Source organism: Ahaetulla prasina, chromosome 2 (genome assembly GCF_028640845.1).
Source record: "Ahaetulla prasina isolate Xishuangbanna chromosome 2, ASM2864084v1, whole genome shotgun sequence".
Classification (NCBI taxonomy): Eukaryota; Metazoa; Chordata; class Lepidosauria; order Squamata; family Colubridae; genus Ahaetulla; species Ahaetulla prasina.
This window is the reverse complement of record NC_080540.1, coordinates 28,676,852-28,816,282: the sequence shown is the minus strand read 5'-3', so window position 1 is coordinate 28,816,282 and position 139,431 is coordinate 28,676,852. Positions and strand designations below refer to the sequence as shown.

General features: G+C 42.6%; 10 protein-coding genes, 1 long non-coding RNA gene and 1 pseudogene across 16 annotated transcripts; 1 reads left to right on the top strand and 11 right to left on the bottom strand.

Moving 5' to 3' along the window:
• Positions 1-2,496, bottom strand: part of LOC131191776 (zinc finger protein 260-like) — a 3,581-nt pseudogene extending 1,085 nt beyond the window's left edge.
• A 473-nt stretch (positions 2,497-2,969) lies between these two features.
• On the bottom strand, positions 2,970-6,939 carry LOC131191787 (zinc finger protein with KRAB and SCAN domains 3-like). The gene is made up of 2 exons (XM_058170254.1): positions 5,782-6,939; positions 2,970-3,434 (listed from the first exon to the last, which is right to left on the bottom strand). The coding sequence occupies exons 1-2, from the start codon at positions 6,112-6,114 to the stop codon at positions 3,303-3,305; spliced, it is 465 nt and encodes a 154-aa protein (XP_058026237.1). The 5' UTR covers positions 6,115-6,939; the 3' UTR covers positions 2,970-3,302.
• A 3,025-nt stretch (positions 6,940-9,964) lies between these two features.
• LOC131190456 (zinc finger protein 678-like) lies at positions 9,965-23,420 on the bottom strand. The gene is made up of 5 exons (XM_058167779.1): positions 18,878-23,420; positions 16,891-16,998; positions 15,988-16,114; positions 11,716-15,717; positions 9,965-11,635 (listed from the first exon to the last, which is right to left on the bottom strand). The coding sequence occupies exons 1-4, from the start codon at positions 19,286-19,288 to the stop codon at positions 14,021-14,023; spliced, it is 2,343 nt and encodes a 780-aa protein (XP_058023762.1). The 5' UTR covers positions 19,289-23,420; the 3' UTR covers positions 9,965-11,635; positions 11,716-14,020.
• Positions 23,421-23,560: 140 nt separating this feature from the next.
• LOC131191781 (zinc finger protein 197-like) lies at positions 23,561-36,708 on the bottom strand. The gene is made up of 4 exons (XM_058170243.1): positions 35,180-36,708; positions 32,571-32,684; positions 29,753-29,879; positions 23,561-25,416 (listed from the first exon to the last, which is right to left on the bottom strand). The coding sequence occupies exons 1-4, from the start codon at positions 35,588-35,590 to the stop codon at positions 24,848-24,850; spliced, it is 1,221 nt and encodes a 406-aa protein (XP_058026226.1). The 5' UTR covers positions 35,591-36,708; the 3' UTR covers positions 23,561-24,847.
• A 2,165-nt stretch (positions 36,709-38,873) lies between these two features.
• LOC131191783 (zinc finger and SCAN domain-containing protein 30-like) lies at positions 38,874-49,603 on the bottom strand. Of its 2 annotated transcripts, none has more exons than XM_058170246.1 (4): positions 48,656-49,595; positions 46,496-46,609; positions 43,930-44,056; positions 38,874-40,932 (listed from the first exon to the last, which is right to left on the bottom strand). In XM_058170246.1, the coding sequence occupies exons 1-4, from the start codon at positions 49,007-49,009 to the stop codon at positions 40,352-40,354; spliced, it is 1,176 nt and encodes a 391-aa protein (XP_058026229.1). In that variant the 5' UTR covers positions 49,010-49,595; the 3' UTR covers positions 38,874-40,351. The 2 variants fall into 2 exon arrangements, with proteins under 2 accessions (XP_058026229.1, XP_058026230.1); XM_058170247.1 differs by lacking the exon at positions 38,874-40,932 and adding an exon at positions 40,974-42,907 and having other exon boundaries at positions 48,656-49,603.
• Positions 49,604-56,241: 6,638 nt separating this feature from the next.
• LOC131191790 (zinc finger protein 585A-like) lies at positions 56,242-70,386 on the bottom strand. Its single transcript, XM_058170256.1, has 6 exons — positions 69,490-70,386; positions 67,405-67,515; positions 66,017-66,143; positions 62,948-64,791; positions 62,330-62,613; positions 56,242-62,245 (listed from the first exon to the last, which is right to left on the bottom strand). Exons 1-6 carry the CDS (start codon positions 69,871-69,873, stop codon positions 61,585-61,587), a joined length of 3,411 nt encoding a protein of 1,136 aa, XP_058026239.1. The 5' UTR covers positions 69,874-70,386; the 3' UTR covers positions 56,242-61,584.
• A 4,981-nt stretch (positions 70,387-75,367) lies between these two features.
• On the bottom strand, positions 75,368-84,410 carry LOC131191775 (zinc finger protein 260-like). 3 transcript variants are annotated; one of them, XM_058170236.1, is made up of 5 exons: positions 83,684-83,698; positions 83,320-83,399; positions 82,713-82,826; positions 81,784-81,910; positions 75,368-80,165 (listed from the first exon to the last, which is right to left on the bottom strand). In XM_058170236.1, the coding sequence occupies exons 3-5, from the start codon at positions 82,824-82,826 to the stop codon at positions 78,256-78,258; spliced, it is 2,151 nt and encodes a 716-aa protein (XP_058026219.1). In that variant the 5' UTR covers positions 83,320-83,399; positions 83,684-83,698; the 3' UTR covers positions 75,368-78,255. The 3 variants fall into 3 exon arrangements, with proteins under 3 accessions (XP_058026219.1, XP_058026216.1, XP_058026218.1); XM_058170233.1 differs by lacking the exon at positions 83,320-83,399 and having other exon boundaries at positions 75,379-80,165; positions 83,684-84,410; XM_058170235.1 differs by lacking the exon at positions 83,320-83,399 and having other exon boundaries at positions 75,381-80,162; positions 83,684-84,408.
• Positions 80,111-82,698, top strand: LOC131191791 (uncharacterized). The gene is made up of 3 exons (XR_009153575.1): positions 80,111-80,239; positions 80,811-80,917; positions 81,732-82,698. It is a non-coding gene; the product is annotated as an uncharacterized LOC131191791 (long non-coding RNA).
• Positions 84,411-88,967: 4,557 nt separating the features above from the next.
• LOC131191786 (zinc finger protein 394-like) lies at positions 88,968-99,887 on the bottom strand. Of its 3 annotated transcripts, none has more exons than XM_058170251.1 (3): positions 99,307-99,887; positions 97,239-97,346; positions 88,968-93,901 (listed from the first exon to the last, which is right to left on the bottom strand). In XM_058170251.1, exons 1-3 carry the CDS (start codon positions 99,560-99,562, stop codon positions 93,666-93,668), a joined length of 600 nt encoding a protein of 199 aa, XP_058026234.1. In that variant the 5' UTR covers positions 99,563-99,887; the 3' UTR covers positions 88,968-93,665. The 3 variants fall into 3 exon arrangements, with proteins under 3 accessions (XP_058026234.1, XP_058026233.1, XP_058026235.1); XM_058170250.1 differs by having other exon boundaries at positions 97,239-97,352; positions 99,307-99,885; XM_058170252.1 differs by lacking the exon at positions 88,968-93,901 and adding an exon at positions 94,787-94,913 and having other exon boundaries at positions 97,239-97,352.
• A 1,645-nt stretch (positions 99,888-101,532) lies between these two features.
• Positions 101,533-111,920, bottom strand: LOC131191771 (zinc finger protein 493-like). Its single transcript, XM_058170230.1, has 4 exons — positions 111,248-111,920; positions 110,148-110,255; positions 108,993-109,119; positions 101,533-106,664 (listed from the first exon to the last, which is right to left on the bottom strand). The coding sequence occupies exons 1-4, from the start codon at positions 111,644-111,646 to the stop codon at positions 104,326-104,328; spliced, it is 2,973 nt and encodes a 990-aa protein (XP_058026213.1). The 5' UTR covers positions 111,647-111,920; the 3' UTR covers positions 101,533-104,325.
• A 2,550-nt stretch (positions 111,921-114,470) lies between these two features.
• Positions 114,471-138,123, bottom strand: LOC131191789 (zinc finger protein 585A-like). Its single transcript, XM_058170255.1, has 6 exons — positions 137,092-138,123; positions 134,289-134,412; positions 134,086-134,168; positions 131,852-131,978; positions 129,510-130,975; positions 114,471-119,023 (listed from the first exon to the last, which is right to left on the bottom strand). The coding sequence occupies exons 1-6, from the start codon at positions 137,305-137,307 to the stop codon at positions 117,554-117,556; spliced, it is 3,486 nt and encodes a 1,161-aa protein (XP_058026238.1). The 5' UTR covers positions 137,308-138,123; the 3' UTR covers positions 114,471-117,553.
• On the bottom strand, positions 119,016-123,382 carry LOC131191785 (neurotrophin receptor-interacting factor homolog). Its single transcript, XM_058170249.1, has 5 exons — positions 122,785-123,382; positions 120,871-120,984; positions 119,932-120,058; positions 119,302-119,499; positions 119,016-119,158 (listed from the first exon to the last, which is right to left on the bottom strand). Exons 1-5 carry the CDS (start codon positions 123,136-123,138, stop codon positions 119,148-119,150), a joined length of 804 nt encoding a protein of 267 aa, XP_058026232.1. The 5' UTR covers positions 123,139-123,382; the 3' UTR covers positions 119,016-119,147.
• Positions 138,124-139,431: the final 1,308 nt, after the last annotated feature.

Here is a 139,431-nt window from a genome sequence, read left to right as displayed (position 1 = left end):
AGAATTAAGATGAGATGTTTGAACAAAGCTTTTTCCACACTCTGTGCATTTATACGGTCTCTCCCCAGTGTGGATCCTTTTATGAATATTAAGATGTCTTGTTTGAGGAAAGCTTTTTCCACACTCCACGCACTTGTATGGTTTCTCCCCGGTATGGCTCCTTTCATGATATATTAAATTTGTGTTACAACTAAACCTTTTCCCACATTCTAAGCATTTATATGGTTTCTCCCCCGTGTGGATCCTTTTATGAGAATTAAGATGAGATGTTTGAGCAAAGCTTTTTCCACATTCCAAGCATTTATACGGTCTCTCCCCAGTGTGGATCCTGTTATGAGAATTAAGATGTGTTGCTTGAGCAAAGCTTTTTCCACACTCCACGCACTTGTATGGTTTCTCCCCGGTATGGCTCCTTTCATGATGTATTAAATTTCTCTTAGAACTAAACCTTTTCCCACATTCTAAGCATTTATATGGTTTCTCCCCCGTGTGGATCCTTTTATGAGCATTAAGATGATTTGTTCGAAAAAAGCTTTTTCCACACTCTGTGCATTTATACGGTCTCTCCCCAGTGTGGATTCTTTTATGAGAATTAAGATGTGTTGCTTGGACAAAGCTTTTTCCACATTCCAGACATTTGTATGGTTTCTCCCCAGTATGGCTCCTTTCATGAAGTATTAAACTTCTGTTATAAATAAATCTTTTTCCACACTCCACACATTTGTATGGTTTTCCCCCAGTATGGATCCTTTCATGATGTATTAAATTTCTGTTACAACTAAACCTTTTCCCACATTCTAAACATTTATATGGTCTCTCCCCCGTGTGGATCCTTTCATGATGTATTAAATTTCTGTTACAACTAAATCTTTTCCCACATTCTAAGCATTTATATGGTTTCTCCCCCGTGTGGATCCTTTTATGAGAATTAAGATGAGATGTTTGAGCAAAGCTTTTTCCACATTCCAAGCATTTATATGGTCTCTCCCCAGTGTGGATCTTGTTATGAGAATTAAGTTTTCCTTTCTGAGTGAAGCTCTTTCCACACTCCAGGCATTTATACGGTTCGCCTGCTGTGTGGATCCTTTGATGTCGAGTAAGATCACTGTTCTCAAAAAAGCTCTTTCCACATTCCAGACAATTATATGGTCTGGTCTCTATGTGGATCTTTTTAGGACAAAGTATCTCTGTTTTCTGACAAAAGCTTTTTCCACATTCTGGACGTTTATATAGCCTCTCACCTATGTGGCTCCTCTGATGGCAATGAAGTTTACTCTTGCTACTGAAGCTCTTCCCACAGTTCATGCATAATTTCAACTTTTTGCTTGGACTGAAATCCCTCTCATATTTTACAGAACTTTGTGGTTTATCTTCCGTATTCAGTATTTCAGGTATAGTAAAAGAAAAGGAATGGCTCTCTGCAGTTACTCCTCTTTGCGGTTTCAGTAACCATAGCTTCTCGTCCTTCTTATTCTCTAGCCCATTACAATCACCATCACCTGCTTAGAAAAAAGAAAACATAAATTCTCATTAGAATTTACAATAATGGAGAAAGGGGGGGGGTCCTCCCCAGTGAAAAATATGCCCATCAGAGCATCAGGTTTGGCACCAGCTATGTATCATCTAGGAGACGGTAGGTGGAAATTGTTATTCAGGTGACTCTAATGGTAGCCAAGAGATTTTTCATCCGTGAACCAGATTAAGGTTCTGCTGTTGACGTCAAACTGCCCAGGCATTTCCATGGAGCATCTAAGGCCTTTTACAAAGCTATGGTGAGCATTTCTGCCAAGGCTCTAGTTGTGTTCTAGAAGAGTTGCTGTGATGAGAACCTTGGACAAAACTGCTCACGGAATACCTCAGCTGGTTTGTCATACGGGGCCACCCTGGCAGTTAAAGGGAATCAAGGGGATGTGTATGGGGGCTCTTTGTGGCAGTGGCTCCTCAACTGGATATTAGTTATACACTAAGTATTTTCACTATGATTTTCCTGAGGTTAGAAAGGTTTTACAGCAGGTGTGAAATGCTCCCGCTTCGGAACAGTTTGGCTGATCCACTAGCGATGACAGCCAGTGGTTCGGAGAACCGGTAGTGATGGCAACTCAAGGCTCCAGCCACCCGCTTGGTCGTTACTTCCTGGTTTTAACTTGGAAGATACCTGTTTTTTAACCTCTGCGCATGCGCAGAAGGGTTTGCGCATGCCCAGAGGGTCGGCATGCCCATGGCGCGTGCACTTCCGAATCGGTAAGGACGGTAAGTAGATTTCACCCCTGTTTTACAAGTGGTGGTCAGGTCTCTTATGCAATTTAGTCCAGGTATCTTCCCCGTTTACCTCCTTATGAAACACCTTGCCCAATGAACAGCACTGAGAGCAAAAGGGGTCCTTACTCAGAGAAGCTATATTCCTAGAAACCTCCAGCATGACTTCCCTGCACAAGGCTTTCTGGCCAGAATCCAGCAGCGCCCACTCCTCCTGTGTGAATTCCACAGCCACCTCCTCAAAGGAACATAGCTCTAGAAAGGAAAATTTTCATTAGTAGATAATCCTATAGTTTCTTTCTTACTTCCAAAAAAGAAAACAGAGCTTTCCAAGAGATCAAATGGACATTTTCTTATAGGACAGGCTTAGGTCCTGCAGGTCACAAGGTCCTTAAAGCTGGGAAGCCTCCTTCCACCTCCTTCGTCCACCTGTTGGAAACATAGCTTACATGCATCCAAGTGGTAGAATGGCACTACTTGGGGACCCCGCTCCCTTCGCCTGGAATAACTCACCAAGGAGGTTTTGGGCAGAGGAATCCCATGGCCTCATCTCCCTTGCCAAGCAAACTACAAATTTGTTAGAAAACAGGACAGGCTTACTAAGAATTTTTTATCTGCCCTATTTCAAAATGTTGTAAATGACCCTGGAAATATCAACTCATTTGACCATCAGTCTTACCTGTCATCTTATCTGTCAGTTTTAGGGGTTTTATGTGAGAAATTTGTCCTTCCCATAATTTATTCTTAAGTGGATATATTGGCCTATTTGTGGAATTTATATTGTTTCGCTTCATGGCTTCTACTTTTTAATTGCTTTCCCAAAGTCTTTAGAAAAAATGTTAAGAAAGATTAAAGTCTTTCAATATATAAATAGCACTTCCTAATACATGACTCTTGAGAATTATCCTTCATTTTCATCCCCAGAACAATCTTGAAAGTTAAATGAGACTCACTGGGTCATTCTTTGGGGACACCAAGTTCAAATGCACACAGACTCAGCGTTTTAGTTTTCAAAGTGGCTCATGAACTAAAGGAGTTTGAACTTTTCACAAGAAACCCACACTTACCTGGCAAGCTGTCCCCAGTTGGATCCTCCTGAAAAAAAGCTCTACTGAATGACTTGATTGATCTCTTCCCTGGTGCTCTGCTAAGATTTCCCCCATATATGGCTCCTGCAACTGAAAGAATAGCCTGCTTTATGATCCACTTTCAAATGTCTGTGACCATGTTAGCTCGCTTGCATTACTTTTCCCCCCTCCAATTGTATTTTTGCAACCTAAGTCAAAATGGGAGAACTTGAAATTTCCTACTCTGTAGGTTGCTGTTATTTCTGGATAAACGTCTGCCATTTTTGTGAAATATTTCATTGTTTCTTTATTTCCTATTGATAGGCTGTTTGCTAAAATAAAGCCAGGACATGGCACACACTTGAAAGTAAATCAAGAAGCCTGTAATTGTGGAGTATGTCTGGCAAGAACAAAGAATGCTTATCCACAGGAAATATGCATATTTTGTAAAGCTTGTAATAATTCCATTGCAGAACTCAGCTAAAGTTTAGGACTAGAGATGGCCTGCAGCAAATAAAATGTGTATTAGGTAACTCCTGGGGCATTCATTAGCCAAGGTTTAGGAATAGGGACAGCTAGAGACCAATAGAACAAATTGTAGAATTATTAAAAAGGTTATTAGATGATATTTCTTATCTCACTTTGCCCTGCCTTCTCCTTTAGTGAAAATGTATAAAGTTTACTTAATCCTTTGTTCTTGGTTCTTGGCATTTAGGCCAGGAGCCCTTTTCCTTGGGGTACCCCAATAAAAAGCAATCAAATCCTGCACCTCATGTCTGGCGTCCTTCATTGGCCTTGGCACCAGGCTCAGACCTGAACTGGGGACAACACTATTTTCCTTCAAAATAGTCCAGACAAGAACCATGACAATGAAGATTATCTCTATCTTCATTATAAAGTCACATTAATAGAATATTGCGATTCTCAAAGTATGTTTTCCCATTCTCTCCTTTTACTTGCAGAAAAGCTAGGAGGGTTTTTTATAATTTTTCCCCACCCCCTCCACCTCCATCACCATGTGGGAATTGAGATTATCTTTTAATTTATGGCATCCAGTCTATGATTTGTCCCCATCCTATAAAGCAATTCCCACATACTATTTACACCATCCCCACACGGATTGTCTGGATCTATTTTGTCTGGGATTATCTGTAAAGAAGAAAAAGAAGGCGTTTACTTGTTGAGAAAGTGAAACTGAATGGAGATTTTATCTTATTGTACTGGACTGTGGATTGTTGGATTATTTTAGTTTGTTTAAGTATTTTATAAGGGAATTTTCAGCAAGAACTTTGCCATGAAGGTTTTTTCAGAAGAATGGATTCGTGACTTTATACAGGATTATACAGAAAGAATGTATTTAATTACTCAAAAATACAAATTGGAAAAAAATGGAGGCGTTTTGGATGAGAGTTTGGAGTAAATTAACCAATGTAATCAGGACTTGGAATATGGAATGGAGGAGATAACAAAAGTGGATAAATATGAAGATAGGATCCTGAATAAACAAGTTGATGTAAAGAAGCCTTTTAAAAAAAGTTTGGATGAAATGCCTGAATTTGTTCTACAGGAGGCCGTCTCCCGAAATGGAAAAATTCACAGGGTTAATGCTTTCCAAGAGTTCTCTTTTCGGATTGAGGGAATATACGGCAGTAACTGTGGATTCTTGGACATAAGGAACTATTAGGAAATATTGTGACTGACTTTTCAAAAGGAATAATGAAGGAAAGACAGAGACTAATGCATCAAAAAAAATGGCAAGAGACAAAAGTATCATCCTTGAAAGAATTTTTTTTTGGAAATATTAACTGAAAAAGATATTGGCGTTCCTGAAAGACAATACGTGAGGAAGATCTGGAAGAAATGGGTTGATTATATGTTTTATAACTATCATAAAAGACTAGATATTTGGATTTATACTGGATTTTGACGAGGAAGGACTAAAGTTGAATAGATATTGTAATTTCCCTGTATTGAAATTTTATAATCTGTTGTATTGAATTTTAAATAGAATATTCTCGAAAGATCTTATGTAAGAAAGACTTGGGGGGGAAATTATATGGTTATAGAAGCTATAAGGGAGATATTCTCTGAATTGGACTGGATTTTTATGCTTTAGCTGGCTTTAAATACTTTAGGATTAATTTGTTCTATTGATCTATATATTTTATTACTGTTTAGTGTTAATTTTTTGAAGGATTTTGGTTATGTACGGAGGAAGTCAGAGCTAGAGAGGGAAAATTGGTATAATAGTTTTGGGGAATTATTTTTTTTTTAGCATATGTTTGTTTTCTTTTTAACTATACCTTGTGCTTGTTCCGGGAAGTCAGGGCGGGAGGGGGGAGGGGGTTTGTGAAGGGAGAGGGGTTGGGGGGAAAGGGGGGGCGAAAAAATTTTTGTAAAACTTTTTGAATTAAAAAAAGAAAAGAAAAGAAAAAGAAGAATGAGAAAAGTCCCTCACCTGCCGCCCCTTTCCGGGCTCCGGGGCGGCTGGCGGGCCGAGGAGGCAGCCTTCGGCCAGGGCCACCGCCTGGGCGCAGCTCTCCGCCCCGCACTCCCTCAGCCAGCCCGACAGCTCCGGGGGCAGCAGGGCCAGCAGCTGCTCCAGCACCACCAGGTCCAGCATCTCGGCTTTGCTGCGCCGCTCGGGCCGCAGCCACCCCCGGCACAGCCCGTGCAGGCGGCTGCAAAGCGCCCGGGGCCCCTCGGCTTCCAGGGAGCGGCAGCTGCGGAACCGCCGGGGCTCCTCGGGGAGGCCGCTCCCCGCCTGAAGGGGAGACCCCTGGGCCTCCATTCGGTCTCCGGCTTCCGCGCAGCCCCAACGGGAGGAAATTCCCTCAGAGGCCGCCTTCGGTCACGGGGGGGGCGGGGGGAGAATGGGGGGCTCCGCTCCCTCAGGGCTCCTGAGGCGGAGAAAAGCAGCCGTTAAGTCGCTGCCGCCAAAACTTCACGCGCCCTCCCGATCTCCCTGACTCTGCCAGCCAGCGAGTGCTGCTTCCTAGAGAGGCAAACCCTTACAAGCGCCCCCACCCCACTCCCGTTCACTGCTCCTGGCTAGAGCGTCTCGCAAGGCAACTACCGCCTCTCCTGTCCTCTCCCGGCATCCAGGGCTGACAAAGCTCTTCTGCGCATGCCCTGTTCCAAAGCGACGCTTAAAAGACGCCCTGGGAGTTCGGCTGGTGGCGGGGCGTTTGGGGGAGAGCGGCGGGGGATGCGAGCCTTGAGACGGGCTACAGGGACCGAGACTGATGGGTGCGGGGAGGATTGAGCTGGGGCTGAAATGAGCAAAGCGCCTTTGGATAAAACCTGGTTGGATTGTTGTTTCTGGACACCTGGGATTTCTTTCTCCCGCAAATCCTCTTCGAAATGTGGATGTTCTCCTGGAACAGGTGGAAGAAGGGGAGGGAGAGGAGATGGATGAGGCTTCCAATGGGGGGAAAGGAAAGAGCGCAGGGAAGCCGGACGGCGACATTTATTACGAGAGAAACATGCAACCAGTACATGCTTTGGGGGTTCCTTCACAGCTGTCTGCTCGTCCTGTTATCTGTATTATCTGCAGGGCCACTCAGGGAAGGACTCCCAAAGGTGCTTTTTCAAAAGACAATTGGATAAGTGCCTTCCTGTCAAACAGTCAACAGGTGGTCAAAACTGGCAACGCTCTATCAAAATCCTGTTCCTGTCAAAAGTGGCGTTCCCCAAGGTAGTGTTCTTGGACCAACGCTCTTCATACTATACATAAAAGATCTCTGTGACCTTATCTCAAGTTATTGTGTTCTCTTTGCTGACGATGTCAAACTATTTAATACCACTAATAATACTTCTACCCTTCAAGAAGACCTCGACTTAATTTCCTATTGGTCTAAAACTTGGCAACTCCAAATCTCAACCAGCAAATGCTCAGTCTTACATATTGGAAAAAAGAACCCTAAGAACAAGTACAAGCTTGATGGACATTACCTTACTGACGACCCCCATCCTCTCAAAGACCTTGGAGTTTTCATATCTAATGACCTAAATGCCAAAGCCCACTGCAGCTACATAGCAAAAAAGGCTCTAAGAGTTGTAAACCTAATTTTACGCAGCTTCTTTTCCAAAAACTCTACACTACTAACCAGAGCATACAAAACATTTGCCAGACCTATTCTTGAATACAGCTCATCCGTCTGGAACCCATACCACATCTCTGACATTAATACAATCAAACACGTCCAGAAATATTTTACTAGAAGAGTTCTTCGCTCCTCCGTAAACAACAAAATACTTTATGCCACCAGACTTGAAATCCTGGGATTAGAAAACTTAGAACTCCGTCGACTCCGACAAGACCTGTTTTTAACATACAAAATCATCTATTGGAATGTCCTTCCTGTAAAAGACTACTTCAGCTTCAATCGCAATAATACAAGAGCAAACAGTAGATTCAAACTTAATGTCAACCGCTTCAAACTTGATTGCAGAAAATATGACTTCTGTAACAGAGTTGTTAACGCTTGGAACTCATTACCTGACTCTATAGTCTCTACTCAAAATCCCAAAATCTTCAACCAGAAACTGTCTACTATTGATCTCACCCCATTCCTAAGAGGACTATAAGGGGCGTGCATAAGAGCACAAAAGTGCCTACCGGTCCTGTCCTATTGTTCCCTACGTTATATCAAATTAACATAGTTGTTGCATACTTTTGCTTATATATATATTTTCTTTTATGATGTGTTGTTGTTTTATGTCGATGCTTGTATATACTGTTGTGACAAAATGAAATAAAAAAAAAATTTGGTTGAAGGTGGTTTTGCTTCTCATCCCAGAACCCTCTTCAGTTCTCGGCATCTGGGATGAGAAGCAAAAGGTCTTCAAGCAAAAACAAAGTCCAGTTGCCTTTTGAAAGATGACCTTTGGAACAAGCATGACCTGGATAAGGGGTCCCCAACCTCCCAGGGCTGTGGCCCACTACCGGTAATTGAGCTGGGCCACAGAAATGATGGGCAACTGTCCTCATGCACCCGCACATCCCCACTTACACATGCAGTGAGTGGAAAGGAAGCTGTTGTGACCCAGGTTCCTGGACCCGGACTCCTGGACTCAGATGATTCAGAAAGTGAGGGAGAAGACCTGGCAAGCCCTGCTTCTCTTGGGCCCTCTCCCTCCCTGGCACCCACCCAAAGGGAGGAGGAGGGGCCGGCAAGGCCTGATTCTCCCGGGCCTTCTTCTGATTTGGCAACGCCCCAAGAACAATTTTGGAGTGATGCAAGACTGCGCAGACATGACCGGTGTGCGCAGCAGAGGAAGCGTTAGGACAAAGCCAAAGAATGATGGTCATGTAGTGACATCTGCAGAGACTATAAAAAGGAGGTGGAACTTCCTGGTTTTTTGTCTTGGACAAAGCAGTGAATTTGCGCAGGCAAACTGTATCAATGGAGGGAAGAATATATTCGTGAGTAATTCTGGCCTTATCTATAATTTCCTCGTTATCTCCAGAGACTTGGCAGGCCCGTGGGTAGACGTGGCCAGAATATTTATCTATGTAAATAAATTAGAAAAGAAGGCCTTTGACTGACTCTTTGTTGGGAGTATTGGGGGAGGGAAACAGAACAGAAGCTGTTTACAAGCTTCTCCACTGCTCTCGCAGAACCATCCTCCCCCCACTGGGCCATAAAGTGGGAGAGGCTGGGGAACCACTGCGCTGGACGACAGAGAATTTCCACAGACTCTGAGAAGGAATCCCCCCTTTTCCTACAAAGTATAATCTCCCCTGCACCTTTTCTGTTTTTGATCTATTTCTGTTCTGTTGAAGTCTTGACTTTCTGTTCATCTTTGTGCTTGATCTTTCCAGGCTGGTGGATATTTGTAGAATGAATCTGGTTTCAAGGGGGCTGTTACATTAAAAAACTGAGAAATTGATCTCCAGAGGTGTGTTTGTCCCCTAGAGGGTGGAGAAAGAGATTTTGAAAATGTCCGAATTTGCTTTGTGTTACTACTTTAGCAAAGGGGGGGAAAGTCCTGATAGGTCATGTGACGCCGCCGTGACAACATGAGCTTGACATCCCTGATGCAGTATGATATAAGTTCCTGCTAGAAGAAGGGGGTGTCATGTCCCAACTAGAGCATCTCTAAAGGCAACTGCAGCTTCGCCTGTCTTCTGCACTACATCCAGAGCTTTTAAAGGTCTTCTGCGCATGCCCCGGTCCATGATGACGCTAAAGAGTCAACCAAGTTTTGGGACTGCCGGAGCCTTTATTCGGGGAGTGGGAGGGGATGCGGACAGCTATGGGGTTAGTGAAGGTTGAGAGGGACTAGAATGAGCAAAGCGCCTTTGGATGAAACCTAATTCAATTGTTGCTTCTCGGTACTTGGGATTTCTCTTTTTCTCGAAACCTTCCTGTAAATGTTCTGAGGAACTGATGGATGGTGCTGCAAATGTGAGAAAAGGAAAGAGCCAGAGTGCAGTAGTCCAGCCAGTAAATTTATTTTTAAATTGATATATAAACAATAAATGCTCTGGGGATTCCTTCAAGCCAGTTTTTTTATCCTCGCTCTGGTCTGTTTTCATCTGTTAAAATCCACCTTTTCTACAGAGTACAATATGCCCTGTACATTTTTCTGTTTTATTTGTATCTGTGTTCTGTTGAAGTCGACTTTTTGTTCAGTTTTTCTGCTTGATCCTTCCTTGCGGGTTGAATCTTGAAGTTGATCTGATTTCAAAAGGTAGCAATACCTATAAACAACCATCAGAAATTGACCTCCTGAAGTGGGTTTATCCCCTACGTGAAATGAAATATGGAGCTCATGGGCCATGAAAACTGGGTCAGATAATGTCAGGGAATTGCACAGAAGGTGTCCAAATGAAGTCATAGATGCTGACACATATTTGTAGTTTTATATAAACATATTCTACCTCAATATATACAACAGACTAGATAGTTAGGTGGAGGCGCATCACCAGGTTAATTGCAGAACACGGGATACACAGAAGAAAAAGGAGGGAGAGAAACTCCCCCCTCAACACCTAGTCCTAGAGCAATCATTCGATTGCAGATTGCCTCACATAGGAGCCAGCACTCTTCAATCAACCACAATTGCATGTTCTGGCTCACTGCACAACCCCACTGCTCCAGCTACTAAACTTAAATAGCTTAACAGTGGAAAAAAGAATAAATTGAAAGAGACTGTGGGGGAATTACAACTAATAAGTTTTTTTCACCAAATTTTTATCATTTTTATTTTTATTATATAAAATACAAAGAAGAAAATAGGAAATTAAGCGGGGGGGGGAAGGGAGTGGGTAACATAACACACTCCAACCTCAACTTTTTGCTTTTACACATTAATATATAACTAGCCATTCCTATAACAACAAATTTTTCTAATCAACAAAACCAAGGTCAGTTTCATTTTTTCTTCACAACTACAAATTCAAAAAGTGAATATCCAAATAAGAACATATTTTCCTCTTTGAATAAAATAATCAATTTAACCATTCCTTCTTTATCTTCCTTGCTATGGAAATAATGTGTATTTCTATTTGTCCTTAGTAATCTTTGTGAACTGTCACCATTTTTATTTTTAGAAAATGCATTGTATTCTTTCAATTTCTTTGACCTTACTAGGAAAAAAAAGGGGGGGGGAACCTTTATTAATAAAAGTTTCTTTTTTAAAAAAGGGTTAGAGTTAGGGTTGTACTTCTGGCACCTTCGGAAGCATGGTCCATGGGCTCCATGGTCCCAGTCCAGTCTTTCCTCATCAGAAGGCTCAGGAGCCATACCTAGTTTGGAGGGGTGGCAAAGAAAAGGGGGACCACCTTGCAGGTTGCATCTCTCCTCCCTGACTTGGAAAACCCCCTCATCTGAAGACGGGGAGCAGAGGCAGCAAAGATCGTGCCATGAAGCCGGGGATAGTCTGAACATCTGACAGTGCTAGAGCAGAGAAAGTGAATGTTGTATGAACGGGGTTAAAGAATACTTCTAATTGCAATCTGAACCCAAGAAATCCAATGGGAATATATGTTTAGAAGGATTTGCTAATGGCGAATGAGCACTTTGAAAAAATACCGGAGAATTTAAGAAGAGAAAAATATTTTTAGAAAGAAAAAGAAAATTGAACTCTCAAAGTAAAAAGACGTGATATTGAAAAGACATTTTAAAATGCTGGAATTAGATCTTAAATTTTTTTTATTAATACTGCTCACTTACTGGATTTATAATTTAAAATAACTAAAATCAGATTTGTTAACAACACAGAGGCTGTAGCAAGTTGAAGGTAGAGCACCATCTGTTGCTAAAAGGAGAACTGCACAATCTCAGGAATAATCATGTATAAATCTCCAATGGTTTTAAAGTAAATAAATACTTGTAATTTATTTATTTTAAAACCATTGGAGATTTATACAATCAATAAGAACCTTAGCTAAGAGACTCCTGAACATTGCTGAATATATAGTGATTGGAAGAAGCGTGGATAACTCCTTGGTTCATTTAAATTGGATTGACTGCTTGACATTTAAAATTGTGATTTGGAACCTCTATTTTGAATCAACAATTTCTGGACAATTGGCCTAAAAGGAAATCTAGTAAGCAAAGGTGTAACGCAAGATGGAAGTGAACGAAGACAACGGAATGAAGCTGATATACCAAAACATTAAGAATTTTATAAAAGAACAATATAATGAGATGATGGAAATATTTGATCACATAGACCAAAAATTGGAAAACATGATACAAGGAACAATGTGCAAAAACCAGGACAATTAAGGAAAGAATGGAGCTACCAGAAAGGAGGAGAAAGCAGAACTGAGAAACCAGCAAGAAGACAACGTGGAAACATTATTAAAATCAATAGTGATTAAGGAATTAAAACAGGAGGAAAATACTTGAAAAGATTTAAAAGGGAATGGGAGAAACAGGAAGATAGCTGAAGAAACGAGATAAGAGGTTAGAACAGACATCTTTAAAACAAGACAGTGGGGAAAGGTAGAGAGGGGAGAAAAAGCTAGAATGTATAGTCAAAATATATTCACACACAGATGAAATAAAAGACTAAAAAAAATATGGGAGGCAACAACAAAAAAAGACTAAAAATTTGGATGCAGGTAAGAAATGATGGATAAAGGAAAAAGAAAGGGAAAGTAAAGTAAAAGATATTTCATGAAAGTATTTCAATAATGGGTATTAATATTAGAATTATAAGTTGGATAATTACTTTGTATGTAGTGTAATAGTTAAATATGTATAAAAATATGGTTAATAGTGAAATGCTAGAATTAAACAATAGGTGATCAGATAATGAAAGAATATATGTTAACACAAATATGTATATTAATTAGAATTTTATGGATTGGAGGATTGGAGAGAACATGAAAAGAGGAATGAAGAATTAAGTTTTAATTGAAAAACTAGAATTTGAATGATAGCATTATCAAAGCATAAAAATATGCTAGAATTAAATAATGGGTGATTAGATAATGAAAGAATGTACTGTAAAATACATGTGTGCTAATAGGGAACAGAAAAGAAATGTTATTATCATTTCTTTGAATATTATAGTGACAGAGGGGGAAAAAAAGTTAAAATAAATAGAAATAAGAGGGGAACTATATATATGTACCAATATATTAAGATATATGAAAGAATAAGAAGGTTTAGAACTGACGAGTGGCAGCAAAGGATATGAGCAATGAACAATGAAAATGAAAAGTAGTAATTGTGAGTAATAATATTATACCTGTTTTTATTGAAATGTACGATACTCCAGGTATCACACCATTCACGCATTGATATATATAAATAACTAAAATAAAAAAATTGAATAATAAAAATGTTTCTTAATAAGCTTCAAAGACTATAAAAGGAGTTTTCAAAATGTGTTGGGAAGTTCAAGGAATAATTGGCAACTGCTCAAAAACAAGCTGCCTTTCTGAGGCTGAACTCACTCCTCTAACAAAGAGAAATGGCAAGATTTCTTTAGCTAAACCTTAAGAGGAATGAAAAGAAAATGAGCATTATGTTTTGCAAATTAAAACAACTCTGCAGATTGAACTGCTTTCTGAATTTGATATATGTATACCATTTCTATTTCATATAGAGCAGGGGTGTCAAACTCATCTCATCCTGGCAGAGTCACGAAACATATTGGGACTTTCCCCCCTTCATTAAACCGGGCGTGGATGGGGCCTGCACATCTGGGCCACGGGCTTGACACCCCTGATATAGAGTCTTTAGGTAAATTAAGAGGGAAGTGAAGGAAGCCATCAGTCCTCCAATTGGAAAAGATAGTAAGATGGTGATCGGCAACAGGGAGGAAACTGAAGGGCTTAATTTCTATTTTCCATCTCTCTTTCCACAGGGAGAAGAAAAATGCAGGTCAAACTAGGAAAGGGAAGACCTGGCTGTTCTGAATGAATTCCAGTATTTCAGACCAAAAAGCTTATTCTGAAGCACCTTCCATGTATTTCTATGGTTTCTTCTATGGGCATTCTTTTATGAGAATTATGCATTTACATGACTTCTCCCATTTGAATCCTCTAATGTTGAGTCAGATAGGTTTCTACTGGAGGCCTTTCCACTTTGTTCATTTAGAAGGCTTCCTACCTGCATAGATCCTTTCATGATGAGTAAGATGTTCTTTCCCAGTAAAATTATTTTCACACCATGCATTTATATGGTGTGTGCATTCTTTCTTGAGTAAATGTCGTTAAAGCTTTCTAAACACTACACGCATTTATATGGTCTCTCCCTCAAGTGAATCCTTTTATGAGAATTAAGTGGTCCTCTTTGAGTAAAGCCTTTTCCGCATTCTGTGCATTTATATGGTCTCTCACCTGTATGGATTCTCTCATGATTAATAAGACCACTTTTCTGAGTAAACTGCTTTCCACACTCCATGCACCTGTATGGTCTCTCCCCAGTGTGGATTCTTTCATGACGAATAAGATCTCTGTTCCAGTTAAAGCTCTTTCCACACTCCAAGCATTTATATGGTCTTTCCCCTGTATGGGTCCTTTTATGAGAATAAAGATGTCCTGACCTAGCAAACAGCTTTCCACACACTGTGCATTTATATGGTTTCTCCCCTGTGTGAATTCTTTCATGACCAGTAAGACATCCTTTCCGAACAAACGTCTTTCCACACTCTAAGCATTTATATGGTCTCTCCCCTGTGTGGATCCTTTTATGAGTATTAAGATGTCCTTTCCAAGCAAAACTTTTTCCACACTCCATGCATTTATATGGTCTCTCCCCAGTGTGGATTCTCTTATGATGAATAAATTCTGCATTCCGACAAAAGCTTTTTCCACACTCCATGCATTTATACGGTCTTTCCCCGGTGTGAATTCTTTGGTGGACAGTAAGGCGCCACTTGTCAATAAAGCTCTTTCCACACTCCATGCATTTATACGGTTTATCTCCTGTATGGATCATTTGATGTCGAGTAAGGTCACCCTTGTCTAAAAAGCTCTTTCCACATTCCAGGCATTTATATGGTCTCTTCCCTGTGTGGATCCTTTTATGAGCATTAAGATATGCTGTTTGAGCAAAGTTTTTTCCACACTCTGTGCATTTATATGGTCTCTCCCCAGTGTGGGTCCTTTCATGATGAATTAGACCTCTGCCCCAATTAAAGCTTTTTCCACAGTCCAAGCATTTAAATAGTCTCTCCCCTATGTGGATTCTTTTATGAGCATTAAGTTGTGCTTTTTGAGCAAAGCTTTTTCCACACACTGTGCATTTATATGGTCTCTCCCCTGTATGGATTCTTTCATGATATATGAGATGACCTTTCTGCGTAAATTGCTTTGTACAGTCCATGCAATTGTATGGTCTCTCCCCAGTGTGGATCCTTTCATGAACAATGAGATGTCTTTTCTGAGTAAAGTACTTGCCACACTCTATGCATTTATATGGTCTCTCCCCAGTGTGGATCCGCTTATGACGAATAAGTTCTGAGTTCCAACGAAAGCTTTTTCCACACTCCAAGCATTTATACAATTTTTCCCCTGTATATATCATTTGATGGAAAGTAAGGTGACAATTGTCAATAAATCTCTTTCCATACTCCATGCATTTATATGGTCTCTCTCCTGTGTGGATCTTTTTATGACAAATAACCTCTGTTTTCTGACAAAAGCTTTTTCCATATTCTGGATATTTATATGGCCTCTCACTTGTGTGGCTCCTCCAATGGCAATGATTACTTTTGGTACTGAAGCTCTTTCCACATTGCATGCACAGTTTCATCTTTTTGCTTAGACGGAAATCCCTGTCATATTTTGCAAAAGTATGTAGTTTGTATTTTCTATTCAGTATTTTAAATAAAGTAAAAGAGAAGGAATGACTCTTTGCACACACTGCTCTTTGCAATGTCAGTAACCTCGGCTGTTTTTCTTTCTCATTTACCAGGCCATCACCTGCTTGGAAAAAAAAAACAGAAATTCTCATAAGAATTTTATAATGATGGCAAGGGGAGGGGGTTTGTCTCCCCGAATAAAAAATATACCTATCTGATCATCTGGCTTGGCACCAGCTATATGTCAAGCTAGGAGATGCTATGTGCAACTTGTTATCTAGGTGACTATAATGATATCCAAGGAATTTTACAGCCCTGAACCACTTAGGTTTACCTCCCACTTAAAACACCTTTCCCATTGAATGGAACTCAGAGCAAAGAGGATCCTTACACAGAGCAGCCATATTCCTGAAAAGTTCCAGCGTGACTTCCCTGCACAAGGCCTTCTGGCCAGAATCCAGCAGTGCCCACTCTTCTTCTGTAAAGTCCACAGCCACCTCCTCAAAGGGATCAGAGTCCTTGAAAGAAAAAGAAAATCTTCTCCAGTGGACAATCCTTTCTTATGGTTTTTTTCCCCTTATTTCCAAAAGAGAAAACAGAACTTTACAAGACCAGTTGGACATTTCCAATTGGACTGGCATAGGTTCTGCAGGTCCACACGGGGCTGGGAAGCCTGTTGTAAAGGCAGAAAACATGGTTTAGATGCATCCAAATTGTAGTATGGAAACACTTATGGAGCGCATACACACTGGCCTGGAATAACTCACCAAGGAGGTTTTGGGGAGAAGAATCCCCTGGCTCAGCAAAATAACATTTCTTAGAAAATAGAATAAACTTACTAGGAATTTTTTACGTGGGCTCTTTCAAAATGTTGGAAATGATCCTAGAAATCACAGATCATTTGACCAACGGTCTTATTGTTACAACCAGTTAGCATTGACTTAGGGGTATTTAAACAGACAACCTGTCCTTCATATGAGCCTTTTTTAAGTGGATATGTTGGCTTCTTTTTGAAACAATTTTTTTTACAGTTGCTATTGTTTTGCTTAATGGCCTTTATTTTTTAAACTTGTAGTCCAAAGTCTTTTGAAAAATATTCTAACATATCAATTACATTTCTTAATACAAGACTCTTCTGAATTGTCTTTCCTGTGCATCCACAGAACAGTTCTGAAGGTTGAATCAGTGAGACTTCACTGAATCATTCTATGGGGAGACCAGGTTCAAATGCATTTGGTTTTTGAAGTAGCTCATAAACAGAAGTTTAAACTACTCACGAGAAATCTACACTTACCTGGCAAGTTGTCCCCACTTGGATCCTTGAGAAAACCTCTTTAGGACTGGATGGATCCCCTCTTCCCTGAAGGTCTGCTGAGATCTCACCCACAAACGGCTCCTGCAACTGAAAGAACAGCCTGGTTTATCATCCACTTTCAGATGACGATAAAGGCGCTATTTCCCTTGCTTTACATTTACCCTGTCCATATACTTCCCCAACCTGTCAAAGTGAGAGAACTTGGGAAGTCCTGTTCTATGGGTGACTGTTATTTCTTGATAAATGCCAGCCACTTTTGTGAAACACTTCATTGCTTCTTTTTTTGTTTTTGTTTTATTCCAATCAGGAACTGGGTCTTCATTTCCTCCTCTTCACTTGACAGGTGTGTCTTTTTCCTGTTTGTGGATGTATTTATACCTGTTCTTCTTGTTTCAGGAGTATTTTCCTTTAGATTTGGGGACCTTTATTGAGGGATAGGATCATTCTCCCTTTTCTTTTTTGGAAGATTCTCTGTGCCTGTTGTAGTGCAGGACCACACCAGTCTGGCAGTTCAGGGAAAGACTTTGGAATGAACACAGGGATGCTTTTGGGAGTAAAATGTACTCTTTGAAAACACGATTGTCATTAAAAGGCAATTTCAATACTATATTATTTCCCACCATAAATTCCCGATCAGGTTTAACTTATAGTTACAAATATTTTAAGATAATTTTGAATATACAGAAAGGAAGAACTGAACCAGATAATTTCGATTGGAATGTGTGGGAAGCAAATCCCGCCCATTCGTCACACATTCTGCCTTCTGCAATTCAAAAGCACAAATCAGAATAGGCTCTAGTCTAGACAAAGATCAAAGAGCAATGGGAAACAACAAACATAAGTGTGCAACATTCCTCCTAATCGGACCATAACCTGGGATCACTTTTATCTTGAGATCTGTTTGGTGAAATAAGTAAATTGAGTCTGTCATTTGCACCTCTATAACTGTCTGGTTCGGTTCTGCAACCCAACAAGAAAAACACAGACTTCAGAGGATAATTAGAACTGCAGAAAAAATAATTGCTACCAACCTGCCTTCCATTGAGGACCTGTATACTGCACGAATCAAGAAGAGGGCCGTGAAAATATTTACAGACCCCTCGCATCCTGGACATAAACTGTTTCAACTCCTACTCTCAAAACGACGCTATAGAGCACCGCACACCAGAACAACTAGACACAAGAACAGTTTTTCCCCGAAGGCCATCACTTGCTAAACAAATAATTCCATCAACACTGTCAAACTATTTACTGAATCTGCACTACTATTAATCTTCCCATAGTTCCCATCACCAATCTCTTTCCATTTATGACTGTATGACTATAACTTGTTGCTGGCAATCCTTATGATTTATATTGATATACTGACCGTCAATTGTGTTGTAAATGTTGTAGCTTGATGAACGTATCTTTTCTTTTATGTACACATCTGCACCAAGACAAATTCCTTGTGTGTCCAATCACACTTGGCCAATAAAAATTCTATTCTATTCTATTCTATTCTAAATGGGCCTTTCTTCCAAAACTATCACTTTCAGTGAAAAAAATGGTAAAACACGTCTCAGCAGGGTGCCTCAACTGCAGCCATTTCTGTCATGATGCCTAACCAAATGTTTGCCCTAATCTCTTCTTAATGTCCTTGATTTCCTACAAAGTCTGTTACATATGTCAGCATCCCACAGAATTTTTACCACTATGAAACGGAAGCATTTGTCTGAAAATGCAATGAGTTCCAAAATATTAGGAATTACTGAAAATCTTCCGATGACGACTTCATCAATTGTGTTGTAAATGTTGTACCTTGATGAACGTATCTTTTCTTTTATGTACACTGACAGCATATGCACCAAGACAAATTCCTTGTGTGTCCAATCACACTTGGCCAATAAATTCTATTCTATTCATGGCTGCGATTTCTTACAAAGGCTGCGAAATACAGTAGCGTCCCACGGTGTACTTGTCTCACCTGCCACCCCTTTCCGGGCTGCGGGGCGGCTGGTGGGCCGAGGAGGCAGCCTTCGGCCAGGGCCACCGCCTGGGCGCAGCTCTCCGCCCCGCACTCCCTCAGCCAGCCCGACAGCTCCGGGGGCAGCAGGGCCAGCAGCTGCTCCAGCACCACCAGGTCCAGCATGTCGGCTTTGCTGCGCCGCTCGGGCCGCAGCCACCCCCGGCACAGCCCGTGCAGGCGGCTGCAGAGCGCCCGGGGCCCCTCGGCTTCCAGGGAGCGGCAGCTGCGGAACCGCCAGCGCTCAGCCTCGGAGCTGCGGGGCTCCTCGGGGAGGCCGCTCGGGCCGTCGCTGGACTCCCTGCTGCCGCCGACGCTCCCCGCCTGAAGGGCCGCTGCTGCTCCCGCCCCCAGAGACCCCCGGGCCTCCATTCGATCTCCGGCTTCAGCAGAGCCAGTACGGGGGAAAACTCGCTGAGGCCGCCTTCAGTCACGGTGGACCCGCCCCTTTCCCGGTTTCAGGGGAGAAAATGGAGCTCCGCTCCCTCAGAGTTTCTGAGGCGGAGAAGAGCAGCTGCGAGTCTCTCCCGCCAAAACTTCCCGCTCTCGCCAGGCCTCCCACAGACTCGGTGAGATATGACTGCTTCCTAGAGAGGCACAAGATTATTAATCCCTCGTGCTTTATTGCTCTTGACTAGAGCGTCTCATGAGGCAGCTACCGCCTCTCCTGTCCTCTGTTCAACATCCGGGCCTGGCAAAGGTCTTCTGCGCATGCTCTGTTCTGTGTCGGCCAAAGTCACGTGGTGGTGTATTCGGTTGGGGAATGGGAGGGGATGCGCGGATGAAGCCCCGGAGGCGGTGAAGCAGGGCAGGAATCGAGCAAAGCGCCTTTGAATGGAATCTAAGATTAACAGAGTTGGAAGGGACCTTGTTGGTCATCTAGCCCAACCCTCTGCCCAAGTAGGAGACCCTGCACCATTTCTAACAGATGGCAGTCCTGTCTATTCTTGAAAGCCTCCAGTGATGAAGCTCCCACAACTTCCGAAGGCAACTTCTGTTCCATGGGTTGTTATGTCAGAAAATTTCTCATTTCTAGGTTGAATCTTTCCTTGACCAGTTTCCATCCATTATTCCTTGTCTGGCCTTCAGGTGCCTTCGAAAATAGCTTGACCCCGTCCTCTTTGTGGCAACTTGGAAGACTGCTATCATGTCTCCCCTGGTCCTTCTCTTCACTAGACTAGCCATGCTCAGTTCCTGCAACCATTCTCTGTTTTAGCCTCCAGTCCCCTAATTATCCCGGTTGCTCTTCTCTGCACTACTTCTGAGCACCTGGGGTTTCTCTTTACTTCCCCGTAATTTATGTACTATATAATTATAATTATATATGTTATATATTATTAAATATGTAAGTAATAACTTTTCGGGATTTCTCCAAACCAGTTTGTCCTCTCTGTTGTCTGTATTAATGTGATGCTCAAAGGAATCTTTTTTTTTCTACAGTGCAATCTGCCCATTACGTTTGTAGTTTCTATTTCTGCTGTGGGAAGCCCCCCCCCCCACTCTAGAGAATGAAATATTTCGGGGAACATTAAAAGGTAAAATATATTTCCCCAAAGGAGAAATGAAGAAATATGGTCTTAGAGCCAGAAAGCAGCCCCAGATTTTAGTAGCTCCCAGTAGATTCTGTGCCCATTAAGACTATTCACAAACAAAACACCTTCACCTCTGGGGGAGCTCTGTTGAAATCTCCATGACTGACTACCATAAATGAAATGACAGCCTATTTCATGATCCACTTGCAAATGATTATAACCATGTTAGCGCTTATCTTTTTTTCCTCTCCACTTGTACTTCCCAACCCAAGTCAAAGTGAGAGAATTTGAGAACTCCTAATCTGTGTGGGTGGCTGCTGGATTTCTGGATAGAATGCCTGCCACTTTTGTGAAATACTATTTTTTTTTTGTTTGAATTTATATCCCGCCCTTCTCCGAAGACTCAGGGCGGCTTACAATGTGTCAAGCAATAGTCTTCATCCATTTGTATATTATATACAAAGTCAACTTATTGCCCCCAACAATCTGGGTCCTCATTTTACCTACCTTATAAAGGATGGAAGGCTGAGTCGACCTTGGGCCTGGTGGGACTTGAACTTGCAGTAATTGCAAGCAGCTGTATTAATAACAGACTGCATTAGTCTGTTGAGCCACCAGAGGCCCAGAGCTTCATTGCTTCTTTTGATATTTTTTTTTCCGTCAGGAGCTGCTGTTTAGCTCCTCCACTTCACTTGACAGGTGTGGCCTTTCCTTCTTTATCTTTTGCTACATATTTTTCCTTTAGATTTGGGGACCTTTTATCTCTGGAGGACAAGAGTCTTCAGTTTGGCATGGCTTTTATGTGCCCCTTGCAGTGGGGAAACCATCAAACTTAGCAGTTCAGGGAGAGACTTTGGGATGAACATTGAGATGCTTTTGGGAAGTCTAAAACACACCCCTTGAAAACTGCAACCACCATTAAAAGGCAATTTGAATACTTCATTCTTGCTCACCTCAAATCCCAAGTCAAATTTACCTTTTAGTTATAACATAACATAACATCAGAGTTGGAAGGGACCTTGGAGGCCTTCTAGTCCAACCCCCTGCCCAGGCAGGAAACCCTACACCATTTCAGACAAATGGTTATCCAACATTTTCTTAAAAATTTCCAGTGTTGGAGCATTCACAACTTCTGAAGGCAAGTCGTTCCACTTTATTTATTTATTTTATTTATTTATTTGATTTTTATACCGCCCTTCTCCCGAAGGACTCAGGGCAGTGTACAGGCAAGATAAAACCAACAATACAAATATACAGGTTAAAATACCATTTAAAAAACTTATTTAAAATTAGCCTGAAGTTAAAAATTACCGTCAATTAAAACCCCATTTAAAATTAAAAAAATTTCACTTTTAAAAATCCAGTTTAAGCCAGCCCCGCGCGAATAAAAAGATGTGTCTTCAGTTCGCGACGGAATGTCCGAAGGTCAGGTATTTGACGTAAACCCGGGGGAAGCTCGTTCCAGAGTGTGGGAGCCCCCACAGAGAAGGCCTTCCCCTGGGGGCCGCCAGCCGACATTGTTTGGCGGACGGCACCCTGAGAAGTCCCTCTCTATGGGAGCGTACGGGTCGGTGGGAGGCATGTGGTAACAGCAGGAGGTCCCGTAAGTATTATTACTTATTAATTATTACTACTAAAGTATTATTACTTATTATTACTTATTATTATTACTTATTAATTGTTCTGTCAGGAAATTTCTCCTTAGTTCTAAGTTGCTTCTTTCTTTGATCAGTTTTCACCCATTGCTTCTTGTTCTACCCTCAGGTGCTTTGGAGAACAGCCCAACTCCCTCTTCTTTGTGGCAGCCCCTGAGATATTGGAACACAGCTATCATGTCTCCCCTAGTCCTTCTTTTTGTTAAACTAGACATACCCAGTTCCTGCAACCGTTCTTCATGTTTTAGCCTCCAGTCTCCTAATCATCTTTGTTGCTCTTCTCTGCACTCTTTCTAGAGTCTCAACATCTTTTTTACATCGTGGCAACCAAAACTGGATGCAATATTCCAAGTGTGGCCTTACCAAGGCATTATAAAGTGGCACTAACACTTCACGTGATCTTGATTCTATCCCTCTGTTTATGCAGCCCAGAACTGTGTTGGCTTTTTTAACAGCTGCTGCACACTGCTGGCTCATATCTAAATGGTTATCCACTAGGACTCCAAGATCCCTCTCACAGGTACTACTATTGAGCAAGGTACCACATATACGGTACTGGTGCATTTTGTTTTTTTGGCCTAAATGTAGAACCTTACTTTTTTCACTGTTGAATTTAATTTTGTTAGATAGCGCCCAATGTTCAAGTCTGTCAAGATCTTTCTGTAATTTGAGCCTATCTTCTGGAGTGTTGGCTATTCCTGCCAGCTTGGTGTCATCTGCAAATTTGATGAGTTCCCCATCTATCCCCTCGTCCAAGTCATTGATGAAGATGTTGAAGAGTACTGGGCCTAAAACAGAGCCTTGGGGTACTCCACTGCATACTTCCCTCCATGTGGATGTAGTTCCGTTGAGGACTACACGTTGAGTGCGGTTGGTCAGCCAATTACGAATCCATCTGGTGGTGGTGCTGTCTAACCCACATTTTTCTACTTTATCTAGTAGTAGGTTATGATGTACTTTATCAAATGCTTTACTGAAGTCCAAGTAAATTATATCGACAGCATTCCTCTGGTCTACTAATTTTGTCATTTTGTCAAAGAATGCGATAAGATTAGTCTGGCATGATCTGTTTTTGACAAACCCATGTTCGCTTTTGGTTATTACTTTGTTTGCTTCTAGGTTTTCGGTGATTCGTTGCTTGATTATCTTTTCCAGAATCTTCCCCGGTATTGAGGTCAGACTGATAGGTCTGTAGTTTCCTGGATCTGTTTTTTTTTCCTTTTTTGAAGATGGGAACTACATCAACTCTTTTCCAGTCCTCTGGCAGCTCCCCTGTGCTCCAGGATCTTTGAAAGATATAGTTCAGTGGTTCTGAGATCACGTCTACCAGTTCCTTCAGAACCTTGGGGTGTAATCCATCCGGTCCTGGTGATTTGAACTCGTCTAGGGTAGACAGGTGTTCACTTACCATTTTCTTCCCTATTTTAACTTGTGTTTCTAATCTGTTTTTTGTAGTGCTTGTTTTTAACATGTTGGAAGAAGCTTTTTTTGTTATTTTTTACTTTTGTCGCTAGCCTTTGTTCATTGTGAGCCTTAGCTTTCCTCACTTCATCTTTACAGGCTCGGGCTATTTGCTGATATTCTGCCTTAGTTATTTGCCCCTCTTTCCACTTTTTATATTTGTCTTTTTTGTCTTTCAATTTGTCAGATAGTTCTTTATGCATCCATGCTGGTTTCTTTTGAGATCTACTATTTTTCTTCTTCATTGGTATTGTGTTAGACTGTGCTTTTATAATCTCACTTTTCAAAATTTCCCAAGCTTCTTGAGTTGTTTTAATAAGTTTTAATGTTATCTACAATACAGAAAGAATGAGCTGAACTAGAGGTGGACGTAAGATCAGAGTAGCCTCTAGACCAGCGGTTCTCAACCTGGGGTCGGGACCCCGTTGGGGGTCGAATGATGATTTGCCAGGGGTCGCCTAAGACCATTGGAAATATGGGAAGTATACTTGCGAGTTGAAGAATCGCGCTCCAATGGTTGACAAGCCAGCTGCAGGCTCTTCAAATCGCTAGCTGAATTCGGCTTCAAGCGCAATGAATTAAAAAAGAGAGAAATCTTTGCTCTGATGTCTCCCTCTCAAGCCAGTTGCAATCACTCCCAATCGCTAGCCTAATCTAGCTTCAGGCGCGATAAACTTAATAGGGGAGGACTCTCCGCTTTAATGCCTCCGTCCTCAAGGCAATCGCAAGCAGTTCAGATTGCTAGCCAATACAGCTTCAGGCACGATAAATTCAAAACGAAAATAATTTTACGGTTGGGGTCGCCACATCGTGGGGAATTGTATTAAAGGGGTCACCACATCATGGGGAATTGTATTAAAGGGGTCGCAGCACTATAAAGGTTGAGAACCACTGCTCTAGACTAAGGTCAAAGTGCAGTGGAAACAATAAATGTACTACTGTGCAACATTCCTCCTAATTTGAGCATAACCTAAGATGTCTTTAATCCTGAGATCTCATTGCTAAAGTAAGAAAATTGGCCTTTCGCCCAAGATTACCACCTTCAGTGAACAAATGCTAAACCATGTCTCAGGAAAGTCCCCTTTGAGCAAAACCTGCTCCACATTCTGTGGATTTATATGGTCTCTCTCCCCGTATGAACTCTTTCATGATTAGTAAGATCATTTTTCTGAGTAAATTGCTTTCCGCGTTCCATGTACTTGTATAGTCACTCCCCAGTGTGGGTCCTTTCATAACAAATAAGATCTTTGCTGCAGTTAAAACTTTTTCCACACTCCATGCATTTATACGATCTCAGCTCTGTGGATTTTCTCATGCAATTTAAGGTGTCCTTTCTGAGCAAAACTCTTTCCACATTCTGTACATTGAAATGGTTTCTCCCCTGTATGGATTCTTTCATGACTAATAAGACCACTTTTCTGAGTAAACGCTTTCCCACATTGTATACATTTATAAGGTCTCTCCCCAGTGTGGATTCTCTTATGACGAATAAGTTCTGAGTTCTGACAAAAGCTTTTTCCACACTCCACGCATTTATACGGTCTTTCTGCTGTGTGCATCCTTAGATGGAAAGTAAGGCGCCATTTGTCAATAAAGCTCTTTCCACACTCCAGGCATTTATGTGATTTGTCTCCTGTGTCAATCCTTTGATCATATGTAATATCACAACTCTCAGTGAATCTCTTTCCAAACTCCACGCAACTATATGTGTTTTCACTTGAGTGGCCCCTCTGATGGTGAGTCAGATTATGCCTTGTACGGAAGTCGCTTTGGTTATTTGAAGACTCTGCCCTTGGTAGTTTAAATAGCCGCTGCCACTTCTCATTCTCATTTTCCAGCCTATCACCATCACCTAGTTGGAAAAAAAAAAACCCAAGAAATTCTCATTAGAATTTAAAATGATGGCGAAGGGGGTAGTGGTGAAATCTGATCCGGCTTGCTACTTGTTCGCTGGCTGTGCATGCACTAGTAGTCCATGCGTGCGCATGCACAGTTCGCATCGAAACGTGCACTGGGCGCGCATGCACAGTATGCGCCAAAAGGAGGCTTGGGAAGGTAATTCGTTTTAATTCATTTTAAATCTGGCCACTTTATAATATGTTTGTTTTAATTTCTTTTAATATTGATATTGTGATTTTTTACTTGGCTGTACACCGCCCTGAGTCCTTCGGGAGAAGGGCGGTATAAAAATTGAATAAAATAAATAAATAAATAAATAAAGTAGAACATTAGGGGGGGGGAGGGAGATCAGCTGTGGTGTCGATCTTGGGAACCTTTTTTTTTTTCTGTTTAAAAACATTTTTTACTACCTATTCACCTGAACCAGTAGGAAAAAATACTTTAAAAAAGTTAAAAAAAAAAAAAAAGGCTTGGACGATCACGCAGTACAGTTGTGATTTGGGAACCTTTTTAAAGCATTTTTTACTACCGGTTCGGGAGAATAGATAGTAATAAAATGCTTTTAAAAAGTAAAAAAAAAGAAGGCTCAGACAATCACAGCTGTGCCATGCAATCATCCAAGCCTTTTAAAAAACTTTTTAAAAGCATTTTTTAACTACCTATTCGTCCAAACCGGTAGTAAAAAAAATGCTTAAAAGGTAAAAAAAAACTAAAAAAAAAAATTCCCACAATTGCGTGTTGCACAGCTGATCGTCGGAACTTTTTTTTTTTTTTTTACATTTTTTTACTACTGGTTTGGCAAACCTATAGCATTTTTTACTGCCATTTCAGACGAACCAGCCCTAACCGATAGCATTTCACCCCTGGAAGGGAGTTATTTCCCACTCAAAAATATGCCCATTTGAGTATCAGGTTGGTATCAGCAATTTGTCAAGCCAGGAGATGCTGATTTAAAATTATTATCAATGATACTCTTAATGATATCCAAGAGATTTTTCAGCCCTGAACCATATTACCGTATATACTCGAGTATAAGCCGACCCGAATATAAGCCAAGGTACCTAATTTTACCACAAAAAACTGGGAAAAACTATTGACTCGAGTATAAGCCTAGGGTGGGAAATGAGGCAGCTACTGGTCAATGTAAAAAATAAAGATAGAGCCAAGTAAAATAACATGAATATTTATTTGAACGAAAAACAATAAAAGTGCAAAAGGGGGTTCCCAAAAAGAATATGGTATCAAAAATACAGTATCTTTAAAAGTAACAGCAACCAAGCTAACGAGAGCTAAAATCCCTCAAAACTGGAGTTCTCCTCCTCATCATCTGTTTGTCCAAACAGAGCTTCAGCTACTTCAGCTTCTGTGATGTTATCCGCATATACGTTGTCGTCATCACTGAGTTCACAGTCGTCATCATCACTGCTGTCACTCTCATACAATGCGCTGTCTTCACTGCCATCCATAGCATTACTAATGCCACATTTCTTGAAGGCACGTTGCACCATGTCCTCTGGAATATCTTCCCATGCATCACGAACCCACTGTGCTATTAGTTCTATGTCTGGCTTTCTCAGATTTCCAACTTTTGTCAGACGAGCTTGACCAGATGTCATCCATTCATGCCACATCCTTCGCACACGGTCCTTGAAAGGTTTATTTAAACTGACATCTAGGGGCTGCAATACAGATGTAAGCCCACCTGGAATAACGGCCAAAGTGACTTGAGATGACTTTGCCAATTTTTTTATGTCATCAGATGTGGGCTCTGAACATATCCCAAACTAACAGTGATGGTTTTTTCTTTAAGGCTGCTCCTGGTCGTCCGTTCCAAATTTCTTCCAGCCATTTTTTTGTTCCATCTTCATCCATCCAGCCTTTAACATGTGCACGCACTGTAATTCGTGGCGGGAATTTTACCTTTTTAGGCAAGGTCTTTCTTTTAAAAATAATAACAGGCCTCAGCTTGGTTCCATTAGCCAAACATGACAGAACGACTGTGAAATGGTTTTTTTCATTTCCTGTGGTTCTTAGTAAAATTGTTTTGTCTCCCAAACTTGCCACAGTTCTGTTGCTTGGAAGATCAAAGGTCATAGGCGTTTCATCCATATTTCCAATATCTTGAAGGTCATAGTTATGGATCCTTCTTTGTTTTATGATGAATGAATGGAATGACATCACTTTTTCATCAAGGTCTTTTGGCAGCTTCTGTGCAATCTTTGTTCTTTGCCGCAAACATAGGCCAAACCTATTCATGAAGCGGGTACACCATCCTGCTGATGCAACAAATTTTTCAGTGCCTGGTACTTTAAATTTTTCTTCTTTAGCCATTTGAAGGGCATGTAAGCGAATTCCCATACGTGTTACACAGTAACCATTTTGACGACACTCCATAACCCATTTATGCAATTCAGTCTCTAGAGCCCCATATGAAGTCGTTAAACCACGTCGAGCTTTTTTTGCCTTTGGAAGCTTTTCCAAGTCAGCTTTCATTTTCCGCCACTCCCTTACTTGTTTTTTGTCAACACAAAATTCCCTACTTGCAATACTGTTATTGCTTTCTTCTGCTCTTGACACAACGTTAAGTTTGAAAGCAGCTCAGATGACTCATGCTTTTGTTTTGATGGTCCAGGATTAGAAGTACCGGTACCAATATTGGGATCCATTTCTAACAGGAAAATTCAGTACATTAGGCAGTGGACAGTACGTTCGATCGCCAGTGGACAGTACGTTCGTTAGACAGTGGACAGTACATTAGGCACTGGACAGTATATTCCAACTTAGCACAACCACCTTACATGGGCAACACAACTATCATGTTAAATAAAAATACCTGTAATAGAGCACGTTTTAATTTTTTACTTTTCCCTTCCTCGTGGCTCAATCTGCTGAATTAACAGGGGCTATGTGTGTGTTTTCAGTTAGAGGCAGGCACATGCACACAGAGGAGGAGCTTGTGTCTCTGAGTGATGTGCCAGCCTCCTTAACGCTGTGTGTGACACTGTCCAGGCTGTGCTGCTGCGGGCTCGAGGGGGGGGGCAACTCAGCTCATATGGCAGGCTGCAACAAGGGGAGCCGGGACTACAACTAACTCTGCAAGGGGAGCCGAGACTACAACGGGGGGAGCCAGCACTTCAGATACAGGTACCTCTGCGGGGGGGGGGGATGATGTTCGGCGCTCATTTTTATTATCTCCTGGGGGGGATGTATATTCGGCACTTGTTTACATGTCGGCGCTTGCTACAACTACCTCTGCGGGCGGCAGGTGACAGCTCACCCGCCGCTCGCACAGGCAGAGCGCACACCATAGCAATGCCCAGCACATCACTGCAAAGGTTTCCATAACCGCGGCCACGGTTATGGAAACCTTAGCTTTAGAAGCAGCGCCCCCTGCTGGATATCTATCAAAAATACAGTATCTTTTAAAAGTACATCGAGACGTAGACTCGAGTATAAGCCGAGGGGGGCCACTTTTCAGCACAAAAAACGTGCTGAAAAACTCGGCTTATACTCGAGTATATACGGTACCTATTCGTCCAAACCGGTAGTAAAAAAATGCTTAAAAGGTAAAAAAAAAAGTAAAAACAAAATTCCCACGATTGCTTGTTGCACAGCTGATCGTCGGAACTTTTTTTTTTTTTACATTTTTTTACTACTGGTTTGGCAAACCTATAGCATTTTTTACTGCCAGTTCAGACGAACCAGCCCTAACTGATAGCATTTCACCCCTGGAAGGGAGTTATTTCCCACTCAAAAATATGCCCATTTGAGTATCAGGTTGGTATCAGCAATTTGTCAAGCCAGGAGATGCTGATTTAAAATTATTATCAATGATACTCTTAATGATATCCAAGAGATTTTTCAGCCCTGAACCATATTAAGCCTTTGTGCTGTTAGATCAATCTGCTGAGGCATTTCCATCTAAGGCCTTTCACAATGCTATAGTGAGCATTTTTGCCAAGGTCCTTGTTGTTTTTTAGAAGAGTGGCTGTGAGGACAACTTTGGACAAAATTGTCCATGAAGTGGCTCAGCTGGTTTATGATCTAGAGGTTCTGGCAGTTAAAAGGAAAACAAAGGGAAGTGTATGGGACATTTGCACATGCGGGTGTTCAGTGGACATTAGCTACATTGTGATCCTGATTTTCCTGAGATCAGGAAAGATTTTACAGAACTCATTAGAGTTCTCACCATCTCAATTATGCAATTGAGTGCATGTATCTTCCCTGTTTAATTCCCACTTAAAACACCTTTCCTAATCAACAGAACCCGGAGCAAAGAGGATCCTTACCCAAAGCAGCCATATTCATAGTAACCTCCAGCATGACTTCTCTGCACAAGGCCTTCTGGCTAGAATCCAGCAGTGACCACTCCTCCTCTGTAAAGTCCACAGCCACCTCCTCAAAGAGATCAGAGTCCTAGAAAGAAAAAAATATCTCCCCTATATGGCAGTCCTCTCTTATGTCTTCTTTCTTAATTCCAAAAGAGAAAAGAGAAAAGCTTTGCAAGAGACCAAATGGACATTTTCTTCTAGGAAAGATACAAACACCCTGCAAGTGCACATAGGGGTCCCAGGGTGGGAAGCCCCCCCCCCTCCTCCATGCTGCATTTTTAAAGGCACAAAATATGGCTTAGAGTGATGCATCCAAGTTGTAGAATGGCACTGCTTGGGGACCCCACTCCCCTAGCCTGGAACAATTCACCAAAAAGGGCCTCTGGTGGCTCAGACTGCTAAGACAGTCTGTTATTAACAGCAGCTGCTTGCAATTACTGCAGGTTCAAGTCCCACTAGGCCCAAGGTTGACTCAGCCTTCCATCCTTTATAAGGTAGGTAAAATGAGGACCCAGATTGTTGGGGGCAATAAGTTGACTTTGTATATAATATACAAAAATGGATGAAGACTATTGCTTGACATAGTGTAAGCCGCCCTGAGTCTTCGGAGAAGGGCTGGATATAAATGCAAATTTAAAAAAAAAGATTTTGCACAGAGGAATCCTCTAGGCGTAACTCTCTGGCCCAGTAAAACACAAATTTCTTAGAAAACAGGACGTAACTATTAGAAATTCTTGATCTGCCCTATTTCAAAATGTTGTACGTGATCCTGAAAATATCAAGTCACTTTACCATCAGTCTTGCCATTAAATCTTCTCAGCTTTGACTTACAGGTTTATATGAGAAATTTAGTTTAGTTTAGTTTACTTTATTGTCATTGCACATGGTACAACGAAATTAAATGCCTTCTTCAGTGTACATTATAACTATAAAAATAAAAACACAAGCATACATCCTTTACGTTCTATATAATTGAAACTGAAAACCCAATGTTGCACTATACTGTAGAATTCAATATGGTTATTGCCCTGGGATAGAAGCTGTTTTTCAGCGTATTTGTCCTTGTTTTTATTATCCTGTACCATCTGCCAAATGGTAATAGTTCAAAAAATAGGTGCCCAGGATGAGTTGGATCTTTAAGAATGTTTTGAACTTTCTTAACTTAGCGGGAGCTATAAAGCTCTTCCAAAGAGGGGAGAGGGCAAGCGATGATCTTCTGGGCAATGACGTTGATCCTCTGGAGTGCTGCAATTGGCAAACCATACACAGATGCAGTAAGTTAAAATATTCTCTATGGTGCAGCGATAGAAGGCCACCAGCAGTTTTTCATTAAGTTGTTGTTTACTGAGAAGTCTCAGGGCGGAGTATAATCTCTTCTGGGTCCTTTTGACCAGTGCTGCAATGTGAGTGCCCCAGGTCAGGTCTTCTTTTATAACACCCAGAAACTTAAAACTGGCCACTTGCTCCGCTCGGTCTCCATTGATAAGCAAGGGCTGGATGTCTGATCTATTCCTTCTACCGTATAGTCCACTATAAGCTCCTTGGTCTTATTTGTGTTAAGGACCAAGTTATTGTCTCCACACCACGAAAGCAACCATTCCATGGTTTAGTTTCAAATTTGTCCACCTGTAATTTATTTTTAAATGGATATATTGGGCTATTACCAGTGGTGAGATTCAGCCAGTTCACACCCCTTCAGGAGAACCGGTTGTTAACTTTGTGAGCAGTTTGACAAACTGGTTGTTGGAAGAAATCATTAGGGTAGAGAACCAGTTGTTAAATTACTTGAATCCCACCACTGGCTATTATTGAAGCAATTTATAGGATGGGATAGGATGGGATGGGATGGGATAGAATAGAATAACAAGAGTTAGAATGGACCTTGGAGGTCTTCTAATCCAACTTCCCGCTTAGGCAGGAAACCCTATACCATTTCAGACAAATGGTTATCCAATCTTTTCTTAAAAACTTCCAGTGTTAGATCATTTACAACTTCTGGAGACAAGTTGTTCCACTGATTAATTGTTCTAACTGTCAGGAAATTTCTCGTTAGTTCTAAGTTGCTTCTCTCCTTGATTAGTTTCTACCCACTGCTTCTAGTCCTCTCACTCAGACACTTTGGAGAATAGCTTGACTCCCTCTTCTTTGTGGCAGCCCTGATATATTGGAACACTGCTATCATGTCACCCCTAGTCCTTCTTTTCATCAAACTGAGCATACTCAATTCCAGCAACCATTCTTTATGTTCTAGCCTCCAGTCCCCTAATCATCTTTGTTGCTGTTCTCTGCACTCTTTCTAGAGTCTCAACATCTTTTTTACATTGTGGCGACCAAAACTAGATGCACTATTCCAAGTGTGGCCTTACCAAGGCATTATAAAGTGGTATTAACACTTCACGTGATCTTGATTTCTATCCCTCTGTTAATGCAGCCTCGAACTGTGTTGGTTTTCTGGCAGCTGAAGCACACTACAGCTGCCAAAATACCAATTTTTGTTCACTTGCTTCATGTTTTTAATTTTTTAACTGCTTTCCCCAAGTCTTTTCAAAACTGTTAAACTGTTCCAAAATATAAGTTACATTTCCTAATACAAGACTCTTGTGAATTGTCCTTTGTTTGCATTCCTAGAACTATCTTCAAAGTTAAATCATTAAGGCTCACTGGGTCATTCTGTGGGGACACCAGGTTCAAATTCACATAGACTCGGCATTTGGTTTTCAAAGAAGCTCATGAATGAATGAAGCTCATGAACTTTTCAGAAGAAATCTACACTTACTTGGCAAGGTGGCCCCAGTTGGATCCTCCTGAAAAGAAGCTCTTTAGAATCATTAGATGGATCTCCTCTTCCTTGGAGCTCTGCTGAGATCTCCTCAATTAACGGCTCCTGCAACTGAAAAAAAAGCCTGATTTATGATCCACTTTCAAATGACTTTAACCATGTTTTTCTTCTCCACATGTATTTTTCCAATTCAAATCAAAATGATAGAACTTGAGAAACTCCTACTCTGTGAGTTGCTGTTATTTCTGAATAAACACCTGCCACTTTTGTGAGTTGCTTTTTTATTTCCTATTTTCCTTCTGAACAGGAGCTGTTTATCTATCTCCTTCCCTTTACTTGACAACAATGGCCTTTCCGTCTTTGTGAATGTATTTATGTGTTTTTATGTCTATTCTATCCATGAGGAGACCACCAACCTGGAAGTTCAGAAGGAGATCTTGGAATATACACCAAGGTGTCTTTGAGAGTAAAATCCACGCCCTGAAACATTGAGACTCTCATTAAAAGCTATTTGGATACTTCCTTCTTTCTAAAAAGTTCCCAGTCAGGTTTAACTTTTAGTGATAAATATTTTAAGATAATTTTGAATATATAGAAAAGAAAAGCAGAACTAGGGAGAATCTCTGCTGCAATGGAGTGCAACCTTTCGGCAGATTTCATCAATAAATCACTTTTGCAAAATGATTCTGAAGGATATCCACCTTTAATGAATGATATACTCTCCATATCAAAGCAAAGGGACATGCAGAGTGCAGTAATATCCTAAGGTAGACTAAAAGCATGACGTGACACAAATTGGGAATAGATGAAAATAGAATTAGTAACAGTAATGAAAATCATGTCTGGAACTTCAATAACCAAAAACTGTCAGCAGACAGACCATTCGCTAAACCATAATGTAAACACTGCTTTTTTGACATGTTAATATCAGGAAGAATCTTGAGAAAGCTAAGTTTAATAGCTTATCAATACAGTCCAGGGAAACAATGCTGTATAATTGCATAAGCCATTTTATCTTGCTCTCATATTGTTTCAAATGGGAAGGTCCATATGTATTTAACCTGAAAAATAGGTTTGTTTAGAGGGTCTCTCCTATCATTTCTAAAGGATTATGAATAAATTATACTTTGTTGTTTCTCTCTGCAAGTTTTGTTTTTTTCTTCAGACACCATTTTTTTCAAACATTATCCGATGTACAACGGAAAGTCTGTTTAGAACTGTCTGCAGTGAAAAGTCTACAGTGGGGTATTACAAAAATCCGTCTCAGGCCCACTACTCTTCAATATCTTCATAAATGATTTAGATGAGGGAATAGCAGGGGAACTCATCAAATTTGTAGATGACATTAAGCTGGCAGGAATAGCCAACTCCCCAGAAATAAACTGAGGATACAAAATGGTCTTGTCAGACTTGAACAATCCAGAAAATGAAATTTAATGGAGAGAAAAGCAAAGTTTTACACTTAGGCAGGAAAACCATAGATACAAGTACAGATTAGGCAAAACCTGGCTCAAAAACCTTAACTGTCAGAAGGACTGTAGAGTCCTAGTAGACAGTCACTTAAATATGAGCTGGCAGTCTGTGGCAACAGCCAAAAAAGCTAATAAAATCCTTGGTTGTATAAACAGAAGCATAGAATCAAAATTACGTGAACAATTAGTTTACAATTAGTTTATAAAACCTCAGTAAGGCTACACCTTGAATACTGCATTCAGGTTTGGTTACCACATTACAAAGATGTTGAGAGACTGGACAGCTACCGTATTTGTCTGAAATGGTTTTCTGTATGAACAAGGGGGTTACACAAGAAGACTCTCAAGTCCCTTCCCACTCTATATGGAAGAATCCAGGAAATACAAGACTTGTGTTAAGTATCTAATAATCATACAATATTTCTGCTTACATCAGTTGGGAAAAACACATAGGCTTGGGATCTGCATCTATACTAATTTTACTGAAACTAAGCAATGTAAAAAATGGATAACTATATTCAAATTGTGATTTTGAAAAGTATTTTACTGACGAGCTGAAGGAGCTTCTTTGAGGAGAAGTGAAATGTCTTCAAAGAAAAACCAGACCACCAGTTGGTGACCGCTGGACTAGAGAAGTGATCCAATTTGATATAGAAACATGTTTTGATGGGTGGACGGGTGAGATTTTGAGCAACAGCTATTACTAGATAGAGGAGCCCTCTTGGATTCACTCTGAGTCCCTGGTTTGGGAATCCTGACTGGAAGAAACATTTATCAGCCCTCCTAGGTAGACAAGAAGAGGGACAAAGAATATTCGCTCTGTCTGTAAGACCACATTAATAATATCTTTTTTCTCTCTCTCATTGTACTCACTGGAATACTAGGAAGGGTTTTTATGACATTTCCTCCCCCACCCCCACTTCCATGGGGGAAAGGAGGTATCTTTTGCATTATGGTTGCCCAGTCCATGACAAACTATGTGGGAAAATAGAATGTGCTAATACCGTCCTACGAAGTTATTCCCACATACTATTACACCATCCCAACACTGAGATGTTGTCTGGATGTCTTTTCTCTGTGATTATCTGTAAAGAAGAGAAACAAGAGGCGTAGAAGAGAATGAAAGTCCCTCACCTGCCGCCCCTTTCCGGCCTCCGGAGCAAGTGCGGGGCCGAGGAGGCAGCCTTCGGCCAGGGCCACCGCCTGGGCGCAGCTCTCCGCCCCGCACTCCCTCAGCCAGCCCGACAGCTCCGGGGGCAGCAGGGCCAGCAGCTGCTCCAGCACCACCAGGTCCAGCATCTCGGCTTTGCTGCGCCGCTCGGGCCGCAGCCACCCCCGGCACAGCCCGTGCAGGCGGCTGCAAAGCGCCCGGGGCCCCTCGGCTTCCAGGGAGCGGCAGCTGCGGAACCGCCAGCGCTCAGCCTCGGAGCTGCGGGGCTCCTCGGGGAGGCCGCTCGGGCCGTCGCTGGACTCCCTGCTGCCGCCGACGCTCCCCGCCTGAAGGGCCGCTGCTGCTCCCGCCCCCAGAGACCCCCGGGCCTCCATTCGATCTCCGGCTTCAGCAGAGCCAGTACGGGGGAAAACTCGCTGAGGCCGCCTTCAGTCACGGTGGACCCGCCCCTTTCCCGGTTTCAGGGGAGAGAATGGAGCTCCGCTCCCTCAGAGTTTCTGAGGCGGAGAAGAGCAGCTGCGAGTCGCTCCCGCCAAAATTTCCCGCGCTCGCCAGGCCTCCCACAGACTCGGTGAGATATGACTGCTTCCTAGAGAGGCACAAGATTATAATCCCTCGTGCTTTATTGCTCTTGACTAGAGCGTCTCATAAAGCAGCTACCGCCTCTCCTGTCCTCTGTTCAACATCCGGGCCCGACAAAGATCTTCTGCGCATGCTCTCTTCTGTGTCGGCCAAAGTCACGTGGTGGTGGAGTATTCGGTTGGGGAATGGGAGGGGATGCGCGGATGAAGCCCCGGAGGCGGTGAAGCAGGGCAGGAATCGAGCAAAGCGCCTTTGAATGGAATCTAAGATTGTTAACAGAGTTGGAAGGGACCTTGTTGGTCATCTAGCCCAACCCTCTGCCCAAGTAGGAGACCCTGCACCATTTCTAACAGATGGCAGTCCTGTCTATTCTTGAAAGCCTCCAGTGATGAAGCTCCCACAACTTCCGAAGGCAACTTCTGTTCCATGGGTTGTTATGTCAGAAAATTTCTCATTTCTAGGTTGAATCTTTCCTTGACCAGTTCCATCCATTATTCCTTGTCTGGCCTTCAGGTGCCTTCGAAAATAATTTGACCCGCTCGTCTTTGTGGCAACCCCTCAAATATTAGAAGACTGCTATCATGTCTCCCCTGGTCCTTCTCTTCACTAGACTAGCCATGCTCAGTTCCTGCAACCATTCTGTTTTAGCCTCCAGTCCCCTAATTATCCCGGTTGCTCTTCTCTGCACTACTTCTGAGCACCTGGGGTTTCTCTTTACTTTCCCGTAATTTATGTACTATGTATTATGTACAGCCTGAATGTAATTTTAAATTGGGATTTTTAAAAAGGGGTTTAAATGAGGTTTTAAATTTGTATTTAAAAGTTAGAGCATCAATTGAATTTAACTATCTATTCTTTAGCTGTTTTTTATCTATTATATGTTTTCTGTTGTTTTTTGTCTGTGAACTGCCCTGAGTCCTTCGGGAGATGGGCGGTATACAAATATAATAAATAATAATAATAATAATTAAATATGTAAGCAATAACTTTTCGGGATTTCTCCAAACCGGTTTGCCCCCTCTGTTGTCTGTATTAATGTGATGCTCAAAGGAATCCTTTTTTTCCTACAGAGTGCAATCTGCCCGTTACGTTTTTAGTTTCTATTTCTGCTGTGGGAAGCCCCCCCCCCCCCCCCCCCCGAGAATGAAATATTTCGGGGAACATTAAAAGGTAAAATATATTTCCCCAAAGGAGAAATGAAGAAATATGGTCTCAGAGCCAGAAAGCAGCCCCAGATTTTAGTAGCTCCCAGCAGATTCTGTGCCCATTAAGACTATTCACAAACAAAACACCTTCACCTCTGGGGGAGCTCTGTTGAAATCTCCATGCGTGACTACCATAAATGAAATGACAGCCTATTTCATGATCCACTTGCAAATGATTATAACCATGTTAGTTCGCTTATCGTTTTTTCCTCTCCACTTGTACTTCCCAACCCAAGTCAAAGTGAGAGAATTTGAGAACTCCTAATCTGTGTGGGTGGCTGCTGGATTTCTGGATAAAATGCCTGCCACTTTTGTGAAATACTACTTTTTTTGTTTGAATTTATATCCCGCCCTTCTCCGAAGACTCAGGGCGGCTTACAGTGTTAAGCAATAGTCTTCATCCATTTGTATATTTATATACAAAGTCAACTTTATTGCCCCCAACAATCTGGGTTCCTCATTTTACCTACCTTATAAAGCAGGGGTGTCCAAAGTTTTTTTGGTGAGGGCCAATTCCGGAAAAATAAGCAAAGGCCCGGGCCACACCATTGAAGGGGGGGGGGGGGGGCTAATTTTTTTCGTACCAGTTCTGTGGGCGTGGCTTATTCTGGGTCATGTGACTGGTGGGCGTGGCTGGTGGTCATGTGACTGGTGGGCGTGGCTAACTGCTCATGTGACTGAGTAGATGTGGCTATGGGCATAGAAACTACTCAGAGGGCTAAAAAAAGTAATTTTTGACCAGTCCTCACACTTATGACCATCCTCACATTTATGCCCATTGCAGCATTTTTAACAACCATATCACTCATTTCACAACTGCTTCTCTTCACCACGGTTACAAGATAGGGTGCAAAATGTAAAGATAGTTGTAGGTGTGAGGACCAGTCAAAAGTGTGAGGACAGGTCAAAAATAACTTTTTCAGCCCTCTGAGTAATCCTTATGCACAAAATGCTGCAACAGGCATAAATGATGACCGGTCATAAGTGTGAGGACTGGTCAAAAGTGTGAGAACCTGTCAGAAATCACTTTTTTCAGCCGTCTGGGTAGTCCCTATGCACAGTTTAGGCTTAAGTATACTATATGTGTGTGAGTTATATATATGTGCGTGTGTATCTCTATGTTTGTGTACGTGTGTTTGTGTTATGTTGATTTTTAATGTAATATTTTTAAATATAATTATTCAGAAAGGCATGCGGCTGGACAACAAACAGTATATAAGCCTAGTAAATTCATGTGTGGCCCGGGCCACACACAAGAGGTGACATATTGACACATGATTACTGTGTGTATTTCTAACTCACCTATAATGTGAAGAACATTGCTCTCAGTGGGAGCAGTGATGCTGTCCCTTGGATTGAAGGCGAACTCGGCCTCGGGATGCTCCGGGGACAGAAACGCCGCAAAAGAGCGACGGCTCAGCTGCCCCCAAGGGGAAGGGAGGACCCCGGAGAAGAGCCCGACGCTTCGCCGCAGCCACACACCTGATCGGCCTCCCAAGGAGCTACGACCGGGGTGCCCGTCAACGAGCTCAGCTCCCACAGCCAGCCCGGCCTCGCATTAACCGGGGCCCCTTTCCAGCAGCTGGTGGGCAGCAGGGGCGTGCGGGGCGCGGCCGGGGCCTCCAAAAGCAGTAGGGCCGCCCGGGCCTTGAGTCCGCGGCTGGCGTCCTCCGGCCCTTGAAGCAGCAGCGGGGGCGGCGGCCTCCCGTGGCCCTTCGTCTCTAGGCGAAGAGCAGGTGGCAGTCAGTGGCTCCCAGGCGGCGATTCCCTCAGCCTCTTCCCCCCCACTCCCCGCCTCCCGCCTGACTCACCAGCCCTGGGCCGCCTCCCGCCTGGCCCGGCCTCCGAGCGGGACTTGGCTGGAACCACCAGCGGCTCTCCGTCCGCCTCCCGCCGCCTCTTCCTCTCGGGCAGCCGAGGGGCACCGCCTCGCTTCAGTCCGCACTCCGGGGGGACAGGGGACGGGGCGGCGGCGGGAGCAGCGCCTGTGCCTATCCCGCGCGCCGCTTCCCCCCGCCGCTGCCCCAGCGGATCCCGCCACCGAAATTCATCCTCAGAGTCGCCCATTTTGGCGGCGCAGCTACGCAGGCGCCACCTTTCCGTTGCTGCGCGAGCTCCCCCTGCTGCTCGGCGGCTGAACTGCCCCAACCCTCTTTGCAACAGCCCCGTGCCGGGACGGAAGAGTCACGTACAGAAACAGGAGCCATCTACGATTTTTATTACATATTTTACCCAAGACGTTGGGCAACCTTCTATTGCACCAGGCCACCCCACCTGGGAAGCCGGGCTGAATGGTGAAGGCGGCCATATTCAATTATATTTTCAGAATTTGCTGCGGGCCAATAAAAACTGACCCGCGGGCCGCAGTTGGCCCGCGGGCCGTAGTTTGGACACCCCTGTTATAAAGGATGGAAGGCTGAGTCAACCTTGGGCCTGGTGGGACTAGAACTTGCAGTAATTAGAAGCAGCTGTGTTAATAACAGACTTCATTAGTCTGTTGAGCCACCAGATGCCCAGAGCTTCATTGCTTCTTTTGATTATTATTATTTTTCTTCAGGAGCTGCTGTTTAGCTCCTCCACTTCACTTGACAGGTGTGGCCTTTCCTTCTTTATCTTTTGCTACATATTTTTCCTCTAGATTTGGGGACCTTTTATATCTGGAGGACAAGAGTCTTCAGTGTGGCATGGCTTTTATGTGCCCCTTGCAGTGGGGAAACCATCAAACTTAGCAGTTCAGGGAGAGACTTTGGGATGAACATTGAAATGCTTTTTGGGAGTCTAAAACACACCCCTTGAAAAATGCAACTACCATTAAAAGGCAATTTGAATACTTCATTCTTGCTCACCTCAAATCCCAAGTCAAGTTTAACTTTTAGTTACAAGTTTTAATGTTATCTACAATATACAGAAAGAATGAGCTGAACTAGAGGTGGACGTAAGATCCGGGTAGCCTCTAGACTAAGGTCAAAATGCAGTGGAAACAATAAATGTAATAGTGTGCAACATTCCTCCTAATTTGAGCATAACCTAAGATGTCTTTTATCCTGAGTTCTCATTGCTAAAGTAAGAAAATTGGCCTTTCACCCAAGATTACCACCTTCAGTGAACAAATGCTAAACCATGTCTCAGGAAAGCCCCCTTTGAGCAAAACCTGCTCCACATTCTGTGGATTTATATGGTCTCTCTCCCCGTATGAACTCTTTCATGATTAGTAAGATCATTTTTCCGAGTAAATTGCTTTCCGCATTCCATGTACTTGTATAGTCACTCCCCAGTGTGGGTCCTTTCATAACAAATAAGATCTTTGCTGCAGTTAAAACTTTTTCCACACTCTATGCATTTATTTATTTATAATTGAATTTGTACGATCTCAGCCCTGTGGATTTTCTCATGCAATTTAAGGGGTCTTTTCTGAGCGAAACTCTTTCCACATTCTGTACATTGAAATGGTTTCTCCCCTGTATGGATTCTTTCATGACTAATAAGACCACTTTTCCGAGTAAACGCTTTCCCACATTGTATACATTTATAAGGTCTCTCCCCAGTGTGGATTCTCTTATGGCGAATAAGATCTGAGTTCTGACAAAAGCTTTTTCCACACTCCACGCATTTATACGGTCTTTCTGCCGTGTGCATCCTTAGATGGAAAGTAAGGCGCCATTCGTCAATAAAGCTCTTTCCACACTCCAGGCATTTATGCAATTTGTCTTCTGTGTCAATCCTTTGATCGTATGTAATATCATAACTCTCAGTGAATCTCTTTCCAAACTCCACGCAACTATATGTGTTTTCACTTGAGTGGCCCCTCTGATGGTGAGTCAGATTATGCCTTGTACGGAAGTCGCTTTGGTTATTTGAAGACTCTGCCCTTGGTAGTTTAAATAACCGCTGCCACTTCTCGTTCTCATTTTCCAGCCTATCACCATCACCTGGTTGGAAAAAAAAACAACCCAAGAAATTCTCATTAGAATTTAAAACGATGGCGAAGGGGGTAGTGGTGAAATCTGATCCGGCTTGCTACTTGTTCGCTCGCTGTGGATGCATTAGCTGTGCATCCGTGTGCATGCGCAGTTCGCACCAAACATGCACTGGGCGCGCATGCACAGTACGCGCCAAAAGGAGGCTTGGGAAGGTAAGTAGAACGTTAGCGGGGGAGGGAGATCAGCTGTAGTGCGCAATCTTGGGAACCTTTTTTTTTTTTTACCGTTTAAAAACATTTTTTACTACCTATTCACCCGAACCAGTAGGAAAAAAAAAATACCCTATATACTCGAGTATAAGCCGACCCGAATATAAGCCGAGGTACCTAATTTTACCACAAAAAACTGGGCAAACTATTGACTCGAGTATAAGCCTAGGGTGGGAAATGAGGCAGCTACTGGTCAATGTAAAAAATAAAGATAGAGCCAAGTAAAATAACATGAATATTTATTTGAACGAAAAACAATAAAAGTGCAAAAGGGGGTCCCCAAAAAGAATATGGTATCAAAAATACAGTATCTTTAAAAGTAACAGCAACCAAGCTAACGAGAGCTAAAATCCCTCAAAACTGGAGTTCTCCTCCTCCTCATCTGTTTGTCCAAACAGAGCTTCAGCTACTTCAGCTTCTGTGATGTTATCCGCATATACGTTGTCGTCATCACTGAGTTCACAGTCATCATCATCACTGCTGTCACTCTCATACAATGCGCTGTCTTCACTGCCATCCATAGCATTACTAATGCCACATTTCTTGAAGGCACGTTGCACCATGTCCTCTGGAATATCTTCCCATGCATCACGAACCCACTGTGCTATTAGTTCTATGTCTGGCTTTCTCAGATTTCCAACTTTTGTCAGACGAGCTTGACCAGATGTCATCCATTCATGCCACATCCTTCGCACACGGTCCTTGAAAGGTTTATTTAAACTGACATCTAGGGGCTGCAATACAGATGTAAGCCCACCTGGAATAACGGCCAAAGTGACTTGAGATGACTTTGCCAATTTTTTTATGTCATCAGATGTGTGGGCTCTGAACATATCCCAAACTAACAGTGATGGTTTTTTCTTTAAGGCTGCTCCTGGTCGTCCGTTCCAAATTTCTTCCAGCCATTTTTTTGTTCCATCTTCATCCATCCAGCCTTTAACATGTGCATGCACTGTAATTCGTGGCGGGAATTTTACCTTTTTAGGCAAGGTCTTTCTTTTAAAAATAATAACAGGCCTCAGCTTGGTTCCATTAGCCAAACATGACAGAACGACTGTGAAATGGTTTTTTTCATTTCCTGTGGTTCTTAGTAAAATTGTTTTGTCTTCCAAACTTGCCACAGTTCTGTTGCTTGGAAGATCAAAGGTCATCCATATTTCCAATATCTTGAAGGTCATAGTTATGGATCCTTCTTTGTTTTATGATGAATGAATGGAATGACATCACTTTTTCATCAAGGTCTTTTGGCAGCTTCTGTGCAATCTTTGTTCTTTGCCGCAAACATAGGCCAAACCTATTCATGAAGCGGGTACACCATCCTGCTGATGCAACAAATTTTTCAGTGCCTGGTACTTTAAATTTTTCTTCTTTAGCCATTTGAAGGGCATGTAAGCGAATTCCCATACGTGTTACATAGTAACCATTTTGACTACACTCCATAACCCATTTATGCAATTCAGTCTCTAGAGCCCCATATGAAGTCGTTAAACCACGTCGAGCTTTTTTTGCCTTTGGAAGCTTTTCCAAGTCAGCTTTCATTTTCCGCCACTCCCTTACTTGTTTTTCGTCAACACAAAATTCCCTACTTGCAATACTGTTATTGCTTTCTTCTGCTCTTGACACAACCTTAAGCTTGAAAGCAGCTTCGTATGACCTGCGTTTTTGTTTTGATGGTCCAGGATTAGAAGTACCGGTACCAATATTGGGATCCATTTCTAACAGGAAAATTCAGTACATTAGGCAGTGGACAGTACGTTCGATCGCCAGTGGACAGTACATTCGTTAGACAGTGGACAGTACATTAGGCACTGGACAGTATATTCCAACTTAGCACAACCACCTTACATGGGCAACACAACTATCATGTTAAATAAAAATACCTGTAATATAGCACGTTTTAATTTTTTACTTTTCCCTTCCTCGTGGCTCAATCTGCTGAATTAACAGGGGCTACGTGTGTGTTTTCAGTTAGAGGCAGGCACATGCACACAGAGGAGGAGCTTGTGTCTCTGAGTGATGTGCCAGCCTCCTTAACGCTGTATGTGACACTGTCCAGGCTGTGCTGCTGCGGGCTCGAGGGGGGGGGGGAACTCAGGTCACATGGCGGGCTGCAACAAGGGGAGCCGGGACTACAACTAACTCTGCAAGGGGAGCCGAGACTACAACAGGGGGAGCCAGCACTTCAGATACAGGTACCTCGGGGATGATGTTCGCGCCATTTTATTATCTCCTGGGGGGGATGTATATTCGGCACTTGTTTACATGTCGGCGCTTGCTACAACTACCTCTGCGGGCGGCGGTTGACAGCTCACCCGCCGCTCGCACAGGCAGAGCGCACACCATAGCAATGCCCAGCACATCACTGCAAAGGTTTCCATAACCGCGGCCACGGTTATGGAAACCTTAGCTTTAGAAGCAGCGCCCCCTGCTGGACATCTATCAAAAATACAGTATCTTTTAAAAGTACATCGAGACGTAGATTCGAGTATAAGCCGAGGGGGGCCGCTTTTCAGCACAAAAAACGTGCTGAAAAACTCAACTTATACTCGAGTATATACGGTACATACTATCCATTGTGATCCTAATTTTCCTGAGATCAGGAAAGATTTTACAGGTGATAGTCATTAGAGTTCTCACCATCTCAATTATGCAATTGAGTGCATGTATCTTCCCTGTTTAATTCCCACTTAAAACACCTTTCATAATCAACAGAACCCAGAGCAAAGAGGATCCTTACCCAAAGCAGGCATATTCATAGTAACCTCCAGCATGACTTCTCTGCACAAAGCCTTCTGGCTAGAATCCAGCAGTGCCCACTCCTCCTCTGTAAAGTCCACAGCCACCTCCTCAAAGAGATCAGAGTCCTAGAAACAAAAAAATATCTTCCCTATATGGCAGTCCTCTCTTATGTCTTCTTTCTTAATTCCAAAAGAGAAAAGCTTTGCAAGAGACCAAATGGACATTTTCTTCTAGGAAAGATACAAACACCCTGCAAGTGCACATAGGGGTCCCAGGGTGGGAAGCCCCCCCTCCACCATGCTGCATTTTTAAAGGCACAAAATATGGCTTAGAATGATGCATCCAAGTTGTAGAATGGCACTGCTTGGGGACCCCACTGCCCTAGCCTGGAAGAATTCACTAAAAAGATTTTGCGCAGAGGAGTCCTCTGGGCGTAACTCTCTTGCCCAGTAAAACACAAATTTCTTAGAAAACAGGACGTAACTATTAGAAATTCTTGATCTGCCCTATTTCAAAATGTTGTACGTGATCCTGAAAATATCAAGTCACTTTACCATCAGTCTTGCCATTAAATCTTCTCAGCTTTGACTTACAGGTTTATATGAGAAATTTAGTTTAGTTTAGTTTAGTTTACTTTATTGTCATTGCACATGGTACAACGAAATTAAATGCCTTCTTCAGTGTACATTAGAACTATAAAAATAAAAATAAAATAAAATTAAAATAAAATAAAATAAAATAAAAACACAAGCATACATCCTTTACGTTCTATATAATTGAAACTGAAAACCCAATGTTGCACTAGAATTCAATATGGTTATTGCCCTGGGATAGAAGCTGTTTTTCAGCCTATTTGTCCTTGTTTTTATTATCCTGTACCATCTGCCAGATGGTAATAGTTCAAAAAAAGGGTGCCCAGGATGAGTTGGATCTTTAAGAATGTTTTGAACTTTCTTAACTTAGCGGGAGCTATAAAGCTCTTCCAAAGAGGGGAGAGGGCAAGCGACGATCTTCTGGGCAATGACGTTGATCCTCTGGAGTGCTGCAATTGGCAAACCATACACAGATGCAGTAAGTTAAAATATTCTCTATGGTGCAGCGATAGAAGGCCACCAGCAGTTTTTCATTAAGTTGTTGTTTACTGAGAAGTCTCAGGGCGGAGTATAATCTCTTCTGGGTCCTTTTGACCAGTGCTGCAATGTGAGTGCCCCAGGTCAGGTCTTCTTTTATAAGAAACTTAAAACTGGCCACTTGCTCCGCTCGGTCTCCATTGATAAGCAAGGGCTGGATGTCTGATCTATTCCTTCTACCGTATAGTCCACTATAAGCTCCTTGGTCTTATTTGTGTTAAGGACCAAGTTATTGTCTCCACACCACGAAAGCAACCATTCCATGGTTTAGTTTCAAATTTGTCCACCTGTAATTTATTTTTAAATGGATATATTGGGCTATTACCAGTGGTGAGATTCAGCCAGTTCACACCCCTTCAGGAGAACCGGTTGTTAACTTTGTGAGCAGTTTGACAAACTGGTTGTTGGAAGAAATCATTAGGGTAGAGAACCAGTTGTTAAATTACTTGAATCCCACCACTGGCTATTATTGAAGCAATTTATAGGATGGGATAGGATGGGATGGGATGGGATAGAATAGAATAACAAGAGTTAGAATGGACCTTGGAGGTCTTCTAATCCAACTTCCCGCTTAGGCAGGAAACCCTATACCATTTCAGACAAATGGTTATCCAATCTTTTCTTAAAAACTTCCAGTGTTAGATCATTTACAACTTCTGGAGATAAGTTGTTCCACTGATTAATTGTTCTGTCAGGAAATTTCTCGTTAGTTCTAAGTTGCTTCTCTCCTTGATTAGTTTCTACCCACTGCTTCTAGTCCTCTCACTCAGATACTTTGGAGAATAGCTTGACTCCCTCTTCTTTGTGGCAGCCCTGATATATTGGAACACTGCTATCATGTCACCCCTAGTCCTTCTTTTCATCAAACTAAGCATACTCAATTCCAGCAACCATTCTTTATGTTCTAGCCTCCAGTCCCCTAATCATCTTTGTTGCTGTTCTCTGCACTCTTTCTAGAGTCTCAACATCTTTTTTACATTGTGGCGACCAAAACTAGATGCACTATTCCAAGTGTGGCCTTACCAAGGCATTATAAAGTGGTATTAACACTTCACGTGATCTTGATTTCTATCCCTCTGTTAATGCAGCCTCGAACTGTGTTGGTTTTTTTGGCAGCTGAATCACACTACAGCTGCCAAAATACCAATTTTTGTTCACTTGCTTCATGTTTTTAATTTTTTAACTGCTTTCCCCAAGTCTTTTCAAAACTGTTAAACTGTTCCAAAATATAAGTTACATTTCCTAATACAAGACTCTTGTGAATTGTCCTTTGTTTGCATTCCTAGGACTATCTTCAAAGTTAAATCATTAAGGCTCACTGGGTCATTCTGTGGGGACACCAGGTTCAAATTCACATAGACTCGGCATTTGGTTTTCAAAGAAGCTCATGAATGAATGAAGCTCATGAACTTTTCAGAAGAAATCTACACTTACTTGGCAAGGTGGCCCCAGTTGCATCCTCCTGAAAAGAAGCTCTTTAGAATCATTAGATGGATCTCCTCTTCCTTGGAGCTCTGCTGAGATCTCCTCAATTAACGGCTCCTGCAACTGAAAAAAAAGCCTGATTTATGATCCACTTTCAAATGACTTTAACCATGTTTTTCTTCTCCACATATATTTTTCCAATTCAAATCAAAATGATAGAACTTGAGAAACTCCTACTCTGTGAGTTGCTGTTATTTCTGAATAAACACCTGCCACTTTTGTGAGTTGCTTTTTTATTTCCTATTTTCCTTCTAAACAGGAGCTGTTTATCTATCTCCTTCCCTTTACTTGACAACAATGGCCTTTCCGTCTTTGTGAATGTATTTACGTGTTTTTATGTCTATTCTATCCATGAGGAGACCACCAACCTGGAAGTTCAGAAGGAGATCTTGGAATATACACCAAGGTGTCTTTGAGAGTAAAATCCACGCCCTGAAACATTGAGACTCTCATTAAAAGCTATTTGGATACTTCATTCTTTCTAAAAAGTTCCCAGTCAGGTTTAACTTTTAGTGATAAATATTTTAAGATAATTATGAATATATAGAAAAGAAAAGCAGAACTAGGGAGAATCTCTGCTGCAATGGAGTGCAACCTTTCGGCAGATTTCATCAATAAATCACTTTTGCAAAATGATTCTGAAGGATATCCACCTTTAATGAATGATATACTCTCCATATCAAAGCAAAGGGACATGCAGAGTGCAGTAATATCCTAAAGTAGACTAAAAGCATGACGTGACACAAATTGGGAATAGATGAAAATAGAATTAGTAACAGTAATGAAAATCATGTCTGGAACTTCAATAACCAAAAACTGTCAGCAGACAGACCATTTGCTAAACCATAATGTAAACACTGCTTTGGAATAGCCAACTCCCCAGAAATAAACTGAGGATACAAAATGGTCTTGTCAGACTTGAACAATCCAGAAAATGAAATTTAATGTAGAAAAAAGCAAAGTTTTACACCTAGGCAGGAAAACCATAGATACAAGTACAGATCAGGCAAAACCTGGCTCAAAAACCGTAACTGTCAGAAGGACTGTAGAGTCCTAGTAGACAGTCACTTAAATATGAGCTGGCAGTCTGCGGCAGCAACCAAAAAAGCTAATAAAATCCTTGGTTGTATAAACAGAAGCATAGAATCAAAATTACGTGAACAATTAGTACCGCTTTATAAAACCTCAGTAAGGCTACACCTTGAATACTGCATTCAGGTTTGGTTACCACATTACAAAGATGTTGAGAGACTGGACAGCTACCGTATTTGTCTGAAATGGTTTTCTGTATGAACAAGGGGGTTACACAAGAAGACTCTCAAGTCCCTTCCCACTCTATATGGAAGAATCCAGGAAATACAAGACTTGTGTTAAGTATCTAATAATCATACAATATTTCTGCTTACATCAGTTGGGAAAAACACATAGGCTTGGGATCTACATCTATACTAATTTTACTGAAACTAAGCAATGTAAAAAATGGATAACTATATTCAAATTGTGATTTTGAAAAGTATTTTACTGACGAGCTGAAGGAGCTTCTTTGAGGAGAAGTGAAATGTCTTCAAAGAAAAACCAGACCACCAGTTGGTGACCGCTGGACTAGAGAAGTGATCCAATTTGATATAGAAACATGTTTTGATGGGTGGACGGGTGAGATTTTGAGCAACAGCTATTACTAGATAGAGGAGCTCTCTTGGATTCACTCTGAGTCCCTGGTTTGGGAATCCTGACTGGAAGAAACATTTATCAGCCCTCCTAGGTAGACAAGAAGAGGGACAAAGAATATTCGCTCTGTCTGTAAGACCACATTAATAATATCTTTTTTCTCTCTCTCATTGTACTCACTGGAATACTAGGAAGGGTTTTTATGACATTTCCTCCCCCACCCCCACTTCCATGGGGGAAAGGAGGTATCTTTTGCATTATGGTTGCCCAGTCCATGACAAACTATGTGGGAAAATAGAATGTGCTAATACCGTCCTACGAAGTTATTCCCACATACTATTACACCATCCCAACACTGAGATGTTGTCTGGATGTCTTTTCTCTGTGATTATCTGTAAAGAAGAGAAACAAGAGGCATAGAAGAGAATGAAAGTCCCTCACCTGCCGCCCCTTTCCGGCCTCCGGAGCAAGTGCGGGGCCGAGGAGGTAACCTTCGGCCAGGGCCACCGCCTGGGCGCAGCTCTCCGCCCCGCATTCCCTCAGCCAGCCCGACAGCTCCGGGGGCAGCAGGGCCAGCAGCTGCTCCAGCACCACCAGGTCCAGCATCTCGGCTTTGCTGCGCCGCTCGGGCCGCAGCCACCCCCGGCACAGCCCGTGCAGGCGGCTGCAGAGCGCCCGGGGCCCCTCGGCTTCCAGGGAGCGGCAGCTGCGGAACCGCCAGCGCTCAGCCTCGGAGCTGCGGGGCTCCTCGGGAAGGCCGCTCCCCGCTTTCAAGGGAGACAACCGGGCCTCCATTCGGTCTCCGGCTTCAACGAAGCACGAACGGCTGAAAGTCCCTCCGATGCCGCCTTCGCTCACGGCCGACCTTTCCTCACCCACTCTCCCCGCTCCTTTCCCGGTTTGAGGGGAGAAAATGGAGCTCCGCTCCCTCAGGGCTTCTGAGGCGGAGAAGAACAGCTGCGAGTCTCTCCCGCCAAAACTTCTCGCGCTCGCCAGGCCTCCCACAGACTCGGTGAGATATGACTGCTTCCTAGAGAGGCACAAGATTACAATCCCTCGTTTTATTGCTCTTGACTAGAGCGTCTCATGAGGCAGCTACCGCCTCTCCTGTCCTCTGTCCAACATCCGGGCCCGACAAAGGTCTTCTGCGCATGCCCTGTTCTGTGTAGACGCTCAAAAGTCGGTCGGAGTCACGTGGTGGCGGAATATTCGGTTGGGGAGTGGGAGGGGATGCGCGGGTGAAGGGAATTAGGCCCGGAGGCGGTAAAGCCGGGCAGGAATAGTTCAGGGGTCTTCAACCTTGGTCCCTTTAAGACTTGTGGACTTCAACTCCCAGAGTCCCTCAGCCAGCAAAGTATAAAATAAAAGTATAAGCAGTTTCTTACTCACAATATGTTGGGAAGCTCAAGTGGTGAGGAAAAATCACCTCAGAGACTGTTCAATAGAGGTTGTCTTTCTGGGCCTGATCTCACTCCTTTTCCTTCTGGTCGGAAGATAACAAAGGGAAATGAGAAGTTTTCTTTAGCTAAATCTTAAGATGGAAGAAAAGAAGAGTACTATTTAGTGGGAATTAATAGAACTCTGCAGATTGAATTTGAAAAATGCATGTGAATTCTGCTTTATAGTTTTTTAGGTAAATTAAACCATGGTGGCACCATGGTTAGAATGCAGTATTGCGGGCTACTTCTGCTGACTACCGACTGCCTGCAATTTGGCAGTTTGAATCTCACCAGGCTCAAGGTTGACTCGGCCTTCCATCCTTCCGAGGCCGGTAAAATGAGGACCCAGATTGTTGGGGGCAAGAGGCTGAGGACTGTAAAGCACCATGAAGCTGTATATAAGTGCTATTGCTAAATTAACAGGGAAGTTAATTTAATTATAGTTAATTAATTAATTAATTATAATTAATTAATAGTGCCTGGAATGCACTACCTGACTCCGTGGTCTCTTCCCAAAATCCCCAAAGCTTTAACCAAAGACTATCTACTGTTGACCTCACCCCATTCCTAAGAGGTCTGTAAGGGGCGTACATAAGAGCACCAGCGTGCTAACCGTTCCTGTCCTAATGTTCCCTTTGATTGTATCCAATTCGTAAGGTTATTTCATGCTTATATATACTGTTGTGTTTGACAAATAAATAAATAAATAAATAAATAAATAAATAAATAAATAAATAAATAAATATAAAGTCAAGGAAGCCATCAGTTCTCAGGTTTGTAAAGATGGTGGGATGGTGATCGGCAAATGGCAGGAAACTGAACAGCTTAGTTCTTATTTTTCATCCCTCTTTCCACAAGGAGCAGAAATATGCAAGTCAAAAGAAACAACGGAAAACCCGGCTGCTCTGAATGAATGCAAATATTTGGAACCAGAAAGTTCTTCTGAAGCCCTTTCCATGGATTTATGTGGTTTCTTCTGTTGGCATCATTTTACAAGAATTATGGTGTAGTTCCCGAGTAAAGCTTTTCCACACATTACATAATTTCTCCTCTGTGTGGATCCTCTAATAGTTATTCAAATAAGAGGTTCTACTAGAGGCTTTTTCACTTTGTCCATTTAGAAGTTTTACTCCTTGCGTAGATCCTTTCATGATGAGCAAGATGTTCTTGCCCAGTAAAATTATTCCCATGCTCCATGTATTAGATTTACCCATTTGGATTCTTTCATGAGTAAATACCTTGTGATTGTTAAACCTTTTTCCACACTACATGCATTCGTATGGTCTCTGTTCTGGGTGAATTCTTTAATGAGAATTAAGTTGTTCTTTCCAAGCAAAGCTTTTTCCACGCTTTGAGGAATTCTGGGAGCTGAAGTCCACAGGTTTTAAAGTTGCCAAGGTTGGAGAGTGGAGACCCCTCCTCTACTCAGCTTCAAAGTCTGGCAAACGTCTTCTGCACATGCGCTCATATGCGGACGCTTAAAAGTTAAGCAAAGTTTGGGAGTATTTGGTCGGGGAGTGGTAGGTTATGCGGGAGTGTGGAGAAGGGCTAGGGGGCCCTGAGTATGATGGGCACGGTGGACGTAGAGCAGGGCTGTACCAAAGATGCTTCCTGAAGAAGCAACTGGACTTTCTGGTTCTGAAGCTGAAGCTGAAGAAGCTTATTGGATGAGAAGCGAAACGTCTTCAAAGAAAAACCTGAAAGTCCAGTTGCCTCTGGGGAAAAAAGGCACCTTTGGGACAATCATGACCTGGATGACTGAGAATCTCCATAGACACAGAGCAGGGTTGGAATGAGCAAAGCTCCTATGAATGGAATCTGCTTTGATTGTTGGTTTTGAGCAGCTGGGATTTTTCTTTACTTCAGGCAGTTTATGCATTATATTATTATTATTATTATTATTATTATTTTAGAGCAAAATTTTTTTATTTTCCATAATAATTCCCACAATTTGACCAGTGTACAATACAATCACTTATCCAACAATCAGTCCTATACTCAAATTATACTCAATCAGGGCTGCTTGACTGCCACTCCCCCCTTTAATCCTTTCTTCCCTTCTCATCCTTCTTAAACTTTCCCCACCTATTATATAATTATTACATGGTATATTTACAGATCCCTCACATCCAGGACATAAACTGTTTCAACTCCTACCCTCAAAACGACGCTATAGAGCACTGCACACCAGAACAACTAGACACAAGAACAGTTTTTTCCCGAAGGCCATCACTCTGCTAAACAAATAATTCCCTCAACACTGTCAAACTATTTACCAAATCTGCACTACTATTAATCTTCTCATCGTTCCCATTACCAATCTCTTTCCACTTATGACTGTATGACTGTAACTTTGTTGCTGGCAATCCTTATGATTTATATTGATATATTGACATCATTTGTGTTATAAATGTTGTACCTTGATGAACGTATCTTTTCTTTTATGTATACTGAGAGCTTATGCACCAAGACAAATTCCTTGTGTGTCCAGTCACATTTGGCCAATAAAAAATTCTATTCTATTCTATTCTATAATTAAATGTAATGTATTATTAAATAAACATGAAAGTTATAAATATTTTGAGGATTCCTCCAGGCCAGTTTATTTGTCCTGTCTGTTATCTGTATTAGTGTGGTGACACCTCAATGAAGGAACCTTCGTTTTTCTACAGAATTCAATCTGCCCTATATATTGTCGGTCTCTATTTCTGTGCTGTTGAAGTTTTGACTTTTTGTTCACTTTTTCTGCTTGATCTTTCCTGGCTGGTTGATCCTTAAAGAGTTGATCTGGTTTCAAAGGGCTGTGCTACCTGTTCTGTCCTCCTCTGCCTCCATCCGAATGAAGGCTTAATTAGCCGGCACTATCAGCTCTGGCGACAAAACAGCCAGCGTCTGCCAAGAGCCCTTGTTATTTTTCACGGTGCTGGTGAGTCACAAACTTCAGCTCTAGTCAATCAGTGGATTTGCCTGTTACAAAGAGACACAGCAGCTCTGGCTGCCTTTTATATCCTGTGGGGTGTGGCTCCATGACTCAGCACTTCCTAGGCCTGCCCCACCCTTGCTTCTGTTGTTCCCTCCTCTCCTGCCTACGAAACCTAGGATTCAACCATGCCTGATTGCTGTCAGCTGGGTCTGCAGGCGTGCTTCTGGCTCCTGGAGCTGATCCAGGGAAGCCGGTGCTCCCGAGGTAAGTCCTGACGGCCCTTCCCCTTCAGTGTCCAAGTCAATTTCTGGCAGCAGGCCCGGCTCTGAGTCACTTTCTGGCAGCAGGGCCAGCTCGGGGGGCGCAGATACAACACTACCTAAAAAGACCTAGCAATTGACCTCCTGACGTTGGTTTGTCCTCTTGAGAAGCAGACTCCAATATTGGGCTCCGTATCACTGGCCATGACATCTGGGTCAGAATAGTGAAAAAAGAATACATGGAAAGAGACAGCAGGAGAAATACAGGTCATAAGACTTTATTAATAAGGTCCCAAGACTTGTAATGTCTAAAGGAGTTTTTTTCTCTCCAGAATATGTTGGGAAGATGAAGCGGTGAGGAATAATTGCCATAGCAACTGCTTAAAAAGAGGTTGCCTTTCTGGGGCTGGTCTCACTCCTTCTCTTCTTCCAGCTCACAAGATAATAAAGGAAAATGGTGAGCTTTCTGTGGGAAGAAATGTCCATCTGGGTTCAGTTCTAAGTGGAGAAAAAGACACTGGAAACCTGAAGACTGCTTGGAAAGATGGTTTAATGGTGGACAGCTTCACATGGTGTGAGTTCCAGAACAGAAAAGGACCGAGATGCTGAGCACGCCTTGATTTTATGCCCTCTCTGAGCTTTGAACTTCCTGGGGCACAGGAAGAGTATCCTGATTGGTTGTCAGTCTCCCAGGGGGTGGGGGTCTTAGCTAGCCTTGCTGGCTGATGTAATCTTCCCAGGTGCCATTTGGTGAGTTTCTGTTGCTAGATGGGTCCTTTTGTGTTGCAGATGATGATCCATTGGCAAAGGTGGGGGGGAGGCAGGAAGCTGCTTTGTCCTTAAAACATGTTTCTCCATTTCTCATCCAGGGAAATATAATATTCTGCCCTTTTTAATTTTTTCTAAAATATTTCATTCTTCTAGGAGAGGGGTAAGTGCTAACTTCCTACATTTCTTTAGCTAGTTCTTAAGAAGACAAGAAAAGAAAGTGAGAACTATTTTGTGGAAATTAACATAGCTCTGCAGAGTGAAATGCTTTCTGAATTTGATAAATGTATGCTATTTCTGTTTCCCATAGAAACAGAATGTCATATTCTGTTTTCTTTTTGTGTGAAGACAGATGCAAGGTACAGATTAAACAGTTCTGCTTTCTCTCTACCGCCTATTACTTCTTTGGGAGAAGATGGGAAAGAAATAACAAGCAGTAGAGAGAAAGCAGAACTGCTTTATTCATGCTTTGCATTTGTCTTCATACAAAAAGAAAACACATCCAAAAAGAGAACTATGAGACAGGTTAGGAATGCAAATTAAAATATGCAAAAATAAGATAAGAGAACACATATCACTTCACTAGGATTCAAATCACCAGGTTCTTACAGACCACATGCCAGAATTCTGAAGGAACTGACAAGCATGATTTCAGAACTATTGAAACGTATCTTTCAAAGTTCTTGGAGCACCGGGAACTACCTGAGTCCTGGAAAAGAGCTGATGTGGTACCTATCTTCAAAAAAGGGGGGAAAACACATTCAGGAAATTAAAAACCAATCAGCCTGACATTAATACCCGAGAAGATCTTGGAAAAGATAATCAAGCAACAAATCTACAAACATTTAGAAGCAAACAAAGTTATAACCAGAAGCCAATATGAACTTATCAAAAACAGATCATGCCAAAGAAATCTTAATTTCATTCTTTGACAAAGTGACTAAATTAGTGGATCAATGAAATGCTGTGGACATAGTATACTTAGATTTCAGTAAAACATTTGATAAAGTAGATGCACAATCTACTTCTTGGCAAGCTAGAAAAATGTGGGATAGACACCATCACCACTAGCTGGGTCTGTAACTGGCTGACAAATTGTCCTCCTCAACCGAACAACATCCACATGGAGTGAAGCCCTGGGGTATCCTAAGGTTCTGTTTTAGGTCCAGTACTGTTCAATATCTTCATAAACAATATAAACAAGGGAATAGAGGGGAACTCATCAAATTTGCCAACAACACTAAGCTGGTAAGAACAGCTAATACCCCAGAAGACTAGCTCAATATCCAAAAAGATCTTGACAGACTTGAACACTGGACCCTACCCTAGCTAACAAAAAAAAAATTCAACATAGATAAAAGGTTTTACACTTAGGCAAGAAAAACCAACTGCATAGGTTCAGATTAGATGACACACGGCTTTATACAAACAACTGTGAGAAGGATCTTGGAGTCCTAGTGCACAATCACTTAAATATGAGCCAATTGTGTACCGCAGCTGCCAAAAAACGCTAATACAGAGAAACAGCACTAAGATCATAGGAAATCATCGTATCAGTCTATATGACATTGGTGAGGCTAAGGGAACTAGGTTAGTATGTTCAGTTTAATAACAAAGAAAGCTTAAGGTAACAGCCTTCCAGTGCTTAAAGGACTGTCCCAGGGAGGAATGGTCAATTTATTTTCCAATGCACCTGAAGGCAGGACAAGAAATAAAGGGAGGAAGCTCACCAGTGGGAGATCCAACCTGGAAATAAGGAATTTCCTAACAGTGAGAAGAATTAATCAATGGAACAGTGTTTGCCTCCCGGAGTTGTGCACACTGCATTGCTGAAGGGAAGGAAAAGGCTATTAGGGTTTAAGATTTAACATAACATAACATAACATCAGAGTTGGAAGGGACCTTGGAGGCCTTCTAGTCCAACCCCCTGCCCAGGCAGGAAACCCTATACCATCTCAGTCAGATGGTTATCCAACATTTTCTTAAAAATTTCCAGTGTTGGAGCATTCACATCTTCTGAAGGCAAGTCGTTCCACTTATTAATTGTTCTAACTGTCAGGAAATTTCTCCTTAGTTCTAAGTTGCTTCTTTCTTTGACCAGTTTCCACCCATTGCTTCTTGTTCTACCCTCAGGTGCTTTGGTGAACAGCCTGACTCCCTCTTCTTTGTGGCAGCCCCTAAGATATTGGAACACAGCTATCATGTCTCCCCTAGTCCTTCTTTTTGTTAAACTAGACATACCCAGTTCCTGCAACCGTTCTTCATATGTTTTATCCTCCAGTCCCTAATCATCTTTGTTGCTCTTCTCTGCACTCTTTCTAGAGTCTCAACATCTTTTTACATCGTGGCACCAAAACTGGATGCAATATTCCAAGTGTGGCCTTACCAAGGCATTATAAAGTGGCACTAACACTTCACGTGATCTTGATTCTATCCTCTGTTTATGCAGCCCAGAACTGTGTTGGCTTTTTAACAGCTGCTGCACACTGCTGGCTCATATCTAAATGGTTATCCACTAGGACTCCAAGATCCCTCTCACAGGTACTACTATTGAGCAAGGTACCACATATACGGTACTGGTGCATTTTGTTTTTGGCCTAAATGTAGAACCTTACTTTTTTCACTGTTGAATTTCATTTTGTTAGATAGCGCCCAATGTTCAAGTCTGTCAAGATCTTTCTGTAACTTGAGTCTATCTTCTGGAGTGTTGGCTATTCCTGCCAGCTTGGTGTCATCTGCAAATTTGATGAGTTCCCCATCTATCTCCTCGTCCAAGTCATTGATGAAGATGTTGAAGAGTACTGGGCCTAAAACAGAGCCTTGGGGTACTCCACTGCATACTTCCCTCCATGTGGATGTAGTTCCGTTGAGGACTACACGTTGAGTGCGGTTGGTCAGCCAATTACGAATCCATCTGGTGGTGGTGCTGTCTAACCCACATTTTTCTACTTTATCTAGTAGTAGGTTATGGTCTACTTTATCAAATGCTTTACTGAAGTCCAAGTAAATTATATCGACAGCATTCCTCTGGTCTACTAATTTTGTCATTTTGTCAAAGAATGCGATAAGATTAGTCTGGCATGATCTGTTTTTGACAAACCCATGTTGGCTTTTGGTTATTACTTTGTTTGCTTCTAGGTGTTCGGTGATTCGTTGCTTGATTATCTTTTCCAGAATCTTCCCCGGTATTGAGGTCAGACTGATAGGTCTGTAGTTTCCTGGATCTGTTTTTTTTCCTTTTTTGAAGATGGGAACTACATCAGCTCTTTTCCAGTCCTCTGGCAGCTCCCCTGTGCTCCAGGATTTCATTACTATAGCCCAGGGGTCTGCAAACTTGGCTCTTTTAAGACTTGTGGACTTCAACTCCCAGAGTTCCTCAGCCAGCTTTGCTTAAAAGAGCCAAGTTTGCAGACCCCTGCTATAGCCCAATATTTCCCACATCAAAGGGCTGAGAATAGAGCCTCTCTATTTTTGAGGGTCTATTTAAACATGGGAAAATATCTAGAAAAAAGTTTTTCTAAACCTTGTGTGATGACCTAAGTTACAGAATGTTTTTCTCTGAGCCCCTTCCCAAGGGAATTGTTCTGTCGCCCCTTGCCTCCGTCCGAGCGATGGCTTAATTAGCCGGCACTATCAGCTCTGGCAGCAAACTAGCGAGCATCTGCCAAGTGACTCTGTTATCTCCCTTGATGCTGATGAGTCACCCAGTACAGTACTTCAGCTCTTAGTTAAGCAGTTGATTTGCCTGCTACGAAGAGGCATAGCAGCCCTCGCTGGTTTTATATCCTGTGGGGTGTGGCTCCATGACTCAGCACTTCCTAGGCCTGCCCCACCCCTGCTTCTGTTGTTCCCGCATCTCCTGCCTACGAAACCTAGGGTCCAGCCAGGCCTGATTGCCATCAGCTGGGTCTGAAAGCGTGGCCTGGGGGAGGAAAGAGTCAGGGGATGGAGGCCTCGTTATCTCCTCCACCTGGCCTGCCTCTGGCTCCTGGAGCTGAGCAAGGAAAGCCGGTGCTCCTGAGGTAAGTCCAGATGGCCCTTCCCCCTCACTTTCCAAGTCACTTTCTGGCAGGGCCCCCGGCTCGGGGGGCGCAGACACAACAGGAATCTTGTATCTTCCTGTTTTGAGGAAAGTCCACAAAAGTCAGCAAGGCTTCCTCTCGGGCGGGTTAAAGAATGCTGCCTTTTTGAAATTTACCTCCCAAGTGACTTCCATGTCCCCTTCTCCTGGGAGAGACTCTTCAATGGAAAGCTGCAGCCTCCCTCAGTAGGGTTTCCAAACTGCCTCTAGTATCCATAGCTCTGGACAGAGAAATGGCTTCCAAAGCTGACATCTAGAGCCGCCTCTCCCGTAGAGGAAATGCACAGAGGGGTACGGTGTGCACTCCCCAAAAGAAGTGGATAGAAGTGCAGATAGATGAAGTGGAGCAGATGGTGCAGCCAAGGCTGGAGAACTTTCACAGCTTGGGCAGGGGATTGGACTAAAAGGCTTCAAAGGTCCCTTCTAGCCAGATGATGATTCTTGAAAACACCATGGTCACTCAAAAGATCCCCACAAATAGATCACAGAGGAAATCAACTGAGATTTCAAACATGGGTCACAAATAAACAGAGAACATTGAGCGAAGACCCGACTCCATTGAGGAATCCATAGAACTAGCAAAGATGGGAGGAAGGAGAGGAACAGAAACAAGACAGATGCATCCCATCGGAGCAGCAATGAGTGCATCACTAGGGGTCCTGAAGGGCCTGGTGTACCCTGAAGAGGTTTTGCCTGGTGCTTGCTAAGAATTGGCACGGCTTTGATAACACAGCAATCAATCAATGAGTGAACTCCAGAAGTTGTGGGTGCTCCAACACAGGAGGTTTGTAAGAAGAGATTGGGCAACCATTTGTCTGAAATGGTATAGGCCAGGGGTATCTGCCTGAGCGAGGGGGCTGGACAAGAAGACCCCCAAAGTCCCTTCCAACTCTGTTGTTTTGTTATTCGAAGAGCTTGGTTCAAAATAGCAGTATTTGCTCAGCAGTAACACGGAAGTAGTTTGTCATTGTTGCAGTCTGATATATTTTTTGACTGTCCCAAACTAGCCTTGTTTTGCCCCACCCATAAAAGACAAAGATTTTCAGGCAATAAAACCTGAAATAATTTATTCAACAAGCAATTAAATACTTTTAGCTGCGTGTTATAATATAAACATAGGTAGCAATAAAAAAAGATGATACAGATAAATTAGTAGCTATATTAAGGCTCGGAATGTGTCTAAGGAAAAGAATACAGAGCCAAAGATGGACTTTTACAGCCTTCAGCTTCAGTCTGTCCTCCTCAGATAGCAATATCTTCAGTCTTGCAAATCCCAGTGGTCTCCTTTTCAGACCCAAACAAGAACTGATCCTTCTTATCTTATCTAGATAAGATTAGTCAGGTGCTGGAAGTTAACTGAACTCATTTTTAGTGTAACCTGACCTGCTACAGGATACCAGGCACAGGATCTGTCCATCCAAAGTGTTACACATTCAGCTCTAGAGAATTCCTCCTATGAGTTCAGGAAAAATCTATCATATCTTTTTACATCAGACATACATGTTCATTCGTTCATTCATTCATTCATTCATTCATTCATTCATCAAATTTATATGCCAGTCATCTTGCAACTCTTTTACCTCCCAATCTCAGGCTCACTTTTCAATGTAAATGTAAAGAGTAAATTTAAACAGCCAGGTATACTTTCTAAAGACTCACTTTCTCAGCTTGTTACTAACCACATTTTGTGGTAGCCAATGCGCAAACCCATCTGGGGAGTATGTTCTAGTTCAGGAAATTGTGGAACCCCTTCAAAATGGATTGAGAAATCTGGGTGTTTTGGTCCTATGGAGCTGGCAATGGAGTCAGCCAGCGATGAGGCTGAGGTGAGGCCAGGGCCATCGGGAAGTGAGGTGTGGACTCCAGAGCCTACAGAGACTGATAGTAGTGAGGCAGAGGAACAGGAGGAGCCTGTTCCTAATGCACGCATGAGAAGAGCTGCCAGAAGGCAAGGGCAGCTCAAGCAAAAAGGACAACTCGGGAGAAGGGCCAAGAGATGACTGGCCCCTCCCATAAGACTTAAAACAGACAAGCACCAGCGTTTGGGCGTTTGGGCCAGAAAACAACGTTGGTAGCTGCGTCTTCTGCTTCTGCTTTGTCTACGTCTTTATTTTTGTGACTTCTGAACATTTGCCAAGAAAGGCCTTTGGCAGTTTGCCTAATTGGTTTGCGACAGAACTGAGGAATTTGTGTTGGGAGGCATTTGTTTCAATTTGAGTTGAATGATGCTGGGAATGAAGTAATTCTCAGCTTTTCGAATAAAGTTTGTTTGTTTTTTCATGGACTGAGTTTCTTACTACCTACTTGGGCCTAGGTCACAACACTGGGAAGGAACTGCATGGAAAGGAAGGAAGCAGATAATACAATGGGGAGAAAAGCAGATGAAAATTCTTCCAACCTGAATTCCTAACCCTTTTCTCCGAAGTGTCTTGGATACCTTTGAGAAATATGTGCAGAAAATGTAGAATAAATGAGACAACTTTCATTGAACTGCCCACTATGTAATTTATCCATATGTTTGTATGACAATACTCCTGTGTGGGTCATCCCATCAATAGTCAGGCCACAGCTCTACCTTCCGCTCTTTCTATATTCGGGTGCTTATAGTTTTTCTCCTGCATGGATGTTGAGGAAACAAAGCTACAATTGCCATATGTGCTTTGGAAAAACAGTTGCAGTCATGACACCCCTCTTCCCCATAGCTCTGCACAGCTCGAGAAAGCTGAGATGGGCTCATGCCTTCACTAACTCAGTTTACTTCTAAGGATCGACACTGGTGATCCAGTTGCTTGGCTAATTGAGCCACGGCTTGCGTATTCAACAATGTGTGAAAATCCAGAAGCAGCCTCACTCTACCAAGGCCCTTAAGTTTACAGAAACAAAGGCTGAGAAAGAGCAAAGAGCTTGTGTGGGGATGTACGAGAAAAGGAGATATGAGCAAGAAGATAGTGCAGCAGGTATGGTGACCGACAAGCAATACTTTTTTAAACTTTTGAATTTTAATAATTTTTAATAATTTTAATTTGGGGTATTTTATGAATTTTATGGGTCAAATTTGACGGTTTTAAATTTTCGGCCATTTATAGAATATGTTATTTTAATTTTTGTTTTAATTTGTATATTGTACTGTTTTTTAATCTGGCTGTACACCGCCCTGAGTCCTTCGGGAGAAGGGCGGTATAAAAATCTAAATAATAAATAAATAAATAAATATAATCCCTCAACCGCCAGCATCACAAACTCCAGCAAGCAGGATATTCTGGTGGGACTCCTGCCTGGAGGCTGACTTAGCAACTCAGCTTGGCAACACTGCTTAAAAGCAAGGCTTGGAAATTGGTCAAGAGAAATGCAACAAATGCCCCTCAATGCAAGAATGTTTGGAAGGAAGCAAAGGTTGCGTACCACTTTACAGACTTGGAAATTTTTGTTTCAGTTAAGGACTCAGTATTAAAGATGTACTTGTGTGGCAATCTCAGCTTGCAAGGTCCAGAAGGGTAGAGTTAAGAGCAATAGCCTGTTTTTGGGGAAGGCATGTGACACAATGAAGCACGCTGTACAGAGTTGCTAATGCTGTGCTGTGTTGTGTCCACTCCTTGGAAATCAGAGCATCCTCACAGGACCATAACAGCCTTCCAGATCAAACAAAAGAACTTTGCACGTTCTATGCAAAAAGCAGCTTTCTTCTCATTTCTGGATTCTTTGATGATGGGTAATTTGATTGTTTTGAATGAAGCTCATTCCATAGATGTTTATGGTTTCTTCTGTAGGCATAGTTTTATGAGATTTAGTTATCTTTTCCAAGCAACACTCTTTCCACACTCCATGAATTTATATGGATTTTCCCCACTTTGGATTCCTTCATGAGTCTACGTATTGCAACTGTTGTAGCTTTCTCGACACTACATGCATTTATAGGGTATCTCTTCTGTGTGGGTCCTTTTATGAGAATTAAGTTGTCCTGTCCGAGCAAAGCTTTTTCCACACTCTGTGCATTTATATGGTCTCTCCCCTGTATGGATTCTTTCATGAGTAATAAGATGACCTTTCTGAGTAAATTGCTTTCCACACGCCATGCACTTGTAGGGTCTCTCCCCAGTATGGATCCTTTCATGATGAATAAGTTCTGTGCTCCAATGAAAGCTTTTTCCACACTCTAAGCATTTATATGGCCTCTCCCCTGTGTGGATTCTCGCATGAGAATTCAGTTGTCCTTTCTGAGCAAAGCTCTTCCCACATGTTATACACTGATATGGTTTCTCCCCTGTATGGATTCTTTCATGATGGGTAAGATGTCCTTTCTGAGTAAATTGCTTCCCACACTGTGCGCATTTATATGGTCTCTCCCCAGTGTGGATCCTCTTATGATGAATGAGTTCTGTATTCCGACGAAAGCTTTTCCCACACTCCACGCATTTATACGGTCTTTCCCCTGTGTGCATCCTTTGGTGGAAGGTAAGGTTACAATTGTCAATAAAGCTCTTTCCACACTCCAGGCATTTATACGGTCTCTCTCCTATGTGGATCCTTTTGTGAGAATTAAGTTTTCCTTTCTGAGTGAAGCTTTTTCCACACTCCAAGCATTTATGCAGTCTATCCACTGTGTGGATCCTTTGATGTCGAGTAAGGTCACTGTTGTCAAAAAACCTCTTGCCACATTCCAGGCATTTATATGGTCTCTCCCCTGTGTGGATCCTTTGATGGGAAGCAATATCACTACTCTCAGTGAATCTCTTTCCACACTCCTTGCAACTATATGTTTTTTCACCTGTGTGGGTCTTCTGATGGCGAGCCAGATTGCAGTTTGTACTGAAGCCCTTTCCACATTCTATGCACTTAAAAGGTTTCTGCCCCGTGTGAATCTTTTCATGACGAGTAAGATGTCCTTTCCGGGTAAAACTCTTTCCACACTCTAAGCATTTGTATGGTTTCTCACCTGCATGGATCCTTTTATGAATTGTAAAACTACTAGAGTTATTATAACTCTTTCCACATTCTATGCATTTATATTGAGCCTCTCCAGTGTGCATTCTTTCATGATGAGTAAAGGTTCTATAGTGATTAAAGCTTTTTCCACACTCTGGGCACTTATATGGTCTCTCCTCTCTGTGGATCCTTTGGTGGCGACTAAGGTCTCTGCTGTCGATGAAGCCCTTTCCACATTCTATGCATTTATATGGTCTCTCTCCTGTGTGGATCCTTTGGTGCCGAGTAAAATCTCTGTTCTCAATAAAGCTCTTTCCACATTCCAGGCATTTATATGGCCTTTCCTGTATGGATTCTTTCATGAGTAATAAGATGACCTTTCTGAGTAAATTGCTTTCCACACGCCATGCACTTGTAGGGTCTCTCCCCAGTATGGATCCTTTCATGATGAATAAGTTCTGTGCTCCAATGAAAGCTTTTTCCACACTCTAAGCATTTATATGGCCTCTCCCCTGTGTGGATTCTCGCATGAGAATTCAGTTGTCCTTTCTGAGCAAAGCTCTTCCCACATGTTATACACTGATATGGTTTCTCCCCTGTATGGATTCTTTCATGATGGGTAAGATGTCCTTTCTGAGTAAATTGCTTCCCACACTGTGCGCATTTATATGGTCTCTCCCCAGTGTGGATCCTCTTATGATGAATGAGTTCTGTATTCCGACGAAAGCTTTTCCCACACTCCACGCATTTATACGGTCTTTCCCCTGTGTGCATCCTTTGGTGGAAGGTAAGGTTACAATTGTCAATAAAGCTCTTTCCACACTCCAGGCATTTATACGGTCTCTCTCCTATGTGGATCCTTTTGTGAGAATTAAGTTTTCCTTTCTGAGTGAAGCTTTTTCCACACTCCAAGCATTTATGCAGTCTATCCACTGTGTGGATCCTTTGATGTCGAGTAAGGTCACTGTTGTCAAAAAACCTCTTGCCACATTCCAGGCATTTATATGGTCTCTCCCCTGTGTGGATCCTTTGATGGGAAGCAATATCACTACTCTCAGTGAATCTCTTTCCACACTCCTTGCAACTATATGTTTTTTCACCTGTGTGGGTCTTCTGATGGCGAGCCAGATTGCAGTTTGTACTGAAGCCCTTTCCACATTCTATGCACTTAAAAGGTTTCTGCCCCGTGTGAATCTTTTCATGACGAGTAAGATGTCCTTTCCGGGTAAAACTCTTTCCACACTCTAAGCATTTGTATGGTTTCTCACCTGCATGGATCCTTTTATGAATTGTAAAACTACTAGAGTTATTATAACTCTTTCCACATTCTATGCATTTATATTGAGCCTCTCCAGTGTGCATTCTTTCATGATGAGTAAAGGTTCTATAGTGATTAAAGCTTTTTCCACACTCTGGGCACTTATATGGTCTCTCCTCTCTGTGGATCCTTTGGTGGCGACTAAGGTCTCTGCTGTCGATGAAGCCCTTTCCACATTCTATGCATTTATATGGTCTCTCTCCTGTGTGGATCCTTTGGTGCCGAGTAAAATCTCTGTTCTCAATAAAGCTCTTTCCACATTCCAGGCATTTATATGGCCTTTCCCCTGTATGGATCCTTTTGTGATGAATAAACTGGGTGTTTCGAGAAAAGCTTTTTCCACACTCCGTGCATTTATATGGTTTCTCCCCTGTGTGGATCCTCTGATGACGATTAAGTGTACTGTTGCTACTGAAGTTCTTTCCACACTTCATACAGAGCTTCGTGTCTCTGCTCAGACTGAAACACTTCCCAAATTTTACCGATAGATGCGGCTTGTGTTTCCTGTATAGTTTCTTAGGTAAAGAAAGAGAGAAAGAGCGACTGATGGATTTTGCATACTGTCTGTAGCCATACTGTTTTCCTTTGCTCTGGCTTCCCCCATATTCAGCTAAATCAAAGTCATTTTTCTCTCTTTTGCTATATTTGCCCTTTCTCTTCTCTTTCTGGTCTTGCTGCATCAGGAAACCATGGATTTTAATAGGAAGATAAATGGAAGGCCTCTCCCCTTGATCTTCTGACGGGGTTTTCTCTTGCGGTTTTGCATCCTGTTGATGGTCAAAAATCACTTCTTCTACTTGAAGGTTTGCTGTTTGCATTGGCATTGACCTCACCTGTTTCTCATTGTCATTCCCCAGCCTGTCACCTGATTGGGAAAAAGAAAATATAAGTTCTCATTAGAATTTAGTAAATGGATTCTTGGCTGAGGGGCTGCTATCCTTCTAGAGCAGCAGTTCTCAATCTGTGGGTCGGGAACCCATTGGGGGTCGAATGACGATTTGCCAGGGGTCACCTAAGACCATTGGAAATATGGGAAGTATACTTGTGAGTCGAAGAATCGCGCTCCAATGGTTGACTCCACAAGCCAGCTGCAGGCTCTTCAAATCGCTAGCCGAATTCAGCTTCAGGCGCGATGGATTAAAAAAGAGAGAAATCTTTGCTCTGATGTCTCCCTCTCAAGCCAGCTGCAATCACTCCCAATCGCTAGCCTAATCTGGCTTCAGAGGCGATAAACTTAATAGGGGAGGAGTCTCCACTTTAATGCCTCTGTCCTCAAGGCAATCGCAACCAGTTCAGATCGCTAGCCAATACGGCTTCAGGCGCGATAAATTCAAAAACGAAAATAATTTTATGGTTGGGGTCGCCACATCATGGGGAATTGTATTAAAGGGGTCGCAGCACTATAAAGGTTGAGAACCACTGTTCTAGAGTGAGGCAGCAGTGTCACCTCCTCAAAAGCCATCATTCAGTCTAATGATACTGGATTCCTACACATAAATCTTCAACAGAGGCTCTTTAAAAAAGGAGGAGGCTACAGCTACAAAGGATTCAGTACGGCAAACATTATCTAGACTTACTTTATGGAGATTTAGGTCAGAATTACACACAACACTATGTTTGTGAGTGACCTCTGGAGGGATTGGTATATCAGGAGTATGATCCTTCTAATCTTGTTTGACATCTCTGTGGCTTTTCATACAATTGAAAATTCTGAACCACCTCCAAAGTCAGAAGTTGAAAATATTATTTTGCAGTGGTTCTCTTTTCCCAAGGGACAGTTCTGGAGCAGTGTTGAGGGGGAAGGGTGGTGGAGGGATGACTGGGCCCAAGGTTGCTTGGTTGTGGTCTTCCTCAAAGTTTGACATCTCCTTAATGGACATGGACATGAAGCTATGGTTGAGGTGATCATGGAAATGAAGCTATGGTTGAGGTGATCATGGACACGAAGCTACTGATTGAGGCAGCCAGTCAGCAGCTTAAGCCACCAAGTGCAGGGATCTTCCTTGTGTACCTCGAAATTTTACCTTGTTTACCTCCCACTTAAAACACCCTCCCCAATGAACGGGACCCAGAGCAAAGAGCGTCCTTACCCGGAGTGGCCATATTCCTAGAAACTTCCAGCATGACTTCCCTGCACAAGGCCTTCTGGCTAGAATCCAGCAGTGCCCACTCCTCCTCTGTGAAGTCCACAGCCACCTCCTCAAAGGGATTAGAGTCCTAGAAAGAGAAAGAACACTATCCCTAGCAGTCAATCCTCTCTTGTGTTTCTTTTCTTACTGCACAAAACACTAAGCAGAGCTTTGCAAGAGACCAATTGGACATTTTCTTACAGGACAGGAATGTCTGTAGGTCTCCATGGTCTATAGACCAACCACCTGAGGCTACTGCTGCAAAGGTGCAAAATATCTGCAAGGTGGTTTCAGGGAGCAGAATCTCCTGGGAGCACCTGCCTGGTTCAGCAAATTCCCTTTCAAAATAGAACGAAGCCACCAGGAACTTCTTTCCTGGCCTATTTCAAAATTTTGGAAATAACCAGGGAAATCCCAAGTCATTTGACCAGCAATCTTATTGTTACAGCCATTTGGGGTTTACTTAGTAGGTTTTACTGAGGAAACCTGTAAACCTTCAGGTGATTCATTTTTAAGTGCATATGAGGGCTGTTCTGTCCTCCTTCGCCTCCGTCCGAGTGATGGCTTAATTAGCCGGCACTATCAGCTCTGGCAGCAGAATAGCGAACGTCTGCCAAGTTCTCTGATATCTCCCTCGACGCTGGTGAGTCACTTCAGCACTCAGTTAATCAGTTGATTTGCCGGCTACGAAGAGACACAGCAGTGCTCACTGCCTTTATATCTTGTGGGATGTGGCTCCATGACTCAGCACTTCCTAGGCCTGCCCCACCCCTGCTTCTGTTGTTCCCTCCTCTCCTGCCTACGAAACCTAGGATCCAACCAAGCCTGACTGCTATCAGCTGGGTCTGAAGGCGTGGCCTGGGGGGGGGGGAAGAGTCAGGGGACAGAGGCCTCATTATCTCCTCCACCTGGCCTGCTTCTGGCTCCTGGAGCTGAGCCAGGGAAGCCGGTGCTCCCAAGGTAAGTCCTGAGGGCCCTTCCCCCTCACTTTCCAAGTCACTTTCTGGCAGCAGGCCCTGCTTGGGGGGCGCAGACACAACACTGGCATATTTCTAAAGCAGTTCTTTTCCAATTCCTAATTTTTAACTGGTTTTCACGTTCAGTTGAAACATATAATGTTGTTGGATATAATTCAACAGATCAATTACATTTCATAATACAAGCCTCTCATCTTGTGAACAACCCTTTCCTTACAGATGAAGAAAAATCTTGAACCTGACTGTGTCTCAAGAGGACCATTCTGGGGAGACACCATGTTCAAATGCACAGACTCAGCATTTGATTGTAAAGACAGCCCTAGAATGGAAGGAGCTGGAACTTTACTGCGTTCAGAAGAAACCTATACTTGCCTGGCAAGGTGGACCGAGTTGGATCCTCCTGAAATGAAGCTGTTGAGAAGGACGGGATTGATCTTTTTCCTGGAGCTCTGCTGAGATCTCTCTTGCGAACGGCTCCTGTGCCTGAAAAAACAGCCTGGTTTATGATCCACTTTCATATGAATAATTGCCATGTTAGGTTGCTTGGCTTAGCTTTTGACTCTCCACTGGAATTTCCCCGACTCAAGTCAAAGTGAGAGAACTCTGGGATTCTGATTTGCAGGTGGCTGCTATTTCTGGGTAAATGCTTGCCATTTTTGTGAAATGTTTCATTGCCCCTTTTTATTTCCTCTTTTCGTTCTAATCAGGATTTGCTTCTTTATCTTCTCCCTTAGCTATGCTTTTCATCTCTTGTGGATTTAGATATGCCAGCTCTATCCCTTCCTCTGGGAATATTTTCTGTTAGATTTAGGGACCATTAGCACTTGAGAGAGATAGGATCGATCTCTCCTTTTTGGTTTAGCTTCACTAGGACAGGGAGGAGACCTCCAGCCTGGCAGTTCGTGGACATACCTTGGGATCAAGGCCAATTGATCGCAAGGCCACAAAATCTTGCAAGCTTGAAGTATTTCTCCCCTCCTGTTCTTTCACTCTCAGGTAAACTGAAGCATTCCCCCCTCCCCCAGTCTGTCTACTAGTGGGAGGGGTCCAGGTTTTAAATAATGGTTGTATATTCCGTGGCACTTCCCCCTTCCAATGTCATTCCCACAGATCATTACACCATCCCAACGTATATCTTCTACACCAGGAGTCTCCAACTTTGGCAAGTTTAAGACTTGTGGACTTCAACTCCCAGAATCCCTGCCACCAGCCATGCTAGCTGAGGAACTCTGGGAGTTGAAGTTCACAACCAAAGTTGCCACGGTTGGAGACCCCTGTTCCAGAACTCTTAATAATAATAATAATAATAATATTTTAATTTGTATACCGCCCTTCTCCCGAAGGACTCAGGGCGGTGAACAGGCAGATAAAATATACATACATACAATAATTAAAAACATCCCTTAAAAAACTAATTTAAATGCCCAAAATATTAAAAACGTACTTCCCCATAAAATCACAGAATTTTAAAAACCCATCCAATAAAAATAAGAATCAGGCTAGTCCAGCCATACGGAATAAATAAGTTTTAAGTTCTTCTCAGTGACTACTGAGAAACAGAGGCGTGCACATCTTTAAAAGAACGTTAACAATATTGTGAAGCCGCTGATTTGACTATCAGTTTAAACATTCCAGCCAACTCCCCATAACTCTGAAGCAGGGGTGAAATCCAACAGGTTGTGACAGGTTCTGGAGAACTGGTAGCGGAAATTTTGAGTAGTTCGGAGAACTGGCAAATAGCACCTCTGTCTGGACCCAGCGTGGGGTGGGAATGGAGACTTTGCAAAATCCTTCTCCTGGAGTGGGGTGGGAATGGAGATTTTATTTATTTATTTATTTTATTTATTTAATTTAATTTTTATACCGCCCTTCTCCCGAAGGACTCAGGGCGGTGTACAGGCAAGATAAAAACCAACAATACAAATATACAAGTTAAAATACCCTTTAAAAAACTTATTTAAAATAGCCCAAAGTTAAAAAATTGCCATCAGTTAAAACCCCATTTAAAATTAATAAAATTCCCCTTATTAAAATCCAAATTTAAGCCAGCCCCGCGCAAATAAAAAGATGGGTCTTCAGTTCGCGACGAAATGTCCAAAGGTCAGGGATTTGACGTAAACCTGGGGGAAGCTCGTTCCAGAGTGTGGGAGCCCCTTCCCCTGCCATGCCCACCAAGCCACACCACGCCCACCAAGCCATGCCCACAGAACCAATAGCAAACAAATTAGGATTTCACCACTGCTCTGAAGCCTCTTTCATCCTGAGGATGGGTGGTGATGGTGATGGTGGGGCTGAAAAGGGCTTGAATTTCTCCTTCCTCCCATGGCATTATCACCAAGAGGAAAAAGAAGCATTTTGCATCAAAAAGAAATCACTTTTCAAAATATTAGCAGCTACTGAAAACTTTGCTGCTGACTCTTCCTTCACATCTGCGATATCTTACAGTCTGCTAAATACCTCAGCGTCCCACCGGTTTACTTTCCTCACCTGCCGCCCCTTTGCGGGCTCCGGGGCGGCTGGTGGGCCGAGGAGGCAGCCTTCGGCCAGGGCCACCGCCTGGGCGCAGCTCTCCGCCCCGCACTCCCTCAGCCAGCCCGACAGCTCCGGGGGCAGCAGGGCCAGCAGCTGCTCCAGCACCACCAGGTCCAGCATCTCGGCTTTGCTGCGCCGCTCGGGCCGCAGCCACCCCCGGCACAGCCCGTGCAGGCGGCTGCAAAGCGTCCGGGGCCCCTCGGCTTCCAGGGAGCGGCAGCTGCGGAACCGCCAGCGCTCAGCCTCGGAGCTCCGGGGCCCCTCGGGGAGGCCGCTCCCCGCCTGAAGGGGAGACCCCCGGGCCTCCATTCGGTCTCCGCCTTCAGCGCAGCCCCAACGGGAGGAAAACTCCCTCCGATGCCGACGCCTTCGGTCACAGCTGTCCGCTTCTCTCCGAGACGCTCCGGACGAGCCTGCTCAAGTCACCGGCCGCCCTTTCCCACGTTCCGCTTCCAAGCGAGCAAAATCCTCTCCGGGTCCAGCAGAGGCGAAGAAGCCAAAGGGAATCCAAGGAGGGGAGAGCTGTTCCCGAAGCGCCGCTCGCTCCCGCTGCCCCACCATCAGCAGCTCCGGCCACGGTCGGGGATCGGGGACCAGAAGCCGCAGCCGAGGCTTCTTTCCCTGCTTCGGCTCCTTCTCGGTTCCCGGGAGGGGAGAAGGCGAGCGCCGCTTCCACGGGGGCTTCTCCGCATCAGCAAAGCAGCTGCAAGTAGCTCACGCCACAAGTTCCCCACCCGCTTCCCCAGAGGTCCTCCCAGAGGTTGGGACACAGAGTCCTCTTTCCCAGAGAGGCAAAGCGCCGTACGCGACCACGCTTCCTGCTTTTGGCAAGTCTAAGAAAGTCTAAGAAATGCTTTTGGCAAGTCTAAGAAATAGACTTACCTATCGGTGTGGTCAGACAGGTCTTGGAGGTTTTTTAGTTGAGCTGCTTACTATTATCCTGTTTAGCAATTCCTTGATTTGGCTGTTTCCTTCTTGACTGTTTGTCTAATGTTGTCTAATTTGTCTAATGAAGAGCAACAAAGATGATTAGGGGACTGGAGGATAAAACATATGAAGAACGGTTGCAGGAACTGGGTATGTCTAGTTTAACAAAAAGAAGGACTAGGGGAGACATGATAGCAGTGTTCCAATGTCTCAGGGATTGCCACAAAGAAGAGGGAGTCGGGCTGTTCTCCAAAGCACCTGAGGGTAGAACAAGAAGCAATGGGTGGAAACTGATCAAAGAAAGAAGCAACTTAGAACTAAGGAGAAATTTCCTGACAGTTAGAACAATTAATCAGTGGAACGACTTGCCTGCAGAAGATGTGAATGCTCCAACACTGGAAATTTTTAAGAAAATGTTGGATAACCATCTGACTGAGATGGTGTAGGGTTTCCTGCCTGGGCAGGGGGTTGGACTAGAAGGCCTCCAAGGTCCCTTCCAACTCTGATGTTATGTTATGTTATGTTAATGCTGGATGTTATGTTAAGTCCTTCGGGAGATAGGGCGGTATATAAATTTGATAAATAAATAAAATAAAATGCTGGAGTAAATCTATGCTCATATGGGAGCTGACTCTGGGGGGTGAGGTGTTTTGTCTTTTTGATCCATTTTTGCCTTGTTGAGTGTCATATTATTGCAAATTAAGCCCCTGAAAGGCAGGCATAAGGATGGTACTTGTGCATTTGCTCTTTATGCTTAGTAAGGATGCAAAAAGATGCATAACGAAGGAAAGTAAATAGGAAGAACTGCTTGTTTTAACTAATCCTTATGCAATGAAGTAGCCTAACCCTAAAACCCACTAATAGGCAGGGAACCTTGGAAGATAGAAGAATTAGGATAGAATGTTGAGACTTTTTAGCTCAGCAGGTAAACAAGGTGGGAAAGAATATACTTTATTGGGAATGAAAGCAATGCCAGATCTGTTTCTCTCATGTTTTGAATAGTAACATAATGGGAGTGATCTACTTACCAAAATTGTCCAATTTCAGCTGTCTCAATAAATTGGGACAGAGAAAAAAGGGAAAGAATAACATAAAATTAAAAGTACAATTATAAAATTTAATCAATCTAATTATAAAATTAAAAGATAAAAATTTCCATAGCAATTGTAAGTAATAGTTATATTTTGTGTCTGTTGTGGAGCAGATTTTAAATAGGAGCAGCACTGAGTGCCAGGCTAACTTAAAGGATTGCATCGATTTCCTTTTTCCTAGAGCTCTGCTGAGATCTCTCCTGTGAACAGCTCCTGCATATGAAAGAGAAGCCTGGTTTATGATCCACACTCATAGGACTGTACTTACGTTAGTTTGCTTTGCAATTCTCCAAACCAAGTCAAAGTGAGAGAACTCAGGGATTCCAATTTGAAAGTGCCCGCCACTTTTGAGTAAATGCCTGCCATTTTTGTGAAATGTTTCATTGCCTATCTTTATTTCTTATCATTTCCTATCTTATCATTCTGATCAGTTGTTTACTTGCCTCCTTCTCTTGATAGCTTTTCCTCTTTTGTGGATGCCTGTTCTCTCTCTTCCTCCACAAGTCTTTTCCTTTAGATTTAGAAACCTTTACCTCTTGAGTGGGTGGAATGGATCTTCTCTTTCTTTTCTTTTGGCTTCTCTATGCCTCTTGCAGTGGGGAGACCCCCAACCTGATAATTCAGGAAAGAGCTTGGGATGAAGATTGGGATGGTTTTGTGAGGAAGATGTACACCAAGTCTCCTTGTGGCGATTGAAATATCTTTTAGAATTAGATCTGGGTGTCAAACTTGCATCGTTATGTCATCGTCACATGATGTATCGTGACTTTTTTCTCCTTCACTAAACTGGGTAAGGGCGTGATCAGTGTGTGACACATCTGGCCCACAGGCCACGCATTTGAGAGCTCTCGATTAGTTGGCCAGTCTGATTTTTCACCTGTTCTCCAAGTCATTCCATTCCACAATACCAGTATATGTTCTCTAGATGTATGTTCCCAGAGACTATTTGTTAAGAAAAGAAGCAGGAGTGGAGGACTTCAAAATAAGATTTGTTATATCATAAATGAGAACCAATTGCTTGAAGAATGTCAACTGAAATGGGACAAATCCTTAATTCATCAAAGGAAAGGGGAGGATGGAGAAGGGATTCTGGCGTCCTCCTTCAAACTCGTGGACTCTCATATAGCCCTGGGGTGTGTGTGTGTGAATTTCTCTTTCCTTCCATGAAATTAATCTCCAAGAGGAAAACGAAGCATTTCCCTCAAGAACAAATATGTTGACAAACTATTAGCAGTTTCAGAAAAGCCAGGCTCCTGATTTCTTACAGATACTTATCCTCCCATGGATGCCCAGCTGAGATTGAAACTCCTTCACCTGCTGCCCTTTTCAGATAAGACCTTCCAGGTAGACTAGACAAGCCCCACAATGCACATTAGCTCTTTCTTTATTGTAAGACCACATTATTAAAATCTTTTTTGATCCTCTCCTTGTACTCGCTGGAATACTAGGAAGGGTTTTTATGACATGTTCTCCGCCCTCCACTCCAATGTGGGAATGGAGATACCCTTTGCGTTTTGGCTGTCCGATCCATGACAAACTATGTGGGAAAATAAAATGTGCCAATACCATCCCACAAAGTCACCCCCACATACTATTTATTATTTATATCCAAACACGCGTTGTCTGGATGTGTTTTCTGTGTTTATCTGTAAGGGAGAGACACCAGAGGCGTCGAAGAGGATGCCATTCCCTCACCTGCCGCCCCTTCCCGGGCTCCGGGGCAGCTGGTGGGCCGAGGAGGCAGCCTTCGGCCAGGGCCACCGCCTGGGCGCAGCTCTCCGCCCCGCACTCCCTCAGCCAGCCCGACAGCTCCGGGGGCAGCAGGGCCAGCAGCTGCTCCAGCACCACCAGGTCCAGCATCTCGGCTTTGCTGCGCCGCTCGGGCCGCAGCCACCCCCGGCACAGCCTGTGCAGGCGGCTGCAAAGCACCCGGGGCCCCTCGGCTTCCAGGGAGCGGCAGCTGCGGAACCACCAGCGCTCAGCCTCGGAGCTGCGGAGCCCCTCGGGGAGGCCGCTCCCCGCCTTCAAAGGAGACCTCCGGGCCTCCATTCGGTCTCCGGCTTCAGCGCAGCCCCGACAGTGAGGAAATTTCCTCAGAGGCCGCCTTCGGTCACGGCGGATCCTCCCCCGCCCCTTTCTTGGTTTCAGGGGGGAGAGGAAGGGGTGGCTCCGCTCCCTCAGAGGTTCTATGCCTCAGCAGAGCAGGTTCATTCCCGCCAAAACTTCCCGCGCCCTTCCAAGGCCTGGACCACAGTATTCTGTTGGAAGAAATATCCATCTGGGTTCAGTTCCAAGTGGGGAAAAAGACACTGGAAACATGGAGGCTGCTTGGAAAGATGGTTTAATGGTGGTCAGGATCACATGGCTTGAGTTCCTGAACAGAAAAGGGATGAGATCCTGTGTGCTCCCTGGCTTTATGCTTTTTCTGAGCTTTGAACTTTCTGGGGCACAGGAAGAGTATCCTGATTGGTTATCAAACTCCCAGGTGGTCTAGGGGTCTTAGCTAACGTTGTAGGTTGTCTCTCAAGCTTGCTTGAGCCTTGCCATGTGGTGAGTTTCTGTTGCTAGATGAGTCCTATTGTGTTGCAAATGATGGTCCATTGACAAAAGGTGGGGAGAATGAGTTTCTACCTTTGACCCATTGACAAAGGTGGGGGAGAGTCAGGAAGCTGCTTTGTCTTTAAAACATGTTTCTCCATTTCTCATCCAGGGAAATATATTCTGCCTTTTAAATATTTTCTAAAATATTTCATTCTTCTAGGAGGGGGGTGGGTGCTAAATTCCTACAATTCCCTTCCTAGAGGCAAAACATTTTGCGCGATCGTTTTCTAGCCTTCAGGAGTCCCATCCCGAGTTCACGGGAAATCCTCCCCTCGTCTTCTGCGCATGCTCATTTCGGTTGTGACATCGAAGACAGACCAAACTCCTGCGCTGGCGGAGTATTATTTTTTGGGTGGGAGGGGGAACGGACGGGATGGAAGGAATGTTGAGGCCGTGGATGATGGGCACTGGGGTTGGGTGCTGTAATAAACAAAGCGACCTTGGGATGACAACCGTTTTCCTGCTTCTGTGTCTTTGAGCTCTCTCCTTCTCCCAGAATCTGTTGGAAATGTGGATGTGTTCCTGAGACAGACAGTAAATTCATTCATTTGCTATCAAATAAATAAGTAAACCCTCTGGAAATTCCTTCAGGCCAATTTATTTGTCCTCCTTGTTTTAATTGACAGTAACAAATAAATTGGCCTGAAGGATTCCTGTGATGACACTCAACTGAAGGTATCCTTTTTTTCTAGAGCTGACATTTACCTGTTTTACTTTTTTTTTCTATTTCTTGTTCTGTCCACATCTTTTCTTTTCTTTTTTATCTTTACACCTTTTCGCTTTGGTTGTTTGTGGCTGGTTGAATCCTGAAGAGTTGAGGTTCAGGTTCAACTGTACAAGTTAAAAAAATGGCAACTATACGTGCGCTGGGTTTCTCCCCCAGCTGTATTTAAATGTCATATTCAGCAGTGCCAGCCATGACAGCTTCAGATAAGGGGAGAAAAGACTCAAGGAAGGGAATGCCAAGAGGATTATAGGTTAAAAAAAAAAAGTTTATTAATAAAATGCCAAGACTTGTTGTAATATCAAGGGATTTTTTCCCTGACACCCCTAAGGAAACTTCAGTGGTGAAGAGTAATTTGCCATGGCACTACTCACAAAGGGGTGACTTTATGGGGCAGATCTCATATCCCTTTACTCTTCCTTCCCCCCAACTCTATAAATGCCCCCCCTCAGAAAAAGCAAACAAAAAAGGCTTTAGCTAAATCTTTGGAGGAAAAGAAAAAGACCAGACACTGAGATAGTAGAGAACAGAGAAAAATCTCATATTACTGCGATCTTGTAGCCTTGTTAACCTCCGGGAAGGGAGACATAAATTAATATAATATAATATAACAACAGAGTTGGAAGGGACCTTGGAGGCCTTCTAGTCCAACCCCCTGCCCAGGCAGGAAACCCTACACCATCTCAATCAGATGGTTATCCAACATTTTCTTAAAAATTTCCAGTGTTGAAGCATTTACAATTTCTGCAGGCAAGTTGTTCCACTTATTGATTGTTCTAACTGTCAGGAAATTTCTCCTTAGTTCTAAGTTGCTTCTTTCTTTGATCAGTTTCCACCCATTGCTTCTTGTCCTGTCTTTAGGTGCTTTGGAGAATAGCTTGATTCCCTCTTCTTTGTGGCAACCCCTGAAATATTGGAACACTGCTATCATGTCTCTCCTAGTCCTTTTCATTAAACTAGGTAATTAACAACCGGCATGTCCCAGCACCAAAAATGTGAGCATGTACACGGCCTTCTGTGCATGCTCTTTGCTCACACACACACTTGTGGGGATGTTGCAACGGTCATTAAGTATGAAAATTGGTCTTTTTTCATTTTATTTCATTTTTTCAGTATAACTTAAAATTTCATCCAAAGCATCTTATGGCTCTTTGGGGTGTGATTAACAAAGACTTTAAAACTTAGATTTACAACAAATGCAGCCAAAATTTAAATGTATTTATTATTATACTTTACTCTGTGTAACTGCATGCCAAAAAAACCCCTACCCTCCTTGTTTTTTAGTTGTATCAATAAGACCATTGAATCTGGTTATTTAATTTCTAATGCTGAGGCTCTGTTGCCTGCAGCTAAGAAATAGTAACAATTCCTTATCAGGAGTTTGGAAAGATTTAAAACTATGAATGCCACCAGTCCAATATACTCTTATTAGCTAATCTGCTGCATAGAGTGTTATAGGTCAAGGCCCATGCAAGTTCCTTGAATGCCAATCCTGTTTGGTTCTTTGCTCTATGCAGGTTTGCATTTTAACATCTCCAATTACTTTGTAATTCTCTGGATTAAAAGAAGTTTACAGGAAACACCACTTGCATTTTTGGGCAATTAAGGTCAGAAAATAAAGAGCATTGAAACATTTCTCCATAATAATGAAATCAAATGCAATAATGTGATTTACTTACCAATCCATACAAAGAGCACAGAAAAAAGGAGGACATTCCTTATTATGGTTCAAAATCATTTTGAGTAGCTAGAGGCTCTGGTTTATAACTGGAATTATAAAGGCTTCAGATTTCAGGAGGAACATAATTTGTTCATGGGGCACAAGCGCCACCCTCCACCAACAAAATCAATTAATGAAATCAATTTTTTTGATATTTCGAAGTGAAGGATAGTAATACAGGTAGTTCTCAACTTACACTCATAATTGAGCCCATTTCCATTGCTAAGTAAGGCAATGAAGTCACTCGCGACCCAGTTTGCAACCTTTTATGCCCATTCATCAAATCACTGCCGTTCTCAAGTATGGTTGTTCAGTTAACAACCATACATATGGTTGTGAAGTGAAACTGCCTTCCCACATTGACTGTGCTTGTTGTAAATTTCCAAATGGAAATCACATGACCCTGAATGGAGTAAGAATCATAAATGAAGATATGCCTTGACTTATGACAATGGAGTCCAAAATTTGTTAAACGAGACATTTGTTAAGTGAGTTTTGCCCCATTTTATCACCTTTCTTGCCACTGTTAAGTGAATCAATGCAGTTAGCAAGTTAGTAAGCTGGTGGTTAATTGAATCTTCCCCACTGACTTTGTCAGGAGATTGCAAAAGGTGAACACATGACCTTGGGACACAGCAACGGTCATAAATATGAACCAGTTGCCATGCATCTGAATTTTGATCACATGATCATGGGGATTCTGCAATGATCATGAAGGGAAACAGTAATAAGGCTATAATAAATAATACTAGAATATAATATACTGGTATACCAGAATTAGTAGAAACTTGCTGTTCTCTAACCATTAGGCTCCTGTAATACATATATAGCCTTTGTATTTGTATAACACACATATATTTGTATCTCCTGTAACAAACATATTCTGTTATTAGGCCTCTGTAATGTATCTGGTATTTATCAAGCATATGTTCCTATCATTTGATCTGAACCCATATCAATCTTCTTCCTGTTTTTCTCATGCTATTTAAGAGCATGGTACCTATCTCGGTTGGAACTGCAGACATCATCTGGGAGATAATTTACACTTCAGTCCTATCTTACACCTTTGATCTGTTCCCTGCAGCCCAGGGGGCCAAATGAGCAATTGGGAGAACAAAGGAATGTTCAAGGAAGAGAGAACACTAATTGGGAGGCTTCTATTCCTTTGCAGGGCAATGAGGAATACACAAACCTAAACTAGGAGGCCAGAATTGGGTACTAAGCTGATGTCTCTGAAGGTATAAAAAGACGCCATATCTTCCCCAAGGTGTGGCTATCTCCTCACATGCATTTTATCTCTATGTTCTGGATATAGTCCCATCCAGTATTTTGTTTTTGGCCATAAATAAAATGTTTCCTTTCGCAAGCCTCATATTGAGTCTCTCTTTTTGGCATTATGGTGACTCAAGTATATTTTTGGGACCTTACAATCGTAAGTGTGAAAATTGGTCTGTCACTTTTTTTCCTTTTATTTCATTTTTTTCATTGTAATTTTGAATGGTCATTAAATGAACATTGTAAGTTGAGGACTAGCTGTATATGGTCTCTTCATAATATGGAATTTTTAATGAGAAATAAGTCGGCCTTTCTGACTAAACCTATTTCCACACTCCAGGCATTTATACAGTTTATACCATATGGATCTTTTGATGGATAGTAAGGGCTCTGTTCTCAATCTCTTTCCATACTCCCTTCGGGTATACTTTTTCTCCTGTGTGTATCCTCTCATGGCGATTAAGAGAACTTTTGAAACCGAAGTTCTTTCCACATTCTGTGCATGTAAAGGGTCTCTCCCCTGTGTGAGTTATTTTATGGGAATTAAGATGTGCTTTCTGAGTAAAGCTCTTTCCACACTCCAGGCACTTGTACGGTCTCTCCCCTGTGTGGATCCTTTGGTGACGAGTAAGAACTTTGCTGTCAAAAAAACTCTTTCCACACTCTGGGCATTGATAGGGTCTCTCCCCTGTGTGGATCCTTTGATGGATACTAAGGGCTGCCTTCTCAAAGAATCTCTTTCCACATTCCTGGCAACTAAGTTTTTTCTCTCCTCTGTGGATCCTGTCATGGCGATTAAGACTACCCCTAAAATGGAAGCTTTTTCCACACATTGTGCATTGATATGGTTTCTCCCCTGTGTGAATCCTTTCATGAGAATTAAGTTTTCTTATTAAAGCAAAGCCTTTTCCACATTCCATACAACTATATGGTTTCTCAGCTATGTGGATCCTTTGATGGCCATTAAGACCAGTCTTGCTAAAGAAGCTCTTTCCACATTCTGTGCATTTATATGGTTTCTCTTCTGTTTGGATTCTTTCATGACTAAGATTTTCTTTCTGCTTTCCATACTCAATGCAGTTATACGGTCGCTCCCCCGTGTGGACTCTTGTATGAGAATTAAGTTTTCCTTTCTCAATAAAGCTCTTTCCACACTCCAGGCATTTATAGGGTCTCTCCCCTGTGTGGATCCTTTGATGGATAACAAGGGTTCTGCTCTCAAAGAATCTCCTTGCACACACTCTGCAGCCATACTTTTTCTCCCCTGTGTGGATCCTCTCATGGCGATTAAGAGAACTTTTGGAACGGAAGCTCTTTGCACACTGCATACATTTGTAGGGCTTCTCCCCTGTGTGGACTCTTTTATGAGAATTGAGATGTCCTATCTGACTAAAGCTCTTTCCACACACCAGACACTGATAGGGTCTCTCCCCTGTGTGGATCCTTTGATGACGAGTAAGAACTTTGTTGTCAAAAAAGCTCTTTCCACATTCCAGGCATTTATATGGTCTCTCCCCTGTGTGGATCCTTTGATGGGTAGTAAGGGCTCTGTTCTCAAAGAATCTCTTTCCACACTTGTTACACCTGTATTTTTTCTCCCTTCTGTGGATCCTCTCATGTCGTATAAGACTAGGCCTGAAATGGAAGCTCTTTTCACACACTGTGCATTTATATGGTTTCTCTCCTGTGTGAATCCTTTCGTGAGCATTAAGTTTTCCTATTAAATCAAAGTCCTTTCCACATACCACACAGCTATATGATTTCTCAGTTATGTGGATCTTTTGATGGCCATTAAGGCTAGCATTGCTACAGAAGCTCTTTCCACACTCTGTGCATTTATATGGTTTCTCTCCTGTGTGCATCCTTTTATGAGAATTAAGTTTTCCTATTAAAGCAAAGCCCTTTCCACATTCCTCGCAACTATATGGTTTCTCAGTTGTGTGGATCCTTTGATGGCCATTAAGGCTAGCATTACTACCAAAGCTCTTTCCACATTTTGTGCATATTTTAGTCTCTCTACTCAAACTGGTATCCTCCCCCAAGTTTACAATACTTTGTGGTTTGTGTTGACTATAAAGGTTCTCAGATAAAGTAAGAGAAAAGAAATGATGAGATGTGGAGGACTTTTCTACTCCACCTTCTGAGTGGCTTCTTTCTTGTCTTTTTAGATTTGTTTGATGGTCAAATATCACTTCTCCTTCATAGTTTGCTGTTGGCAGCGACATTAACCACTCCTGCTTCTCCATCTCCATTACATCACCTGCTTGGAAAGAAGCAAATAGAAATTTCTATGGGAATTTAGAACTGTGAAGAAAGGGCAAGATAACACCTCATGAGGTGAGGAAAACCAACTCTCATTTTTCTGTAGGGAATTTTGCCAAAACCGACAGGTGGATGTCAGACTTGGACTGCCGAATTTTTTTCTTGAAGAAAGATTGAACTGGAGATTGTCCATTTGTACTTTATACTGCCAATTTTTGTAAGCTGACAGGAAAACCTGTCAATTTCTGCAGACACTTGTTATCAGCTAAAGGTTGTAGATTCCATCAGGCTGAACCCGTAAATGCCACTTTTTCAGTTGTTGGCTGGCATTTCCTTCAGTACATTTTAGAAAGAACATCATGGTTTCCCGGCCTTCTTAAATCTTTATTTTTTATAATCTATTGCAACATACAGGCAAGATATTATTTTATAGTTGTTTTTGGAAAGTTTTAAAATACTTTCTGAAAAAGATTTAAAGTCTATGTTAATTAGAAAGAACATCTTGTGCTAGAAAATCTGTCTTGTTTACGTATCAATTGTAAAGCAAAATCTTGAAGTTGATTACCAGAGCACAGGATGGCTACTTTAAAGCAAATGTTTAATTTATGGAGCTTTAAATTTGTTTAACCTTTTATCTCTTTACTAGAATTAGAAGTTTGTTAGTAACTAAAACTGACAAATCTCTCTGGAGACAACTGACATGGCTTCACTGGAATTATAAATGCAAGTGAATGATACCGTTTTAAATTGAATGTAAGAAATTTATTGGAGTTATTTCAGAGAAATTGCAAGTGGACTTGAAGGATGATAAAAATTTGGAATGAAAAGAATATAGAAAAGAATTATGGGATTTAATGATAGTTGGGAGGAAGAAGTTATATAGGAGTTGGTAACATCTGATAAGTTTTTAATTCCCTTTTTGCAAAGTTTAATTGTTAAAAGAGAAATGAGCAAAAGGAGACTAAGTGGAAATGGGGAATATATTATTAAGTATTTATGTTATTAGGTATTTTTGTTAATTTTTACTGGATCTTTGCTGAATATTAAGGAGATCTGAAGATTTAGAGATGAGTTCATATAATATTGGTATTTTGGTTGTATTTCGATAGATAAGTTGTTAATGTTGAACATACTTGTTGGAGATGGAGAAATTTCTTTCATATACATACCAACTTAGATACGGGGGTGTTTCTGCATTTTCTAAATATTTTTTTCTTTTCTTTCTTATTTATTTTGAATAACATTGATTTATGTGTTATTTCTATTTAAGATAATCCTTAATAAAATTATGTGAAAAAAACAGCTATTAAGGAGGGGTCTTCTCGGGAAAACATGCTCCATCTGCATGATGGATTCAACTTGGAGATCTTGAATGCAAATTGTAGGCTAGGAAATTCTGATGATATCCAAGAGGATTTTTCAGCTGGGAACCACATTAAGACTTTGCTGTTGACTGGACAATTTGAGGTGTTTCCCAAAAGTATAGTAAGCTTTTCTAACAAGGCCTTAAGATGTATCACCTTAAGTAACTTGATTGCAAGTATTTTCTTTGTTTACCCCCCCACAGGAAAAAACCTTCCTTCCTAATGAATGGAACCCAGAACGAAGTGGGGACTTACCAAGGGCAATAATATTCCTAAAAGCCTCCAACGTGACTTCTGCGCACAAGGCTCTCTGACCAGAATCCAGCAGCGCCCATTCCTCTTCTGTGAAATCCACAGTGACCTCCTCAAAGGGGTCAGAGCACTGGAATGAGAATGTTGTATAGGAGACAGTCCCAGAAAAGACATTTTTCCTCTTATTACACAAAACAGACCTTTACAAGAAACCAAATGGGCATTTGCTTGTAGGACAAACGTACCTCTGGATGTCCACATGGTCTTGTGACTGTGAAGCCGCCAGTCTCCCTTGCCCTAATAGCTGGTGTTCTGAAGTTCACAAAACATGACTGCATCCAAACTGCAGAATAGCAACACAGCAACTTTTGGGTTGCTTCCTGCTGGTTTGGAATTACTCAGCAAGTGGGGTTTGGGGAGTAGAATCCAGAGACTCACCTGACTTGGGGAAGAAATTCTACATGCTTTATAAAACAGGACACAGCGACTAGGAATTTCTTCCATGACCTATTTCAAAAGGGCTTGGAAATCTAAAGGCACTTGAAGAATAGTTTTACTGATGCAGCCATTTAGTGTTGATCTTAGGGCTTATTCATGGAAAATCTGTCCTTTAGATACAATATTTCTGAAGCAGTTATTATGCTATTACAATAATTTTAATTCACTGAGGTTTTTTTAACTGGTTTCTCCACTCTTCTGTGAAGCTACAAAATATTCAACAAATACATTGCCTAACACAAGCCTCTCAGGCTCTAAGTTGTCTTGTTTGTGTCTCCAAAATGATCTTGAGAGTGGATGAATAAGGCTTGGGGGTGGGGGTGGGGGGGGAAGATACTGTTCAACTATACATAGACTCAGCATTTCGCTATACTGCAGAAGAGCTCAGGAAGGGAGCTTGAACTCTGCTGCTCTCAGAAGAAATCTACAGTTACCTGCTGAAATGGTCCAAGTTGGGACCTCCTGAAAAGCAACTCTTGAGAAGGACTGCATCGATTTCCTCCTTCCTGTAGCTCTGCTGAGATCTCTCCTGTGAACAGCTCCTGCATCTGAAAGAGAAGCCTGGTTTATGATTCACGCTCATAGGTCTGTACTCATGTTAGTTTGCTTGCCTTACCTTTGCAATTCCCCAACCCAAGTCAAAGTGGGAGAACGCAGGGATTCTGATTTGAAAGCTACTTTTGAGTGAATACCTGCCACATCTGTGAAATGTTTCATTCCCTATCTTTATTTCCTCTTATCATTCTGATCAGTTGTTTATCTTCTTCTCGATAGCTTTGGCCTTTTCTCCTTTGTGGATGTACCTATGCCTGTTCTATCTCTTCCACCAGGAGTCTTTATCTTTATATTTAATATTTAGCTCTTGAGCAGGGAGACCCTGCAACATAATTAAGGGACAGACCTTGGAATGAATACAAAGATGGTTTTGTGCGGAAGATGCATACCCAATCTTTTGTGGGGACTGAGAAACTTTGGTTGTTCAGTTTGGATTTTCAACCATTCCCCTAACATCATTCCCACAGACCATGACACCATACCAACCTATGTTCTCTAGATGTATGTTCCCAGGGACTGTTTGTAAAGAAGAGGAACATGTCCGCAGGGCTTCAAAATAAAATTTTCTATATTATAATGGAGAATGAAGAATGTCAGCTGATATGGAACAAATGATTCAGTTCATTCATGCATTAAAGGAAAGAAAGGCCGGGTGGAGAAGGGGTTGAATGTCTCTTTCATTCTAGGGAATCAACTCGAAAAGGAAAAATTAAGCATTTGCATCAAGGGGGGAAAAAAAAGATTTCTTAAAGTATTAGGAGTTCTTTATGTCCGTGATTTCCTACAGACACTGCTATATATGTTTTATTATCCCCACCCCCAAGGGACGCCCAGGATTAAAATCCCTCACCTGCCGCCCCTTTCCGGACTCCGGGGCGGCTGGTGGGCCGAGGAGGCAGCCTTCGGCCAGGGCCACCGCCTGGGCGCAGCTCTCCGCCCCGCACTCCCTCAGCCAGCCCGACAGCTCCGGGGGCAGCAGGGCCAGCAGCTGCTCCAGCACCACCAGGTCCAGCATCTCGGCTTTGCTGCGCCGCTCGGGCCGCAGCCACCCCCGGCACAGCCCGTGCAGGCGGCTGCAGAGCGCCCGGGGCCCCTCGGCTTCCAGGGAGCGGCAGCTGCGGAACCGCCAGCGCTCAGCCTCGGAGCTGCGGGGCTCCTCGGGGAGGCCGCTCCCCGCTTTCAAAGGAGACCCCCGGGCCTCCATTCGGTCTCCGGCTTCAGCGCAGCCCCGACGGTGAGGAAATTTCCTCAGAGGCCGCCTTCGGTCACGGCGGACCCTCCCCCACCCCCCCTGCCCCTTTCCCGGTTTGACGGGGGTGGGAGAGAAGGGGAGGCTCCCTCAGGGCTTTTCCGCCTCAGCAGAGCAACTGAAAATCGTTCCCGCCAAAATTTCACGCGCCGTCCCGGCCTCTTAGAGGCTGGACCTCCTAGAGGTAGAGTTCTCTTTCCTAGAGAGGGAAAAATCTACAGGCGACCGTTGTTTCCTCCGCTGTGCACCAGCCGAGGCCTTTGCTATCTGGACCGCAGGGAATGCTTTCAAGAGTCTTCTGCGCATGCTCTGTTCCATTGTGACGTCGAAGACCGTTCGACCGCCTGCGCCGGCGGAGTGTTTGGCCTTTGGGGTGGGGGGTGGGGTGAAGAAGTAGGGGGGGCGATGGTGAAGAGGGCGAGGAGGTGGAGGATGATGGGTATGGGGGTGGGGTGGGTTGTTTTTTTTTTGTCACAATAGTATACACAAACATAATATATAAGCAATTACAGAAGTCATATTTTCTCCAATCAATTTGTTTAAATCAAATAAATAATAAATCATAATAAATAATAAATCAATCTATTGGATTTTCTCCAATCAATTTGTTTAAAATAAACATAAAAATGAAAAATAAAACATAAAAATAAAATAAAAATTAATATAGCTAATGCATATTAATTACTTATATATATATATATTTTCTTCATGATATGTTTTTTACTTTTGACAATGTTTATGTATACTGTTATGACAAAATTAAATAAAAAAAACAAATAAATAAATAAAATAAACTATTTTATTTTATTTTATTTTATTTTAAATAAACAAAGCAACCTTGGGATGAAAAGTGTTTTCCTGCTTCTATGTCCTGGGGATGTCTCTTTTCTCGGAATCTCCATATTCGATTGCAGAAAATATGACTTCAGTAGCAGTTGTTAATAGAATTTTTTTATTGGCCAAGTGTGATTGGACACCCAAGGAATTTGTCTTGGTGCATAGGCTCTCAGTGTACATAAAAGAAAAGATACCTTCATCAAGGTACAACACTTACAACACTTAATCATAGTCATAGGGTACAAATTTAACACTTAATGATACAACACTTAATGATAGTCGAGGCTACAAATAAGCAATCATAAAACAATATGTTCTTCCTGTTAAAGACTACTTCAGTTTTAATTGCAATAATACAAGAGCAACCAATAGATTTAAACTTAATGTTAACCGCTTTAATCTAGATTGCAGAAAATATGACTTCTGTAACAGAATCATCAGTGCTTGGAATACTTTACCTGACTCTGTGGTCTCTTCCCATAACCCTAAAAGCTTTAACCAAAAACTTTCTACTATTGACCTCACCCCATTCCTAAGAGGACCATAAGGGGCGTACATAAGCGCACAAACGTGCCTACTGTTCCTGTCCTATTGTTTTTCTTTTCTTCTTTCTATATATATATATATATATATATATATATATATATATATATATATATATATATGCTTATACCTCCTAATATTTACTCATATATGTTTATATACTATATAATCTTTTTGTATGATGTTGTGACAAAATAAATAAATAAATAAATAAATATAATATCAATATAAATCGTAAAGATGCAAGCAACAAAGTTACAGTCATAAGTGGAAAGAGATTGGTGATGGGAACAATGAGAAGATTAATAGTAGTGTAGATTTAGTAAATAGTTTGACAGTGTTGAGGGAATTATTTGTTTAGCAGAGTGATGGCCTTCGGGAAAAAACTGTTCTTGTGTCTAGTTCTGTTGTGCAGTGCTCTATAGTGTCGTTTTGAGGGTAAGAGTTGAAACAGTTTATGTCCAGGATGTGAGGGGTCGGTAAATATTTTTACAGTCCTCTTTTATATTTTATATTATAATTCATCAGTGGTTTCGGTGTGAGGTACCAGCTGTACGCTGATGACACCCAGCTGTACTTTTCCACACCAGACCACCCCAACGAAGCTATCGAAGTGCTGTCCTGGTGTCTGGAAGCCGTACGGGTCTGGATGGGGAGAAACAGGCTCAAGCTCAATCCCTCCAAGACAGAGTGGAGTGTGGATGCCGGCATCCCGGTACAGTCAGCTGAATCCGCAGCTGACTGTCGGTGGCGAGTCATTGGCCCCGATGGAGAGGGTGCGCAACTTAGGCGTCCTCCTGGATGAACGGCTGTCTCTAGAAGATCATTTTGACGGCCGTCTCCAGGAGAGCATTCTACCAGGTTCGCCTGGTGCGCCAGTTGCGCCCCTTTCTAGACCGGGATGCCCTATGCACGGTCACTCACGCACTTGTGACGTCTCGCCTGGATTACTGCAATGCTCTCTACATGGGGCTCCCCTTGAAGGGCATCCGGAGGCTGCAGTTAGTCCAGAATGCGGCTGCGCGGGTGATAGAGGGAGCCCCTCGTGGCTCCCGCATGACAGCTATCCTGCGCAGACTGCACTGGCTACCTGTGGCCTTCCGGGTGCGCTTCAAGGTTTTGGTGACCATCTTCAAAGCGCTCCATGGCATAGGGCCGGGTTACTTACGGGACTGCCTGCTGCTACCGAATACCTCTCTCCGACCCGTGCGCTCTCATAGAGAGGGACTCCTCAGGGTGCCGTCAGCGAGGCAATGTCGTCTGGCGGCGCCCAGGGGAAGGGCCTTCTCTGTGGGGGCTCCCACCCTTTGGAACGAACTACCCCCAGGACTTCGTCAGCTTCCGGACCTTCGGACCTTCCGCCGCGAGCTTAAAACACACTTATTTATTTGCGCAGGACTGAGTTAGATTTTAAATTTACGGGTTTTAAACTGGGTTTTATTTTTTATATTTTTAAATATTTGGCGTTTAGAATAAGTTTTTTAATTGTTTTTTACTCTGTATTTATGTGTTTTTAAGTGCCTGTTAACCGCCCTGAGTCCCTCGGGAGATAGGGCGGTATATAAATATGATTAAATAAATAAATAAATAAATAAATAAATAATAATAATAACAGAGTTGGAAGGGACCTTGGAGGTGTTCTAGTCCAACCCCCTGCCCAGGCAGGAAACCCTACACCAGCGGTTCTCAACCTGTGGGTCGCGACCTCGTTGGGGGTCGAATGACGATTTGCCAGGGGTTGCCTAAGACCATCGGAAATATGGGAAGTATACTTGTAAGTCGAAGAATCGTGCTCCAATGGTTGACTCCATAAGCCAGCTGCAGGCTCTTCAAATCGCTAGCCGAATTCAGCTTCAGGCGCGATGAATTAAAAAAGAGAAATCTTTGCTCTGATGTCTCCCTCTCAAGCCAGCTGCAATCACTCCCAATTGCTAGCCTAATCTGGCTTCAGGCACGATAAACTTAATAGGGGAGGAGTCTCCGCTTTAATGCCTCCGTCCTCAAGGCAATCGCAAGCAGTTCAGATCGCTAGCCAATACGGCTTCAGGCATGATAAATTCAAAACGAAAATAATTTTATGGTTGGGGTCGCCACATCGTGGGGAATTGTATTAAAGGGGTCGCAGCACTATAAAGGTTGAGAACCACTGCCCTACACCATCTCAGACAGATGGTTATCCAACATTTTCTTACAAATTTCCAATGTTGGAGCATTCACAACTTCTGCAGGCAAGTTGTTCCACTGGTTAATTGTTCTATCTGTCAGGAAATTTCTCCTTAGTTCTAAGTTGCTTCTCTCCTTGATTAGTTTCCACCCATTGCTTCTTGTTCTGCCCTCAGATGCTTCGGAGAATAGTTTGACTCCCTCTTCTTTGTGGCAACCCCTGAGATATTGGAACACTGCTATCATGTCTCCCCTAGTCCTTCTTTTCATTAAACTAGACATACCCAGTTCCTGCAACCATTCTTCATATGTTTTAGTCTCCAGTCCCCTAATCATCTTTGTTGCTCTTCTCTGCACTCTTTCTAGAGTCTCAATATCTTTTTTACATTGTGGCAACCAAAACTGAATGTAGTATTCCAAGTGTGGCCTTACCAAGGCATTATAAGGTCACACTTGGAATATTGCATTCAGTTTTGGTTTGGGTATTTGCCATGTGTAAATTTGCAATTTAACATTTGCAGATACTTCATAATTATCAGGATTAACACAAGTATAGGAGAAACACCCCTTGCCTGTTTGAGTAATTAACATCCTTGAAAATAGATTGGAGCATTATAATATTGCTGCATAATAATAAAGTCAAATGCAAGAATGTGATTTACTCACCAATCAGTACATATAGCACCAAAAATGAAGACTTTCCTTACTCTTATTGAAAGTCAGACTTGTAATAGCTAGAAGTTCTGCTTTCTAAGTGGCTAAACACTGAGGTGCATAGGCCTGACATATCAGGAAAAGAATAAAATTCACCACTATCACAAAGAATGAGGAATAACTCCTCCTGATGAGGAATAACGCCCCTCTTCACCAACAAAATCAGTTAATGGAATGTCTTTTCATATTTCAAAAGGAACGACAGTAGTACAAATAGTTCTCAACTTAGAACCACAACCACCCAACATTTCCCTTGCTAAGATAGTTAACTGAGTTGCACCTTAGTTTACAATTTTTTATACTGCAGTTGTTAAGCAAATCAATGCAGTCCTTAAGTGACCGTATAGTTAAGTGAATCTGCTTTGTGTCATTGACTGTGTTTCTTGGATGTTTACAAATGGAGGTCACATTAACACTGGGATGTTACAACCATCATGAGAGCATATGCACCAAGACAAATTCCTTGTGTGTCCAATCACACTTGGCCAATAAAAAAATTCTATTCTATTCTATTCTATTCTATTCTATTCTATTCTATTCTATTCTATTCTATTCTATTCTATTCTATTCTATGAATGTATGCCAGTTGCCAAGTGCCTGAATTTTGATCATGGGGATGCAGCAAATTTTATAAATGTGAAAACGGATCTAAGTAACTTTTCATTTTACAATATTTCATTTTTTTTTCATTGCAACTTTCAACAGTCACTAAATGAATGGTTGTAAGTTGAGGACTATTATGTACGGTGTCTCCATAGTATGGATTCTTTTATGAGAATTAAGTTGGCCTTTCTTAGTACCCATTTCTAAACTCCAGGCATTTATATGTGGATCCTCTGATGGTGTCGTGTCCCACTCCTCCTCCGATGGCCGGGTCTGGGAAGTCTGTATCAAGCGTGGCCACGAAGCCTCTGCAGCTTTGCCAAATTCCTTTCAGAGTTCTCAGGGCAGGCAGGAATCCAAGGTGTGACTTCAGCAACCAGAAGAGACTTTGCTTGACTCAAGGAATGCCAAAAAGCAGATCCTTTATATAGGCCATGGGGTGTGGCTCCATGACTCAGTACTTATCCAGGCCTGCCCTCCCTTCCTTTTGCTGATGTCGCCTCTCCATTCTCCGGAAGCGGGGATCCGTCCACTGTGTCTTTCCATCCTCCTGGTCTGCTGCCAGCAATTCTAGCACGTGGCTGGCTTCGTGCTCACACGCTGTAGGAGGGTGGTTTGTTTGCTCATTCTGTCCGGGCATGGTGCCAGGGCTGGGGGCTGGAGGCATGCCAGGCCGTTCCTCTTCAGTATCAGACTCTGGCTCAGATAGCAGGAGATGGGAGGGGCCCGGCTGCGGAGAGGAGGGCAGGCGAGGCACAACAGATGGATAGTAAGGGCTTCCTTCTCAATGAATCTCTTCCCACACTTCCCACAGCAATGTTGTTTTTCTACTGTGTGGATCCTCTCATGGCAATTAAGAGAACTTTTGAAACAAAAGCTCTTTCCATACACTGTGCATTTGTATGGTTTCTCCCCTGTGTGATACGTGATAGCATACGTGAAAAGAACATGAGAGTGAATGTACCAATATAACGGGTGCAACCAAAGGCCTTGGAAAGAGCAAGTAGGGAGAGGTGGTTCCGGACCATTGAGATTATCTTGAAGGTGTAACTAGCGGCCTTGGAAAGAACATCAAGGGAGGAGTTACAATATAAGGACGTGAGAAGCGGGACTGTATGCTTTCAGTGGAAGGATAGAGGGTTTCACGGGCAGGACTACATCATGGGACACCATTTGGAACAGGATAGTCATGGTTATTAATAAGAGATATTCTCGTTAATATGGAGCGTTTGAGAGATGTGGATTCTTTTATGAGAATTAAGTTGTCCTTTCTGAATGAAGCTCTTTCCACACTCTGTGCATTTAAGTTTTTTCCCGAAGGCCATCACTCTGCTAAACAAATAATTCCCTCAACACTGTCAGACTATTTACTGAATCTGCACTACTATTAATCGTTTCATAGTTCCCATCACCAATCTCTTTCCACTTACGACTGTATGACTATAACTTGTTGCTGGCAATCCTTATGATTTATATTGATATATTGACCATCAATTGTGTTGTAAATGTTGTATCTTGATGAACGTATCTTTTCTTTTATGTACACTGAGAGCATATGCACCAAGACAAATTCCTTGTGTGTCCAATCACACTTGGCCAATAAAATTCTATTCTATTCTATTCTAAATGGTTTATTCCCCGTGTGGATCTTTTGGTGACAAGTTGTTGTTGTTGTTGTTAGTGGCGAAGTTGTGTCTGACCCATCGCGACCCCATGGACAACGTTCCTCCAGGCTTTCCTATCCTCTACTATCCTCTGGAGTCCATTTAAGCTCACGCCTATTGCTTCAGTGACTCCATCCAGCCACCTCATTCTCTGTCGTCCCTTTCTTCTTTTGCCCTCCATCTTTCCCAGCATTAGGCTCTTCTCCAGGGAGCCCTTCCTTCTCATTAGGTGGCCAAAGCATTTCAGTTTCATCTCCAGGATCTGGCCTTCTAAAGAGCAGTCAGGGTTGATCTCCTCTAGGACTGACTTGTTTGTTCACCTTGCAGTCCAAGGGACTCGCAGGAGTCTTTTCCAGCACCAGAGTTCAAAGGCCTCAATTCTTTGGCGCTCAGCCTTTCTTATGGTCCAACTTTCACATTGTCACATTGGTGTACAAGTATGCACTCTATTTTCAAATATCAAAACTGTCCTTTCTGAATAAAGTCTTCCCACACTCCAGGCATTTATATGGTTTATCCCCTCTGTGAATCTTTAAATGTTGGGCCATATGAGAGTTTGTACTGAAGCTCTTTCCACACTATGCATTTATACAGTCTCTCTCCTGAGTGGAGCCTTTGATGAGAATTAAGTAGTTTTTTCAGAGTAAAGTTCTTACCACACTCTGTGCATTTATAAGGTCTCTCTCCTGTGTGAATCCTTTGATGAGATTTTTTTTCCTATTAAATCAAAGGCCTTTCCACAACTATATGGTTTCTCAGCCGTGTGGTTCCTTTGATGGCAATTAAGACTAGGCTTGCTACAAAAGTTTTTTTCACACTCTGTACACTCTGGTTTCTCTTCTGTATGGATACTTCCATTATTAGTAAGATTTTCTTTCTGAGTAAATTCCTTTCCACACTCTATGCATTTATAGGGTTTCTCCTGTGTGGATTCTTTTATGAGAATTAAATTGTTCTTTCTGAACAAAGCGCTTTCCACAATCCAGGCATTTATAGGGTTTATCCCCTGTATGAATCTTTTGGTGCCAAGTAAGTACCTTGTTGTCAAAAAAGCTCCCTCCACATCCCAAGCATTTATAGGGCTTTTCCCCAGTATGAATTCTTTTATGAGAATTAAGTTTCCCTTTCAAAATAAAGCTCTTTCCACAATCCATGCATTTATAATCCATGCATTTATTGGGGTGAGGTACCAACTGTACGCTGATGATACGCAGCTGTACTTTTCTATCCCAGGCCACCCCAACGAAGCTATTGAAGTGCTGTCCCGGTGTCTGGAAGCCGTACGGGTCTGGATGGGGAGAAACAGGCTCAAGCTCAATCCCTCCAAGATGGAGTGGCTGTGGATGCCGGCACCCCGGTACAGTCAGCTGCAGCCGCGGCTGACTGTTGGGGGCGAGTCATTGGCCCCGATGGAAAGGGTGCGCAACTTGGGCGTTCTCCTGGATGGGCAGTTGTCTTTTGAAGATCACCTGACGACCGTCTCCAGGAGAGCTTTTTATCAGGTCCGCCTGATTCGCCAGTTGCGCCCCTTCCTTGACCGGGATGCCCTATGCATGGTCACTCATGCTCGTTACCTCTCACTTGGATTACTGCAATGCTCTCTACATGGGGCTCCCCTTGAAGAGCACCCGGAGGCTCCAGTTGGTTCAGAATGCAGCTGCGCGGGTGATAGAGGGAGCCGCTCATGGCTCCCATGTGACACCACTCCTGCGCAGGCTGCACTGGCTACCTGTGGTCTTTCGGGTGCACTTCAAGGTGTTGGTTACTACCTTTAAAGTGCTCCATGGCTTAGGGCCGGGTTATTTACGGGACCGCCTACTGCTACCGATTGCCTCCCACTGACCCGTGTGCTCTCAGAGAGGGACTCCTTAGGGTGCTGTCTGCCAAGCAATGTCAGCTGGCGGCCCCCAGGGGAAGGGCCTTCTCTGTGGGGGCTCCCACCCTCTGGAATGAACTTCCCCCAGGACTCCGCCAACTTCCTGACCTTTGAACCTTTCGCCGCGAGCTGAAGACATTTATTTATTCGCGCAGGACTGGCATAGAATTTTCGATTTTATTCGGTTTCTAATTTTTTAGTGGGTTTTACCGTTTTAAATATAATTTTAATCTGGGCCAAATTTAATAAGTTTTTTAAATATTATTTTATCTTGTATTTATTCTGTTGTTCTGTTTTATCTGGCTGTAAACCGCCCTGAGCCCTTCGGGAGAAGGGCGGTATAAAAATCTAAATAAATAAATAAGGTCTCTCTCCTGTGTGGATTCTTTGATGGATAGTAATAATTCTTTTTTCTAAAAAACTTCCATGCTCGCTGCAGGAATGTTTTTTCTCCCCTCTGCGGATTCTCTCATGGTGGTTCAGGTAACTTTTCAAACCAAAGCTCTTTCCACACACCGTGCATTTATACGGTTTCTGCCGTGTGCACCCTTTTATGAGAATTAAGTTGTCCTTTCTGAATAAATCTCTTTCCACACTTAAAGTATTTATATGGCTTATCCCGTGTGAATCCATTGGTGATGAGTAAGGGCTTTGTTGTCAAAAAAGCTCTTTCCACATTACAGGTACTTATACGGTCTCTCCCCAATGTGGATCCTTTGATGGATAGTAAGAGATCTATTCTCAAAGAAACTCTTTCCACACTTGTTGCACCTATATTTTTTCTCCCCTCTCCCCTCCTCTCATGGTGATTAATACTACTCCTGAGATGGAAGCTTTTTCTACACTCCAAGCATTTATACAGTTTATCCAGTGGTGGGATTCAGCCAGTTCGCACCACTTCGGGAGAACCGGTTGTTAACTTTCTGAGCAGTTTGGTGAACTGGTTGTTGGAAGAAATCATTAGGGCAGAGAGCCGGTTATTAAATTATTTGAATCCCACCACTGGGTTTATCCCCTGTATGAATCCATTGATGATGAGTAAGGACTTTATTATCAAAAAAGCTCTTTCCATAATCCAGGCATTTGTAAATTCTCCCTCCTGTGTGGATCCTTCAATGGCTGTTAAGACTAGTCTTACTACTAAAGGTATTTCCATACTTTGTGCATATTTTAGTCTTTTTGTTCAGACCAGAAACCCCCCCAATTTTACAATGGTATGTGGTTTGTGTTTCCTGAAAAGGTTCTTAGTTAAAGTAAGAGAAAAGGAATAAGATATGGAGGTCTTTTCCTCTCCAACTTCTGAGCGGCATCTTTCTTGTGTTTCTGGATACCCTTGACGGTCAAACATCACTTCTACTTCATAATTTAATGTTTGCAGCAGCATTAATCTCTCCTGCTTCTCCTTTTCCATTGGATCACCTGCATGGAAAAAAAGAAAATTTAGAAATGCGAGGGAAGGGGAGATAACGTCTTGTAGGGGGAGGAGAACCGACACCCCCATTTTTCTGTAGGGGATTTTGCCAAAATTGGCAGGTGGATGTCAGGGTTGGACTGATTTTTTTTTCTAGAAGAGAGAACTGGAGATTGTCCTTGTGTACTTTACACAGCCAATTATTTTAAGCAGTCAGCAAAACCTGTCATTTCTGCAACCACTTGCAATCAGATAAAAGTTGTGGGTACCATCATGCTCTGAACCATAAATGTAGCCTTTGGAGTTTATAGAATATTGGGTGACATATGGAATGAAGAGGTATTCTGGTTGTATTTTAAAAGACAGTGATCCATTGTTAATGTTGAACATACATGTGGGAGATGAAAGTGGAAATTCCTTTCATAAACATACACGTGCCCATACAGGGGTGCTTCTGCATTCTCTAAATTTCTTTCCTTTTCATATATTTTGCATTGCGTTTGTACGTGTGCTTTTATCTCAAGGATAATCCTTAATAAAATTATGTGGAAAACACCCAGCTGTTAAGGAGGCGGGCTTCTCCTCTGGAAAACATGCCCATCTGTATTCCAGGTATGGCATCAGCCACAAATTCAGCTCGGAGATGTTGGGTAAAAATTATTAGCTAGGAAATTCTGATGATATCCAAGACATTTTTCAGCTGGGAATCACATTTATACTTTGCTATTGATTGGACAATCTGGGGCATTTCTCAAATCTATTGTGAACATTTCTAACAAGATTTTAAGGAGAGACAATCACCTTAAGTAACTTGACTGCAAGTAACTTTGCTGTTTACCTCACTGGAAAAACATTCCCCAATTAATAGAACCTAGATCACAGTTGGGCCTTACCTAGGGCAGACATATTCCTGAAAGCATCCAATGTGACTTCTCTACACAATGCTCTCTGGCCCAAATCCAGCAGCTCCCACTCCTCTTCTGTGAAATCCACAGTGATCTCCTCAAAGAGATCAGAGCCCTAGAATGAGAATATTCTTTAATAGACAATCCCAGAAAACACTTGGGCATTTTCTTTTCTTAGTGCACAAAACAGCTTTGCAAGAAACATAATGAGCAGTCTTATAGGAGAGAAAATGTTCCAGCTTCCTAATAACTGGTGCTGTAAGGGGTGAAATCTAAAAAGTTTCCCTACTGGTTCTGTGGGTGTAGTGTGGTGGTATCTGTGTGTGTCTGTGACTGAGTGGGCATGGCCAATTCAATGTCACTCACAGCCACGCCCACTCAGTCACATGACAATCCCCACCAAGCCACGCCCACAGAACATGGTAGGAAAACTTTTTTAATTTCTATTCCTTTTTGTGAGATGCCTGTAGCTGCAGCCTCTCTTTTTCAATGTGCCTGCAGGCGCTTCTTGTGCTGAAAGATGCAGCAGCTGCAGGCTTCTTGCAAGTGAAAGTTACGAGAGCTGCTCCCCTTCTTGAACGTGCCTTGCCCTGGAGCCGCTGCCTGCTCTCTCTTCGCTTTGGATTGGGGGCCGGGGCCTAGGACCAGGCCACATGCACTGCTGCCACCACCCCCTCTTTTGGCCCCAGCGCAGCAACTGCATCTCCCGCAAGGGCCGGCTGCCCACCCGCTGGCTGGGCCAGGCCGGAAGTGGCATGTCTCCCATCAAGGGCTGGATGTGGGACTTGACCTCGGAAGGCGAGTTAGCTCCCTTCAACGTGGCTGGGCGGCCCCGACATGCTAGTTTGCCTGCATTCCATATGGTCTTCCTGGCGGTCCCCATGGCCAGCTGGCGAAGGCAGGCAAGCGTCCGGGCGGGCGGGGCCAGGGCCAACCAGGAGTTCACATGCTCTTGGATCCTCTGCGCATGCGCAGAGGCTCAAAAAACCAGGTTACTTCCTGGTTAAAACCAGGTTAAAATCCAGGTTGAGGCTTCCGGTGGCGCCACCTTCTTCGCTGAGTTCCTAATTAAGGAGCTCCGTACTGAACTTCGTAAAAGCCAGGAAAACGCTGGCTTTAATCTTTTTCCCTGGATGAAAGGGAAAGATAAGAGCTGCGGAGGTGTGGTAAACCTCCCCAGGGGCTTTGTTTTTTATTAAGCAGAGCCCTGAGGGTCGAGTCCCATAAATAATCCTGCCAAGCTCCGACCTTCAGTGCGCGCCTGCAAAAGCAGGAAAAGAAGAAAGTGTCCATCTCTGCTAATTGTCTTATCTTTATGGATTTCTATAAGCAGACGGAATGAGCACGAGTGAACAACTTACTGGATTGCAAGTATTTTTGATTTCCTGACTTCTACCCTTTTAAAAACAGTTGAATGATTATGATGTATTATTTTTGATTGTTTTCGGGGGAAGTTAGGAATTGATGATTGTAGGGGTATAATTAAGTTGGGACGAAATTTTTTTATTTTTAACTATACCTTGTGCTCGATCCGGGAAGTCGGGGGGGGGGGGTGTGTGAAGGGAGGGGGGAGGGGGGGGAAAGGGGAAAATTTTTTTTCTGTAAAACTTTTTGAATAAAAAAAAAAAAAATCCAGGTTAAAACCAGATTAAAATCCTGGTTAAAACCAGGAAGTAATGACTTCTGGGCGGGTGAGGGGAGCCTCGAGCTGCCATCGCTACCGGTTCTCTGAACCACCGGCCATCATCGTTACTGGATCGGTCGAGCCTGTCCGAACAAGGAGCATTTCACCTCTGCTCTAAGCGCACTAAATATGTGTTTGAACAGCAACAGAACTCCTTGGAGTGCCTCAGGCTGGGTTGGAATAAGTCAGCAAGGATTTGGGGAACAAAAGCCACTGGGTCACTTAACTTTAGGAACAAATTCTACTACTGTAGGAATTTCTTCTCTTCCTTATTTCAAAATGTTAGAAATAACCGTTAAAATCTGAAGGCACTTGAAGAACATTTTTACTGATGCAGTCATTTAATGTTGAGTTTGAGGATTTTTCATGGAAAAATCTGACGTAAAGACACAATATTTCTGAAGCAGTAATGCAATTCCAATAGTTTCATTTCATGCAATTATTTTTTTAATTGGCTTCCCCAATCCTCTGTGAAGTATTAAGATGTATTAAATGAATTATATTGCCAATACAAACCCTCTCAGGCTGTGAATTTTCTGGTTTTATCTCCAAAATATTCTTGAAAGTTGAATGAATGAGGCGGGTGGGGGGGCAACACTGTGTTCAACTACACATAGACTCAGCATCTGACAACACTGCAGAAGCAGCTCATGAAAAGAGGAAGTTTAAACTTATTTATTTATTTATTTATTATTTAGATTTAATAAATCTAAATAAACATTTAACTTTGCTGCTCTCAGAAGAAACCAGAGTTACCTGCTGTAATGCTCCAAGTTGGATCCTCCTGAAAAGCAGCTCCTGAGAAGGACCGCATTGATTTCCTCTTTCCTGGAGCTCTGCTGAGATCTCTCCTGTGAACAGCTCCTGCATCTGAAAGAGAAGTGTAGTTTATTATCCACAGTCAAAGGACTGTGTAACCATGTTACTTCTCTTGCCTTACCTTTGGAATTCCTCAACCCAAGTCAGTCAAAGAATCTGATTTGAAGGCAGATGCTATTTTGGGGTAAACAGTCTGCCATTTTTATGAAATGTTTCGTTGCCTCTATTTCCTCTTTTCATTGTGATCAGGACTTGCTTATCTTCTCCCCATTTCAATAGCTGTGGCCTTTTTTCCTTTGTAGATGTAGCTATGCCTGTTCTATCTCTTCCTCCAGGAATCTTTTCCTTTAGATTTAACAACCTGTAATTTGAATGGGAAGGCATCAATCTTCCCTTCTCCTTGTTTTGGCTTCCCTAGGCCTCTTCCCTATGCATCAGCCTGGTGATGGTTTTGTCAGGAAGATGCATATCCAGTCTCCTTGTGGGAACTGAGATACCTCTTACACAATGATTATCCAGTCTAGCTTTTCACCCATTATTCTAAAGTCATTCACACAGATTCTTTACACCATACCAACATATGTTCCCTAGATCAGTGGTTCCCAACCAGTGTGCCGCGGCACTAAGGGGTGCCGTGAGATCTTTTGAGGGTGCCGGGAACTTTTGAGCTACAGAGATTTTAAATATCTATTTCCTTATAAGGGTGCCGGGAACTTTTGAAAGGCTTTCCAAGGGTGCCTCAAACAAGAAAAGGTTGGGAACCACTGCCCTAGATATATGTTCCCAGTGACTGTTTAGAAATAAGACAACCAGGCAAGTAAGAAGGTAAGATTTGCTATATCATTAATGAGAATGAATAGTTTGAAGAATATAGGCTGAAATGGAACAAATCTTCAATTCATTCATGCATTAAAGCAGGGGTCTCCAACCTTGGCAACTTTAAGCCTGGAGGACTTCAACTCCCAGAATTCCCCAGCCAGCAAATCTGGCTGGGGAATTCTGGGAGTTGAAGTCCTCCAGGCTTAAAGTTGCCAAGGTTGGAGACCCCTGCATTAAAGGAAAGAAAGGCAGGGTGAAGAAAGGGTTCTAGATGCCTCCGTTGAACTCTTGGACTCCCTTACAGTCCTGAGGCTGGATTTCTCTTTCCTCCCATGGATTTTTCTCCAAATGAAGCATTTGCCTCAATAACAAATAAGTTCTCAAAGTATTAAGAGTTCCAAGAAAACTTGGAACTCCGTCGCCTTCGACAAGACCTAAGTTTAACTCATAGAATCATCTATTGTAATGTCCTTCCTGTTAAAGACTACTTCAGCTTTAATTGCAATAATACAAGAGCAACCAATAGATTTAAACTTAATGTCAACCGCTTTAATCTAGATTGCAGAAAACATGACTTCTGTAACAGAATCATCAGTGCTTGGAATACTTTTACCTGACTCTGTGGTCTCTTCCCATAATCCTAAAAGTTTTATCCAAAAACTGTCTACTATTGACCTCACCCCATTCCTAAGAGGACCATAAGGGGCGTGCATAAGAGCACAAACGTTCCTTCCTATTGTTTTTCTTTTTCTTCTTCATATGAAGAAGAAAAAGAAAAACAATAGGAAGGAACGTTTGTGCTCTTATGCACGCCCCTTATGGTCCTCTTAGGAATGGGGTGAGGTCAATATTTTGTGCTCTTATGCACAATAAGGAACAATAGGAAGGAACGTTTGTGCTCTTATGCACGCCCCTTATGGTCCTCTTAGGAATGGGGTGAGGTCAATAGTTTGTGCTCTTATGCACGCCTCTTATTGTCCTCTTATATATATGCTTATTCCTCCTAATACTTACTTATGTTTATACACTATATAATCTTTTTGTATGATACTTATATATATTGTTGTGACAAAATAAATAAAATAAAAATAAAAAATAAAATAAATGCAGACATCTTCCTTCTCAACGTCTCTCATTTCTTACAGTCTGCCATATACACCAGCGTCCCACGGTTGACTTTCCTCACCTGCCGCCGGGGCAAGCGCGGGGCCGAGGAGGCAGCCTTCGGCCAGGGCCACCGCCTGGGCGCAGCTCTCCGCCCCGCACTCCCTCAGCCAGCCCGACAGCTCCGCGGGCAGCAGGGCCAGCAGCTGCTCCAGCACCACCAGGTCCAGCATCTCGGCTTTGCTGCGCCGCTCGGGCCGCAGCCACCCCCGGCACAGCCCGTGCTCCTCGGGGAGGCCGTTTCCCCCGCCGCAGCCGCTCCCCGCTGCTCCCTCCATTCGGTGTCCGGCTTCAGCGCAGCCCGAACTGGGGGGAAACTCCTTCCGCGGCCGCCTTTTGGGTCCACGGAGGACTCTTCCCTGCCGATCCCCCCGCCCCTTTCCCGGTTTCGGGGGGAGAAGCGGGGCTCCGCTCTCTCGGGGCTTTTGAGGCTGAGAAGAGCAGCTGCAAATCGCTCCCCGCCGGAGGTTCCCCCGGCATCCCAGAGCCTGGACCGCGGAGCGCCTCTCCAGCCCACCGCGCTCGAAAGCCTTTTACGCCGCATCCCAAGGGTTTTTTTTTTTGTCAAGTCTCATGCGCATGCTCGGGTCCCTTAGAACAAAAAAAAAAAAAAAAATCGCCTTACAAGAGCAGCTCTTCCTTCTCTCTCCGAACTTAGTCATCTTGCAGGTGTGTCATTACCGAACCTTGGTAAACATTAGTACTAGTTAAGAAATGGGGTTTGTTTCTATTTTAGTGCAGGGGTCTCCAACCTTGGTCCCTTTAAGACTTGTGGACTTCAACTCCCAGAGTTCCTCAGCCAGCTTTGCTTGTGGACTTGTGGACTTCAACTCCCAGAGTTCCTCAGCCAGCTTTGCTGGCTGAGGAACTCTGGGAGTTGAAGTCCACAAGTCTTAAAGGGACCAAGGTTGGAGACACCTGTTCTACTCTACTGGCTTTCCCTTGTCAAGTGTGCTGGGAGCTGTCTGGGACAGGGGTGTCCAAACTTGGTCCCTTTAAGACTTTTGGACTTCAACTCCCAGAGTTCCTCAGCCAGCTTTGCTGGCTGAGGGACTCTGGGAGTTGAAGTCCAAAAGTCTTAAAGGGACCAAGTTTGGACACCCCTGGTCTGGGAGGTTCATCGATTGGGGTTGCTTATTTTTCGCTTTTTTTGGAATTCCTTGATTGGAATACTGTTTTGGAGTAAATCTATGCTGATCTAGGGGCTTGACTGCTGGTGAGACGTTTTGGTCTTTTTGTCCCCCTTTTTTTTAAGAGGACCATAAGGGATGTGCGTAAGTGCACAAACGTGCCTACCGTTCCTGTCCTATTGTTTTTCTTTTCTTCTTCCTATATATATATATAGGGGCCATGGTGGCTCAGGCTGTAAGATAGCCTGTTATTAAAAACACAGCAGCCTGCAATTACTGCAGGCTCCAATCCCACCAGGCCCGAGGTTGACTCAGCCTTCCATCCTTTATAAGGTAGGTAAAATGAGGACCCAGATTGTTGGGGGCAATAAGTTGACTTTGTAAATATACAAATAGAATGAGACTATTGCCTTACACACTGTAAGCCGCCCTGAGTCTTCGGAGAAGGGCGGGATATAAATGTAAATTAAAAAAAATAAAAAATAAAAAAAAGATGCTTATACCTTCTAATATTTATTCATATATATGTTTATAAACTATATAATCTTTTTGCATGATGTTGTGACAAAATAAATAAAAATAAATAAAATAAGATTGTTGATTGTCATGTTGTAACTTAACCTGGAAAGGAGGTGTAAGCAGTTAGCAGCAGGCAGTGGTGAAATCCAGGTTTTTTTTTTACTACTGGGTTCTGTGGGTGTGGCTTGGTGGGCGCGGTGCAGGGGTGAAATCCAGCAGGTTCTGGAGAACCAGTAGCGGAAATTTTGATCAGTTCGGAGAACCGGTAGCAGAAATTTTCAGTAGTTTGGAGAACCGGCAAATACCACCTCTAGCTGGCCCCTGAGTGGGGTGGGAATGGAAGTTTTGCAATATCCTTCCTCCCAGGAGTGGGGTGGAAATGTAGATTTTGCTGTATCCTTCCCCTGCCATGCCCACCAAGCCACACCACACCCACCAAGCCACATCCACAGAACCCGTAGTAAAAATATTTGGATTTCACCACCGGCGTAGTGTGGCTTGGTGGGCATAGCAGGGGAACGATAATGCAAAATCTTCATTCCCACCCCACTCTGATGACAGCCAGAGGTAGCATTTGCCAGTTCTCCGAACTGCTCAAAATTTCCGCTACCAGTTCTCCAGAACCTATCAGAACCTGTTGGATTTCACCCCTGGCGCCAGGGTTTGTAGCTAACTGCTTACACCTCCCTTCCAGGTTAAAGTTGCAATATAATATAACAACAGAGTTGGAAGGGACCTTGGAGGCCTTCTAGTCAAACCCCCTGCCCAGGCAGGAAACCCTACACCATCTCAGTCAGGTTATCCAACATTTTCTGCAATATGACAATCAACAATCTAAAAAGAGGACAAAAAAACCAAAACAGGGTACTTGTACCAAGACAGGGTACTTGTGAGTTTGCTGTTGAAACTAAGAGATGCACCACAAAGGAAAGTAAATCCAACTGTTTTTCTAACTAATCAAGACCTGAATACATTCTGTAAGACAACATCAAAGTGTAAGGAATACAAATGTAGTAATAATGACAAGTAAAGTTTCTTGAAAATATTCCAGCCGTACTTGAGGAGATAACTATTCTAACTTATGAAACTCAGCCTTAATGAAAATTCCAGAAAGCGTTCATTAATGTATATGCAGACTGCCTATGCTCTAATAAATGATCTAATGACAGCTTATTTTGCAATATTATATTTTCAGAGAAAAAATTTAACCAAAGCAGTTTATGGCTCTTTGAGGTGTCATTTATAAATAAGGATGTTAAAACTGACTTACTGAAGGGTTTGTGAAGGGTTAACATTTTGTTGTTCATCATGTATACATTTTGGAATGTGGGTAGCCAGCATATACAAGAATACAGGATGAAACAAAGTTGTAGCCCTTGAACACTGTTGCATTTGCTTTCTAGCATAAACGCATATTCACACGAAAAGCCAATGATGTAATTACTAACCAATTATTGTGCCTTGGAGATTAATTAACCAATAATGAAGTAACACGTATGTTAGGTGAGAAATGAGAAACTAAGAAACTATATAAACTTTGTCTAATGTTCAGTAAAGTGCTGTTGATTCTGGACATTGTTTGCTATAAAGTCTGATCAATCATCTTCAGCCTTCGGGCCTTCGCAACAATTTACAACAAAATGCAGCAAAATTATGTCTTATAATTTACTGTATATTTGCATGTGAGAACTAACCACTCTCCTTGTTTTATAATTATTCTTGAAAGACTATTTAACTTTATAATTTAATTTCTTATGGTGAGACCAGATGAATCTCTGCTATCCACAGCCAAGAAACAGTGCAAATTCCTTTTCAGGATTTTGGTAAAGATTAAAAAGTATGACTGCCACAAGTCCACTACAAACTTTGAACTAGTCTTCTGCATACAGTGTTATATGTCAAGGCCAAGACATTTTTAAAATTGCTAATGCTGATACTTTCAACTATTTGCCCTCCGAAAGCCTGCATTTTAACATCTCCAAATATTTCCTAATTATCTGGATTAAAACAAATGCAGTAGGAACAATACATTTGGGCAATTAATATCATCTGAATATAAATTGGGGCATTGGAATATTTCTGCATAATAATGAAATCAAATGCAATAATGTGATTTACTTGCCAATTAGTACATAGAGCAGGGAAAAATGGAGACATCTCTTACCCTGATTCAAACTCCCTGGCTAAAAGTTTAGATGTAAAGGTTTGACATTTCTGCAGAGGAACTTAATTTGCTCATAGGGAACAAACAGAACAAATCTTTTAATGGAATCAATTCTTTTGATATTTCATCAGGAAGGGCAGTAATACAGGTAGTTCTCAATTTATGACAATTCAGCCCAACATTCCCCTTGCTAAGCAAGACAGTTAAGTCTTGTCACATCCGAGTTTGCAAACATTTATGCCAGTTAAGCAAATCACTGCAGTTTTGAAGTGAATCATATAGTTAAGTGACTCTCCCTTATCCATCGACATTTGGAAGTTTACAAATGGAGATCAGCTGACCACAGAGCACTGCAACCATCATAAATACATGCCAGTTGGCAAGTGCCTAAATTTTGATCACATGATCATGGGGATGCTGCAAGAGTCACATTTTTTATTTTATTTCATTTTTTTCACTGTAACATTGAAAATTCATTAAACAAATACCTGTAAGCAGAGGACTAATTGTATGGACTTAATTTGTCCTTCTGGATGTCAAGGTTCCAGGAAATGAACCCAACCAATTCAGCAACTCAAGTCTTGAGACTTTTCGCTTTCTCAAAGAATTGGTTTATTGAATACATCCTTTCAGCACAGTTGAAAAACAAACCAGCTCTGGTTATTTCCCACTCTTTCAAAAATGAAAGATTAGACAGCTTCCTCCCTCGTCATAGGTCACATTGTGACCTCTTCCAGTCTCTGGCCAGCATCTGTTATGATAACCTTGGTTCCCACAACATAGTAAGTTGCTGTATGTCTGTATGTTGTATTCCAAAGTTCCCACCTTCCCCCAAAGTGTGCCAAGCTGAGAAACAGAGAAAATAGCTGCTACATGCCTGATCCGTTTCAAAGTTGACACCTCAGTAAAGCTTTTTCCATGTTCCAGTTTATTTTGTGCGGATCTCTTATGTCGAGCCACATCAAAGTCTGTACTGAAGCCCTTTCCATAGTCTTCCAATTTATACAATCTTTCTGCTCTATGGATCCCTTAATGGATATAGTAAGGTCTCTCCTCTCACAGAATCCTTTTCCAGACTCCCTGTAGGAGTCTGTACATCCTCTCATCGGAACTAAGAGAACTTTTGAAATGGAAGCTTGTACACACAGAGCATTTATAGGAGCTTTCCTGTGCATATCCTTTGATGCATAGTAATGTCTCTCCTCTCATATCCTTTTCCACATGCCATTCAGTTATGTTGTTTCTCCCCTCTGTGGATTTTCTCATGACTATTAAGATTACCCCTGAAACGGAAGGTCTTTCCACACTCTGTGCATTTATATGGTTTCACTCCTGTGTGAATCCTTTCATGATCAGAAAGATGTGTTTTCCGAACAAACTGCTTTCCACACTCCATGCACTTAAATGGTCTCTCCCCTGTATGGATTCTTTTATGAGAATTAAGATTTCCTTTTGAAATAAAGCTCCTTCCACACTCCAGGCATTTATATGGTCTCTCCCCTGTGTGACTCCTTTGATGGATAGTAAGTTCTCTGATTTCAAAGAATCTCTTTCCACACTCCCTGCAGCTATGTTTTTTCTCCCTTCTGTGGATCCTCTCATGGTTATCAAGACTGCTCCTGAAATTGAAACTCCTTTCACTCTCTATGCAATTATTTACTTTCTCATCTGTGTGACTCCTTTTATGAAAATTAAGTTCTCCTATTAAAACAAAGGCCTTTCCACATTCCTTACAACTATACAGTTTCTTCCTTGCGTGGATCCTTTGATGGATAGTAAGGTCTGTCTTCTCACAGAATCCTTTTCCACACTCCTCCCTTCTATGGATCATCCCATGGCGATTAAGATTGCACCTGAAACGGTAGTTCTTTCCACACTCTGTGCATTTATATGGTTTCACTCCTGTGTGAACCATTTCATGATCAGTAAGATCTCTTTTCTGAGTGAAACATTTTCCACACTCCACACAGCTATGTTGTTTCTCCCCTCTATGGATCCTCTCATGGCGCTTAAGATTACGCTTGAAACGAAAGCTCTTTCCGCACTCTGCACATTTATATGGTTTCACTTCTGTGTGAACCCTTTCATGATCAGTAAGATATCCTTTCCGAATAAACCGCTTTCCACATTCCATGCACTTAAACGGTCTCTCCCCTGTATGGATTCTTTTATGAGAATTAAGATTTCCATTTGAAATAAAGCTCTTTCCGCACTCCAGACATTTATATGGTTTCTCCCCTGTGTGACTCCTTTGATGGATGATAAGAGCTGTGTTCTCAAAAAATCTCTTTCCACACTCCGTGCAGCTATGTTTTTTCTCCCTTCTGTGGATCCTCTCATGGTTATCCAGGTTATCATGGTTATTCCTGAAATTGAAACTCATTTCACTCTCTATGCAATTATTTACTTTCTCACCTGTGTGATTCCTTTTATGAAAATCAAGTTCTCCTATTAAAACAAAGGCCTTTCCACATTCCTCACAACTATACAGTTTCTTCCTTGCGTGGATCCTTTGATGGATAGTAAGGTCTGTCCTCTCATAGAATCCTTTTCCACACTCCTCCCTTCTATGGATCATCCCATGGCGATTAAGATTGCACCTGAAACGGTAGTTCTTTCCACATTTTGTGCATTTATATGGTTTCACTTCTGTGTGAACCCTTTCATGATCAGAAAGATAACTTTTTTCAGTGAAAAATTTTCCACACTCCATGCAGCTATGTTGTTTCTCCCCTCTATGGATTCTCTCATGGCGCTTAAGATTACGCTTGAAACTAAAGTTCTTTCCGCACTCTGTGCAGTTATATGGTTTCACTCCTATGTGAGCCCTTTCATGATCAGTAAGATATCCTTTCCTAATAAACTGCTTTCCACATTCCATGCACTTAAACGGTCTCTCCCCTGTGTGGATTCTTTTATGAGAATTAAGATTTCCATTTGAAATAAAATTCTTTCCACACTCTAGACATTTATATGGTCTCTCCCCTGTGTGACTTCTTTGATGAATGGTAAGAGTTGTGTTCGCAAAGAATCGCTTTCCGCACTCCCTGCAGCTATGTTTTTTCTTCCTTCTGTGGATCCTCCTATATAAATGAAGAATTCTCTTGAAACAGAAGTTCTTTCCATGCTGTTTGCATTTATATAGTTTCTCATCTGTGTGAAACTTTTTATGAAAGTTAAGCTTTCCTATTAAATCAAAGCCCTTTCCACATTCCTCGCAACTATAAGATTTTTCTGCTACCTGGCTCCTTTCATATTCATTAAGAGTAGCCGCACTTCTGAAGCTCTTTCCACATTTTCTGTATATGTTAGTTTCTCTGTTCAGTCTAGAATCCTTCCCCAACTTTACAATGATATGTGGCTTGTATTTCATCTGAAATTTCTCAGGTAAAGTAACCGAAAAGAAATGATGAGGTGTGGAGGATTCCTGTCCTCTATCTTCTGAGTGGCTTCTCTCTTGTCTTTTTGAATTTACTTGATGATCAAACATCATTTCTATTTCATAGCTTCTTGTTTGCAGTGGCATTAACCTTTCCTGCTTCTTATTCTCATTCTCCATTCCATCATCTGCTTGGAAGAAAAAAATAGAAATCCCTGTTGAAATTTAGAACCGTTAGGGAGGAGATAACATCTTGTGTGGTGAGGAGAACCAACACCCCCATTTTTCTGTAGGTGATTTGGCCGGTGGATGTCAAGTTTGGATAGCTGATTTTTTTTCTAGAAGAACTGGAGATTGTCCACATATACTTTATGCATCTGATTTTTGTAAGCAAACAGCAAAACTTTTCATTTGTGCAGTTGTTTGTGATCAGCTAAAAGTTCTGGGTTCCATCATGTGCTGAACCATAAATGCAGCCTTATCAATTGCTGGATGGCATTCGCTTCAGTACATTTTAGAAGAATATCATAGCTTGGCAGCTTTCTAAATTATTTTTTGTAATCTATTGCAACATACAGGCAATAAATTATTTTAGAGTTGTTTTTGGAAAACTTTTAAATGTTTGTGAAACTGATTTAAAATTTATGAAGTTAGTTAGAAAGAGCACCCTGTCTGGGAAAAATCTGTCTTGTTTATGTATGAATTGTAAAGCCAAACCTTGAAGGTTTATTACCAGAGCACAAGATAGCTACTTTAAAGGAATGTTTGACTTTTACTTATTTGAAATTTTTGATCCTTTTTATCTCTTTACTGAAAACAGAGGTTAATAACGAAAATCAACAAGTCCCTCTGGAGACTACTGACAAGGGTTCACTGAAATTACAAATGCAGTTGGATGATACCATTTTAAACTGAAATGTAAGATTTTTGGAATCACTTCAGGGAAATTACAAGTAGATTTGAAATATGATAAAAATTTGAAGAGAAAGGAAAAGGAAAGTAGAAACAAATATGTGATTGAAGAATGGTCCGGAGGAAAAATATATAATTGCCTTTTCTGATTATTGGAAAAATAATGAGTTATTTCTGCTGATGCTGAATTGTTTGGAATGGATAGTGCTTCTTGTAGAAATATTTAATAGGGTGTTGAACAAGACATTATGTAGGGATCTGGTAATGTTTAAGTTTTAAATTCCTTTTTTGCAGTTTGTTAAAAGAGGGATGTGAAAGGCAGACTAAATGGAAATGGGAACTGTATTAGTACCTACTTATATTAGCTTTATTTTTTACTATTTCTTTGCTAATTAGTAAGATCAGATGATTTAGACATGATTTATAGAATATTGGGTGATGTATGGAATGAAGAATATTTTGGTTGTATTATAAAAGACAGCGATGAGTTGTTAACATTGAACATACATGCTGGAGGTGAAGGGGGAAATTTCATATACATGGGTGTTTCTGTTTTGTAAATATACAGAGTGTGTGTGTATATATATATATATTTAAATTCCTTTTGTGTAATTTATCTGCATAAGATACCGTATTTTTCGAACTATAAGACACACTTTCCAATACCCCCCCAAAAGTGGGTGAAAATGCCTGTGCATCTTATAAAGCGAATGTTGTTGGGGAGGGGAGGGGGGTTGGTGCGGTGGCAGCAAATGTCACAGGTGGGGAATGCTGATACCTTTGCTGCCAAACAGCTGATAGGCTGTTGGATCGGCCTCCCAGAATACAGCCCATCAGCTGTTCTAGGTGGTGGGGATTGCTGCTCCTGATCACCACCATTCAGTGGCAGTGATAGACAGTGAGCAGTGGTGGCATTCCCTGCCTCCTAGAACAGCTGATGGGCAGTATTCCGGGAGGCCAATCCAACAGCCAATCAGCTGCTCAGTAGTGAAGGCTTCAATGTTCCCCAGTGGCAGCAGCAGCTCAGCTCAGCTGACCAGTGGTGGGTGCAACAGAGTGGAACCCTGATGAGTCATGTGCTGGGGCTGTGATAACATGCTGAAGCTGGCCAGGTTGTTTGCTGCAAGGATGCTAGGCAGATGAATACTGGATGGATGCTGGGAAACAGAGGCAGATTTTTTTTTCTTGTTTTCCTCCTCTAAAGCTAATGTACGTCTTATTTTCTGGAGCATCATATAGTTAAAAAAATACAGTAATACTTAATAAAATTATGTCAAAATAAACATCTTCTGCTCTAAAAAGTATGCCAATCTGCATTACAGGTATGCCATTAGCCATGAATCCAGCTTGGAGATGTTGGGTGCAAATTGTTAACTAGAGAATTCTTACGATATCCAAGGGATTTTTTCAGCTGGAAACCACATTAAGAGTTTGTTGTTGATTGGAAATCTGGGGTATTTCCGAAAGTTATGGTGAGCATTTCTAACAAGACCTTAAGTACAGAATATTGCCTTAAGTAATGTGGGTGCATGATCTTCCCTGTTTACCTATGACAGAAATAACTTTCCCCAATTAATGGAACCCAGAGCAAAGTAGAACCTTACCCAGGGCAGACATAATCCTAAAAGCCTCCAGTGAGACTTCTTTGCACAACTCTCTCTGGCCTGAATCCAGCAGTGCCCACTCCTCTTCTGTGAAGTCCACAGTGACCTCCTCAAAGGGATCAGAGCCCTAGAATGAGAATGTTCTTTAATAGACAATCCCAGAAAAGATTTGTACATTTTCTCTCTTACTGCATAACAGATCTTTACAAAAACGAAATGAGCATTTTCTTGGAGGAAAAAAAGTCCTTGTGGCTGTAAAGCCCCCAAATCCCTCTCCTTAATACTGGTAGCTGGTGTTCTTACTGCACAAAGCATGCCTGCATCCACATTTTTGAACAGCAACAGCCATTGCAGAGCCTCCTGGTGCATTGGAATAATTCAGCAAGGATTTGTGGAACCGAATCCGTGGACTAAATTGACTTCGGGAGCAAATCCTACATTCTTTATAAAACAGGACACATCCAATAGGAATTTCTTCTCCTCCCTTTCAAAATGTTAGAAATGTGCCTGGAAGTCTTAATGCATTTGAAGAGCATTCTAAGAGCTGTGGTAGCACAGTGGTTAGAATGCTTCTGCTGACTGCCAGCTGCCTGCAATTTGGCAGTTCAAATCTCACCAAGTTCAAGGTTGACTCAGCCTTCCATTCTTCGGAGGTCAATAAAATGAGGACACAGATTGTTGGGGCAATATGCTGACTCTGTAAACTGCTTAGAGAGGGCTGTAAAGCACTGTGAAGTGGTACTGTATATAAATCTAAATGCTATCTACTGTATATAAATCTAAATGCTATTGCTACTGATGCAGTCATGTTGAGGTTGAGGATTTTTCATGGAAAATCTTTTCTAAAGACACAATATTTCTGTAGCAGTTATGCTATTCCAAAAGTTTCAACTCGTGGGATTATTTTTTTTCAACTGGTTTACTCATTCCTCTATTACAAAATATTAAGCAAGCAAATTACATTGCCTAACAGCCTGTCAGGCTGTTATTGTTTCTTGTTTCTATCTCCAAAATGACCTTGAAAGTTCAATGAATGAGACTCATTCTGAGCAGGATAGTGTGTTCAACTACAAACTCAGCATTTGGCTAGACTGTAGAAACAGCTCATGAACAGATGGAGTTGAATTCCGCCGCTTTCAGAAGAAACCTAGTTACCTGTTGTAGTGTTCCAAGCTGGATACTCCTGAAAAGCAGCTCCTGAGTGCATCGATTTCCTCTTTCCCAGAAATCTGCTGAGATCTCTCTTGTGAATGGCTCCTGAATCTGAAAAAGAAGCCTTGTTTATAATCCACATTCAAAGGACTGTATTTATGTTACTTCACTTGTCTTACCTTTGGAATTCCCCAACACAAGTCCAAGTGAGAGAATTCAAAGATTCTGATTTGAAGGTAGCTACTATTTCTGGGTAAATGTCTTGCATTTTTGTGAAATGTTTCATTTATTCCCTCTTTTTATTCTGATCAGGAGTTGCTTATCTTCTCCCTTTCTCATGATAGCTGTGGCCTTTCCTACCTATGCCTATCTCTTCCTCCAGGAATCTTTTCCTTTAGATTTAGGAAATTTTGTCTCTTGATTGTGAAGGAATTGATCTTCCCTTCCTTTTCTTGGGCTTCCTTATGCCTCTTGCAGTGGAAAGACCACCAACCTGGCAATTCAGGGACAGACCTTGGGATGAACACCCAAGGTGTTGGGACTGAGAAACACTTTACATGTTTGTTCAGTCTGGCTTCTCAAGCATTCCCACAGACCATTACATTATACCATCATGATCATTATTTTAGCCATTGTCTATCGACTGCAGGATGAACGTCTGTTCCGCATATTTTCAACCAAATATAAACATGCCAACATATGTTCTCTAGATATGTTTCCAGTGGCTATTTATAAAGAAGAGAAGCAGGCAAGTAAGAATTTAAAATAAGATTTGCTATGTCATTAATGAGAATGAGTAGTTTGAAGAATATCAGCTGAAATGGAACAAATCCTTCATTTATGCATTGAAGGAAAGGAAAGCAGGGCGAAGAAAGGATTCTAGCCTCCTCCCTCAAACTCTTGGACTTCCTTACAGCTCTGAGGGCGAATTTCTTTTTCCTCCAAGAGGAAACCGAAGCATTTTCCTCAAGAACAATTAAGTTCTCAAAATATTAATAGTTCCAAGACATGCAGACATATTTCTTCTGAATGTCTCTTATTTCTTACAGAGGCTGTTAAACACATCAGCGTCCCATGCATCGCTCACGGTTAACTCTTCTCACCTGCCACCCCTTTCCGGGCTGCGGGGCGGCTGCGGGGCCGAGGAGGCAGCCTTCGGCCAGGGCCACCGCCTGGGCGCAGCTCTCCGCCCCGCACTCCCTCAGCCAGCCCGACAGCTCCGGGGGCAGCAGGGCCAGCAGCTGCTCCAGCACCACCAGGTCCAGCATCTCGGCTTTGCTGCGCCGCTCGGGCCGCAGCCACCCCCGGCACAGCCCGTGCAGGCGGCTACAAAGCGCCCGGGGCCCCTCGGCTTCCAGGGAGCCGCAAATGCGGAGCCGCCAGCGCTCAGCCTCGGAGCTGCGGGGCTCCTCGGGGAGGCCGCTCGGGCCGCCGCTCCTCGCCTGAAGGGTAGCGGGGGCTGCTGCTGCTGTTCCCGCCCCCGGAGATCCCTGGGCTTCCATTTGGTCTCCGACTTCAGCGTCGCCCAAAGGCCTCTTTCAGTCACGGCAGAGCCTCCGCCACCGATCGCCCCTTTCCCGCTTTCGGGGATGGGGGAGAATGCGGGCTCCGCTGCCTCAGAGTTTCTGCGCCTCAGCAGAGCAGTTGCAAATCGTTCCCGCCAAAATTTCCCGCGCCGTCCTGGCCTCACGGAGCCTGGATCACGGAGCCCTCCTTCCTAGAGAGGCAAGACGCTGTACGCGATCGTTGTTTCCTCCCCTTGACTAGAGCGGCGTCTCCAACCTTGGCCACTTTTAAGATTTGTGGACTTCAATTCCCAGAATTCCTCAGCAGCAAAGCTTTGCTGGCTGAGGAATTCTGGGAGTTGAAGTCCACAAGTCTTAAAGCTGCCAAGTTTGGGGACCCCTGGTATAGGGTCTTCTGCCTGTGCAGGGGGTGGACTGGAAGACCTCCAAGATCCCTTCCAACTCTGTTATTGTGCTATAGACATTTATGTGGACGTCTTTTATAAGGAGGGTGGGGGCAATTATTTATGTTGAAATATAAGCGCATCATTGAACCAAGGCGCACTTCAAGGGTATGCCGTCCAGGAACTTGGAATGAGTTTAGGAGGCTGGCACACAACTGGGATGGGGATAGATGCGGTGGAGTGGCATATTCTGTTACAGCCTACCCTCTGGCTCCCGTAGCATCCTTTACCCATCACCAATGTAATGCATTTTCCTGCCCCATTGATCCACAAGTTAATCATGCCTGGACACCTGGGGTTTCTCTTCCTCAAAGTCTCTTGGAAATCCAGATGTGGTTCTGGGATACTGTGGAAGAAGGGGAGAGGTTTGGGGAAGGGCAATGGAAATGTGAGAAATGGAGTCAGCCTCGGGCAGAGGCCAGCCAGTAAATTTATTCACTTAATAATAAATAAGTAAATGCTTTGAGGAATCTTACTAGGTCAGGTTTTTTATCCCCTTTGTTATCTGAATCTCTATTTCCCTATGGTGATCTTACGGAGGTAGCTTCCTTTCTCTACAGAGTGCAATCTGCATTTTACCTGCCTAGTTTCTGTTTTCTTTTTCTAGTCTCTGCAAATCTTGACATTTTATTCACTTTTTCTGCTTTGCTGTGCCTGGCCAATTGATTCTTCAAGAGAATAGAATAGAATAGAATAGAATTTTATTGGCCAAGTGTGATTGGACACACAAGGAATTTGTCTTGGTGCATATCCTTTTCCAAGGGATTATAGATTTTTTTTATACAATTAAAAAAAATCATTTATACAATAAAAAAACCCATTCAGGAAATGGGTTTTCCTCCTAGGTGGACTGAAATGTGGTACTCAGTATTGCTGGCCATGACAATTGGGTCAGATATTGAAAAAAGAAAACACAGAGACAAGTCACAAGAGTTCATCAATTAAGTCCCATGCTTACAATTTCTTCTTCCCAAAGATGTGCTGAAGGGGTGAGGAAGGTTCTGCAACCCAACAAGACAGACACAAACTTCAGAGGATAATTAGAACTGCAGAAAAAACAATTGCTACGAACCTGCCTTTCATTGAGGACCTGTATACTGCACGAGTCAAAAAAGGGCTGTGAAAATATTTACAGATCTCTTACATCCTGGACATAAATTGTTTCAACTCCTGCCCTCAAAATGACATTATAGAGCACTGCACACCAGAACTAGACACAAGAAGTTTCTTCCCCAATGCCATCACTCTGCTAAACAAATAATTCCCTCAACACTGTCAAATTATTTACTAAATCTGCACTATTAATCTTCTCATTGTTCCTATCACCCATCTCCTTCCACTTATGACTGTAACTTTGTTGCTTGTATCCTTACGATTTATATTGATAGTTTCCTGATTGCTTATTTGTACCCTATGACTATCATTAAGTGTTGTACCTTATGATTCTTTATGAATGTATCTTTTTTTTAATGTACACTGAGAAGATATGCACCAAGACAAATTCCTTGTGTGTCCAATCACACTTGGCCAATACAAAATTCTATTCTATTCTATTGTAATTGCCATCCCAACTGCTGAACAAACCTTTTCCTTTGAGCTGATGTGATAGCCACACACTCCTTCCCTTCTTTCTAGAAATGTTCACTATGGTCAGAAGGTAACAAAGGGAAATCACAAGATTTCTGTAGCTAAATCTTAAAAAGAAAAATGCAACTAGTAAACAGCAGAGAGCACACACAAAAAGCCACTTATTAGTGCAAGTTTTGTTAAGTCCATGGAGGGGAAGTAAAATTTCTCAATGAATTTAAGCTTAGGACCTGGCCCCCTTGTCAGCAAATGGTGCACGGCAAAGAAAAATAAATAGAGCTACTTGTCTAACCAGCCATTTTCCAGGTGTTAATTAAAAACAGTATGTCACTCTTGGGACACTCAGACAAAAGAGTAACCTTAAGAGCAGGAAGTCAAATCCTACCTTAGCCATGAAAGCCAATCGCTCACTCTTAGCCCAACCCATCTCACAGGTTTATTGTGCAGATAAATAGGAGGGGAAAAGTGCGTTGGATAGGTTCACCTCCTTGAATTATTTGTAAAAAATAATAAAGGCAGGATACAAGCAATAACAATAAAAAAATTAACCCCCCCTTAATCAGCAGTGACTCTTGGAAAATGAAGGGAAGTTGACAGCACTTGGTGGTTCTAAGCTGAGAAGGCAAATGAGGGGTGGGAGATAATATTCCCTTCTTGGCTATGAAAACAATGTTGTTTCCTCTTTATCACATCCTGAGTAATAAACTTTCTAATCTTCTGTCTTAAAGTGTCCAGTCCATTTTCAATTTGCTAAAGTCGAAAACATCAAGTGTTTTTGTAATATACTTTTTATTAAAAGTTTTTAAAACAACAATAGAAACTGATTTAGAACAGAAAAGGGGGAGAAATAACAGAAAAAGCTCCAAGTGCGATTAGAAAATAGAAGTAGGAAAAAAGTAAAATATATAAAAAACGTTCTTCACAGGTTTTAAGTACAATTATATTGTAACCTTTATCTCCAAGTTACAGCATGACTCTTCTTTCCATATATCTATCTAATAATCATAACCATAAATCACAAACTGTTTTTTAATCTACGCAAACAGTCCATAAGCGGTTTCCAGTGTTTGGTTTGTTTCATCTTTTACTGCACTAAGCTTTTCTATATTCAATTTTCCACTTCCCACTATAATTGACTTTACTGGTTTGGATTTTCTTTTCCTACACAACAACATCAGCAACTAGATGCTGTGAGGCTTTAATGTAGCAATTCTTCAAAGAAAGCTCTTTCTACATTCCATGTATTTATAAGGTTTCACTCCTGTGTGAATTATTTATTCATTCATTCCTCCTATTTATTATAGTTGACCATCTCCCAAAACATGACACTGATACAATAACAAACAATCTACAATTTAAAAAAAAAATCAATATTATTATTAAGACTAGGAAAAAGGATTCAATATTGTAAGGAATACAGCAACCTCGCTGGTTCAACAGTTTTTTGAGATTCCTCAAATCTGTTGCCATAGCCATGTTGTTCTGAGGGACTTCCAAGATATCAAGGATGGGTGCCAGGGCAGAGAAGGTCCATCTCCTTGGTTCTGTCACATGTAACTCCTTAATAGAGAGGATCCGCAACACACACCTTCTGCCAGATATGATAGGATAGGCAGATGTACTCAGGAAGAAGGGATCCCTCACATAACCCACCTTCATGCCCTGAAGGCCTTTAAAGGTCAAAAACAGCATCATAAATTGGATTTGGAATCAAACCAGCAACTAATGCACCTTACGGAGCAGAGTTGTAATATATGCTGTTATAGGGGTCCGCATATCTGTCCACATCATCATATCTTGTATCAGCTGATACTTCTGGATGCTGAAGGGCAGCTCTGTGTAGAACTCATTATTTTAGTTCATCTGGGCATGAGTGGCTGTAAGCAGAGCCTCCTGATTCAGGAATGGCCACAAATGGAACACAATACAATAAGCTGTTCAAAGGTCCTCTTAGCCAAAGCTGCCACCTGCGCTTTGAATAGAAGTTGTAATTTTGAGAGGACCCCTGGTTGTGCAGTCTTTCAGCAGTAATTACTCTTGGAATTTAACAATATTCCTATGGTTTCTCATTTGTGTGCATTTGTTTGCAAATAGTACTACTGTTTATAATCAAGTTCTTTCTACAATTTACATAATCTACAGTTTCTGCCTGTGTCTGAAATCTTTAATGGAAATTAACACAACTCTTCAGATTGAAACACGTCCTAAATGTTATAAATGTAGGCAATTTCAGTTGTATAGAGCGTTTTTTTTTAAGTAAATTAAGAAAATCAAAGGAGCCATCAGTTTTCTGAATTCCTTAATCTTTTTGTGGACTGTTGATTGCCCAAGACGGATGCCATTGAGAAATCACAGAACAAATTCATTTATACAATTTGGAAAACTGTAAAATCAGTGGAGGAATCATTGTTTGGACAAGGTCACTTGGATTATAAAAACATGCAGTTGAATGGGTTGAAATGTTTAAATGGGAAATATAAGCAATTTCCTGTTTTAACATTTCAAGCCCAGGCAGATCCCCTCAGAAGTCCTGAATGAACCTCCCTCCTTAGGGAAAATAAAATAAAATAGGAAGTGCAAAGAGCAACTAAGATGATTAAGGAAGACAAAAATATATTAAGAATGGTTGCAGGAATTGGTTATGGCCAGTCTAGAGAAAAGATGGATTAGGGGTGACATGCTAGCAGTATCCTAATATTTGAGGGGCTGCCACAAAGAAGAGGGAGTCAATTTATTTTCCAAAGCATCAGAAGGCAAGGCAAGAAACAATAGATGGAAACAAATCATGGAGAGAAGCAACTTGGAATTAAGGAGAACCTTCTTAGTGACGGCCAATTAACCAGTGGAACAGCTTGCTTTCAGAAGTTACAGGTGCTTCATCACTGGAGGTTTTTAAAAAAAGACTGGACAGTCATCTATTTGAAATGGAATAGGGTCTTGAATCTTGAAATGGCTTGATTTTTAAAATTTTAATTTGCTTTTATGGGCTTTACATTTTTGTAAATTTTATAGGGTGTTATTGTATTTTAAATTTGGCCAATTGAATAAGTTTTTTTAAGGGTTGTTCTTAGTATTGTATGTGCTGTTCTTTTTGTATTTTATTCTGGCTGTGCACCGCCCTGAGTCCTTCGGGAGAAGGGCGGTATACAAATTAAATTATTATTATTATTATTATTATTATTATTATTATTATTATTATTATTATTATTATTATTATTATTATTATTATTATTATTATTATTATTATTCTGCTTGAGCAGGAGGTTGGACTAGAAGAAAGACCTGTAAGGTCCCTTCCAGCTCTATTCTGATTGAGATTGAGAAAATATACCCGTTCACCTCCTTCAGCTATATAGTTTTTCTATTGTTCCATCTTCCACAACTGATTATCACGACCATTTTCTAGTCATTTTCTAGACCAAGAACTCAAGCGCCACTGAGGTAACCCGCTTTTAAAAGAGATAATATGTTCTCCATGTCTCACAAATAAAATATGTGCAGAAAGTATGAGACCATGGTACGCCCATTCTCCTGTACATTTCGATGACAACTCCCCAGTATGATCATTATCAGTGGCACTATTATCAGTGGCACTAGTAAGGCCACTGATCCGCCTTCAGCTCTTACCGCATGCGAGCACTTAGGTATTTTCCTGTGGGGATACTTGGAAGGTAGGTAAGATTCTGATTCAAGCCAAAGATCTTTGCACATTGCATACAATAATAGGTTTCCTCCCATGTCTGGCTCCTTTGATGATGAGTAAGTTGACAGTTTCAAATGAAGCTCATTCCATGGATTTATATGATTTTTTTTTTCTGTATGAATCTTTTTATGAGAACTAAGTACACAATTTTCAATGAAGTTTGTTCCACATTCTATTTTCTCCTATGTGGATCTCTTTATGAGACGTAAAGATGCTGTAGTCATTAAAGTCTTTTTCACACTCAATTGATTTATATGGTCTCTCCCTTGTGTGGACACTTTGTTGGCCAGTAAGATCTCTGTTGATAATCAAAGGCTTTTCCCATTCTAGGCATTTATATGGGTTATTCCCTGTGTGGGTTCTTAGGTGGCGTGTAAGGTCTCTCTGATCGAAATAGCTCTTTCCACACTCCATGCATGTATGTGGCCTCTCCCCCGTGTGGATCCTTTTATGAGAATTAAGCTGTCCTTTCTTAGCAAAGTTCTTTTCACATTCGGTACATTTATATGGTTTCTCCCCTGTGTGGATCCTTTCATGATCAGTAAGATTTCCTTTCTGAGTAAACTGCTTTCCACACTCCATACATTTATATGGTTTCTCACCAGTGTGGATTCTTTTATGGGAATTAAGTTGTCCTTTCTGAGCAAAGGTCTTTTCACATTCCAGGCATTTATATGGTTTATCTCCCGTGTGGATCCTTTGGTGCCGAGTAAGATCTTTATTGTCAAAAAAGCTCTTTCCACACTCCAGGCATTTATATGGTCTTTCCCCTGTGTGGATCTTTTGGTGGCGAGCCAGATTACAATTTGTACTGAAACCCTTTCCACACACTGAGCATTTATAAGGTTTCTCCCCTGTGTGAACCCATTGATGAGAATTAAGCTGTCCTTTCTGAGTAAAGCTCTTTCCACAGTCAGGGCATTTATATAGATTCTCCCCTGTGTGGATCCTCTGATGGGTAATAAGATCTCTATTCTCAATGAATCGCTTTCCACACTCCCTGCAAGTATATGTTTTCTTCCCTGTGTGGATCCTGTTATGACGAATCAGATGACCATTTGTTCTGAAGGTTTTTCCACACTCATTGCATTTATAAGGTTTTTCTCCTGTGTGGATCTTTTGGTGGCGAGCCAGATTACAATTTGTACTGAAACCCTTTCCACACACTGAGCATTTATAAGGTTTCTCCCCTGTGTGAACCCATTGATGAGAATTAAGCTGTCCTTTCTGAGTAAAGCTCTTTCCACAGTCAGGGCATTTATATAGATTCTCCCCTGTGTGGATCCTCTGATGGGTAATAAGATCTCTATTCTCAATGAATCGCTTTCCACACTCCCTGCAAGTATATGTTTTCTTCCCTGTGTGGATCCTGTTATGACGAATCAGATGACCATTTGTTCTGAAGGTTTTTCCACACTCATTGCATTTATAAGGTTTTTCTCCTGTGTGGATCCTTTCATGACAAGTAAGATGTCCTTTCCGAGTAAATCCCTTTCCACACTCTATGCATTTATATGGCCTTTCGCCTGTGTGGATCCTTTCATGATGAGTAAGCATTCTATCCTGAAAAAAGCTTTTTTCACACTCCATGACTTTATATGTTCTCTCCCCTTTGTGGATCTTCTGATGGTGATTAACAATACTGTTGGTAGCGAAGCTCTTTCCAGACTTCATGCAGAGTTTCATATCTCTGCTCAAATTGAAATCCTCACCGACTTTTATAAATGTATGTGATTTGTATTTCCTATACAGTTTCTTAAGTAAAGTAAGAGAGAAGAAATTATTGATGTATTTTCCATAATTTATAAAGCCTTTAGTCTGACTTCTGCTATACTCAGGCAAATCAAACTTATTTTCCTCCCTTTTGCTGGATTTCCCCTCTTTCGTCCCTTTCTGACCTTGTTGGCTCAGGAAGCCATGGATTTCAACAGGCAGAGAAGTGGGGGGACTGGCCCCCATGTCTTCTGAGTGTCTTCTCTCTTGAGCTTTTGGATCCCCTTCATAGTCAAACATTATTTCTTCTATTTCATGCTTTATTGTTTGCAGTGGCATTAATCTCGCCTGCTTGTCATTCTCATTCTCCAGCCCATCACCTGCTTGGAAAAAGAAGAAGTTCCCATTAGAGTTTAAAATGGTTAAGGTGGGGAGTCAACCCATATCAAAAACATGCCTATTCATGTTCCAAATTTGGTATCAGCCATTTGTCTCACTAGGAAATATTGGGCCAAACTGTTATCTACAGTGGGTATTTCTGCCAAGGCCTTTGTTCTCGGCTAGAATAAGTGATGTGATGATGGCCTTGGGCAAAATTGCCTCTGAAGACCCTCTGTTTGTTTGTGATCTAGTGGGGCTCTGGTAATTGATTGATTTATGAGATTAGGAAACATATGAAGGGAGTACAGCAATTCAGGTGATGGCCAGGTAGGAGTCGTGATCATCTTAAGCAACTGAGTGCAGGGATCTTCCCTGTTCACCTTCCTCTGAGAAACCCTTCCCCAATGAATGGAATGCAGAGAAAAGAATCTTACTCAGAGCTGCCATATTACTAGAAACCTCCAGCAGGATTTCACTGCATAAGGCCCTCTGTCTGGGATCCAACAATGCCCATTCCTCCTCTGTGAAGTCCACAGCCACCTCTTCAAAGGAATTAGAGCCCTAGAAAGAGAATGTTCCTTACCATTCAATCCTAGGAAAGACCTTGTAAGTTTTCTCTCTTACCGCACAAAATGGAAAACAGAGCTTTGTAAGGGACCAAACAGACATCTTCTTACAGGAGAGGTATGTGCACATACTGTAGTCTGTGGGGCTTGGAAACCTTTCCTCTGTCAGGCTGCTGTCTAACTTCACAAATTATGGTTTACGTGAATCCAAGCTGTAGAATGACAACATAGCCCCATTGGGGAGCCTCCGAGTGACCCGGAGTAACCCAGCAAGGAAGTTTGGAGGAGCAGAATTCCCTGGTCTGACGTCACTTGACTTGGGGTTTTTTTTCAAAATTTGTTAGAAAATGGGACACATTCACTTGGAATTTTTTCCCTGGCTTATTCAAAATGTTTCCAGGATATAATCCTGGAAATTCCAAGTCATTTGACTAACGATCTGTCTGTTGTAGTCACTTAGCACTGACTTTTACATGCAAAATCTGCTCTTCATGCTATTCATTTTTAAGTGGATATGCTGATAGCAGTTTTTATGCTATTCATAGTCTTTCAAATCAGGGATTTCATTTTTTAACTAATTTTCAGTAATTCTTCAACAAATAAATTACATTTCCTAATATAAGCCTTTCAGTCTGTGAATTGTCTCTTGTTTGTATCTCCAAATTGATTAGAAAGTTGAATATATGTGACTCATTGGCTCATTCAGAGGTGCGGGGAAACACACTGTGTTCAAATGCACACAAATTCAGTATTTGGGTGGAAAAAGCAACTCATGAAGGGAGGAAGTTTGAGAGAAAGCCTACTTACCTGGCAAGGTGGCCCAAGTTGGATCCTCCTGAAAAATAGCTCTTGAGAAGGACTGGATCTGTCTTCTCTTTCCTGGAGCTCTGTTGAGATCTCCCTTGTGAACAGCTCCTGCATCTGAAAGAACAGCTTTGTTTATGATCCACTTTCAGAAAACCATAACCATACGTTGATGAACGTATCTTTTCTTTTATGTACACAGAGAGCATATGCACCAAGACAAATTCCTTGTGTGTCCAATCACACTTGGCCAATAAAAAATTCTATTCTATTCCCTATGACGCTCTCAGTAAGCGAAAGGTGAAGCAAGACAGGAAGACTAGACTTGAAGACTAGAATAGACTTGAATTTTGGTCCCAGAAGATTCCTGACAATATAATGGATAACCAATTAAACAAACTGATGGATCATTGAACAAATCACCCCAGAGTCCATAGGGGCACGCATAACCAGGCTCAAATTACTCTATTTCAGATACATTATGCAAAAGCCAAGCTCTTGGGAGAAAGTAGTAATCCTGGAAAAAGGTGGAAGGAAAAAGAGTAAGAGCATGATCAGCAGCAAGGTAGATGGATTGAGATGGTGACGAATGATTCACCTTTGGGAGACCTGAAATAGCAACTCAGGGATATATAGTTATGGAGAAGTTTTAACTATAGGGTTGCTAGAGTTGAAAACCACTTGAGGGCACAAAATCATTGAAGCTCTTTAGCAGAGTAGGGGATCTATTTCCTCTTTCAGTTTTGTTTCCTTTTGCATTTTCGGATGAGTAAAGCTTGGTTTAGACTTGTCCACAACTGCACAGAGGCATCGACGCATATCTATGCTTTGAAGGGGTTGATGGGTAAGTGTAGGTTGTAGATGGTTGCGAACGGACCTCCCAATGAATCCCACCGCCTCTCCTGTTGTCTGTTCAGCATCAAAGCTCCCTTACTTGCGAACATTGAAAAAATCGCCCGTAGTCCAGCAGACCACAAATCTCAACTATACATTGTATGGAAAATGCGCATCCTGCATGCCGATTGGTTGATCCGGCTTCCTGTGCTTGGTTCCGGCAAGCAAAATTAATGGGGGGAACCAGATTCACTGCATGATTCACTTAACAACTGCAGTGATTCACTTAACCACCATGGCAAAAAAGGTTGTAAACACTGTAAACCTGAGCATTGACTCACTTACGTACACTGAGAGCATATGCACCAAAACAAATTCCTTGTGTGTCCAATCACACTCGGCCAATAAAATTCTATTCTATTAACCACCGCAACAGAACAATAGAACTTCTTAACAATAGAACTTCTTAACAATAGAAATTCTGGTCTCAATTGTGACCCTAAGTCGAGAAGTCCCTTGGGGAAGGAGACCTCTTGGATTCAGGTTTGAAGTCTATATCCCTGGTCTGGAAACCTTCCGTTCCCAGCCATCCCATCAGAGCTGAAGAAATTCAGGCTTGGAAAATGTCTTCGAAGAAATACCAGAAAGTCCAGTTGCCTCCTGGAAACAAAACAAACAACACCTTTGGGACAACCATCACCTGGATGACTGAGAAGCTCCATAGACATCTGACCAGCCTTTTGAAGTAGTCCAGACAAAAAGCGGGACGGTAAATACTAGCTTTACCTTTAAGCCACACTAATAGCAAGGATCTTGCAATTCTATAAGTATATCTATCATCCTCTCTTTTTAATCACTGGAAAAAGTAGGAAGGATTTTTATGATTTTTTTTCCCTTTTATGATTTTTTTTCCCCTTTCATCCACCTCCCACAGCCATATTTTGGGGATTAAAGTATCTTTTACATTGTGGCTGCCCAGTCCGCCTCTTCCACAGTTTATGCCCACATTTTATTACGCCATTCCAAAGTTCTCTACATGTGTTTTCTCTGCAACTGGCAAGTAAGAGGATGACATTCCCTCACCTGCCGCCCCTTTCCGGGCTCCGGGGCGGCTGGTGGGCCGAGGAGGCAGCCTTCGGCCAGGGCCACCGCCTGGGCGCAGCTCTCCGCCCCGCACTCCCTCAGCCAGCCCGACAGCTCCGCGGGCAGCAGGGCCAGCAGCTGCTCCAGCACCACCAGGTCCAGCATCTCGGCTTTGCTGCGCCGCTCGGGCCGCAGCCACCCCCGGCACAGCCCGTGCAGGCGGCTGCAAAGCGCCCGGGGCCCCTCGGCTTCCAGGGAGCGGCAGCTGCGGAACCGCCAGCGCTCAGCCTCGGAGCTGCGGGGCCCCTCGGGGAGGCCGCTCCCCGCCTTCAAAGGAGACCCCCGGGCCTCCATTCGGTCTCCGGCTTCAGCGCAGCCCCAACGGGGGAAAACTCCCTCCGAGGCCGCCGCCTTCGGTCACGACGGACCCTTCACTCTCCACCTTTTCCCGGTTTCCAGAAGGAGAGACGGGAGGGGACTCCGCTCCCTCAGAGCTTGTGAGGCGGAGAAAAGCAGCTGCAAATCTCTCCCGCCATAATTTCCCCCGCCCTCCTATTCCCATAGAATTTCGGTCAACGAGTGCTGCATCCTAGAGCAGGGGTCTCCAACCTTGGTTCCTTTAAGACTTGTGGACTTCAACTCCCAGAGTTCCTCAGCCAGCTTTGCTGGCTGAGGGACTCTGGGAGTTGAAGTCCACAAGTCTTAAAGGGACCAAGGTTGGAGACCCCTGGCCTAGAGCGTCTCCCAATGGAACCCACCCCCTTCTCCCGTCCTCTGCTCGGCAACGATAGCTGTCAAAGATCTGCGCGTGCGCTGTTCTCTGCCAACGTTGACCGGAGTCGGGATGGTGGGAGGTTGGGAAAGGTTGGTGTGGAGAAAGGCGAAGGAGCCGGGCATGATGAGACCAATGAAGGGGAATAGTTGTAGCTCAGGGTTGACATGAGGGGTGGGTCCATCGTGCTCTCTGAGCTTTTTATTGCAGGCATTTCATTAGCCGAAGTAGACTATTTACTGAATCTGCACTACTATTAATCGTTTCATAGTTCCCATCACCAATCTCTTTCCACTTATGACTGTATGACTGTAACTTGTTGCTGGCAATCCTTATGATTTATATTGATATATTGACCATCAATTGTGTTGTAAATGTTGTACCTTGATGAACATATCTTTTCTTTTATGTACACTGAGAGCATATGCACCAAGACAAATTCCTTGTGTATCCAATCACACTTGGCCAATAAAAATTCTATTCTATTCTATTCTATTCTATTCTATTCTAGATAACGTCATCAATGCTTCCCCCAGCACTGATGAATAGAATAGAATTTATTGGGCAAGTGTGATTGGACACACAAGGAATTCATTTTGGTGCATATGCTCTCAGTGTGCATAAAAGAAAAAGAAAAAGAAAACCCTTCATCAAAGGTACAACATTTACAACACAAATGATGGTCATAGGTTGCAATTTAACCCTTAATGATAGCAACAAAAAGTTACAGTCATACAGTCATAAGTGGAAAGAGATTGGTGATGGGAACGATGAGAAGATTAATAGTAGTGCAGATTTAGTAAATAGTTTGACAGTGTTGAGAGAATTATTTGTTTAGCAGAGTGATGGCCTTTGGGAAAAAACTGTTCTTGTGTCTAGTTGTTCTGGTGTGCAGTGCTCTATAGCGTCGTTTTGAGGGTAGGAGTTGAAACAGTTTATATCCAGGATGTGAGGGATCTGTAAATATTTTCACGGCCCACTTCTTGATTCGTGCAGTATACAAGTCCTCAATGGAAGGCAGGTTGATAGCGATTATTTTTTTCTGCAGTTCTAATGATCCTCTGAAGTCTGTGTCTTTCTTGTTGGGTTGCAATACCGAACCAGACAGTTATAGAGGTGCAAATGACAGACTCAATAATTCCTCTGTAGAATTGAATCAGCAGCTCCTTGGGCAGTTTGAGCTTACTGAGTTGGCGCAGAAAGAACATTCTTTGCTGTCCTTTTTTGATGATGTTTTTGATGTTAACTGTCCATTTTAGATCTCGTGATATGATAGAACCTAGAAATTTGAAGGTTTCTACTGTTGATACTGTATTGTCAAGTATTGTTACTGTTGTGTCTTGCCCGCTCTCACCGCAGCCGGGGTCTGCTTATCTGCTTCCGAACGCTGAAGAATGTCCTCCCGGCCCCAGCCCTGGCTCCATGCCCAGACAAGCTGAGGAGGGGGCATCTCCCGGCCCCAGCCCTGGCTCCATGCCCAAGCAGGCTGCAGAGGAGGGAGCATCCCCCGGCCCCAGCCCTGGCTCCATGCCCAGGCAAACGGAGCAGCTAGACCCCTCCCCCTCCTCCACAGCATGTGAGCCTGAGGAAAGTTTACTTCCAACAACAGCTGATTGGAGTGACCCTCGCATCAGAAGACTGGATAGGCGGAGGCAACAGAAGGAAGGGAGGGGCAGGCCTGGATAAGTGCTGAGTCATGGAGCCACACCCCATGGCCTATATAAAGGATCTGCTTTCTGGCAGTCTCTGAGTCAGGCAAAAGTTGAACTTATCTTGCTGAAGTCACTTTCTGGTCTCCTGCCTGCCCTGAGGACTTTGCTAGGACCTTGGGCAGAGCTGCAGAGGCAAGCCTGATTCGGATTTCCCTGACCCGGCCGTCAGCGGAGGAGTGGGACACGACAGTTACCTAGTTTGAGCAATGAAATGTCTGCAAGAAAACAAGCGCGCTCAGAGAGCACCAAGGACCTCTCAAGATGGGTATGGTGGAGGAGTGGGGCTGAAATGAGCAAAGCAGTCCTGGATGGAAATCGGTTTGATTGTTGGTTCTGGGCACCCTCCCCCACCATCCTCTTGGAAATGTGGATGCATTCCTGGGATCGGTGGAAGAAGTGGGGAGAGGGGGAGATCTGATGGAGGGTTCTGGAAATGAGAGAGATGGAAGGAGCTCCAGGACAGGCATCCAGCTAGTAAATTTATTTATCTTTGAATTTATTCAACTTTGAATTTTTCCTTTTTAAACTGGTTTTAATTTTTGTATCAATTGTTTTATTCTGGCTGTAAACCGCCGTGAGTCCTTTAGGAGAACGGCGGTATAGAAATTTAAACAATAAATAAATAAATAAATAAATAAAATAAGCAAGTATAGAATACAGGTAGTCCTAGACTTACAACCGTTTGTTTAGCGATGGTTCAAAGTTACAATGGCACTGAAAAATGTGACTCATGACCATTTTTCACACTTACGACCATTGCAGCATCCCCATGAACATATGATTAAAATTCAAGTGCTTGGCCACTGGTTCATATTTATGACCATTGCTGTGTCCCAAGGTCATGTGATCCCCTTTTGTGATCTTCTGACAAGCAATGGGGAAACCAAATTTACTTAACAACCGGGTTACTAACTTATTAACTGCAGTGACTCACTCTGTAACAGAGCTGGAAGGGAACTTGGAGGTCTTTTAGTCCAGGGGTCTCCGACCTTGGCAACTTTTAAGACTTGTGGACTTCAACTCCCAGAATTCCTCAGCCAGCAAGTATTAAAGTTGTCAAGGTTGGAGACCCCTCTTCTAGTCCAGCCCCCTGCTCAAGCAGGAGACTGCCCAGAGTTGCTGGGAATCAGATAGCACAGGGGTCTCCAACCTTGGTCCCTTTAAGACTTGTGGACTTCAAAGCTGGCTGAGGAACTCTGGGAGTTGAAATCCACAAGTCTTAAAGGGACCAAGGTTGGAGACCCCTGAGATAGCACATATGTTCAATTAGTTAATATATTTAGTCACATATGCAGTAGACAGAAGAGTATTAGGAAAGGTGTATATGAGAGGAAAAGGAGGCAATATTTCACACACAGTTGGTTACTAAGGAGTTGTTTTTTAGTTTAAAATGGCCTTGCATGCAGTCTTTCTCTTAGTATATTCTAGCCTTTAACATCATTCTTGGCTTTCCAAGTGTTTATGGCCAAGCTGACAAGATTTATTGCCTAAGTTGCTGGGAAGAAAAGGGATGAAGATTTAGAAAAAGCTATTCAGATACTAGCAATAGTTTTCTCTGCACAACTTTATGGAAGCAAAAGTTGGAGAAGCAGGATAGAAAGAATACTGGTGCTTTTCAACTTTGGGGTCGGAGAGGATTCTTGAAAATAGCCAGTCAAGAAAACCAGCGTATGGATCACAGAAGAAATCAACCCATTGAATTATTAAATTTCTATGCCACTTGTCTTACTGATGCAGCAACTCTGGGTGGCTTACAATACGTACTTGGGGCATAAAATGACCAGATTCCATCATGTTTCAGGAAAATTATTCAAAAACTGAACTCCACTGATAAATCTGTAAGACTCTGAATGATAGAAGGAAATAATAAGGATGGAATAACAACAGGGAAGCCTTGTCCACCCAAGCGGCAACTGTGGGAGGGAGGGAGGGAGGAAGGAAGGAAGGAAGGAAGGAAGGAAGGGAAGATGGCTTTTATTACAGCAGGAATCTCCATTGGGAGAGTTAAAGAAGCAGGTATCCTGGACAAGTTTTGTCTGGTGATTGCTAAAGAGTTGGCAGGCTTTGATGGCCCATCAATCAACAATGTTTTATGTGATGGCCCAGTTCAAACAGCACCATTTTCTCAGCAATGACACAGCAGTAGTTTCCACAGCTGAATTCAGACATATTGTTTTAAACTTCCCAGTCTAGCATTGCTTTGCCCCAGCCAAGTATGAGAAAAAGTTTCAGGCAATAAAGACCACAGAATAAAAATCTGAAATAATTTATTCAACAAAGCAATTACACATTTTTTGCTGCACATTATAACGAAGACAAGAAGATAGTTACAGATAAGGGAATAAAATAGTTAGTTATATTCAGGGAAGGAGTATGTCCAAGGAAAAGAATACAAAGCCAAAGATGGACCCTTAACCCTGCAATTTCATTCTGTCCCCCTCAGCCATTATTATGGGTCTTTAATCTTGGAATTCCTGGTGGTCTCCTGTCCCATCTCTAACTAGGGCTGATCCTGTTTATCCAGACAAGGTTGTCCAAGTGCCAGAAATTACCAATTGGGTTTTAGTCTTACCTGAGATTTTGAGGAAACCAGTTAGTCGGTCTGTCCATCCAGAATCTTCCATAACGAATTTCAGTACTGGAAATCTCTCCTTTGGTATCTGTTTTGATCAAGGAGGGAGAATCTATCTGATCTTTCAATTGTACATGTTTTTGTCCCCCAATCTGAGACTTACCTTTCAGCTAAAAAGTCCCAAATGTTGCATTCCTTGGTTAGTAATACTAACCAATTACATTAAGTTACAATATCTGAATTTCAAGATCAGGCTGCTTCTTATCAGACAACCCAAAAATGGGGCAACCACAATTTCAGCCCAACTAAAAGGGCAAATTCAGCCCAGCTGGTCAATTTCTTGTTCAGCAGGTTTTGAAACCATTCAATTAAAAAAATAGTTTTAATTAATTAAGCTGAGCCGCATGATCATCAGAGGTTTTTTGTTTGTTTTTTACTTTTAAAAACATTATTTCTTCATCCAAAAAAATGCTTTTAAAAGTTAAAAAAAAAAGCCTCTGATGATCGCGCGGCTCAGCTGGGATCGTCAGAACTCTTGAAAAGCATTTTTTCTACAAGCTCTCCAGCCGAAGAAAAATGCTTTTAAAAGGTTCTGGCGATCAGGCAACTCAGCTGGGATCATCAGAATCCTTTAAAAGCTTTTTTTTTCCTCTGGCGATCCCAGCTGAGTTGCCTGATCATCACAGGATTTTAAAAGCATTTTTTACAACCTCTTCTGCCAAAGAGGTTGTAGAAAAAATGCTTTTAAAAGAAAAAAAAAAGTTGCCCCCCCCCCACACCAAGCTATGCCCACAGAGCCGGTAGTAACAAATTTTACATTTCATCCCTGGAGCCACTGCTATAGCTTGGGGATTCTTCTTCCTTTTCTTCCCTCTACTGTGGTACACTACCACCATATTTAGTTCCAACATTCCTTTAACCATCAACGTGGCAACCAAGCTACACAGGGGTAATCCCATTAAAAGACCTCCTCCTCCTCCTCCTGTCTGGGCATGCATGGAGTATGAGGTGAGTGAGAGGAAAGCTCCCTTATGCTGCCTCAGCCTTCCTCTCACTTATTTCTGTGTCTGGTTCAGTGTTGTGATTCGTCATCAGTTTTCGGAGCTGGCAACGGAGTCGGTGAGGTGAGGTGAGGTGAGGCCAAGGCCATCGGGAAGTGAGGTGCGGACTCCAGAGCCTCCAGAGATTGATAGTAGTGTGACAGAGGAATGCACGCATGAGAAGAGCTGCCAGAAAGCAAGAGCAGCTCAAGCAAAGAGGACAACTCGGGAGTAGATCCAAGAGATGATTGGCCCCTCCTATAAGGCTTAAAACAGACCATCAACGGTGTTTCAGCTTTGCTGGAAAACAATGTTGTAGCTGCATCTTCTGCTCCATTTTCTGCTTCGTGTACGTCTTTGTTTTTGTGGCTTCTGGACGTTTGTCAGGAGGGGCTTTGGCAGTTTGCCTAATTGGATTAAGGTTTGTTAGATAACTGAGGAATTTGTGTTGGGAGGCATTTGTTTTACTTTGAGTTGAACGGCGCTGGGAATGAAGTAATTCCCAGCTGTTCGAATAAAGTTTGTTTTTCCTCGGACTAAGTTTATTACTACCTACTTGGTCTGGGTCAAAGAGCAAGCCCATTGCTCTATCAGATCTCTCCTCATGCGTGAATGTACGTTTCCTCAACAGCGTGGATTCTCTGATGGTAGGTAACGGCACTGCTACTACTAAAGCTCTTTCCACACTCCATGCAATTATATGGCTTCTCCCCTGTGTGCAATCTTTGATGGGAAATGAGTTGCCCTTTCTGAATAAAGGTCTTTCCACACTCCGCGCATTTATAGGGTTTCTCCCCAGTGTGGAGTCTTCGATGGTAGGCAATGGCGCTCTTGCTACTGAGGGTCTTTCCGCACTCCAAGCATTTATAGGGTTTCTCCCCTGTATGGATCCTTTGATGGGAAATAAGTTGTCCTTTCTGAATGAAGGTCCTCCCGCACTCGGTGCATTTATACGGTTTCTCGCCCGTGTGTTTCCTCTGATGGCGAGAAAGGCCACTGTTATAGTTAAAACTCTTCCCACACTCCTTACATTTGTACGGTTTCTCCCTCGTGTGGATCCTTTGATGGGATGTCAGGTTATTGTTTCTGCTGAAGCTCTTTCCACATTCCATGCACTTGTATGGTTTTTCACCTGTGTGGATCCTCTGATGGGAAGTAAGTTGCCCTTTCTTAATGAAGCTCTTCTCACATTCCATGCATTTATACGGTTTCTCTCCAGTGTGGATTTTCTGGTGGCAAATCAGGGCACTATTCCGAGGAAAGCTCTTCCCACACTCTCTGCATTTATACGGCTTCTCCCCCGTGTGGATCCTTTTATGACAAGCAAGATCTCTGCTTTCAATGTAGCTCTTCCCACAATCCGGGCATTTGTATGGTTTTTCACCTGAGTGAACCTTTCGATGGCGAGTCAGGTGACCGTTTGTTCGGAAGGCCTTTCCACACTCTACGCAGCTATACGGTTTCTCCCCGGTGTGGATCCTTCTATGACGAGTAAGGTCTCTGTTCTCAATGAATCGCTTGCCGCACTCCAGGCATTCATATGGCTTTTCCCCTGTGTGGATCATTTGATGGCGAAGGAGGTTACTGTTTGTGCTGAAGCTCTTTCCACAGCTCATGCATTTCCACAGCTTCATCTCTGTGGGAAATTCTTCGTGGGAGTTAACATAAGGACTCAGAGTAAAACCCCTCCCAAATTTTATAAATGTATGCGGTTTGTGTTTCCTGTAGAGTTTTTTGGGTAAACCAAGAGAGAAGAAAGTATTAACGTTTCTTCCATGTTGTCTGCCACCATACTCTTTCCTTTTAGCCTGGCTTCTACAATATCCATGTAAATTAAATGTATTTTTCTCTGCTTGGCTACACTCGGCGTATTTTCCTTTTGTGTTTTCTTCTTGAGTTTCCTGGATTAGGAAGTGATGGATTTCAAAGGGGAGAGAAGTGGGAGAACACTCTCCTTCATCTTCTGTGTTGCTTTTCTCTAGGCTTTCTGGACCCCCTTGATGGCCAAACATCAATTCTTCCACTTCGTACTCGGCTGTTTGCAGTGGTACTAACCTTGGCTGCTTGTCGTTCTCATTGCTCTGCCTATCACCTGCTTGTAAAAAAAAAAGAAAGAGAAATCCCTGTTAGAATTTAGAAAGATGAATGGGATCTCCCTGTTATGAATATACCCCTGGTTTCAAACTTGGCAACGGCTATTAGACTATGGTAGGGAGCAGGGGTGAAATGCTCCTGGTTCGGACCGGATCGCCCGATCCAGTAGTGATGAGTGGTTCGGAGAACCTGTAGCAAAAATCCCTGCCCCCCTCGCCCCAGCAAAGCCGCGCAATCAGAGGTTTTTTTTTTACTTTTAAAAGCATTTTCCTTCGGCCGAACAAATGCTTTTAAAAGTTAAAAAAAAAAGCCTCTAATGATCACACGGCTCAGCTGGGATCGTCAGAACCAAAGAGGTTGTAGAAAAAATGCTTTTAAAAGTAAAAAAAAAAAAAAGTTGGCCATGCCCACCCAGTCACATTATCCCCCCCACCAAGCCACACCCACAGAACCGGTAGTAAAAATTTTACATTTCACCACTGCCCCCGAGTACATTTCATTTATGTAACGGGAAAAAATAACCGGTAACGTGAAAACAGCTAAATAAAATAGGAGAGAAATGGATGTCATTTGTCGTTTCCTCTGACTTCACAGATTGACACAGGTCCTTTTCTTGGCCAATGGAGAAATGTCGTGCCTTCTTCCTGGATGGTTTCCCCCTTTGTTGGCCTTGCCAAAAGATTCTGGACAGCCTGGCAGTTTCCCATCCAAGAACAAACCACATCAGATCCTGTTTAATTTTTGGAGATTAAGAAAGTGGTAATTCATGTAGTGATCAGGTAGGAATCCGCACCACCCCAGACCGATGCATAGAAATATGTTCCCTGACTTCCTCTCCCTAAAAATCTCTAATGAATGGAGCAAAGAGGGGTCTTACCCAGAGCGGCTAGATTCAGGGAAATCTCTAGCATGACCTCCCTCCACAAGGCTCTTTGGCTCCAACTGAGTAGCGCCCATTCCTCCAGCGTGAAGTCCACAGCCACTTCCTCAAAGGATATGAAGCCCTAAAAGAGGAAGACAATATCATTTACCAGACAATCCCGGGAACAACTTAACTGCAGTTTTTTCTTCACCTGGGAAATCTGTACTTCATGTTATTGATTTTTAAGTGAATATGCTTCTGCATTTCTGTAACTATTTTATGCTTTTCTTATTGATTCAATTTGATTTTTTATTCTAGAGTAAACACATAGGGTTAAAATAGATGTTTTAGTCCAACACCTTTCCAGGGTTTATGGAGATTCTCAGTCATCCAGGTCATGGCAAACATCATCTATCTCCAACCTACAACACAGTCCTCCTAAAAGGCTCCACACCCATTTGGACCACTCAGGTGACCCTGATGACACAGATAAACCTCCAGGTGACCTCGATGACTCTCTAAAAGAATGCAAATGACCAGCTGTCTGCAAGAAGTATAAATCCTTCCATTCCCCCACCATCCAGTCAGAGCTGAAGAAGCTTCTTGGATGAGAAGCGAAACATCTTCAAGGAAAAAACAAAGTCCAGGTGTCTCTTGAAAAAGCACCTTTGGGGTTTTTCCAGGATTAGACCATCCCAGAAAATAGCAGTCTAATCTCTGTTTGAAAACACCCTGTGATGGAGCCCCCATAACTCCCAAATGAAAAATCTCTCCACTGTTCTCTTGAGTTAGCAAATTCCTCCTTATTTTGAGTTTGAATATCTCGCTATAAACCTTCCATATTTTAAAATGTCTTAACTGGTAATCTGCACTCTTATGGCTTCTTTCACCTCTTTCAATTTATGTTCATTTTACAGGGCCTCTGGTGGCTCAACAGACTAATGCAGTCTGTTATTAACAGCAGCTGCTTGCAATTATTGCAGGTTCAAGTCCCACCAGGCACAAGGTTGACTCAGCCTTCCATCCTTTATAAGGTAGGTAAAATGAGGACCCAGATTGTTGGGGGCAATAAGTTGACTTTGTATATAATATACAAATGGATGAAGACTATTGCTTGACATAGTGCAAGCTGCCCTGAGTCGTCGGAGAAGGGCGGGATATAAATGCAAATAAAACAACAACAACAGGTAATCCTTGACTTACAACCATTCATTTAGTGGCTAAAGCTACAACAGCACTGAAAAAAGTGACTTGTGGCCATTTTTCACATTTACGATGTAGCAGCATCCCCATGGTCACATGATCAAAATTCCAACACTAGGCAACTGACATGTACTTACGACAGTTGCACTGTCCCAGGGTCACGTGATCACCCTTTGTAACCTTCCCAGCTGGCTTCCGACCAGCAAAGTAAATGAGGGAAGCTGGATTCACTTAACGACAGTGAAATTCACTTAACAACTGCAGTGATTCATTCACTTACCGTATATACTCGAGTATAAGCCGAGTTTTTCAGCACGTTTTTTGTGCTGAAAAACGTCCCCTCGGCTTATACTCGGGTCTATACGGCTTATACTCGAGTTTTGTTTTTTTTTAAAGCCCCTCGGCTTATACTCGAGTATATACGGCTTATACTCGAGTTTTTTTTTCTTTTTCACATTTTACGGACGGAAGCCCTGCCGGTGCAGTGAGAGGCGGGCGGGGAGCCGCCAGCCTTCTCAGCTGAGGGAGGGAGGGTTTCCCCAACCGGTAGGTGCCTCATTTCCCACCCTCGGCTTATACTCGAGTCCCCAGTTTACCCCAGTTTTTGGGGTAAAATTGGGGACCTCGGCTTATACTCGGATCGGCTTATATTCGAGTATATACGGTAACAACTACGGCAAAAATGTCTTAAAAAGGAGCAAAACTCCCTTACTGCTTTCCTTAGTAACAGAAATTTTTGAGCTCAATTATGGTCATGAGACGAGGATGTTATCTCATGACTTGTATTAACGTACCTCAGGTAAAAGGGGAAAAAGAAGAACATTAATTTCTCTCAACAATAATTTGCATTTCTTTATTACAATACCAGCCTCTCCGCTTGTACATTTTCTCTCTGTAACTCAGCAACAGTCCTGAAGGGTATACTAAACTGAATAGGACTGAAGCAGTAGGTCACTGAAGCATGGCCTCTACAACCTCTTTTGCTGAGCAACAGGTTGTGCACTGAGCCCCATACCAAATAGTCCCGTTGGGATTCAACCCCCTACCTGAGTTGGATGCACACAGGCTACTTCTGCTCCATCACAAACAGGTACCATTTCATGGGTTTCCATTAATGTTCTTCCCTGCCCTGTAAAGGAGAGAAAGGGGAGGGAAACAGATTATTGTAGGGTTTGTGAATAAGGTCTTGGAATGCACAATAAAGGAGAAAGGCCTAGAATTTCATTGCCAAAGCAGCTTATTCACTTACATGGGGAAGTGACCTGAGGTGGGTCTTCTTGTGAGATCCTCCTGAAAAGCTCTCGAGAAGGACTGGGTTGATCTCCTCTTCCCTGGTAGTCTGCTGAGATTTCCTCCATGAACACTTCCTGTATCTAAAAAAAATCACCCTGGTTTATGATCCACTTTTTGATGACCATGACTGTGATAGCTTTTTTGCCTTGCTTTTTACCAGGGGTGAAATGCTCCCGGTTTGGACTGGATTGCCTGATCTGGTAGCGATGGCGGCGGGTGGTTCGGAGAACCAGTAGCAAAAATCCCTGCCACCCCCATGCCCAGCTGAGCTGCGTGATCATCAGAGGTTTTTTTTTTTTAACTTTTAAAAGCATTTTGTCTTCGGCCAAAAAAATGCTTTTAAAAGTTAAAAAAAAAAGAGCCTCTGATGATTGCACAATTCAGCTAGGATTGTCAGAATCTTTTAAAAGCATTTTAAAAAATGTTAAAAAATGCTTTTAAAAGGCTCTGACAATCAGACAACTCAGCTGGGATCATCAGAACCTTTAAAAGCATTTTTTACAAATGCTTTTAAAAGTAAAAAAAAAAGAAGTTGGCCAAACCCTCCCAGTCCCATTACCCCCACACACACCAAGCCACGCCCATAGAACAGGTAGTAATGAATTTTACATTTCACCACTGCCTTTTACCCAACCCAAATCCAAATGCAGATGATTAATCTTTGTATTGGCTATTTCTGGGTAAATGCTCTGCTGCTTCTGTGCCTCTTTTGATTATTTCTTTTTATTCTTTTTTATTTTTATGAATTCTTCCTCTACTTTTGTTTCTTTATTAAATTTATTTCCTACCCATCTAATCACAACTTTGTATGGCTTACTTTTGCTCTTTTCTTCAAGGATGCGGCCCCTTCTTTCGTTGTGGTTTTCATCATGTCTGTTTAGAGCAGCAGTTCTCAACCTGTGGGTCGGGACCCCATTGGGGATCGAATGATGATTTGCCAGGGGTCGCCTAAGACCACTGGAAATATGGGAAGTATACTTGCGAATCAAAGAATCGTGCTCCAATGGTTGACTCCACAAGCCAGCTGCAGGCTCTTCAAATCGCTAGCCAAATTCGGCTTCAGGCACGATGAATTAAAAAAGAGAGAAATCTTTGCTCTGATGTCTCCCTCTCAAGCCAGCTGCAATCACTCCCAATCGCTAGCCTAATCTGGCTTCAGGCGCGATAAACTTAATAGGGGAGGAGTCTCTGCTTTAATGCCTCGGTCCTCAAGGTAATCGCAAGCAGTTCAGATCGCTAGCCAATACGGCTTCAGGCGCGATAAATTCAAAACGAAAATAATTTTATGGTTGGGGTCGCCACATCGTGGGGAATTGTATTAAAGGGGTTGCAGCACTATAAAGGTTGAGAATCACTGGTTTAGAGCCATAGTGGCATAGTGGTAAGAAACGCAGTATTGCAGGCTGACTCTGCTCACTGCCAGGAGTTCGATCCTGACTGATTCAAGGTTGACTCAGTCTTCCATCTTTCCAAGGTCAGTAAAACAATGATCCAGATTGTTGGGGGCAATATACTGACATTGTAAACCGCTCAGAGTGCTCCAAAGCACTATGGGGCAGTATATTTGTCTAAGCCAGTGGTTCTCAACCTTTATAGTGCTGTGACCCCTTTAATACAATTCTCCACAATGTGGCAACCCCTTTAATACAATTCCCCACGATGTGGCGACTCCAACCGTAAAATTATTTTCGTTTTGAATTTATTGCGCCTGAAGCCTTATTGGCTAACGATCTGAACTTCTTGCGATTGCCTTGAGGACGGAGGCATTAAAGCAGACTCCTCCCCTATTAAGTTTATGGCGCCTGAAGCCAGATTAGGCTAGCGATTGGGAGTGATTGCAGCTGGCTTGAGAGGGAGACATCAGAGCAAAGATTTCTCTCTTTTTTAATTCATCGTGCCTGAAGCCGAATTTGGCTAGCGATTTGAAGAGCCTGCAGCTGGCTTGTAGAGTCAACCATTGGAGCGCGATTCTTCGACTCGCAAGTATACTTCCCATATTTCCGATGGTCTTAGGCAACCCCTGGCAAATCGTCATTCGACCCCCAACGGGGTCCCGACCCACAGGTTGAGAACCGCTGGTCTAAGCACAATTAGTATATGTTCCACCTGGAGTATTTTGATTTAGATTTAAGGACAAGCTTGGTTTTCTGTTACCTCTTGCAATGGGGAGACCACTGGCCTGGCAGTTAAAGCACAGCAGCATTGTAATGCTTTTGTGGGGAAGGCACATATCCAAAGCCTATTAAAATTGCAGTTGAAGGGCAACTGAGCAATGTATTCCATCCAGTCGCTAACTGCCTAAAGTTTAAATGTTTAGTTTTACATATTCTTTTCAAATATGTAGGCTAAGTTCCATTTTAAGCACCAAATAATACCGATAGCATTCATGTCTTATTTAGTATCATTTTTTCATTGTCTGACAATTCTTTCTACTAATTTGCATCTGTGCAATGTAACTATGCTTTTTTTCCTCTTTTGTGTTTAAAAAAAGAAAGAAACCTAGGACAGGGGTCTGCAAACTTGACTCTTTTAAGACTTGTGGACTTCAACTCCCAGAGTTCCTCAGCCAGCAAAGGAAAGCTGGCTAAGGAATTCTGGGAGTTGAAGTCCACAAGTTTTAAAAGAGCCAAGTTTGCAGACCCCTGACCTAGGAGAATAGTTCCAGAAAAGATGGACAAGACCTTTAAAGAATTTAGGAATGCAGGTCACTGCTTGTTACATCATCATCTTAGAAAGCTCCAGGGATGAAATTCTCTCACCTGCCCCTTTGCCAGCTCCTCGGGGGTTGCAGGGCCAACCAAGCAGCCTTCGGCCAGGGTCACTGCCTGGGCACAGCTCTCAGCCTCGGAGCTGTGGGGACCCTTGGGGATGCCTCTTGGACTACCACTTCCCCCAAAATCCCCTCTGCTTCCAGGCCAAATGACAGTCTCCCAGGTTTTGGCAGCTCCTCTCCCTGAAGACCACTGGAGTTCCATTCTACGTAGACAAGTCACTTGTCCACAAAGTGACTTTCAATCCATCAATCAGAATAGAGCTGGGAAGGGATCCTGGAGGTCTTCTAGTCGAACCCCCTGCTCAAGCAGGAGACCCTATATCATTACCCACAGGTGGCTGTCCAGTCTTCTCATAAAACCCCCTTAAAAACCCACAACTTCCAAAGGCAAGCTGTTCCACTGCTTAACTGTCCTCTTAGGAAGTTCCTCCTTCATTCCACTTCAGTTTATAACAGTCCAACTATCACGAAAATAATTCTAGAATAGTCTCTTGTGATTTATCTTCCTAAGAGACATCACAGGCAAGATCAGATACCTCCCTCTTCCAAATTCAAAGGGTAAAAACAACCAAGAACTGCAATCCAAATGTCAATTGTTCTCCCCTCTGAGCAACGCTCCATCTAACGCACCCAGGACCCTCCAGCCAGGATCAGAAAACGGGCCACTTGCGGAACAAGGGCGCAGGCGCTTTCCGATCTCTCCGGATCGCTGCAGGTGCCGAGATCCACCCGGGGATCCTGCTGGATAGCCAACGAAGATGACGTGCAGGGCTTCCCCGCCTATTTGCACGCTGCAGGCGGGTGGGGTGGGGGGGGCGCAAAGAGATCTTTCTCCCAATACTCAACAGCCTCTTCCCAGCCTTCCTGCTTTAAACCCGGTTTTTTTTGTGGGGGGCGGTTTGCAATTCGGCTTCCTCGCTCTTTTTTTTTGCTGGTGAAAAGCAAAGAGCCGCTACTCAGCCTCCCGCCCTCTTTGTCTGCAGGTACCTCTGCATGATGGTGAGTGAGAGCTGTTCCTAGAGAGGCAAGGGCTTTTTTTTTTTTTTTAAATAAGCGACCCTCACTTCCAGCTTTACAAACAAAGCTTTACAGCGCATGCTCAGCTTCCTTCGGCCCTTATCCTTTCCCAGAGCGTCTCGCCTCTCTAGGAAGGAGCGCTGATGCTCGGCCTTTTTCCCTTCCTGGAAAGCAAAGAGCGAGCGGTAGAGTTATGGCAGGATCGAGGATCCGGGCGGGCGTTGCCGTCGTTCTTCCCAGGAGCAACCAGCGAGGGAACGAAACCTCAAATCGCTGGAAATCTGGGAAGGGGTTGGGGGGGGGGAATGGGGAGACCCTTTTGTCCCCCAGTAGAAAAACAGGAGGAAGGGCGAGCCCCCATCAGGCAGAGAAGCCTTTCTCTGGCTTCACCTGCAGTTTCCCGGCTGGCTGGCGATCCAATTGTAGGAAGTTAGCCCCCACCCGCCTCCTAGAAGAATTAAATATTTTAGGAAATACTAAAAAGGGCAGTATATTATATTTTCCTGTGTAAGGAAATAGATACACTGAAATTAGTAGAAACTTGCTAATTGTTTGAGATGTCTTTGTATACCCTGCATGCTGTAGATATCTGTTTCCTGTAACACAGACATATATATTCTGCCCTTTCTAATTGTAACACAAACATTTTATTTATTTTATTTATTTATTTATTGCATTTGTATACCGCCCTTCTCCCGAAGGACTCAGGGCGGTTAACAGCCAATTTAAAAGATACAATAAATACACATTAAAAACAGACTACAAATTTATATAAATAATGGCCAAAATATTAAAAAACTAACTAATACAAAAAACTAAAACCCCATTTAAAATTACTTAATCAGGCTAGCCCAGCTCGATGGAATAAAAGAGTCTTCAGCTCACGGCGGAAGGTCTGAAGGTCGGGGAGTTGGTGAAACCCTGGAGGCAGCTGGTTCCAGAGGGCAGGAGCCCCCACAGAGAAGGCCCTACCCCTGGGGGTCGCCAGTCGACATTGTTTCACCGACGGCACCCCAAGGAGGCCCTCCCTGTGGGAGCGCACAGGTCGATGGGAGGCTGTTTGTGGCAGTAGGCAGTCCCGTAAATAGCCCGGTCCTAAGCCATGGAGCGCTTTAAAGGTGGTAACCAACACCTTGAATTGCACCCAAAAGACCACCGGAAGCCAGTGCAGCCCGCGCAGGAGTGGTGTTATATGGGAGCCACGAGGTACTCCCTCTATCACCCGCGCGGCTGCATTCTGGGCCAGTTGGAGCTTCCGGGTGCTCTTCAAGGGGAGCCCCATGTAGAGAGCATTGCAGTAGTCCAGGCG

Excerpts from the sequence above, each read along its gene's own strand:
- LOC131191787 (XM_058170254.1), bottom strand. The coding sequence starts at position 6,114 with ATGGAGGCCCAGGGGTCTCCCCTTCAGGCGGGGAGCGGCCTCCCCGAG. Across the intron at positions 3,435-5,781 it reads AGCCCGGAAAGGGGCGGCAG|TTGCAGGAGCCATATATGGG; the intron begins GTGAGGGACTTT and ends CTATTCTTTCAG.
- LOC131190456 (XM_058167779.1), bottom strand. The coding sequence starts at position 19,288 with ATGGAGGCCCGGGGGTCTCTGGGGGCGGGAGCAGCAGCGGCCCTTCAG. Across the intron at positions 16,115-16,890 it reads AAGTGGGGACAACTTGCCAG|GACTCTGATCCCTTTGAGGA; the intron begins GTAAGTGTAGAT and ends TTTTCTTTCAAG. Across the intron at positions 15,718-15,987 it reads CAGGAATATGGCTGCTCTGT|GTGATGGCCTGGTAAATGAG; the intron begins GTAAGGATCCTC and ends TTTTCCAAGCAG.
- LOC131191781 (XM_058170243.1), bottom strand. The coding sequence starts at position 35,590 with ATGGAGGCCCGGGGGTCTCTGGGGGCGGGAGCAGCAGCGGCCCTTCAG. Across the intron at positions 32,685-35,179 it reads AGGCCGGAAAGGGGCGGCAG|TTGCAGGAGCCGTTAATTGA; the intron begins GTGAGGGACTTT and ends CTTTTTTTTCAG. Across the intron at positions 29,880-32,570 it reads AACTGGGGCCACCTTGCCAA|GACTCTGATCTCTTTGAGGA; the intron begins GTAAGTGTAGAT and ends TTTTCTTTCTAG.
- LOC131191783 (XM_058170246.1), bottom strand. The coding sequence starts at position 49,009 with ATGGAGGCCCGGTTGTCTCCCTTGAAAGCGGGGAGCGGCCTTCCCGAG. Across the intron at positions 46,610-48,655 it reads AGGCCGGAAAGGGGCGGCAG|TTGCAGGAGCCGTTAATTGA; the intron begins GTGAGGGACTTT and ends CTTTTTTTTCAG. Across the intron at positions 44,057-46,495 it reads AACTGGGGCCACCTTGCCAA|GACTCTGATCTCTTTGAGGA; the intron begins GTAAGTGTAGAT and ends TTTTGTTTCTAG.
- LOC131191790 (XM_058170256.1), bottom strand. The coding sequence starts at position 69,873 with ATGGAGGCCCGGGGGTCTCCCCTTCAGGCGGGGAGCGGCCTCCCCGAG. Across the intron at positions 67,516-69,489 it reads TAAACCGGTGGGACGCTGAG|GCACAGGAGCCGTTCGCAAG; the intron begins GTATTTAGCAGA and ends CTGTTTTTTCAG. Across the intron at positions 62,614-62,947 it reads AAAGAATCCATACAGGAAAG|AAACCATACAAATGCTTAGA; the intron begins GCCATATAAATG and ends CATGCAGGTGAG.
- LOC131191775 (XM_058170233.1), bottom strand. The coding sequence starts at position 84,037 with ATGGAGGCCCGGGGGTCTCCTTTGAAAGCGGGGAGCGGCCTCCCCGAG. Across the intron at positions 82,827-83,683 it reads AGTCCGGAAAGGGGCGGCAG|ATGCAGGAGCTGTTCACAGG; the intron begins GTGAGGGATTTT and ends CTTCTCTTTCAG. Across the intron at positions 81,911-82,712 it reads AACTTGGACCATTTCAGCAG|TGCTCTGACCCCTTTGAGGA; the intron begins GTAACTGTAGAT and ends TTCTCATTCCAG.
- LOC131191786 (XM_058170250.1), bottom strand. The coding sequence starts at position 99,562 with ATGGAGGGAGCAGCGGGGAGCGGCTGCGGCGGGGGAAACGGCCTCCCC. Across the intron at positions 97,353-99,306 it reads CGCGCTTGCCCCGGCGGCAG|ATGCAGGAGCTGTTCACAGG; the intron begins GTGAGGAAAGTC and ends CTTCTCTTTCAG. Across the intron at positions 93,902-97,238 it reads AACTTGGAGCATTACAGCAG|GTGATCCAATGGAAAAGGAG; the intron begins GTAACTCTGGTT and ends TTTTCCATGCAG.
- LOC131191771 (XM_058170230.1), bottom strand. The coding sequence starts at position 111,646 with ATGGAAGCCCAGGGATCTCCGGGGGCGGGAACAGCAGCAGCAGCCCCC. Across the intron at positions 110,256-111,247 it reads AGCCCGGAAAGGGGTGGCAG|ATTCAGGAGCCATTCACAAG; the intron begins GTGAGAAGAGTT and ends CTTCTTTTTCAG. Across the intron at positions 109,120-110,147 it reads AGCTTGGAACACTACAACAG|GGCTCTGATCCCTTTGAGGA; the intron begins GTAACTAGGTTT and ends TTCTCATTCTAG.
- LOC131191785 (XM_058170249.1), bottom strand. The coding sequence starts at position 123,138 with ATGGAGGCCCGGGGGTCTCCTTTGAAGGCGGGGAGCGGCCTCCCCGAG. Across the intron at positions 120,059-120,870 it reads AACTTGGGCCACCTTGCCAG|GGCTCTAATTCCTTTGAAGA; the intron begins GTAAGTAGGCTT and ends TTCTCTTTCTAG. Across the intron at positions 119,500-119,931 it reads TAGTAATATGGCAGCTCTGA|CAGGTGATGGGCTGGAGAAT; the intron begins GTAAGATTCTTT and ends TCTTTTTCCAAG.
- LOC131191789 (XM_058170255.1), bottom strand. The coding sequence starts at position 137,307 with ATGGAACTCCAGTGGTCTTCAGGGAGAGGAGCTGCCAAAACCTGGGAG. Across the intron at positions 134,413-137,091 it reads AGGAGCTGGCAAAGGGGCAG|ATACAGGAAGTGTTCATGGA; the intron begins GTGAGAGAATTT and ends GATTTTTTTTAG. Across the intron at positions 130,976-131,851 it reads CCTGAATCTAGCCGCTCTGG|CAGGTGATAGGCAGAGCAAT; the intron begins GTAAGACCCCTC and ends TTTTTTTACAAG.